This window comes from Helicoverpa zea, chromosome 8 (assembly GCF_022581195.2).
Source record: "Helicoverpa zea isolate HzStark_Cry1AcR chromosome 8, ilHelZeax1.1, whole genome shotgun sequence".
Classification (NCBI taxonomy): Eukaryota; Metazoa; Arthropoda; class Insecta; order Lepidoptera; family Noctuidae; genus Helicoverpa; species Helicoverpa zea.
This window is the reverse complement of record NC_061459.1, coordinates 8,116,921-8,261,099: the sequence shown is the minus strand read 5'-3', so window position 1 is coordinate 8,261,099 and position 144,179 is coordinate 8,116,921. Positions and strand designations below refer to the sequence as shown.

The window sequence follows — 144,179 nt, the reverse complement described above, 5'->3', positions numbered from 1 at the left end:
TTTTCGAATCGATTATCGATGACTTCGTTGGTTTAATATTAATTTTGTAAGTAATTTGGGTTTAAAATTATATACGTGCCTTCGTCGAAATAGTATTTTTAATTTTGTAATTATGACATTTAACTAGATTTACTGCTCTTTTCTGGAATTTCTTAGTTGTTTTTAAAATGTCCTATGAATAAGATTGCTAAGTATATCTAACTTAGGGGGCTTGTAATGTTTAAAAGGATTGAGAGCCGAATGAATGAAAACCAAGCTGAGAGATAAGAAAACAGTTCAGGTTCTCATTTCATCGTAACTTCTCAGCTAAATATGATCTCCATAAAATTATCTCAGAGGTTGCACGGAACTTCGACTGCAGTGTTTACATTACATAAACTAAGTTATTACTTATTAGGATTGCGTTACACTAGCAGCCAGGAGCTGCACACTTGCGCACAATTCCAGTTCATACGGTAATTATTCACTTTCAAAGTGTCAACTTGTAAGTCAGGAACTAAATGAATTTAACTATTAATTACCCACGAGTCGTTATTCCGTCGGACAAGGAAGCAGCGCCCGCGCAGTCGTCGGTGACGTCACACACCGAATTAACCCGATTCTGAGAATTGAACCGTTGTATGTCAGTGCACTTGTCTTGATCGGCGCGCACGTGTGGACAATGTATACGAGTACATGGATTTCTTATGTATGTTACTATATGTCATCTGTTTTCTGTGGAAGTCTTTATGTAAATACTAAACATTATTTTTGTTTTGGGTCGACTCGTGACTTCATAAGTGCAATGCCAATAGATGATTAGTAATCAATTTAATCTTCTTAATGCTGGATGACAATGCGATCTATATCGAGATTAGGTGATTTTTCTGTATCAGTGTTGTGTTATAAGTAAGCAGACTTGTGATCATTATCGAATCCTATCTTCCGATACGACCATATGCTACTAAAGCTAATCATAATTCGGAAATAATTGAATTCATCACCTGTTGGCAATTTCCATTCAAGTATGTACGAGAAAACTTCTTAGAACTAAAACTTCCTCATGCTGAAAAACAAAAAACTTTAAATTCACTAAAATATTTTCTATTCAAAGTAATGTCCTTACTATTGCAAACCACTGACATGTTAGCTCCCTACACGCGAATTGATTACATCATATCTGTATTTCATATCTTCTTCCTCAATTGAATATTGTGTCCAGTCCGTACAAGTAATTACGCAACAACTGGGAACGTGTTGCCTACTGAGCTGATATTGATTAAATCTCACATTTAGCTAGCAGTTTATTGACCCTAGCATCCACGTCTGTACTGCTACTGAAGTTCCGACTAAATAACCATAACATAAATAGTTAAAGAATCACGTAACAGCCCATTTTGTTACGCGGCGGTAACAGTGTCATATTATTATAGGTAGCTATTTGCTCTCCCGCCGAGTTCCTTATGAAACTTGGCTAAACTGTACAAAGAAAATATGCATGCTGTAATACGCTGCAGTTCCTTGTATGCCTATGGGTAGATACTTGAGTTTACATCAAAAAGTCGTAAAACTTGAATTTTATTAGCAAAATAGACTAGCCATTAAATACTAAATGTACCAAATATTACAATATTTACGTCTTTATGAGTACTCTACTACTTTACATTAAACTTTAATTTAAGCACTTTTCTAACTTAGGTATAAATTATTGATTTTTAATAGACTGGTGGGTCATAAATAATAATGTGTTTATAAACATAGAAACAGTGCAGGGATTAATTATTAGCATTAAATAAGTAAGTAGTAATTAAATAATCATAGTAATAATATGATTATTAATTAATTAACTTATTATGTAACTAGGTACATACAAAGGCCTCGGTCGGTATACCCGAATGGCACACATTTTTATTGTGCTATACATATATTTTAGCCAAAGCTGCTCGATATTTACACGTGGTGGCCGATATCTGACACTTTTAATGGCTAAATTACACCTATTATCGTAAAACAAATCCTTCCTAACGAGCTTGGTTTCATTTCCAAAGATATTGATGACGTCATTCCGTTTAGTACGAATGATTCATTTTAAGGATTTGATCGTGCGGTTACGAGATATCAAAATATATCCGTAGGTGTTAAAATTATGTACTATCTACAAATATAAGTAGCTAACTTTAGAAAAGCTATACTTTTAGTGAGACATTAGCTGTAATGTGCCAATTAAAAGTTTTGTTTTGTTGTGTTTCTATTAAAAGTAAGTACTAACATAGTTACGTAAGTTGTATCACTAACAAACTATGGAGCATGTCTCCGAAATAAACGTTTTATTATTATTATTATAAAATGTATGTCTCTTCCAGACCTCGGGACTATAGAGTCCCGGATTTTTGGGAGGCGAACGTGGGGCCGAAGCCAACACGCTGAAGCCCTTTTGAGACAACTTTAATGAAATGGTGACACAAAACCGACGATTATCCCTGTATACACTATAGAAATGTACCCAAGGACAATCCCCGGTTCTGTGCTAAACTATTGCTAACTATGGATGAAAACTACTTCGGCTATTGTGATGGGATGCTAATGGACTAGGAATGGGGAAACTACGGGAACTATGGCACCTGCCGATGACAATGTATTAAATACATGTTAAAATGGCAGGTGGAGACTCGCCAACTCACTTACTGGGCCCCCGGGAATCAGTCACTGAAAAGCAACAAGAGGGCAACAGGTACATGAGCGGCTGAGAAGGGTGAGGATACCTCGGCGGACTTTAAACGCAGATCACGCGCTCCCTGTGGGTCCAGCACCACCGGCCCACTCGCCACTTACCACGAGGAACCTACCCTCCGAGCAGGACTAACCTTGCTCTAGCGACTCCACTCTGACCGGCCGATGAAGGCAAGCCAAGAGGCGGGAGACCTATCCCCCGTCATGCTTCACTCTGGCAAGCCGGAGGTGGGGGACAGTATACTCTCCCTGGAGCACTCGGATATATAGCCCCGCGGGGTCGCTACTCCCCGTCATCCGCCTCAGATGCCCTGCGGGGCTATTATTATTATATTTGTATGTCTCTAACCGACCACGGGACTACAGAGTCCCGGATTTTTGGGAGGCGAACGTGGGGCCGAAGCCAACACGCTGAAGCCCTTTTGAGACAACTTTAATGAAATGGTAACACAAAACCGACGATTATCCCTGTATACACTATAGAAATGTACCCAAGGACAATCCCCGGTTCTGTGCTAAACTATTGCTAACTATGGATGAAAACTACTTAGGCTATTGTGATGGGATGCTAATGGACTAGGAATGGGGGAAACTACGGGAACTATGGCACCTGCCGATGACAATGTATTAAATACATGTTAAAATGGCAGGTGGAGACTCGCCAACTCACTTACTGGGCCCCCGGGAATCAGTCACTGAAAAGCAACAAGAGGGCAACAGGTACATGAGCGGCTGAAGGGTGAGGATACCTCGGCGGACTTTAAACGCAGATCACGCGCTCCCTGTGGGTCCAGCATCACCGGCCCACTCGCCACTTACCACGAGGCACCTACCCTCCGAGTGGGCTGTTAACCCTGCTCTAGCGACTCCACTCTGACCGGCCGATGAAGGCAAGCCAAGAGGCGGGAGACCTATCCCCCGTCATGCTTCACTCCGGCAGGCCGGAGATGGGGAACAGTATACTCTCCCTGGAGCACTCGGATATATAGCCCCGCGGGGTCGCTACTCCCCGTCATCCGCCTCAGATGCCCTGCGGGGCCTATTATTATAATTCAGGTATAGCCAACATTAATGATGTGATTCGAAATTTTGATCTGCAGATTACATAGATTACTCAAAACAAATCATACAGAGTTATGAAATCTAAGCAACATTTTAAATTAGGACATTTCAGACATATGATACGTCTAACATCATCACAAAAATAAATATTTTTGGTGTCAGTTCCTGATCGGAAGGCCTCACGCGGCGACAACTCTCCGGGAGTCTTCACTTTACACCACCAGTCTACAATCTCATACAGTACATGAAGCTACTACAATCTGTCTTTGTTTAATTGATTTTCAACTCTATCTTTAAAGTACAAGATTCAATATTGATTGGGGAAGCTTACTTCAGTGGCGTCTACAACGTGCACGTGTTTCAGTACATTTATAATGAGAACAAAAACAAAAAACTATCTATCCCAATGACACGCAACTGTGAAGATTGTATGAAGTCTCAAATGCGTTTGATCGATGATTGCTTCTTGGCAATCGTTATGAGTTTAATTTGTTGAGTTTTTTTTTGTTTTTGGACTTTAAACTTAAATGTTTGTGTAGTGTAGTTGATGGCATGTGGTATGCACCTGCAGAGCTATTATATATTTGTAATGAGTTGCTAATGAGGGAATTAAAAAGAAGGAACTTTCATGATTACAAGTTGTACGCTTCCAGATTCTTTTGGCAAACATTTAAAAACTGATGTTCTTGCATTGCCCTGAAAACGAATTCAAAAATAATTTCGTTCATTTCTGCTTCCACAGGAGAAAATCGTTACGATAGTGAAACGGAAGTCCTGGCCCGGAAAGGCAAGGACGTCACCGGATGCTTCCCCCTCCTCCCCGACATGCTCTCCTGCTTCCGGTCACGGGACTTCCGCGCCCAACTTTTCAACTGGTGTTAGGAAAATACGTAGGTAAATAAATAAAATTACACGCGGAAAAATGTTGCAAAACATGGATAGGTATTCTATGTTTTTTCCTTGATTCGATAAATGATAATAAGTGTAGGTAGAAGGGCTTCCTTCCAGATTAACTGATTCGTGGCTATTTTTGTATGATTAAAAAACCTGTTTTTTTAACTGATAAAAATAGTAACTACCGATTTCCCAGCTCGTCATTATCTATTTTGTCTGTACATTGAACTGTAGGTATCACAGGCAATTCCCCTAATTCTTAGCTGATAGCAATACTTAACAATTAATTATGCCTATTATTGCACCACATGTTAGCTATTTCCATTGTTTTTCCTTCCTTAGCAGATAAAAATCTTAGCCTACCAATATTGCTGTATGTACCTATTTCAAACTTCTTTTGATGTTATTCATTCTTATTATCTACAAATAGGTATGTCATCAAAGCAAATTCATACTGAAGGAATATTACATTGAGGTAGGTAATCTGAACGCAAACCCTTCATGTCTGAAACATGAATCAAGACTGCTATTAAATGTTCTTACAAAACAGGTGTAATACTTGATTCGAAATAATAAATATAGGTACTTACATACTTACTTGGGCTCATGATAATGAACCTGATTGCACCTCTTTGGTACCTATTCGAATAAATGAAAGAGGTCGCAATTAAACCGCGAACCACGATGCCCAGTCATGATTATACAATGAAAAGCTTATCTGAACTAACTTTAATCTTATTTCCCTATCTCCAATACAGAGATACAGCGCGATACGGTCGTGAATCACAGATAGAAATATTATAGGCACGATGTAGCTTGACGTAGCTCATCCGCTAAGTGCTAATACCTGACTCATAATCATTTATTGTGATTATTAGTCGGAAATAATATAATGATGACGTTTAAGCTTATTATATGATATGCACTGTTACTTACGTACCTACTTTTTATTTTAATAATTCATGTTATGTTTTGTTGTGTTGTTCAAACCGACAGACACAGAAAGAGCTGAGCAATGAATCCACCTACAAGATTTTTCAACATTTCTACAATTAGGTATCTTAAAACCGTCTGTTGTGATAATGTTTCACGCAGACTGTTGGACAGCCATCAACTGAACATTCAAAGCTAACAGTGCCTGTAATTGAAAAACACGTAAAAACTGCGATTGTAATACACACGCGAATTAGTCACTTGTCTGTCTTAAAAATCAAATAGAAGTAGTGGTGAAACTCCACGGTTTCAGAATTTGGAATTAAGTTTGAAGTAATATATGAAATAATATTTGCTGCTACGCGAAGTTACGATTCTAAATTCAGATTTATGAATAAGTTGATAAGATAGTTTATCAATTTGAACAATGTTCCTATGTGTCACATCCACTTTTAAAAACGTGACTCAAAATCTTAATTACAATAGGTACGCGAATAACTTGGGTTCTTAATATTATCAGTCCCAGTACCTACATGCAAGATATTTGATTCCAACGTTTGTAAGTGGCTACGAGCCGTCGTCAGTAATGCATGAAAAGAAAGCTAAAGAAGATTTCAAAGCGATCGTTGAGTACGTAGTCGGTGTACATTACAGGCCATCACTGTCTCGGTTCGATTTAGCGTGAAAACATTTCGAAGTGGAGTCGTGAGTTCGCCTTACATTTTTCTTATTAAAGGAAGCCTTTATCAGTGTGGTATTTGATACTGTACAGGCAGCTGGCGCCTACCGCTTCCGTAAAATGGGCGCATTCGACTCCAATCACGGAATTTGATCTTTTGTTGATGGAGGCGAGATTTCTGCATGTATCTGACAGGGTGATCTGCGTTGTCTCGTGCGCATGTCATCTTCATCAGTAACCCGAGACGAGGGCGCAGTGGGCAGGCTTTTGTGGTAGCGATACAATAGGCAGCTTGAGTCTAAAATGGTATGATAGATAAAGAGGATTTTGAATTGTCATCCTCATCAGCCGCCCGTATCTACCTGATGTATTAAATTATTAATTGCCAGGTGGAAACTTGTAAAATGATCTTAAATGTAGAATTATACCGTGATTTTGGTTGAAGTAAATAAAAGCTTATACTGGTCCTTAAAAGTTTGCATGAATTTATCGTATATCTAATGAACATTAGCTACGTCGCGATTTGCTTTGTCAGTAACATGATCGAGTACTGCAATAACAGTACAAATAACGACGATAAATTGTCTATTGCGAACAAAGCTAGCGCGTGCAGCGTCGGAGTCGTCGACTTGCGCCCTACATGCATAATGCGCGGTGTTACGGCGCGTTACGTGCGGCGCGGGCGCAGGCCGTTATGCAAGCGGCGCGGAACCGGCCGTGAGAAGCAGCGCAACACCTGTAATACACTGCCACCGCTAAACGCTCATGCGCACGCTTGAGCCACCTAACGGCAGCACCACTGTAACCACTGATCAGCCATTGTGAAATCACGTCATTCAATTAATAACAGGTTACGCCGCTTATGAAGTTTATAGTAACAGTTTAGCAGCTTAATGTCGCATACGTTTATGACACCGTAAAAACTGAAGTAGTTAAGTGCAGACCGATTTTGAAATAATTAACATACGTTCTATGTGTCGTTAAGTTACTACTACCTAGTATTATAAATACTAAATAGCATAGTATACTTACCTCTAGTTACATTGATTAATCATCTTCAGCAGAAAGCTTTGAAAGAAAATTCAAAAAACTCAACATGTGTAAGCTACTAGTTATCTGGCTTGTACTTTTTTACTTCGTCAACTTCAAAAAGCTTTTATCTAACAATAACAATAATTGTTACGCTTGACGTGTTTCCATAATACAACTGCACATAGTTCAAATGCGTAATATTACATACGTGAAAAAAATGCTAGACATAATAGTAGACAGATATCGTCGCCAGACGCCAAAAACTACTTGTAAAGGAGACGCGTATGTTGAACAAACATGTGCGATGCAGTTCCTTAAAAAACTTGGAGACCTGAAAAAAATTAGAGAAAAAAAGACACTCGAATGCTGAAGCTTGCCCGCCTGACAGGAAATATGATATTTTATTTTGGGCGTGGGATCAAACCGAGTCGATAATTTGTGTTCCGAATAGAACATCAGAGGCAACGGTGAAATTAAATTGTTGAAAACGTTTTATGTTAAGTATTAATAAAGAACAGGAGAGTCCTCAACAATAATAAAATGTCTTTGAACATAACTGAATAGGTAAGACGTCGGTATTTCAAAGAAAGTGTCACAATATAAGATTGTCTTTTATTTATGTTTTATAGAACAAGTTCTTATAATATTTATTGGTTTTGAAGAGTTTTATATTCACATCATCAAACTAAGCTTTTAGAAAAGATATCTCTCGTTCAAACAATACTTAATTTCAGGCGCAAATACAAACGTTCCTAGTACCGTTTGATGCGCGACATACCCATAGCTATCCACTCGTATTCCATCTTGATTAATATAATCTGCACTGAATGTTGTCGGGTACCATACAAGTGTAGAGAGCTGGCCGCGGGGCGCAGGCCCGGCTTGCTCGAATCAATATCAATCAGCATCAATCAGCACCCGGAAGCCATGTAGCTGGACAACTGATTGTTCGCTGGCGACGATGCGTGCCACAAATTCACATGTTTATTCACTACTAACCATCTTATTTCCTAAGTCTCAACGTTTTTGTTGCGGTGTTGAACTTAGATTCAGTCGTCTTTGTTAATAACCTTGGAAGATTTGAAGTTGCCATTTGCTACATTTTTTGGCTACTCTCAAACCTTATTTTTATAAAATATTAGGTATGCAGTATTTAGGTTTGCCGCATTGCTACATTGGATCGGAATTTTGTTACGATATAAAGTTAAAAATTAAGCCTTTTCCTGAGTATTTCTCTATCAGACAACTTTTATACACCAATACAGTCAAACCGACATGCAAAAAGAAAATCTGAGTGAATTCTAATAAAGAATTTGAAAAAGAAATCATGAAGTTCCAAAATCATATAAATAAGTCTTCTATTAGTAGCCCTATTAATAACCCTTGTATCACTCCTTTCTCTGGTTAGCTACATAAAATGGATACTTAAATAAATTTCTCAGGACATTTTATAAAAGATAAAGTGGTGTCAATATTTACACTTATGTAGAAAATAAAAAAGATAATCCTACTTCCTAAACTCTCGTAAGCAGGAGTAAATTAGGAGTAACTTCCAGCCATAAAGATACCTGAATAGTGCACGGGCTGGAGTGTGGCAGTTACGTAATAACGCCATGGTACTAAAGAGCTCCTTATATGTTAATATGGCACATGACGGTGTCGTTGCGCCTATAAAATCGTCTGAAGTGTAAACACACGTAAATATCGCGCCGCACGCACTCGTAAAATCTATTTCTCGCGCTATTGCGGCTCGTAGGCACTATACAAATAATTTTATTCAGAGGACAATCAACATTAAAACAAAAATATCGCTGGAACTGATTTGTAAACAGGCTCCGTTAAATCTTCCATTACGTAGAGTCGTAGGTACCAATATCTGATGATCTCTACCTATGTCCGCAGAGTAAATAACTGTGGGTAGAGCTATCCACCTATGTGCCTATAAGTTTATTATAAGAAGGAATTTTCGTGCGTTAATGCAGGTATTTTTATAATCCGTTTCTGTACTTTCTTGTTCCAAAGCAAAAACAGAATTGCTGCAACACCCACGGATTTCAAAGTGTTTAAAAATAAGGTGTCTGTTCAACATGAAATCGCTGATGAAACTGCTGAAAATAATCTTTGGTGGGTTATTTATCAAAGTCTACCGTTAATAGTTTTTACCTACTGTTTGTGGACAAAGGTACTGAGTCATCGACGAGATTATTAGGCCTAATATACCAGCTACCGGAGAGTAAAGCAGGGCAACACGCGCGCGCTCCCTTCCCGCCACGCTGCACGCCTGTCTCCACGCATACTTAAGTAATTCAATTTGATTACTATTCTGATCTCTCAGTCATGCGACAGGCACATTCTAAGGATATACTTAAGTCACGATTGACGCAAATCTTGAGGAAACTGCAAGAATAGGTAGCTGGAAAACGAACAAAGAAGTTCTTCAATAAATTCTGATTCCAGCTATAGGGGCCTCACTGCTAGAAGGAATTCCCCAAGTGAAAACAAAGGGTATCTCAGTATCTTATCTAAATGTGGTAATCATTATTATCTATTCAATTCTTTGACTTATAGCGAGAATGGTGAATAAATTACAATCTAATGATCGACTGCTAATCAAGTTCTGCTATAACGTTCCGTGCGACCTATTACTTCCTACAAATTGATTCTAGATATCGAAGGAATTGTGATATAATAAGTATGTATCGAAAAGCAAATTGCATAAAATGTATTAAAGTATGTTTAAGCAAAATAACTGTTTTGAATCTACAATCAACATCCTATGACAAGCGAGAATCCAAATAACATTTTTCTACACTTAGGTCTTAAATGTCAGAATCGTATAAGATTTACCCCCAGCTGGTTTTATACCTATTCTGATTCCTTATTATTCTCGTTATTATGTCTCAAAACGGCGATGACGCAATAATACATATGTATAAAAGTTACATTATGTTACCGGACGAACACGGCGCTTGTGTCTACGGTATTTTAATAGATGGACCTAATTTACATTAAGAAACTAGTTTTACACAATATTTTATTCTTTTTTAACGTACCTATACTTGTAACAAAATAAATAATGATCACAAAGTCAAGGCAATAAAATCGTTATGTAAAATCGACGTATCAATGCACGAAAGTATTCAAGCAGTTGCGGCTACTTTTACAAAAATAAATAATAATAAACATTGAAACAAACATATATGAGTCATTATAATCAATTGTGGATTTCCAGGAATTATCAGATAGATTACCTACTTCGATATAAACGCTACACACATAAGGATATTTACATAATTATTATTACTTAATTACTTACAGGAGTGTTATTATTTCATAACAATAGATATATATAATGTTTCAAATAGGTATTGATAAGTAGGTACCACACCTGCTTATTAGTTATTATGAATTTTTCCTCATAGAAAATTAAACACTAAAACACTCAGTCTAAATGGGCAATTCATTCACCTTCAGGTAGGAGGGGCTTATTATATTTCAAGAATTTGGCTACGATGGGTATTGAAAAGTATCCCGTAACGTTATCCCTCAGATGTCCAGCAGCTATTTGCATGTAGGTGACGGCGCCTGGGATTGTGGACGCGTCGTGAGGGGTTGCTTCGACAAACAGTTTCGACCTCAGACCTGGAGGCAGCCAGATCCTCGTTCGAGGAAAGCAGCGCCAACTAGCTCCAAACCGCGCCAAGTCATCCCACAGTCCGCAACAGTTGAAGTAGATCGAACGCTTGGAACGATTCCAAATCCTGGTGACAATGAAATTGTTTCCTTGATTCATCATATTTATAAGTCGCTTAGAATTCTAATTGTTTTAGAATTCTTTGTTAAAGTAAAGCTTTTAGGTTTCTGATTATGTATGCGGTAGATAGGTTTATTACTTTTATGACAAAGCTTACCAAACTCTGATTAAAACAGGTTCATCTTCCAGTTTGAAACATAAAGTATTTGGATGCCATGAAATATTTAATGGAAACTTGGGTACTGGTTTTGGAGGAGGTGTCACAGGATATCGCACCAACTGAATTTTATGATGTCCATGATGTTTTCCTTCTTCCTTTTTAATTTTTAGTTCTTTTACAGGTATCTGCGTAATTAATATTGAAAGAAAATTTATTTATTGCACTTTTATGACCTCTGCAATTTGTTACAGTTGCAGGTATCATGTTCCTAATTTAGTATTTGTGCGCGCACATTTGGAATGATCACAGATTACCTACTCATATGGCTGACGCTGTGTCTCAGACTTTCAATATAATATACAATCTTCTATGTAGGAAGTCATCAAATAAATTTAATGAATAAAAAAACGTCATAATTAAGTATACCGTTACTACACACCGGCACTGAATTTACTTGTATCAATTAGATTTATACTAGGTACTAGCCTCAGCTGAAGGTTATTTACCTGAGCAGCTTCGATTTTCTTGCGAGGGTTCAAGGTTATTACTATAGGGAGATGAGGCGAATTAGGTAACACGAGGGAGGTGACCTCGTCAGCTATCATAACACGCTTTATTCAGATTTAATTTGTATTTGCGTTAATTATTTTTATTTACTTATAGATGAGACATGACGTCTGAATTTCAAAACATAGATTATAACAAAGAATGTAACGGTCCACAGAAGCTGTAAAAAGACGGAAAGACCAACAAATATAAAGTAAAATATAAGATAGATTTAAAGAGGTGTAGGCAAACCTCTTTACTGCTTTTCCAGTTACGCTTACAAAAATAGCCATGTATTGTAAATAAAATATTTTTAGCAAAAACCGCGATAATAAATAACGTGTGAATGAAGGCCAAATAACGTAGAAAGATAAATTCACTAGTTTAGTAAACTGGACTTTTCGTGTAGGTTCGTCTATTGCGTTAGTAGAAATAAATTGTGTGAACTGAAAGTATCAGTAAAATGTGTTTAATAGTGCATACGTCGTTCTTTATCGCGTTAACAACTGTATTTAAGACCAGCATACTGTTTGAATTAGATATTTTGTGTATTCATAAAAATGGATATCTATCGCGGCTAATATACAATCCATGATGGCTCCGGGAATCACCACTAAATTCATGACTTGTTGAATTAAAAGCTGTAGACTGACAATGAACGAATGAAAATCTCTTTATCTTACACTTTAAAACTAGAAAATGCAAGAAACAAATAGTAAAATGCTTGAATAACATGTATTATCTATTCAACACCGTACCATCTATATTTTGTTTTCGCCCACAGAGAATTAACATTTTTTTCGCAGCTTGATTACGGTGGGAAAATAGAGGAAAACACAAGTTTTCGTGTTCCACTGCGACAAAAACAATCCAATTATTTTAGCACTCGTGCACAGGTGTTGGTGCCAAAATTCCATATACCTAGTACACTGCTTTGATTTACATAAATTTTTCATTTCCGATCATAACCATTTCACGGACTATTGCATTTGAACTACAAACTTCGCCGTTGTTACTGTGACTTCGTCAACCACAACTTATGAATAGTAGCTACCTACCTAATCAAAGCTAAAATATGATTATCAAACGAAATATGTTGGACATGAGTTCGTTTAGTATTAGCGTGGTGTAACACTGTCGTGAAAGCCGCAGTTGGTAAGACACGGTTGCGCAGTCGCCGCGACGCGTGACGGCGACTCCCGAGGGAGCGGAAGTCTTGCGCACTTCCGGCCGGCGCACACGCCGGAGATCCGGTCCACTTGTACGATCACGACGTTCCACCGACTGAGGGCTTAACGAACATTTTTGTTGTTACTGATTCACTGATGAATACCGTTGGTGTTGGTCACTTGTTTCCATGGTTGGTTTCCTTTGGGTGGATAAAGAAGTTGTGTCAGTGAGAATCCTATTCATCCTTATTTAAAAAAATGATACTACACCAACCATAAAGTAAATAATAGTCTTTGACACCAACAGACTTTATTCCGGTCATACAAAGCTCATATTAGTAAAGGACAATGTTACCCATTCCAAATCGCCCTACTACTGTGGCACTATTTATAACCCCCACAATTTCACCTAACAACTAAACGAAACCTAACCCAAATTCTGTCTCGCCGCATTCCGTATTACACATAATCACACACACATACTAATAAATATCGTCGTGAGTAATCACATAGCTTTGTAATCAGTTTTGTTAGGAATTAAAAGCGTTCCCGTGTAGACTAAACAATGAGATCAGCTGGACCTATTGCGGGTATGGCGTTAACGTCGGCTATTTAGTCGACAAAGACATCGATTCTATTCGGGCCGGGTTCGTGTTCCGTCTATAAACAAGAGTCAAATTATCCCCGACTGTTGTTTTGAAGAACGTAGGTACTAAGAAATAAGATCGTACCTCCCACACTGTGTTAAAAGTCAAAAGGCTTCGCACCTTTTCCCTTTAAATTTTCGCTCGATTAATTAGTAAAGTGCACTTGACGCAGGATCCATGACATGGCAGGACCAGGTAAATAGGTCAATAGATGTTGTTCCGGGGGGTCGTAAGGAAGTGAGGTGTTTGATGTGGTGATACCATCTTGACTTCCTATGTCGATGACCATCATCTTAAATTCCGTTTGAATGACTAACAAGAGGTCAAGAGGTTAACGTGAATTGTATCTCAATTACATATTCAATGTGTAATAATGAATTTTAATTATTTCTGAGTGTATTTTAGGAAGTGGGTCAACTCGGATGAGTAGTTAAGTTATCAAACAATGTTACCATCGTTATTGCCCTTGTTCCGCCACAATGTTGATCGCCTTGATTGATGGTGGTGCCCTTGACCGACATACCACCATTCCCACTATCCTTATACACATAAAAGCTTATATTTTATTATTATTTCCTGAGTTCTCATTTAAATTTTAAATAAGTTCGTTCATCTTGATAACTTGACCGATTCCTATTATGAACTTAAGGTTAAGGTATGATCGGTAACTGTTGAAGCGAAGGTGCGATATCCGGACGAGGTGAAGAGATTCCATATTGAAGTTCGTTGTTTTATGGCTTTGTTAAGTAATCCCAGATTTTCCAAGAAAGCACTGGGTAGTTTGAGGTGCGGTGGGTAGTAGGTGGGGGGAGGGGGGATGTACGAGGTGAAGTAACGGATGAATGTCCGTGGGAACGGTCGCCACTTCCGCTCCGCTCTGCTCGCTCGCGCCTCGGCACTCTCAGCTATTTCCTTTACGTAGGGTGACCGTAAATATGATCGAAGATAGAGCTAGATATTTTATTAGTAATATTTTTTGTAAGAAACTATATTTACAAACTTAAAATTACTTTCTTTAACTAAAAATCGATGAACTTTCTGTAATATAATTTCTTTCGCTTTATTTAGAGTGACTGAACAACTTTTATTTGCATAAGTTAATTAAAAGCGTATTATGTAATCTAAGAGGCAATCTAATTGACCGACTATTCACTGCCATCAAGCTGGCCACGCTAGCAAAACTGACCTAGGCTACCAAATTACGTAAATATTTACGTCACCTAAGATCGCATCCAAGACACAAAATGCAGGTTCTTTTACTTACGGAAATATATTTAATTAGGTATGTATTCCTTCCAATCCAGCAACGATTTGGTCACCGTATTGGTTTCATTGAAGCAAAACGTTTGGTTCCACTACATTTATTAACGGACCGTCTTAGTTGCACAACAGGACCGTGTCGCAATGTCCCCGCTTCGTTTCTCGGGAAATTTTGCAATATTTATCAGCTATCAACAACAACTAACAAGATATCGCTTGGTATTTGTAAGAAATGTTATTCATTACAAACAAGTTACTTCAACTTTTTCTGAAAAGTTGCATCTATTCACAGTGGAGTCATGAGTTTTCTAAATATTTTATGATAGGTACACCTATCTATTCGTTTTGGCATTTCCGGAATGATTTTTAATGTTCTTAAGTAGATAAGAAGACTTATCAAATTATTATTCGATTTGTTATTGTGAAATGAATCATACTCGCCTAAATTGATGCATTTTAAGTATGTCTGTACCTATTAATTGTACCTATTGTATATACAAAACTGGAGATGGTACCTGCCTATTTATAAGGTACTACATTATTGCATGTAAGTGCATCCATAGCAACAACGTAATGCAATACCGAGTTATTAGTGAGCGGTTGCTAACTGCAGTTGCTTGGCTAGCAATACTGAGCTTTAGTGGACAAATAAGTTGTTGAGAATAATAACAATGACCCAACTTCATTTCTCTACAGCATTATAATCAACTTAGTCAAACGATGGAATGGAAGAAAAGTCATAGCCTTAATTACACATAAACATTGTCTGTGGTGTGGTATGTGATATGAAGCCCAGAATAATGGACTTACTTAGATCATAAAGCATTTTTCAAAGTCTTTACTAAGTACTTACCTACAAACTCCTGAGATTACCATTAAGACATATAAGTACAAAGTATATCATATTTAGTACAGGGGTGCTTAAATTAAGTAAGATGCAAGGTACTCTAAAATTAAGTAAGTGTGCAGAACCTACTAACAAAGCAATGCGGCCAGTCCGGAATATTCGATTTGAACATCCGATGTGGCGTTTGTCCGGTCTAAATAGCATAACGAGCGTCTAAGTAGGTAGTATCGAGCATTGAGCAAGTCCGTTGACCGTTGTTGTAAGTTCATAAGTACGTACCTACCACTTGCAGTGGTCTTGCTGTTATCGGGCGGAAGCCGCGACGGAAGCGCGCAATCTCGACCAATTGGACGAGTGAGTTGTCACGCCGCGTGACCATGCCCCTTGCTCTCTACGTCGCGTTTCTAACTCGTGCGCATGTATTTGTCACGCCAAAATTGTTTTGTGTTTACTTTGAGTTTTTTGGTGTACTTGAACTTGAATTGTAGCAGGTTGTATGATATCCTCAGTTAAAACTCGTAAAGAAACCTATTGTACTTTCTGTATAGCCTTTGGTTACTAAGGGGTCAGTACAGTCCCCCAATTATAGCATATTTAGCAAGAAAGTGTTGCATTCGTGTAACACGCAATATCAGATCTCCAGACAGACGAAAGAGGTCGCAAAGGGAGGTCCTACGTTTCTATTTCTGTTGATCATCTTAATTGGCGTTATGAGGCGCTGCCGTAATATACTGAATGCTGAATGCTCGGCATTCACTTGTATGATTAACGAGCAGATATAAAGTATCGTCATCTACCCCGCCAGATACACGAGGATGAATGTAGATTAATTTATAATACTCTGATTTTTATGCCCGGACGCACATACGTAGATTTGACCAATTTAGGCGGCCAAAAATATTTTACAATGTATTTCGTTTTTTCTATCTTTATTTTATCATTATTTTATTATTTATTTTATTTAAGCATTTTGATAATAAGCATGTTTTATTGAAAAAAACCGTAAATATATTTTTTTTTAATGTAGAGTACCTATAATATATTTTCATTTTAAAAGTAGTTATGATATTTTTTATTATATCTATTTCAAAATAATATGTAGTGTAGAAAAAAAATAATTAATATTTTTTTTATTCCTCACTTTCTGCCTCTGATATATCAGACTCTGTGTTTGATTCAGCTGGTAGTAGCATATTTTATTGTTTCAGGGCAAAATAATCTTGCTTTGATGTTTTTTTTTGTTGATCACATTTCTTCAGTTTCGTATTTCTTTAGTTTTCCTTCGTTTAGTCCTCTCACTACAATCTTTAAGTGATTTAGATGGCCGCCCCGGTCGATTTCCAACACTTGTCGGGCGTTCAAATGTTCTGCTTAACCAATTCTCATTAGTTTTAAGGATTTTTTTTACAGTTTCAGTTTCTTACTTTCGTAGCTATTTTAAAATATGCAAATCTTTGTTTAAAACTGCTTATATTATCAGGTGTGTCACCCTAATAGGTCAAAAGTTAGTTTCCTAGGTAATTTAGTTTTTCTTCCAAATTAGTCAGATCTTGCTATTGTATTTTATTGTAAATATAACGTAGGGTCACTATTTTTACGCCAGAGGTACCCAAAACAAAAAAAATGCACTTTGTGACATTTTAAAGAAAAAAGTATTTTATTTTTGTATGAGCTTCAAATCTTAAAAAGCCTGTAAGTCGGACATCCGCAGCTATCCGCAGCCAAATAATATGTCGTAAGCTAGTTTAATATGTCAAATATCTAAAACTAAAAAAAATGTTACGCGGTCGAACGCGATAATATAACAAAATTGTGTTTAAACAAGAAAATTACTAAAAAAATATTTTGCTTACACACCCTCTTTTAAAATTGAAATAATACTATAAAAAATTAAGTGATCACACTCAAAATATATTAAAATATAATATCTGTTACCTACACAACTCGAATCCATCATAATAGTTGCTTAATATCAATTAGATAGCACAAAAATAATTTTTCTTTAATACCGTCTACCGAGATCTCTAAAAACGTATAACGTAAAATTTGCACTAAGGTCAAGTTCTAACTCCTGGTGCAAGCGCATATCGCATGTTCGGTAGGTAGATGTGGTAAATTCTTATTGCTGGGGTATTCCTCTTTCCATTTTACCCACAATTTGATGATAACCTTTATTTAAAAAAAAAAGACTTTTGGCCAGCTAAATTGCTCAAATCTACGTTAGTGGGACGTATAAAGGAGTGGCGCTATAAGTTTAATGTCCAACGTTTCATATTGCACCAGATGACGAATTGTCGTAACACTCAATGGTATGCAAGACTGTTTAAATTGGGTAAGGGACGAAAAAGTCGTGGTGGCCTAGTGGGTAAAGAACCAACCTTTCGAGTATGTGGGTGTGGGTTCGATTCCAGGGTCAGGCAAGTACCAATGCAACTTTTCTAAGTTTGTATGTACTTTCTAAGTATACTTAGACACCAATGGCTGATAAAAAGGTGAAGGAAAACATCTTGAGGAAACCTGGACTATAAAGTCTGAAATCACCAACCCGCATTGAGCAAGCGTGGTGATTAATGCTCAATCCTTCTCCATGTGAGAGGAGGCCTGTGCCCAGCAGTGGGACGATAAAAAGGCTGTAACAGTAAGGGTCCTATAGAGGGCTGCGGGTTGTTCTAAAGCAGTCTTTCCCAAAGTGGGCGATAACGCCCCCTTGTGGGCGTTGCAGGTCTCAAGGGGGGCGGTAAGAGACCCAGAAAGAAAATGGAGGCGTTGTGTAGAGGCTTGGGGGGTCATTTGTAATTTTATTTACTCTCAACAACAACTTGTGAACATCAAATAATATGAATTAAAAGATTGATCAAACTCGGAAAGTTGGAGCGCCGAAGAAACAAACACATACAGCTGCTGACTGTCGATCCAGTCAGGGTTTCTTTTAGTTTGTGTTTAATTCCGCGTTAAATTTGAGAAATTCTCGAACAAATACTACTTTTATGTTCCAAAACTCAAACATTTTCGCGCTCGCTTCGCTCGCGGTTTCTCTACTTTGCACTTGATTTTTTATCACATATAGCTACTTTTAATGTCCCATTACTCAAAAAAATTCGCGCTCCCTTCGCTCGCGGCTTCTTCATTTCACAGTTGCCTTTTATTATATATGTTTAGGACTTTTAGTGATCCAAAACTCAAAAAATTTCGGGTTTGCTTCACTTTACAGTTGTTTTTAATTTAAAAAAATGTTTAGTCTACCTTAGCAAAAAGGTAGCGTCGTTTTTAAGTTTTTTTATTAATAAGAAAGTATCTTCTAGTTTCCATATGAACTTTCTTATTTACGGTAGGTACTACTTTAAGTCCCAAAATTTTAATACATAGGCGCCAACATCAACAAAGAGTTATGTACGTTTGGGCTACATTTTAATTAATTTTTGTTTTGAGTTCTAAAATATAACAAAAATTTTCACGCAATCAGAAACTCTGTTCCCGTGTTTTTGCATTCACCAACCAGCAATAACTTATGTACGATTGGGCTACATTTTACGTAATTTTTGCTTTGACTTGTTAACTATAAAAAAAAAATCGCGCTCGCTTCGCTCGCGCAATCGGTAACTACATACAGGAATGAATTTTAAGCAGTGCACAAAAAAAAGCTGGTGGTCCAGAATCATTAACAGAACATATCTGCATCATCAGTAAAAAAATTTTTTTAACTCTTTTGTCCGCCCTAAAATCAGCAAAATATGGATACCAACTATTCTAACGCGCTTGGAGCAGCGCTCGCGTCAGTAAACCGGTTTCGCGTTGCCGCGCCCGTGCCTACTGTGACGACTGTGACGGTACTATCGGTTACAAAATAAACATCTTTCGATAACAATAACTTTTCTTTTTTGTACTAAAACACAACAAAATAAAAATATACGTATCTATAAAACTTATTTAACTATAAGTTGACAAAGTTTGCGCACTGGATAAAATTCATTCCTGTATATACTGTTTTTCGTATGGGTTTGAATTGCAGTTGGAGGGCACCATAGAAATCTTGCCCAGGGCGCTGGTAGAGTTAAAACCGGCACTGAATATATCATCTGTGAAAATTTCAACTCTCTAACTATCACGGTTCATGAGATACAGTCTCGTGACAGACGGACGGACGCACGGACGGACAGAGGAGCGAAAACAATAGGGTCCCGTTTTACCCCTTGGGTACGGAACCCTAAAAAATGGGGGCGCTAAAAAAATATTTATTCTCAAAGTGGGCATTAGACAAAATAAGTTTGGGAACCACTGTTCTAAAGAGATACCGCGGCCCTGGTACATAAAAGGCCTATGACGGAACACGACGGTTTTTAGTCAGTAAGAGTCTGACACTCCCTCACCGCTGCTAACCCACAGCGGGAGGGGTCATTTGATGATTTTTGACGTCGGAAAAAAAAAGGGTCCTATAGAGCTAAACCAGCTCTATTACAGTTCATTCGCAGTAGGTACTGCATTAGATAAGGAGAGTGTAAAGTTACCACCTAAACAAAAAATACATATTATGACTAAACATCTGTAAGTCGATGATTGACAAGAAAATAGGATGTCTTGCGGAAAATCTTTGAAAGTCCACAGGTCAACCGTGAATCATGCTTACACAAATTACCTCACCACAGTAATGTATTTATATTATGTATGTATGACAGCATCCTTCGTAATAATATTATGTATTCAGGCAATAGATAATTAAGTATATGTAATGTCCGATTGGGTAAGGAACTTAAAATCTTTCACATGACTAGCAAAGAGCTACAAGAGAATAGTCATTTGTTTACTAATCTAATCGGTTGTAGTCGAATGTTATTTTGAATATCCACTTAAAGTAAGTAGTATTAGTGACTAATAATTAATTAGTTCCTGTCAGCCAGACAGAATTTTTCATGGCAATGGGATTCCTATCTAAGTAGCAGTTAACTAAAATGTCGTGATAGACATTTTTTGTCCACTTTGAAAGGAGGAAGCTTTTAGATTTGTCTGCGATTATAAAGGTAATGTAGATACAGTTTCCTTTAGAAAAAAAATGTCGAAACTTAATTAAGCGACTGTAGTGGCAAAAACCAGTATTTCTAACTTTATCTCTTAGTTCAGATCATACCTACTGTAGAAACTGTATAATTTGTCTCCAATCTTGCTCAGTACGTCGTATTATGATCTACGATAATTTGAATTTGAAATATTGTGAGAACTAAAAATATTTTACTTCACAACTCCTTTAGTGGACAATAGCAAAGTCCAATTTGTACGTAGACTGAAGTAATAAAAAAAACGTCACTGAACCAAATTTCCACGCCGCGACGGACAAATATTTTAGCAAAGCATTAGCGCTGAAACTCATTTTAGGTCTAACAATATGTGATAACTTTAGGAGTACTTACACCACGCGGAACCGGTAGTTTGCATTAAGGCAATCATTATTTGAGCCCTCGTATTTTCTAAAGTGCTTCGTAAATGTAAAAAGAGAAAGGGAAGTAAACTGCCTGTTAAGGTTCTCAGTTGAGTGGTCGTATCTTTCAACTGACATTGACCTCTAGAGCGGTCGTCGAGGCCTCTTCTCGGTGGCCATACATATTCATTACAACTTCATCTACATATTAATGAAGCTGAGATGAGAATAAGACGGCGACATGTTTATCTACTCAGTTAAATATCCTGGCCATTAATATGCCTGAAAAACATATTCTATGACTATCAAAACAGGCTTTGAACAAATTGTTACTATTAGATTTACAAATTAGTTTTTTAGCCCACAAAACGCGCTCGGTCATGTATGGAAATTTACATCAATATCAAATTATAAATTTTCAATACAAATCAGGTTAGGTATTGTTAATGTTAAATAAGCGCCAAATGTTGTATTTATAAACATCGATCCCTAAGTCTTTATCTCTAGGTTTTCCCCTTGCCAAGATGCACAAAGTTACCAGACAACAAAATAATAAGTTTCCTGAATAATGCTGAAAATATTACTGATCTGAAATTACTTTAAAATGTCTAAAATTCCAATGTAACGCACAGATTAATTTAAACTGAAAACTTACTTATACACTCCAGCATTGGTAATTGGCATAAATAAGCCCCACGCTTAAAACTCAATAATATTATAAAATTAAAAGCATTTTATAAATGTTACCTGCTCTATCAATTCTCATTTAGTTTTTATTACTTCCTTCGTAATTCCAAGCAAAAATTATTCTCGTCGGGCTAGACTCAAGTTCCGCGTGACCTTCGATTCGTCCGTCAGTAAAAAGCTGTTGTAGTCCTCCACATATGAGCGACACAAAAAAAACTGTAGGTAAAAAAATATATGTGTGATCGGAAAGTCCAGAGTCATCTCGTTTACAGAATAACACTTGCGAAACCGGTTGAGTAGCACGATGCCAAATATCAACTTGTTTCCTTCCTCGTGCGGACACCCGGTTCGTTCTGCTCTGCCTAACTTTACTTCGGTACTTAATTCGTTTTTATATCGCAGAACCTGTATAAAGATTTTATGTAAATTAGCTTATTCCAAAAAGTATCTCGCTTAATTGAAATCTCTTACTTAGCGTGGAACGTTGAAAAAATAATGTTAATTATCTCCGGTAGTACTTACTTGAATCTTTACGTCTTCTCACTATAAAATTATCTGGTTATCTTGTTATGACGATATATTTTTTCGCTCTACAACTTGTCTTTGGGAAGTCCCGATAGAGGCAAATATCTTTAGACAACATTACTGAAGGATGCTAATGTCGGCTTCATTTTGTTTAAGGAATTCGTACCTCATTCATTAGTCAATCAATACAAACCAGTATGAATTTTATTGCTGCTTTGTTATTTGGCGGGTGACTTTATAACCAGTCTAGTAGATATAAATGGTCAGCACCAGGACATACGCACACTTAACTACCGAAATATAATGATATACCTACGTTATTTTATTTTCCCTTTCAGCCAACAATCAACAACAGGAAAATAAACAATTTTTAAATTGTAAACACCCGTATTAACATTACGCGAATAATAAGTCCACATTAAATTCTTTAGAACCATTTTGTTTAAATGATCGTATTAATAGAAGATGCAACATGCTAAAAACGCGAGTGCTAAAAACAAGATAGCCAGCGATATTATTAGGCATATAACTAACGTTGAAAATGTTTTTTGGATAAATTATGTCCGCTTCCTAGAATTCGCGTGACTTAACACCTCTCTTATCCACACACGCTTGTTGTAAACATTAAATTTTTAACAATACCGACATCATAGGTTCAGCTACGCCTCTACTACGTACTAAGTAGATAGAGTTCGATTACATCTTTCTTAAAACCTTCATGTATTCATCATCATCATTCTTCTGTTCTTATCGGAACATGTTTGCGTTGAGGCAGAACGTCTTTTCATATTGCTTGTCTCAATCAGCTATGACATAGCTGTCACGCATCTTAATTTCTGTAGTCGGAATCTAAATAAACCCTATTCGTGTACAAATGAAGACTTTTCTTAATCCTAGATATACATGACATAATCGTCATAATAAATCGATATGGCATAATACTCAAAATCCTTCTACTAGATTCGTGGCAGTAAAATTGTAAGTTTTAAGAGTTGCCTACACCAAAACTTAACTTCGGGTATTAGTGATCAGAATCGAGAAAAAAAACTGTAATATAGCAAAATTATCAATAACTCTCACGCTTCAACGCAGCGGCACGCGCGCTTTGCAACTCTGCCATTTTACCTTTGCTCCGTACAAATTACTTACATTGTAAAGACATTCAAGCTTTTTACTACTGGAATTTTGTAAAAGTTACGTTTCTTCAAATCATTAAATAGGAATTAGTGCGCATTTAGTACTTGCTTTCCGTTCACCACGCGCGGTTTGAACGACCGTTTGGGAGATAAGATTCCAAAGAGATGTCCCCCGTGTTTTAATGAAAATCGCAAAGTTCGCAAACTAAACGTTTTTAGCCAAGCAAGGGTCCCCAGGAGGAGGTTGTTTCGAAATTCCCTCATAGTTAAATGCGTGATTTCATAGTCAAGTCAACTCGAATTCATTTACGTACACAAACATGGTAAGTGACGATAGGTCATGAAAATGTACATACGGAAGCAACTATTGAGGAAGTAGAGGATCCTCCTCAATTCTTTAATCATTTCCTTGTGTCCGAGCGTTCTGATAACATGCTATCTAGTTCCTGTGTTTGTTATATGTATGAGTAACGACAGTTATTGAATTTTATTTAAAGCTGGTAGTGTCATAGTATGATACTCAGTTAATTAAGTCACGCCTTGCATCGTTATCATCGCTTCAAAGCGATTCTCTTCTATAAAGGAATAAATCCGAAGTAAACATGTCACAACAAAAAGTTTCAAAGGAAAGCTTTTCCAATACTTTTTCAGCGCTTTCGTTGTTGGTGTTTTGTAGCGCTGTAACGTCAAAAGTAAACAGGAGACGGAAGTCGTACGTAAGGAACATGCAAAACTGAACGGATTTATCGATTGGAGTCCGGCAATATGGCGTCGGTTTATTTGTCTTCTTTCTATCTACCCACCTTCCTGGCGCCGCACTTCCGCCGGAAACGGGCGTCGTCTCCGCTCTAACCCTTACCGCGGTTCCGGTTTCCGGCTCCCTTTGAAGTCGGTCGAAGTTTCCTCTTCGCTACTCCATCGTGGAAGAGGCTTTTTGGTTCAGTAGATAACATAATTACGTCAATAACATTAATGCGAATATAATTTAACGAGTGATGCGAGATTTAAGCTTCGACTGTTTTGTGAATAATATTTTGGCAACAATGTCATTGCCAAGTACAGACGTCGACCTATGCTATTTGCATGTGTGATGCCATCTAGTAAGTACCTGTGAGTCCGACGCGAGCTCAAGAACATATGTCTTAATTTATTCAATATTTGTTGGATTTCTTTTTTACAAAGTTTATTTGTAATAAACGCTAACATGAACGGCAATTATGAATAAAACAACTGCAAAAACGTTTGATTATAAACAATCGTTCGGCGAGCGAGCACGTAACAAACGTTTATTATCTCGCTAGACTAAACAGTTAAATAGTAATTAGCGACAAGTGGCTTGTTTGGAGATTAAAGCAAAAATTGTACATCACAAATAACAAGTATTAAGTGATACGTTGTATAAATGATTATATCAATTTAGCATTTTTTTTCTTATTACTTTTAGTAGGTACAGCAAAAGTTAAATTCTCAATCTTGTAATTTTCGATTACTAGAATCAACTGAAGGGATTTAAGTATTTACCTTCTGAAAAATACCTTCAGCGATAAAAGTGGTTAAACTCCATTGGGAACATTACTAACAGCCAGTTTCTTCATCAAAAGTTAAAGCCAAAGTAAAAGTCAAAGTTATGTCTAAAGTAAAAGTAACGGTCAAATTCAAATTTTCTATTAGTTTTGCTGTCACTTTGCCTTGAAAAAACGAATTTGACCGTTACTTTTACTTTAGACATTACTTTAACTTTAACTTTTGATGAAGAAACTGGCCGTTAGTGTTTACATATTTATATTTTCCTAACTGTAAGGCGGCATCAAAATATTTTAAATTAAAACACAAATGTGCTTAGATAAGTAAGTAAATATGTACCTATTACATACATGAATTTTATAAATATTTCAATGATCGTGACAAATCAATGCATATTTTTTAGGTATGTATTACAAACAACAGATTTACAGCAGTAGATTACTGCAAGCAAACACTTTCTCATTAATTTTCTATCTTTATAAACGTTACTCCAATTAGCCTCACGCGTTCTGCGTATGACGTTTTCACTCACAAAAAATGCTCTATGTCTCCTCCTTTCAACAGTTGCGTTAAATTGTTTAGTCTCAATGCTACCCGTTGTTTGATTTGTATAACCTTAAAAGTTTCACCCGAACCAACAAACAGCGCTCAACTCACGCGAAAAACATCCACAATTAGATGTGACTATTGAAATTAATTTTAGGCTAGTTTCATTGTCTCGTCTGTGTGATCATGTTTCTTAAATGTCACTGTTATTCTAGGAATTCTCAGCATTTTGCCTCATCTTGGTATTATCGCAGAATTCGTAACAGCTGAGATTTCGCAAAGCGAGCGTCGTAGTCTGTCGCAAGCTCATCAGATAACAGCACTTCCTCCATTGCACAGCGCAGACCGCACCGCGCGCCGCCCAATTTCTGCGGCACGGCGCGCGCGCATCGCCCCCGCCATGGACGCTGGTGGTGCACACTTCCTTGCAATGCTTTTGTGAAATCCATTGCTTTTGCGGTTATTTGCAAATTCCGAGCCGAGTTTTAGAGCCTGTCGTGATATTTGAATATTTTTGCGGATGAACATTTTTATCCTATTAATATTTCATAAATCGAAATCCTTTAAGCATCCTTACATTACTTAATGTAAACCTAATTAATAGGTAAATTAGATACATAAACCCGAATGCACATTATGTGGGGTCACATGTTGCGCAAACAGCGTATAAGTTTTGGCGCATCTCGGCCTAGTTCGTAGCGTTTGGTCGCTCGAGCTCACTGCTGCGTTACGTCATAGAGCAAGCGGATTGGGTCAGCAGCGCCGCCTGCGCCTTGTCCATGCGAGTTATGTCATACGGACAGCGTGCGTAACACACATACGTGTTGTCTACGGACCCTTTAATAGTGTTACAAAATAGCATTTGCTATAAATCAAATAAATACAATCTCAACCTATTTCCTGACAATCCGATGAAATCTTGCATGGTTAGTGGACGTCACTGATATAAATCCTTTGCAACGTGTCTTCAATCTTGGACAGTTATATTTATTTTCTAGGAAAAATCGGCATTGACTAACGTAGCTCTTACAAATACAGGGGAACCCGTATTACTTAGTCCTTGTTACATTGAGACATTTTTGTCGATTGGTGGTGTTGTATTCACAGGTGCTCACATCGCAACCTATATAAATATAGTAAACATCAGTATGCAGGCGCGTTGCCAATTACAGCGGAGACCTACTTTCTTACCTTCGAACTTTTACTTCCTGCGGGCCAGGCAAGGCGGCCGGTCGCACCACGCAACGAATTACGAAAGTGGCGCGAAATGCTCGGCCGACATTCGCGTACCGCTTGCGCCACCTTCAGGAAGTGCCGTTGCTGCGGGATTACGTAGCTGCATGTTGGCTGCGAGCGCCGCCGCTGCCGCCGCGCCCGGACACTATCCTTGCTTGAGAAACTCGTAGGGGAGTCTGTGGTCGCGACCCGTGTGTTACCACACACCACGCTGTGCAACGCGCGAACATTGCCGGTTGCCATCCTTTCTCTAATAGCACCCGACGATTGCTCTTACGACAATTGCACACTTCTGGTTTGCTAAACATGTCAATTATCTTTATTAAACGTTCTAATAGAATCTTAGGGACGAATTACTTCCTTCAGCAATTTTATTAGATTAGCATACAGTACAAGAAGTTTCATTTATATTTATTGAAATAATGGATTTTTTCCAGAAAATGGTTGAATAAATAAATGCTTAATTGATACCCCAATGAGTACCTGGCCAACTGTAAGGCACGCCCACCGCAGCTAAGAAATGTATTTGCTAAGAAACCAATCGTATTGCCTTCGTCCTCAAAGCAGGATGTTATAATCTCTCTCGGAACTATGGCGAGTTACCTAAGCCTAGGCTTGCTTAACGTGGGTACTATATTACAACTGTTACGAAATTGCTTGTTACTTGCAACATTATATTACTCAATATTTTCTTTCACATCGATACTCAACGCAGGTACTTTATACAAAGATAAATAATAGAATTCTGAAGTCTTACAATGTCTGATCCTTTCATTTCTGCGATTACATTTCGGTTATATTTATTTTATGAAAACTTGCATATTTGGTACTAAGAATTAAGTGCGTCAAAGAACATAATCATGCCCGTGCAATCATTTTTACACTGTTATGGCTGCCTTGGTTAAGAGTTGGCTACGGAAATTGGGTGATGTGCGTAGCACCGTTGTTTCACTCAAAAACTTTCGGATATGTAGCTACATAACGTGACCTACGCTTGTAGTTCATGCGATAGCACTATTCTGTCGTAATTTTCAAAATAATGTAAGTTACTTACCGACGATTTACTTACTAAAAACACTTGCAATCGTCAATTAAGTTTTCCGTCGCTCAATAATAGCCGACTATTTCCTGGTATAAATATTATAAATGACAACCTTTGCAAAAATTACTTAGTTAATAACAAAGTTCCTGTTCGCAATTTCTGAAGTTTTAAACATTTTCAAGGCTCATTGGTTTGGGATTTTATATCTAACGTAAATATACTTAACATGGCAGACAATGGATTTTTATACCTATGTTAGTTACTAAACTGTTGAGATTCATCACTTTTCTTAGTCTTATTTGACCCAGTGTCGAAAGTTGTTGAACTTTGGCTACTGACACACATAAGATAACAAAGCATGCAGTCCTGCATGTTTAGGAAATCAACTAGGTGGTAACATTCATTTTTACAGCACATTTCTAATATGTAGGTATACTGGATGGTATTTGTTTGGATATCGAACAACATATAACGCAATTCTTATTTTTATTTCGATTGATGCAATTACAAACCTCATTGTAGGTGTAATCAGCAAGATACACGTGCTTACTTTTTTAACCACTAACCTAACCTCCTTTAGGAAATTTATGCTGAGACTCGAATTGCAGTCATGTCAACCGTTGCACAAGTGCCGTCGGTAACGTTACAAAATCGGAAAAAGTACGCAAAAACGGTATTAGGGCGAGAAAATTCACATCGGTTGTGTTCCGTTACACCAGCGCAATTCGCTCAGTGCATAACCCCATCTTCTAACACGTAATGTGTGCAACGGTGCGCACCCGATCTCGCACGACCGGTCCCGAAAGTGGGTCATCTCTTTTTGTTCCACCAAGTTATTCCGTAATTAGAAAGAGAGGGTGTGGGTACTTACGCTGATTTCGCATTATTATGCAGGAGTATACCGCATGGAAATTAGCTTAGCTGTTTGATTGCAAGAACACGTGATGTTGCTATTGATGGGCTCCTGGAATTCGGAATAGACATTATTACTTAATTTTTCTACAACGGGGTGATCCTTAATTAAATACTCACGTACCGTAATTACAATTAAGTAAATAAACTTCCTTCAGCTGAAAATGAAATCGTAGTTTACATTACATCTATGTTTACTTTACACAATTTAGGATTCTGGGTCATTTAGGTACTTAGCTAATTCCTATATTGCCACATCAAACCGATGACATTTTAAAATACCACAATTGTTCGTAAAATTCAGCGTTAAATCTGCACCTAATCCGTTAAGAAACAGGCGAATCTCACGAGGTGTTAGCCAAGATGGCGGCACGCGGAAGTGTGTGCGACTTCCGCGTTGCCCTGCGCTGCGCGTGCGCTCTACTCGTGACTGCTACATACATTATTAACCACCGGCTCGTAACGTAATTATGAGACATCCAAATGGAAGACAATTATTATCAAATGTTGTAACACGATATCTGTATGTGTAAACATGTGACGGCATTTTCTTAGAGGTGTTACTACCGTGTTACGATTCGTCACGAGCATTTCTTTTGATTATCACGTGTTACATATTCTGTTACTGCTTGCTTACTTAAAAATATTCTTACGTTTTATTACTGACATAAAACTGCCTCTTAGGGAACAGAGATAAAAGTCGATTACTTGCAAGTTTTTCTTCAATGATTTATCAATTATTAACATCACCGTGGCACTTTATACGACATGATCAGATGTGATAAAATAGGTAATATTGTTAAATTAAACGTGTAATCTTAATAAGATCACTTACCTTCCAACAGGAAACATCATAGTTAACTTGGTGATACGATTTATCTCCAATTAATCCATCGATGAGGTTATCAAATATGGTAACAATCATACCTTTAACTATGGAATGACATGTTTTATTAATTAAAACTAGGAAGTAACAGAAAGTACGAGCCACAAAAATTAAAAATATCCCCATTAAGGAAATGAAAAAAATCTTTGACAAGACATTAAAGTGCAAGGTAGGATAAAAAAAAGAGATAGTGATGAAGCAAAGTAGCAATTTTTTCAACAGCCTGGAATTTATAGCTGAAGGAGTAAGTGTTATCTAGGTGAAGTGATAGGCCTAAAGTTAAACAATATGAACAAATAGAAATTTTTAGATTTTAGAAAAATGATAAAGATGACCTTATTGAATCAATAACAATTGTATCAGGTCTAATCTACATAATTTTCTTTTCTTTTAACATCACTGACATTAATTTAATAATTGATTTATTAACCTTGTGATTCTATTCTATATTTCCATGATGTTTGCAATTTGTAGATGTGGTCAACATATCGTAGATTTGTTTAATTCATGAAATACTAGATACTTACCTTATAAGGTATATATTATAAACAGGATTTTCGAAATATTTATCCCCATCTGTGCAAGATTACTGAATTGTAACTGCGTAACCATTGTCATGATCATATCTGTCTAATTATAGAGAACCAGCCGTTTTCCTGCGGTTTCAGGAACTAAGTACGTACCGGGATAAAATATATTTTTCAAATCGGTTCAGCAGTTTCGGAGCCTTCAGGGTACAGTCAAAAAAGTTTCTTCTTTATTATATTAGTATGTTTCAGTGACGACGACTTTTCAATCATGTTTGTTGATCATATTACTGCGAACACTACACGTGTTAGTTTAGCTTTTGCAATATTCTAACTTTTACTTGGAAATGTTTGTTATGTGGCAATGGGAACACTATTTCGTTATACTTATTATGTCAGTCGCTATTGTAGTGTCGCAAGCACCAAATCTATAAAACTGCAATCCGGTTTTATGAATTGTGCTTTTGTCATTTTAATGCGACTGGATTTTACAACGTGCTTCGATCAGTGATAGCACTTCACATAGTAGGTACATGAATTTTACATTAATTATATAATGCATCATATTATGCATGCCAAAATGTAAGTATAATGATATAATCTAAACGGCTAAGTACCGTGTACCATGTACATAATAATAAACATAGAGTAATTACCTATCAACATTTCATAATGTCACACGTTTATAATCGAGGCAGCGTCATAATCCCGGAGACAGCATAATAATTCAGAGTTAATCCAACGTAAAGCAATCTCTTATGATAAGATAAACACAAGTCATCAGTTAGATAAACCTCCCATCGATCGAGGGACCGGAAACCAAAATATGTAACCTTTGAGCAAAATGTTTTTATTATAATTAAAGCTACCATTACCGATTTTAATTTATTATCTTTTTATACCTGTCAAAATGTAGTTTGATTTATTAAGTTTAGTTTATATCTCTATTAAGGTTGAATTGAATGAGATCAAGACCGGCAAAAACTACTTGAAAACTTTTGGTTCAACTGAGAATTAAACCAATTGTCTGTTTTGTAAGTTTTCTTCAAATTTTTTGTCAAATATTGTACCTAATTGAATTTTCTTTAAACACATACAGTTTTTATGGTGCTTTCTATGTTTTGGCAGTCTACCACAAAGATTTTATATCCACGATTTTGTCCAGACTACAGCGCGACGGCGAGCGGTCGGGGTCGTGGCGCGCCCGGACATGCCGCCCACAATTACTGCCAATTGTGCCAATTGACGACACTGCCACCCTTCCGCTTTCTAGTGCACTAGCTCGGCCTCATCATCCTCCAAACATCTGCCGTCTATTCTCTCAGAATAAATCTTACTCATTGCACTAATAACGCCATAAAGGACTACAACGCCATGCGCCTAACTGCATGGTCCTTCAGTTACGTTTGCCTCGGTTACATCGTCTCGCCTCCCAGCTAACTAGACTATGTTGTGCAACATTATATTACGTAAATAAATACCTGTTCCTTTATTGGTATTAATTCTATAAGGCATACCTTGCCAACAAGTACGTAACTCATCAACGTCTGCGATTCACGCCTCTTGGTCATTAGTTGTAGATTTCCGCTAAAGAGAGCTTTGCTGGTAATTTAGGCGGTAAATTAGTTTTTATAACACGACTTTAATTAGACAATTAAGGTCATCGTGTGTATGTAACACTCAAGCAATTCAAACTGGCCTGATGATCATCAGCGTGTATTGCTAGGCACGCACACTGCGACAGGTTATTTGATTTCTTTTCGCAAATGTAACAATTGCTTCAATTGGTCGCTGCCAGTCACCTTTCCGCGTTGAAGATGAGACCTTCTGTTATATTTTCTTATCGTACGTTAGCTTAAAAACTGCGTGACATAATAAGTATTTACATCAAGCCTTTAGCAAATAATGCAGTGAAATACTTAATAATAAAGATTATAAAGTACGTAAGTTGAGCATTAGAATTTCTTTATGATCTGACGTACTTACTTAGTTTAAACAAATACCTATGTTACGTTATTTCCTTATTATAATTGTTTGAACAATAATTATTCTGAGGAAAAGAATAGGTTAATTTGTTGATGACGTACATAAGCGTTTAGTAATGGCATTTAAAATTTTAAATAACAATGTTTGATTGCAAATGAATCAATAATGTGTTAATGTAAAGGTTCACGTCCGCTTTACTTTGTATCTAGTTACCTACACACAACAATTGTACATAGTTGGCCGTTTCCGTGTTTTATCTTCCTACACGTGTCGCCTATTAATTATATAAGAATCGCGTATATTGTCATATGTGCTGATGATTATTATGACTAATATGGGCAAAATAATATCATTATACAATTATCTATTAATTTTATGTGCAGTGCAGGAAATGGAAAAAATGTTGCAACCGTCTCTCCGCGTATGATGCAATAGTGCTACAGGCAAGATTTTTTCTGATCCTACAAACAAAAGATAAAATCATTACGCCTTTTGTTTCATATAATGCGTTGTCTTTATTAGGTTACTCATTAGCCCAGCACTTACAAACATAACTTTTAAGAAGAGATGATAGCGGAAAAGTTTGCTCGTAATTAGTACTTGTCATTGTTTATGTTAATGTTAGAAGATTATTTTGCTATGTTAATTGGCGGTTGTTGTGTACGGTACTGGATGACGTCAGAGTGTTGATACTCGCGCAGTTTCCGGGACAGGCGGCCGCGGACGTCGATAGCTTATCAGAGCTCACGACGAGGTGGATGATCGATATATCGCACTGTTTGTGGAAGTGCAACACTTATCGTGTGTTACACATTCAATTTATCTAGTGGCTGTTCTACTTTAGTTTTGTTTTAATCAGTTTTGAATAAAGGTTTTTGTGACAATGATTTTAATTAAGAGCGGTTTAAAGTAATTTTCTCTGTCATGTCAATTTTAAGAGTTCATAGGATAACTTAATGAATACCACTTTCTTGGGTAACCCAATTTAAAAACAATTTAACAAGTTTATCGTAATTTTGACGATAAAGGTAACTTTGCTGAAATTTGAAGCAGTCCTACACTACTTCTAAGCTATTTGGATTCACATATATCTGACTAAAACATCTGGCTGGGTAGGAGTGAAATCACTAACCAACATAACTTTCAAACTATCTATCAATGCTGAAAATAAATCTTTCACGTCTGAATATGTGTAAAAGTTTAAAAAGACGCTATATGGTAGATAATCCACTCAGGTCAAAAGCCCTCTAAAGTAGCAGGCCCTAAGCTGCTATAAGTAATCAGAAATAATGCAACATTCACCTAAGTATATAAATTCATCTGTACAGATCCAGACTGGCTAAAGAATATTAAGTTAAACTATCTAAAGCCGTCTTTTACTTAAAGAAACAACACGAAATGTTGAAGTGGATACCTGCCGTAGATAATTGACAAAGAAAACCATATCAAAACCTGTGAAATTTTCTAGTAGTGAACAAATCCTATTGCGAGCTACATAAAATATCATCGATAGCAAAAGTTATTAACATCGCATTAAGCATCTCGAGATTGGTTCGCATGATGTTTTTTTAACGAAGAAATCACATTGTTTTCCTCTCGGGACGGTGGAGAGTGACAGCGGGTTGCGTGCGCCGCAGTCGACGCCCCCCGGGTTTCTAAGCGCAGCGCGCGTGACCAATTGGTATCATGTGTCTTCAATTTAGATCTAACTCACTGTGTGGATCGTGTTACCTATTGTCAACATCATTACGTATGTTCCAAACTCAAAAGACGATCGTTTTCGTCTATCCTTTAAAGTATCGAATTGATTTTACTGTCCGATTTTATATTTTATTCTACCTGTTGTCAAGCCAGATGATGTAAGATTTGGTCAAGATTTGCTACGACAAATTATACGTTTTATCTAAAGTTAGTAATCGTGTAATGAAATTTTGACATTATCGCTAAAATTATCGCAGACTTCCAATAATCCATCATTTTATCAACATTTATACAAATTTACTTAAATTAGCATTATTTAACATACCGGTCGAAATAGAACCTAATAAGGACAAAACAGGAGGTATTACGCTTTATCAGGTAACATCCGGGACACAGCAGTTCATAGAGAATTAATTAGAGCCTGTTTATATCCTGAATCTCGAGGAAATTCGAGGAGCTGTTGAACAGGTGCCAAGTTGCAAGCCATGAAACGCCAAGTTGCATCGAATAATTAATCGTGTGAACAACGATATCCGGCTCGGATTCCATTCATTTTCCTCCCGGCTCGCAGTTTTTCTCATCTCGCGTGACGCAATCGCGGATGTGCTAACTCTTGTAGTGGCCATTGTGCTGACATAATAATTGCGATCGCTCATTAATGGTCAAACGTTCTCAGACGGAGACATAATTTTTCAGGGTGCTGAACTAGGCGTCCTTGTACCCATTGTTTACCTGTATGTTTTCACAGTGTGTCATGTTCAGAAGTTTTTTTTGTGTGTATAATTTAGTACACTTTTAGAATATAAAATTGTGAAAAGTTATGTATTTTTAATTTGCTTTACATAAGTAGTGAAGTGTAGTGAAATCGTGTCTTTAATTAACCCCCGACGCAAAAACGACGAGGTGTTATAAGTTTGACGTGTCTGTGTGTGTGTGTGTGTGTGTGTGTGTGTGTGTGTGTGTATGTGGCATCGTAGCTCCCAAACGGATGATCCGATTGTAATGCGGTTTTTTTTGTTTAAAAGGTATGTCAGTCGGGAGTGTTCTTAGCTATGTTTGGTGGAAATCGGTTCAGGTCTTCAAGGTCATCAGCTCGTTTGCTAGATGTGATAGGAATGTTACACGCTCAGTTTACTTGCAAGTATATGTGGGATCTGAAATTTGAAACACTAATGTCTTTTGGAACCACTGAGCTGGTCTGCTGTTAGGGCACGAAGGTAGGAGACGTAACCCTGAACTGCCTTTTAGTAAACCCATCGAGTTTGGGCTCGTTGAATTTGTCTTGACGAGTTCTCTTCATGTTTCTGATTGACCAGAACCTGATGCTGGAAATGGGATGTGGCGGATGAAACCCTGAAATGCCGGAATGAAACGGATAAACCGATTTATATTTTTGCTGAAAATCTAGAATGTCCAAAGGTTAATCTTTATTGTTTCTCAATCTGTGCAATTCTCCCAGAGCCAGTTTGTCATGAGGATTGTTAAACAGCTTCCTTTGGCCGAGATCGCATATAGCGACCCCATCTTAAGATAAAATAAATTAAAGGAAAAATTAAGGAGCTCCTTTAAAAAGCATGAAATAAAATTAAATTATAAATTTTAAAAAACCCCCGACCCAAAAAAAGTACGCAATAATTATGACAAAAGGTTAAAAACGCTAAACCCTATAAAAAGCAAAAAATAACTTTTAACACTACGTAAACTAAATTTTGACGTGTCGGGGGACCGCTTTTTACCTTCATAAATACTTACATAAATCAAATGATACCTACCTAATTACAACATTCGTTTAAAAAAAAAACACGTATCTAAAGTAATGAATTAGAGCGGTCCCCCGACACGACAAAATTTAGTTTACGTAGTGTTAAAAGTTATTTTTTGCTTTTTATAGGGTTTAGCGTTTTTAACCTTTTGTCATAATTATTGCGTACTTTTTTTGGGTCGGGGGTTTTTTAAAATTTATAATTTATTAAACTTAGATATCTAAAGCCGTTTCACGGGGTTAGATTGTTTATTATACCTAAGTAGAATCACATTAATCGCACTTGTATCGATATTATTTTTTTTACAAAATATAAATTACAATGTTACGTGCATATAGTGGAAAAAATTGGAATGCACGGCATAAAGGAGCTCTTACTAAAACAGTATTATGTGAATATTACAATGTCAGATTGTAACTTAGTTGGTCTGTTAAACTGTATTGTAAGTTTTTGTGTTCGCCAGTGTACGGTAGAAAGTCGAGACCTTGGCATTAGCCTTGCGCGTGGAAAACGATTGACGATACGGAAGCGCCCGCGCATTGTTTTAACGTAGATTACGTAGATCGGCGCGGGAGGGGGAGGGGAGGCGACCGCCGAGGAAACGGATACATTATGCGACTAACGACTTGTATTTACTGAGTTAATAGCACTTCTAAAACCCGTTTACTGTATTGGTAAATGAATATGTCACTGTTTAACGAAATACATAATTATTCTGATTGGATATCGTGTGATATTTCAAATGTGTGGATTGATATACTTTCTAAAATAAAAGGAATTCAGCCTCACCCAGATAAAGTAGGTTTATGTTCGAGTTCGAAGGTGAACAATTTTACAATACTTTTTACTTTGATCGAGTTACAAAAGTATCTACAATGACTAATAAACACAAACAGATTCAATAACGCACTCAACATAAACAGTTATCGACGGAAATTGAGATTATGCTTCGTTATTTATAACAATTCATTCTTGTATCGCTTTACAAAAACATTATTTATTTAATACTGAGCGTTGAGCGAGTATACTGCCTTGCTGGTTATTTAATGAGAACCAAAAGCGATCAAAATTTTACAATCAATCGAACTGCCTCTAGAATTTTATTTCGCATCTTCCTTAACTAATCAAACAGATCCAGTTGTAGTAAAATTCTAGGTTATTTACCCAGTCAATAAGTTGCCCAATCTCTACTACTTAAATCTAATAATAATTACAGAGAAACTTGAGTGACTTATTTCAAAATATTTAAATGAGATATTGGTTCGAAATTCATTGGCAAGAAAATCAAAGAATACATATTTCTAGTAGCAATACTTTCCTAACACGTGGCGATGAAGCATGAAGCTATGCTTTTATACCTTTAGGAAAAGCCACCAATAATAATAGGCAGGTAAGTTAGTTTCCGTTGACTGCATGTAAGCCATAGGTACAGTTGTAGCCTTCAGAGAATGGTGTAGTCGCGCCATTAACGTTGTTATAGCGGGATCGATGGCTTGACTTTAACTACAGCCTTCCCGTAATTCGAAATTCTACAGTTACGGTAAGGTAGAATTATACGAAAATAGGTAAATGTTTCAATAATCCGTTTAATACCATTATGACAACAATTTTAAGCTTTCGAAATAATTATTTCACGAAGAAAGACTTCAGCTATTATTCTGTTACGGAAAATCACTAGACATCCAGTTCAAAGGAACTCTTATTTATGTATAATCAAAAGTCAACATTAATTTTCCTCAATTTCTTCACAAATCAGCGTAATTACCACAAAGTAAAAGAACATTTTCCTCTTGATACCTACACATAAAACTCGCACATACAGTCTAATGATAAAATACCTGCACAGTGCACAGTATAGCCTGGTACAGCAGTGTTTGTAGCCTGTATAGCTATTCCCAAAGGCAGGGGCTGGTCGTGTAGTGTTACAGTGACCGCAGCGCAACAAAAACAAACCAAGAGCATGTCCTCAATCGTGCGTGTCCTGCGGTCCACTCACGCGCAGGGCTTACTGTCACCACAACTGACAAACAACACTATTTTTTAAGTTACTGTAAGGAGAAAGTTTTTCGTGCTTTTCTCACTAGCCCCAACTATAACAAAGGTTCACAGGAATTCAGTAGATTTGAAATTAGTGGTAACTTCTTTCCCGCATCTAAGTTACGACGTATTTGTATTTTCCAGCCATAGAAGTCTAATTTTAATGTGTTCGCTGATTACTCATGTATCACTGATATCTGCGACGTTTTATACTCAGCGAACTAAAGTAAATATTGTTGCAAAATTTTGACCCTTGAACCGATGATAATTTAATTCTGTACGTCATGCTACAAGTGTAATTTACACTTACCTTCTAGAAAATTTACCAAACACGGTGGCAGTCAAAGGTGTTTAATTAGACCGCTGAATACATGTTACGAACATAATTATGTTAGTAAGTCCCATTTAAAAGGCTCGTTGTGTACCAAACTATATAAGGATCACGTTACGTAGTATCACCTACGTGCCATGTGTGAATCATGGCAAATTGTCTGTATCAACTTCTGTGACGTTTGTTTACAATAGGCAATTTACAATGGCAGTTCCTTAGGTAATGGTTGGTAATATTTAGAGAGAATATTGAATCTATTGAATTCTCTGGTGAGGTGCTCTATCATCACAAGAATCATTGGAACATTTTGTAACATTTTGGTATGTTAAAATGGTAAATAAATGTGATGACGTATTGTGTACTTACCTAATTGAAAGAAAAGGTACCGTAATTAACGATGATGAAGCTAAATATTTTCCAGATTGCTTGTTCTTGTTTGGTTTAGGCTACAACCATAAAGTAGTCTTTGGCTACAACCCTAATCACACCTTTTTCTCGGGCTGGAGGTAGGCGGGGAAAGGGGCAGGAAGCCGCAGGACATCCGACACGTACAGGAAGCAAAACCAGTTCTCGAGGCTTTGTCCCTCAACAACCTCCCGGTCCCCAGGCCGCCTCTCCCCTCCCGCTTGTCTGACCACATTCCTTTAGAGCCTCCGTGCGCGAGCGCACCCTTTCTTCAAACATCACACTGATAACTAATAAGAAGCAACCAAACGTTTAATTAAAGTCGATACAATATGCGTAAAAACCTGTTATTTTCCTGGGACTTGTTAATTCCTCGAAAACTAATCGAGACATTAAATAAAAAAAAACATTTGACTTCATATCTATATGTTCATAGTTGAGTAGGTTCGTCCTGTCCAGCTAGACCAAAAAGAGCACCTCCTTGTTTTTATACGTGTAAATACCGGGCGTAACATAAATATTCACTAACGTCATATCTAAATACATCATAAGTACGTGTGTTACTTATACATACTATGCAAATAAGGTAATTTACAACAAGATTCACGTGTCATAAGAAAATCTGTACACAAATTACGTGGTAAGTAAGTAATACCTATCCCGGAAACTACGTTAAGAACTCTACAATTGTTACTTTGTGTTAAAAAGGAATAAACAATTAATTACGAAATAATTTTCCAAACAAACATTGTGGTACACAAACATCTACCCAGACAGAAGTATGAGACTCTAAATCTAAATGCGTCTCAGCAAGCAATTTTCTCTATAAATACAACGGGCTCCGTCGTCAACTATATGATTAACTCCGGCGAATGTCTCCGTGAAGCGGAAAAACGTCGGCACCCAAAATAGATGCTGAATATTTCCGACTCGTATTCCTCACTACTTGTGAAAATGGTATCTAAAGACGGTCGGCGCGCGCGCAACTTCCGGAGCGCCGATAAACATGGCGGCGGCGAGCCAACATGGCGAAGTTTCCGGTCGTGCTGATTCACATATGATGGCGTCTGACTTTGGCTTGCTCACTGCATATCTGTATTATGATTCAACCTTACACAACAAGTAGGTGTCCAGACTAACATCTTTTAGAATTCGCTGTCTAGCATATAAATAAATATTATGTGCCTATTCAAACTCGATTGAGTTTGCCGATCATGACTAAACAATGTGAGTAACCGTTGATCAAAAGCAAACAAAAAAGAAAATGCGTTAGAGGCTGATAAGCTATAAGAAAGTAACAATGACTAATTTCAATTTGATATTTTAATTAATTCGGAAGATATGGTTATGGCACTTCATCAGTTGACATTTCCTGAGTGTGATCGATTACACGTCGCTAATGTTTCTCAAATGTAGATAAACATGTATGTTGTATGATGCGCTGATTGTCGCATTTACATTCTGAACACGTGTCCGTCTACTATCGAATACCGCGTCAGTGCGTCTGAGAATCTCGTTGAACCTCGTGATTTCAATTTCTTATTTATATGCGTACGAATTGAATTTGAAATTGTGCATCATACGAATGATTCATGTCTCTATCAGTTAAATTGGAAACCGAATGTTTTATTACTTGATTGTTGTACCGGTCCTTTTGTGTCAGTTGATTGTTTAAATTGTATTCACTTGACTTTATTCGCTTGGCAGTCAAAAACATTATAAGACGTGACGTACTTATTCTGTTTGACCTTATCATCTCTATCTCTACATACATGTTATAAAAAGCGGATCTTTGTTAGTCTCTAGTTGATAGTTAATTTTTATTACCATGATCACCTGCTTGCTGACATGTTTTATAAAATAGTTAAAAATATTTTGATGCTGTTTTGGAAATGTGTACACTTTGTAACAACTTATAAAGAGGAGAAAAAGTTTTGTATCTAGAAATATATATTTATGACACCTTCGGTCAGTTGGAGTAACTTAGTATAGGGTGGTCAAGTTCCAGAAAGCAAGTTAATCCGGATGGCGACTACCTGTTTGCTAAGAACAAAGAAGTGCCCAGGAATTAAAATCCTTTGTCAAATCCGGTATAATGTAAGATCCTGTAAAACCAGAAGCATCCCAAATAGCAGTAAAATAAATAAGGGACTTTATGTTAGAGTACTGAGAAGTGCATGAACCGGATCCAGGGACATTCCGCAAAGCAACGGTGCGCGTGCGCTGGGCTGGCGCCAACCTCGCGCCGATGTAAGTGCGTGCCTGCCATCACTTCAATTACAACCTTATAACTGTGGATTAACACTACCACTATACAGATAATAGGTAGGTACTGACATATTATCATGCAGTAAGACAGCTTGTGCCCCCTAGATTGGATGATCAGATACCATCTGGAAAAGGCAGCTTTTCGCAAAAATTGCCAAATGATTTTTAACTGTAACACAATATTCACATAATTATAATAATATCACTATCTAATTAAGTGTTCATATTTACAGATAGATAAGTAGGCCGGTTGTGAAATTGTCCGTTGCAGACCTTGATTTCGTAACAGTTATCTGAATGTGTAAATAATGTAAAAGTCGTAATTTGGCAGTAGACAAATGTTACGTTACGACGAGGAACGAAGTCTCACAGCTAGGGTTGCCAAACAAACTCTCACACCGGATTTACTTCACAAAATCATGTTGTTTTATGTCGGTGAATGCATATTTGACGGCCACACATTGTTGCAATACAAACACCTCTACCAGTCTCTCTACAATGTTGTACTCTCTACATTGCATTCCGAAAGCAAATAAAATGATTAAGTCGACAGAAATTAATCTTTTTCTTAAATCTATATTTTCGAGTTCGCCTGGTTTTGTGTTTGTTTATATAGTAAGCAACATGAATTTTGTTCGCGTGGCTATATGTAGGTACGTTTTCATTCTTTCCTTCAAGTGTTCTTGTTCCTTGAGGTAAACTTAGGAGAACAGTAGAAAACATAATTTAGGTAGAAACCTAAGCGTAAAACAAAGTTGACAAATAAATGAAAACGTTGAAGACAGTGAGTACAAAAAGCAGTCAACCCTGTGTGAGCAAGGTTGTCGCACCGCGCGCGGCCGTGGCAGTGAACTTACTTTCTTTGGCTTGTGCACAGCCTGCGACCAACCGTGGATCGTGCTCGTTTAATAAAACCTAACCTGTCGCACACACTAAATGACTTGAATCTATTACTAGCATAACCGCTCCTGAATTATCTATGAGAATTATTTTGATCATGTGTCTATTCTGAGACGAACGTGCCTTGATTGAAAACTTAAAAGATGTCTTGAAGTGAATAACATTTTTTATGACTATTATTACAGTTGTTACTAATCTCTAAATAAATAATTAATTGAATTTTGCTATGTTCCTTGCCAACGTAAGGCGTAGCCATTTTATGCGTATTTAGCGATTTCTATGATTTACCTTCCATCAAATATTTTATGACGCTAAGATATTGATTATATCTGATTGACTTTATAATTCATCCATTATAATCTCCACAGCTATAAAGGGTCGGTAGGTACGTGACGTCATTTAAATGCTTAGACGTTTAAGAGGACTTCGATTACTGATTTTCAGATATTTATATAACATTTACGACTGATTATAAAATAAGCGGTAATCAAATAAACAAAACTAAAAATAAATACTTATAAATCTAATCCAAACGTGCATAAAACCGACCCAAATTGCCCTGACTACGTGACACTATTGTAAGCCAAACGCAGCTTTATACTAAAAACGCATTTTCACATTACGTCATTGCATGAAAATATAGATTGCGGAAAAAAGCTGGGACATAAAAAGAGGTTTATAGCTGTTATTTGAACGCAGCGAAGGTAGATATAATACTGGCAGGCTTTAATCGTCGTCCGCAATCCTACTTCCGCGTGGTTCATCCCGCTGCGCGACCTAGGCTAGGCTGGGCCTCGCCGTTATCATCGAGCCCGTTACGTGACGCGCCTGACCCGGATCCGTGCCGCGGTACCGACGCGCACCACATGGAAAAATGCACTAATCTGTCACATTACATACATAGCAGTATCGCTAACGATGCACCACTACTGTTACCGCTTTGTGCGATTTTACCGCCAGCTAATTGATAGGTTTCAGCGTATGAATAGATATGCGTGTCCAGATTTAAATCTGAGATTATTTTTTTCCTATTTCAAAGACAGACATTCCTTTAGGTTTTTAGGGAAAGCATTCAGATAGCAGTTATATCACTTATCTACCGAGTTATCATAAGATGTTTATCCCTCTTTCGTTCTCTTATTACTCCCCCTATTATCTAATGTTTAATTTACTTATCAATAACGGTTGTTCCAACTAATAACACCCTTAGTTGACGAGCATATAGCTCGGTTGCACCGTCAAACAGCCATAGCAAGTAGACTGCCAATAAAACGTAATTAAAATCACAACTAGAGTGCAAGGTGCACCGCTACGTCCCCGGTGACACTTAGCAAGCGGAGTGTAAGCGATCATCGGCGCCTGTGCAGGCAATGTCGCGGCCTGTTGGACGAGTCAATTTTATATTGCATTTGGGTAAATAGCACGTGCACTTGAACAAACAAGTATTTGTTTCATATGCAGATTTCCTGGTAGAAATCGAAGGGAAATAGATTAAGCAGTCAAAAAGTCTGCTGTTTCTACCACAGATAGGTAATAATAAAGAAAAACGTGATACAAGCGTTCAGAAAATATTCAGTTACGTCTCGAATCGTACCTATCATGAAAAATAAAGACAAGACGTACCTTATCTACTTCCAGTATCGATAATTGCTAAGTAACATTTATCTCATAATTTACCGAATAATTGTGATACGACGTTTTTTTTAATCGTAAGACAAATCCCTTGAATCATCAGGTCATATAAGATTAGAAGGCTTTGCAAAACTATATCTAGTATTATTTATAAACTCGGGGAATCGTATCATGAATATTTGTAGCTAATCCGCACCCCTACAATAATACCTACCTACTTGACATAAATTACTTATGAGAATTTCGTGAAAACGTTCATAGCCATAATAAGAAGTTTATCATGTCGGACATGGGAAACGTTTACAATTTAATACTGTTCAGAACGAATCTTATTACACATAAGTTTAGTCAAATTGTTAATGTCCAAAATAGACCACATGGCTCCTGACCATAATTCGGCCTATCGAGAGTTATAATAGGAAGCTATGACCTATTTCCATATGACAGGAAGGCGACTAAATTCTAAGCGTGGAATGTGGCTGAAGTTTTAATCATACAGTAATTATTTGATAAAAAGCTGTGCGTATGAGATAAAAATAATCATTTAGTATATAATCTCTACGAAACGTAACAAAAATAAATATATGAAAAAGTAGCAAACACGTAAAATATAATACTTGTTATCAGAGGTAAGTATAACAGGTTTGTCAGCTGCACTTCATCAAGTTACTGAAGTTAGCAATAATAGACCCAACAATAACAATCAGGATATTACACCGATACTCAATTAAGCAATATTAACAAATTAAATAAATGGGAAAATTTATACGAAATGTGGTCGTAAGGGAAAAAACATTGACGGAATAACATCGGTGACCATTTCCCAGAATATGGCTGTACTCATTATCATTCTGGCCAAACAACAGTCCACACACACTAGGTGAATAGGTATGGTTTCGACCATCGCTTTAATCATTTTATTTGCCATTTAATGCTTTCTGAGAACTATAACTACCTAAGTATCCTGCTAATGTCATAAACCACGTATTAATTAAATTCGTTAGATTAATTTAAACTCTACCTAATATAACGAATACGTCAATATGAGGAACTAAACAGGCCAGGAAGTACCTACAGACAAGTAATGTATGTAACATGTTAAAAACTCGTATGTTTTTTCTGTGGTACATCGATCGTCTCGGCGCGCTCAGCCACCGCAGCCCGGTCGTAACTGGTCGACAAAAAGTATGCATATATTTAAATTTAATTTTACAAACAGGAAATACTGAGACGAGCAGACACACAAAAGAGCAAAAAAGACAAAAGGCAAAATATATGCATACGTATTTACGTACACTTACAAGAATGTTGACGAGGATTTTTTCCCTCATACGTGCCAACTCCACGTAAGAATGATCACAAGCGCTATGACATAAAGTCACTATAAAATGCAAACCTCGAATAAGAAGCAAATCTGCAGTCTATCAAAGTGGTATGTCAAATATCATTTAGCGAATAACGAAGACGGATCACATTGCGAATATAGTTAATTAAAATTACAAAGTCTTGGAACAAGTAATCGTTAACTGTGCAGTAGCCTGTGTAAAACAGAAAAATAGAAAATCATGATTGCCGCTAGCGTTGCCGCGTTGGTAAAAGGTTGTATACCTACTAATTACGCAATTCTATTATTTCCCAAATGTTGATTTATTTAAATATAGAGCTTAATTTGAACACAATTGCTATGTGCTGATGAATCCCAATTGACGTCAAACGGAACATATACTAAGCAGAAAAACAAGCACATTTTAGAATTAGGTACAATATTTTATCAAACAGAAGTAGCACTTCCAGATGGTAACTTATCCACTCCATTATCAACATCAGGATTCGTTAACTAATTCCGAATACAACAGACTTATTTATCTCCCACGTGAATAACAACTGCGAAGCAGCACAGTCATTCAGTAGATGTAAAGCAAAAACAGTCTATAAACGTAGAAATGTGACAATTGCATGGAGTTCATCAATCTTCGCCATTTGAATGGGGCGTAGGTGCGGCACGATGGTTTAACAATGACTTCGGTCATCCAGAGAAATTATTAATTGGCCCAAAGACATGACAAAGAAGCGGAAATATAAAACTTCTGCGCTGGAACCCCGCAGCGCAAGGCGCTTTACCTGACTCTTGCCCTGCCATTGTATCCTGACTCAATAGAAGGTATTTGCTTTTGAGATGCTGTGGGAAATTGCGCAACGACCGTTGAACGTTATAAGAAATCTTTGATCCATCATCTTAAAGTAGTATCATGTCAGATAACAAGCAGCAAGCGTGAAACGGAGGCTTTTATTAAACCCTTTCATTTTATACCTGCACAAACAATTCTGGATAAAAGCTATAACAACTATGTATACAAATCAGAACAGTCGATAGTTTTACAAAATCGGCTTATTGCTAAAAAAGTTATCTATACATATAATAAATCTGTAGAAAAGTAATTTTTGTACATTGAAGAAATTGACAAAAAAAATAGCCAGCATGTTAAAGGATAACTAACAGAACCCATTTCCATCATTTTTGTCATTTTTGTCTGTTTGTCTGTTTGTCTGTTTGTCTGTTTGTCTGTTTATCTGTTTGTTTGTTCGCGATTCACGTAAAATCTACGAATTAAATGCAGACAATGCTTATACACAAAAACTCTACGTAACTTGGGGTATTACTTAGTTTTTGTTTCATCGAAATCGATTCACTCTATCAAAAGATATGATTAATTTTGTGAATTCAAGATGTAAAATATTACGACACGCAATCTATTTGTCAAAACTGTACATTTGAATGTTGTACTTATATTAGTTGATCGGCCTATTATTAATCTTTACACAGAAAATCACACCTTTATAAGTAACTTCGGAAGAAAAAAAAAATGAAAATTTGTTTAGCCAAGGTTAAAGTAGCTCCATCTGTGGTAAATAAAATACATCATCAATTTGTCAAAGGAGCGAGGTGGTAAATGACAATATTACCATACATTCTTTATAGAAGATTATTATTTCAACAGATGGAGTTGTGTATTTTCCGTAATTCACCATATTTTAACACGAAGTGTAATTTTTCGATAGACATTTCAATAGTGTTTGTCAGTTTGCCGTGCCACATCAAAATCCAACTATAATTATTACCTTGATGAAAGGAAAATTAATAGTTCTCGGCCAAATTTAAAACGGTGCCATCTAAATGATTTTTTGAACATTATGTCAAAAATGATGACTTTAGTGGAACAATTAATTATCATTTAAAGTTACAGATGGAGTTCATATCAGGATTTTTTCATAAACATAGTTTAGCTTATCTTCCACTAATGTGGTGGCCTTAAAACAAATTACTTTGAGTGAGTAGTATTAAGTAGACCTTAATTATTTTTTCTGATGCAAAATATGTAAACTTAATCCTAGAAGAAATGAGGATCTATCTCTCGCAAGCGCTGCTAAGCTTGAGGTAGGTAATGTAGGATTCTGTAGCTTTAAAAACAAGCCCAGATACAAAGTGCAGATAAGAAATGGGAGCTTTCTCGATTTAATACCATACACACGTAAAATGCTTTATGCGTCTGAAAACGTACAAATTACGCGCCGCATACCAGAGACATGCTTACTTTCAACTTCTGATCGCAAATACACTGTTCACGATTACGAACAGTCTCAGTAAGACCCGAGCCAAGTCTAAAAACCCTAAAAAACACCTTTTATATAAAACTACGTTTGACAAAGACAGAATTGTTCTCTGTTACAAATCCTATCCACCTATATCCTATCCTAATCCAGAATGCATTGCAGGTGTGCATTGCACAAAAACCAATGGTATCCTATTCGAGAAGTCAAAAGACTTGACCTGCTAACGTCAGCTTCTGCGTTAAGCAAGTGTTCTTAATAGTACCATCAGAATTACATTCATCGTTGAATGAGGTGATTAAATTTTCAGAAACCACAATAACAGTAGGAGCCAAAGCGTATGATCGCTTCATAGAGCTCTGATTGGCCCCAGGTGACCAAGTCAGGTTTGATTTGTTTGTTCATCAGATCTTTGAAAGTGTTTCGGTGGATACTTACTGTCGTCCTGTTTACGTGTGACACAAAATATGGTATATAAACGTCCTCCGCAATAGCGAAATTTTCCCGGTGTGTGGTAGTGACGCACAGTATACAACACTTATGTTTCTTTTGATTTGCTGGCTCCACCAAGAAATGGCAAATTGCGAGCGTACATTTTGAAAATCTTGGCAAAACTGCAGGTTTCAAGTACGAACACATGAAGTGGACTCGCACAGATACGTACATTTTGCCTATTCGTGAAATAATGCAAACATTTCGGTGGAGTCCCGGCTTAGGCCACCACATTAGGCGTGCGCGATCCTCGGGCGTGTGAGTAGCGCGGGCGCCGCGCGTGCGTCGCGAGCGCGTTGCGTGAGCGTCGCGTTTTGCTGCCCTGCGGCATTTGCAGCGCGCTCGCGGCGCGCACGCGCCGCTCTCCTTGACGTTTAACTGCTAAGGCGTTTAGCGGGCGGCGGGGATAGCGGGCGAAGGGGTAAGAACGCAACTCGCCGCGAGCGCGTCGCTTGCACTCTTCACACATGCCGCAGGGCAGCAAAACGCGACGTTCACGCAGAGCGCTCGCGACGCCCGCGCTACTCACACGCCCGAGGATCGCGCACGCCTAATGTGGGGTCAGCCTTACAATAGTGAGTAAGTGCACAGAAAATCCACAAATCATACAAGTCATACAAGTGTTTCTCCCCAGTAGTGAAACTATCCTACCCTATGCGCCTGCTGATGATGATGACTCATTTTATCATCCATCCAGCTATTCCCCAACTATGTTGGTGTTGGCTTCCAGTCACCGAATCTGTTTGAGAACCAATATTTTGCTTGGAGCGACTACCTATCTACCTATCTTCAATCCAGTCAACTACACAAGACGATATCCATGGTAAGACTGACAGACTTTCTGGCTTCTGATTAGTCGCAGCAGCTGCAGAAAATGTACAAATGACAGCTTTGTCAGACTCAAAGCATATAGACATAGATTATAACTGTTTCCTGTGAAAATTACTTACGCACCTTACGTAATAATTTCCCAAATTGGCTGACTAGATCCAGAGATATTCACAACGTCACAAACTTTACTTCTTTTGTTTAGATAAATGGTCACATCCACAACACAACCTTGATCAATGAATCTATGCGACTGCTAAGTGCTAATCCTAATTATACTGTCACGTGAAAGAATGCACCTACGGGATAAGTAGTATTTTGACTATTCTATATTGCCCACGCAGACGAAGTTGCGGGCAACAGCTAGTAGAGTTATAAAATCTAAAAATCATAACCCTTCATGGCGTATCAACGATTAAAAGGCTGACTTGAAATATTTTTTAGGAAATACTTTTCTTAATTCTTTTCAGAAAATATGTATTCGTCAACATTAAACCACTTCATCAGTGTTATCATTAGAAATCTTTATGGCCTTATTGTGATGGTATCTATAAGTGCTCCATGCAAAATCGCCGAGTTGTGAATTGACACCTCTTTGTCCCGCAGCCGATGTCCAAACCTTAAAACCATTGCAAGTGTTTGGATTCATCGAACTACCCTGTCCACTGGCCGCTCTATATCTCACAGATGAGTGTCAAACAAATCCGAGGCCGCTTCCTAGAAGGGACACCGCGGCGCCTTAGAGACCCTACATTTTTTGTGCCCTTAAAGATAATAAATGATGCACTTAGAAAAAAGAATCCGACCTGTTCACGAAGATAACGATCACAACGATTTTTATGGAAATGCTAGCCGGAATTATAACGAACAGGAATCCTTTTGGGATGTGGTGGAGCGAGCAGACAATGCGTCGGCAAAAGAAGCAATATAAAGTGTAGTTGTACCCATCTCATTTCATATCTGATCGGATCATAATAATTGCTGCGGATGATATAGAAAAAAGTTGTATTTGGTTTAGGAACAGTGGAATTTAGGTAGTATTTCATACACCCCGTCGATTTTGATTTAATATGACCACAATTTACATTAGGTTTTCTTTCTGCCGAGTTTACCAAATGCGGAGAAAAACTTAGCAAGTGACTTGGCACGTGATCCCACAGTGCCTAAAGACAAAAGTCTTCAATCAGTGCGTCCTACCTGTCATGACTTACGGAGCCGAAACGTGGACACTGTCGGTACGGCTGGTTCACAAGTTTAAAGTCGCTCAGCGGGCTATGGAAAGGGCTATGCTCGGCATTTCTCTGAGGGATCGCATCAGAAATGAGGTAATCCGTCAGAGAACCAAGGTCATCGACATAGCCCACCGAATCAGCAAGCTGAAGTGGCAGTGGGCTGGCCATATTAGCCGAAGAACCGATAACCGTTGGGGTAAACGAGTTCTAGAGTGGAGACCACGCCTCGGCAAACGTAGTGTAGGACGTCCTCAGGCACGGTGGAGTGATGACTTGCGCAAGACGGCTGGCAGGAGCTGGATGCGAGAAGCTGAAAATCGATCTCAGTGGCGTGCACTTGGAGAGGCCTATGTCCAGCAGTGGACTGCGATAGGCTGATGATGTGTTTCTGATACAGTGACAATTATTAGTACGTAAAATATAAGTTAGACAACACGACTTCTAAGATCTTTTTGATATTATCCTCATACGAAGCTTACTCGTGAAAAATGTAGTTCAATGGAAGGAAATAAATTCTGATGTTGAAAAGTCAATACCTAATTACTTAAAAAAATAGAACCTAAAGTTTTATAATAGATGGTTGCAAATTCTAAGACCGCAAAGAAATAAACACAATTTCTTGTAAGCTGTTAAAGTGCTTTTCGTGTCGGAATATAACAAAGGGATGAAGATTAAGGCTTAGGTACTTCGTCCCATGCGATAGGCTTCCGTAAATTGTTCAGAGTTTTAATCTAACGCCGGCGTCTAATAGACAATGTGCTTTAACTAAGAGGAATTCCTAACATTTCGTACAGATCTTTTGTATAAATACAAATAATAAAATGCTTGTAAAGCACTCGAACCTTTTATTTCCTCGCTTCTTCCATGGTTTTGTAAAGTGAATAGGCCTCTCAATATCCTATTTAAAGCTTTGGTTTGCCCATTTTCTACGAAAAGGCTTTTAATAGAATAGACATAACCATAGATGTATTTATGTACTTGATGCCGTTAGAAAAATACATTATATAGTCACTCAGGTAGACATTTAACTTAGACATTACCTCAACTCAATAAGAGTTATGTAATTTCTGAATTCATAATTGTTCAGCAGTTCTTAGTTCATATATGTAAGAATTGGTACATAAATATGTAAGCCACCAGAGTTATCTTTTCTGAAAATGGAACCCTAATCAATAATTGGATAGCTCCAAAGTTGGATCAATTACATTTCACAAAGATCAAGGTATAATGTTCTTTAGCATAAGATTTACCTAGGTTCGGGATGAATAAACAATAAATGCTGGCTGTTAATGAAACGAAGCGTACCTATGAATTGCAAATAACACAACAAAGTCGGATGGTCACCTCACGAAGGAACTGTAAAAGAACCACTGTTTACCACTTCGTTTCCCATTCAAGGTATTGTTCGGAAGTGAAGAAGTGCTCCATACTTGGAACTATAATGTATCCTTTTGTAAGAAAGTTAATATTTTAGCTGAACGAAATTCGTTTCCATTGTGTACCGCAAACGTTACCTGCTATTCAAAAGAATAAAAGTACGGATTGCACACATTATGAGAAGTATAATATAAATAGTGCAAATATTCACAAGAGATCTGACAATACATCGAAACCCAAAGCTAAGTATTGGTAGTTTTATAAGTGGGATGGGCAATGTAATTATAATCATGAATCATAATTATTGAATGTCGAGGATCATAGTTAAATACCTAAGTAATAAAATACTTGATAGATTGATTTTATGATTGAATCCAAGAACACTTAATCCAACTAATCCGGATTGCCAAATCGTTAACTTAGGGCTAGCAATTTGTTAGCCTTCTAAATGCAAATTCTCAAGAAGTCAATACAATTTTAATCAGGCAAGATCTTTTGTATGTATATTCCGAAATATACCGAAACCAACCTAATTACTAAACAATGGAGGTTTGTCAAGCGAGGTGCCGCTTAATAGCGAGCGTAGTGGATGTAGCTCGTAGCGTTGTTAACCTTGGATGACGCTAGAACGTTTTCCTACTTCACTTCCTGTTCGATGCCATCTTGGCTTGGTTCGCATCGAACGCCGGCGCCATACCATACACTGATTCAATTGTACGTACGTTCATAATAAATTTAAATGAACACAAAGTATGTCAAATGAAATGAAATCCAAGTAGTACAGAGCAGTTATTAATTGATTTTGCCAAAAAAAATTAAGATGTATATCAGGAAGTAATTATGATATCTACGCCTGTGCTTTATTACAATTCAAAAAAATCGAGTTCTTGTTCATCTTCATGTTTACTCTAAATCACTTTGGACCTAAATCCTGCTTCAAGATGTTTTGTTAGATATAAAGCATTCATGGGGATTTGTGGTCATGTTTACGGGTCTTTTCAGTTTTACAGGCTCTTCATGTTGTGACATCAGTAATTACAGTAATGGACAGACAGGTATATCATCCCATTATAGTGGTTGAATCTGTCTAACCCAAGTCTAACCCGAATGCATTTTCTTTTATGCTACAATACAGCCTCGTTTCTTTTATGCTTCGAAATATAAACTTCCTGAGTACAGGCTACGATGTAGCGTTAGAAACAGTAGAGTACTAGGCATAGACAATGCGGAGCGCAACCACGCATAGACAGTGTTTTGCATCGCTCCGCGCCCTTGCAATCTTCCTAATGAGTGAACCCTTTCACACTCTGGACAAAGCCGGGGTTTCACGGGTGATGTGACACGTATTCATAACATCGTTCTTTGTTAATTCCAGCTCAAATGAATTTTTGCTCTTTAGGTAAAGTGAATGAAATTGAGAAATTACGTTTTATGAAAAAGAATCTTTCAAGCTCTTACTATTTGGGATTGCAGCTAAGTATTCTTAAATTGTATTGAAATGAATGAATATTGACTTTGCTCAATGACCAATATACATTATTTGAATTGCATAATAATATTATTCCAAAGGAAGGGGACTTCTTCCTTCATATAATTAGGGTTGGGAATTTTATGGCTCTACGCAATGGGCGTATGGCCGCCACAAGCGTCAAAAAAAAATTGCTAATAATATTAACTACATAACACACTATTATTTGACTGAATTATAACTATTCGGTAACCACTAAATGATACAACAATACAGATACAGGGCATGCATGAAATAAAGAAGTAGAATTTGAAAGAAGAAAAGTAGTTTCAAATAAATAAATAGCTATACAATTACGTGATCAGCCTATCATTAAATGACACCTCGTCATTGATTAAATCAATTTGTTTAATTGAAATTGGTTTTTAATATAAATCGATTACGAGTTGTGAGGAAAATAAAACGATGACTATGTTGCTTTGTAACTTGATGTTTAATTAGGCCACAGCTGCTGAATTGTGAGCTAATTCCCATGCTTTATTTAATTCCGTGAAGGCAATAATAAAATATATATTTAATCTTTTTCCATAGAATTAGAAGCAGTAGATTCAGATATACATTTAACATGCATACGTTTGTAGAGTTCTAAGTATTATAAGAAATCTAGCACCATAAATCAAGAGACTGTTATTTTTACAAGTTTTTGTTTATAAGATTATAATATAATATATAGGATTATTAAATAGATATAAATGAGTTCGAATTTGTAGCATTTAACAAAGTTCAAGTTACACAATTTCAGTCTATATTAAAATAATGATTAAGTAGTGTGTGTCCGTTCTAAAAGTGCGTGAGCGCATCGGATAGCGTCGCGTAATAGGAAGCAATGTAATAACAGAGACATCTGATGAAGCCAGTAAGATGCAAGACAGAGATGAGACTATTATAAAATTGTTACCTAATGAATCCATGCAAACATGGCAACGAGTTTACACAATTTATATTACGTCTGCTGACACGAAATGCTTTTAACGATACGGCTAACTTCCATGCTTGAGCTCCGCAAACATGCCTTGCTGGGATAAATCAAATCTTTAACTCGATTTAATATAAACAAGTGCAAGATAACGCACTACCTCGATATCAAAAAAGGAATTAAATTAACGTTTTGTACACAAGTAACGCGCAGGTAGGTATAAACTCAGCTTCCTTGTTGAAAAGGTTTAAGGGTTGCGGGGCGGGTATCAGAACAATGTTTACACCTGTGTGAGTATCTTAACGAGGGGCTGAACTTGCCCTTCTTCTCACGCTCTTCGTTACGTTGCAAGGTGTGGATTTTGATTTAGGTGCAAGTGCCATCGATGCAATTACGAGGGTTATCAAGCCTTTCATTGAATAATGTTGTGATGGTCGTCCACATGCCAGTGCATTTACAACAATCTTTTTTTTAGCATAGATACCTTATTACTTACTTATTGGTTCATACATATAGATGAGTAAATGTGGGAGCAGAAATGTAGGTATCTTTAAAGCAATTTTTTTTCAAGCAATTAATACTAGACAATTTTATGTAAAACAATCTAATATGACAACGACAAGAGGTTGCCATGTCACCAACAATTAATTTAACAATTATGTATGTACACAACACAATCACTTCATAGGTACTCAAGATAATTTCCTGCAAAGTTATCTCTTAGCAACAGGTATCTTATATCTGTTGTTACTTCTTACAAGTTACGTCAGATACACAGCGCACGATGCCCTACAAGTTCATCCCTCAGCGCATCCCTCTTTCCAGAACGTAAACATGCGTAACTAGTGTAATTGCATTACCGACTGCAATGCCATCACTGTCATGGACAATCAAGGATTTAAAATCCGGATATTCAGTCCAAAGGAAATTAAAAGTCAATTTCGAACAATAATTGAATAATCCGAAACAAATCTGCCAGGAGCTAGCGAGACCGATTTTAAGGGAAGCGCTTTATTTAAAATGAAACATGTGCATTTTACATTTAAGAATAAGCCCTAACCCTTTCAGTTAACTTAAATCAATTAATGACGTTGTATCTAATCTACACTCTATAGAAGCGACAGATGTGAGCGACAGGGGGTTTAGCGGTGAAAATTCATAGATCTCCCTCCCTGACTGAGATCGGACCCTTCCGAATTGTGCAAACTGCTCGCTATACGATGCATCTGTCCACTTGCTGCGATAGTGCTGCACAGCAAACAACAAAATAAACATCGATGTTTATTTTAAATACACTGCATGCAATCAGAAAATGAATTTCCAAATACAAGGATATGGATTTTCAATGCCAGTACTAAGTCACCTTCCTTTTATAAAGGTAAGGTTGCTCAGTAACAGACTAACAACTCAGTTCCCAGCCAACAGTTATAGCAGCTCAATTAAAGTGCGGTCACTTCCTGAAAGGAGTACAGTTTAGCAAACACAGCGGAACTGGTATTGTTTCATACCGAGAACAGTACAAGCTTGAGACATATTGCGGACTTTATGCTTCCTGTTTCCAATGTGAATATAAACATCAGCTCTTTGTTTGATGTAAGTAGCTAGCCGAAGACTCGAGGATTAACCGTAACTACATATGGCACATAAATGGTATTCTTTTTAATCTGCAATAAAAGTCAACATTTTCTAGACAGATAAATACCATCACAAAACAAAATATAATACTTATGAAAACAAATCACCAGTATAAGTGCATGATGTAGGTGGTCTATGCAAAATTATCGATAAAATGCAATGCTCCACCCTAAAGTAATCGGACTCTGCACTTTGTCCCTCACTGAGATAAAGTCGCCCTAGCATTCAAACAAGTGGCTCACACACACTGGTATATAATCAGGAAGTACAAAGAAGATTAAAGAGACTCGTTACACACACGCATCGTTAATGTAATAATATTCGTGTAGGTACTACCATCCCGCGAGTAGAAGTAGCTGAATATAAATAATATTGCGTACGCACACAAAGGAAGAATTTAAATAAAGAGTCTCGCGGCTGTACCAGGAAGTAGCAGCTCACTTACTCACACATAGGAAGCGACTATATCAGCTATAGGTAGGAACGCTATGTGGCGCTGGAGCACACTTGTGCGTCAACTATGCGTGGGACCGCGCGCACATGGCCTGATTGGGACATACCAAGTGAGCCCCCAGACGATACACTTTTTACGACACGTAGTTATTAAGATATTATTATTCCACACGATTAGATTCTGTCTGGCGGCCATCGCATGTTTTAATACCATAGCATAAACAAGGCGAATATTTTCCAGAATACGGTATTTTTACTTCCTGCTTTTGCTCGTCACTTATCGAAGTTTACAAAATATTGCACGTTATTACAAGTTGTGGACTTCGCTTGTTTCAACTGTTCAAAGACAAAAATATGTTTTACTTACTGGGTATTAAAACATGATAAGGTATTAATAATTACATATTTATAACATTGATTCAAATATGGCCAACACATATGCAAACGAAAGAAAACAGTACATCTGTGTTGATGTTGGTCAAACAAGAAAACATTGATGCGTTCTAACGTACGTTACGTACAAAATACCGGGCGCGTCATGTGCCCTCATCCATACGGATGCATTCCCAACCCGGTTTTTTGATCACGTCGATCCGAAACGAACTGAGGGGTCGCTTTGTCATGTGACACTTGTGCGCACAGAGACTCACCCAGGGGGTTACTCGTTAAAATCAGGGATTATATAATTGTCCATTCAGGGCAAGTTCGCGTTGTTGCATCGACAAGATCAATAACGCCATCTGTACGGACTACACCTATTTTATTTTTATTCCACGCACCATTACAATAAATGACGGAGAGAGGGCTAAAAAATCGAAAATTTTAACCACAGGTATGAGAGATACTGTGTATCTAAATAGTAGCATTGTTACTAAATAAAAACAAAAAATACCCACATATTTGCATAATTACGTTAACGACGATGCTTTAAATCTTTAGTAAGTATTCGTTGCGTGACCATAAACTGTTGTGCGTTGCCATCGGCTGAGGTCGACGGAAGTTGACGATTTCTTAACGGCTGTAATTATCTTTATAGGTTTGAAACAAGAAAAAGGACTGCGTGTACACAGCTACACGGCACTGTAGTATCGAGATTACGGATGCTTTGAATTTATATAAACGATATTGGAATTGGAAACATTTATCAGAATGACAGGGCTGGCTCATGACTGTAGGGAAGTTGATTTCACATCCAATAGGGTCTATCATTATGTTAATTAGACGACCGTCCACAATAATATTACTTATCACCATATGCAAAATGGTTTCCTATGGTGTGAAAGGATATTTACCGGTGTTCCCGATGACCTAATTAATATTCTTGAGTTATTATGGAGATAGAGGATCATCAGAGAACAAACATTCACTTCTAACTTTATCTGCGACAACATAATTATTTATATCAACTTTAACCCCACTTGCTACTGAAATAACAGTTTCAAGAAATACTTATAAATTAATCTGCTTCCGAGATTATAGCCCTAGTGTTTTTAATTTAAATTGCCTTCCTAATTAATACTATTAAGACTACATCACCACAGAGTGACGTTAATAGATATATCTTATCACTTAGTGAACTACCTATCACTACTTAACAGAGTACGTAATCGATAAAAAATTATAGATCAAAGACAAGAGAAAATATTTACAATTCTACATCTTAAGCATTTACTACTATCAAGATAAAGATATCAGTTTTACCCAGCATTAATTGCAAACAGCTGTACCTGTAATATCTTTTAAATATTACAGTTTCATATGATCCTGATTTTTAGTCTGTCTTAATTTGAATCTTAATTCTGGGAAATATAAAAATAAGTCTTCTAATCATCGTATCTGTCTGAGCAATTTAGATAAGCGTTAAAGAAAGTAAGTCATACTTACATATTAATATATAATTTTGTATGTATTACCCAACCAGAACGAGACGTTACAGAGTTAAGTTCTGGTCTACTGTAAAGGCAAGTAAGTGGCGCAATTTTTCGGTGTGACATCGTTGCCTAGTTCTGTCTGGCACCTGATTATGTAACGCGAGAACAACGACGGTTGAATCGGGGTCGCGGTCTGCTAGCGAGCGCTCGGAAGTGCGTTGAGACTCAATGAATGCTTCAGATGGTGCAACACTCGATTATTTATCGTGATTACAAGCTCCAGATGCCAAACAACCAGTTTGATACTCAAATGCAAATTACATCACTTTATGTTCTCACCAAAATGAATGTAAATCTGCGTCAATTTAGATGTATCCACTTGATTTTTGAAATATCAAACCACAACTTCCAAAGTTATGAAATTATGAAGGTGTTCAATATTCAGCTCGTTGAGCCATTCCAAAATATTCTGTTAATTGAAAAGAGATTTTTACGAAACATATAAGCGGATACATGGAAAACTCATTCTGTTTCATGGTCCGTCAAGTAAGAAAGAACACACAGCTGTGCACTTCTAAACAATAGGTATAAGAAATGTATCCAATTTCAAATCAAGAAATATGAGTGTTATTGAGACATTCTTGAGCAATATTATCGAATGGAAGCAATACATCTGAACCGGGTCAGTTCGCAGGAAGTGCCGCTATTTCCATACGACTGCAATTTAAATGTGGTGGTATCCGGCACACACTTCCGGCTTGTTTGCAACACTTTTCCCCCTTATCGATTTTCTTTTGCAATTATCAATGTGCGCAGAAAACTTACTTCTTACTTATGTTTCAAGTATTTCACTAACAGATTATCTATATATGTAAATAAAAATGAATTGTTGTTCGTTAGTCTGATTAAAACTCGAGAACGGCTAGGCCGATTGAGCTGATTTCGGTTTTAAAGTGTTTGTCGTATCGTAGTCCAGGGTAGGTCTAAAAGGTGAGCAATTAAGGAAAAATTGCGAAAATTAAAAAAAGTATTGTCACAGTATTGTGTCGTGTGTTTGTGACTTACTAAATATGCCTCCAATAATTAGGCGGTACGAAGTTCGCCGGGTCAGCTAGTTTTCAATAAAAACATAGTTATACTGCAATAATTCTATTGTAGGTAGGTACCTGTATATAATTTATACTTTATACGCCGATAATAAACGGAAACTAATTGAATATTCTGTTCCGATTCCGAACTATAGCAACACAAAGCAATTACAAATGAGTAGTTACAATTGAAGGTCAAGCATTTTTAAACTTCCCACAATCCATTTAGCCTGCCATGCAAGCTATAGGTACTACGATTTTGTTCTTCCTTGATAAAGCCTAGTTTTATTTGTACAATGCACACACGCAAAACAACAATAAATTGCGATATCAGTTACCTACTAGGCACTTTATCTAATAAGCTGATTTTCGCGTAAGTAATGTGCTTGTGATGATCAAATAATCAACTAAATCGGATAAAACACAGAGATAATAGCCCATATCGACACGTAAGCACTCCATACCACAGAGACATTTTACAAATACCGGCAGACAGTGCGGGTAAGTTTGTTGCTACATCGTGTAACTGTACAGTACTTAGTTATACGGCAACGTTTCCGCACAGCCGTTGCTTTTCCGTGGTGCGACCATCATCGGAAGTTGGGACAGAGATTCGCGCGTCTCCCCTCCCCATCCACCTTCCTACGCCCCTGCACGTCCGGTGCCCGTAGGCCGCCGCTGTCCAATTTCCTCTTCCCGCGTGTATTAATTTCCGGCTTAAACTATTTCATGTCGTTCATTTCCTATTAATATTCGTAATGATTTTTGTAATTCTATCTTTAAGATTTTGTTGCAACAAAACGTTTGGAGCGTTTCTACTGAACTTCAAATTGATTGAAGTACAGCAGTTTGTCATTTTTTCAAGATTGCTCTAATTATAGAGATAGCTTTTAAACGTGTTACTACATCCTTTTGCTTTAAGAACTTGTGTTAATCAAGTAACTTTGGATAGCAATAATGTTGTTAACCTGCACAATATTGAGATGGGTCGATATTGTGCAGGATAACACCATTCTGCAAAAGCTGAACTGGCTTAAAACGATACGCATCTCAAACAAAACAGAGATTGGCAAGTGTAAAGCTAGAGTTTATTGGATTATTAACTTCCGCCCACGATTTACCATTATCGTTATTGGCTTCTTAAGTATATTCTTAGGTACATTTGTGTTTAACCCAAGTTCACGTAGGTCGGGATGTCTTACTGTGCTGATGCTCGTGATCTCATCAAAATCGTACGAATTGACTGGTTTAGGATCTTGTCGCATCAATCTTTGGGTTAGCGAAAGACCATATCACTGTGTAGGGCAAACAGTAAGAGCAACGTCCCGTGTGGATTAAATACTTGAACCTATAAAGAACCTGGACTATAAAGGGAAACCTGGACTATAAAGTCTGAAATCACCAACCCGCATTGAGCAAGCGTGGTGATTAACGCTCAATCCTTCTCCGTGTGAGAGGAGGCCTGTGCCCAGCAGTGGGACGATAAAAAGGCTGTAACAGTAGTCTCAGTACAGTAATCAGACAGATCAGACCTTATTGTCTGACAGCCAATATGGCTGGTACTAATAGTAATAATAGAACTGACGGATGAACAACAGCTCTAATAGCTATTAATTCACTGAAGTACTATCTAATACACAGTTTTTCCGGTCAGTCCGGGAACTAAGCCCAACATAGACTGGAAAAGATGAAGTAACCGTAAATCGTAAGTACTCAAGTACTTAGTTATACAACATTTAAACAGTTTCTTCAACTTATTTCACCTGACTTTTAAAATGCAGTACGTTGAATAATTGTCCGGACTGATTTAAAGCTTGATCGCCCTGACGAACGCTCTGAAGTAATGCGCTCACGCAATGAACTTATTTCGGGTAGGTCCTTCCGCATGTGTTCGGATTTGAGCCCAGACGTTCTTCGCAATCGCATTCCGACTGGAACTGGCCTGGAATTATTATCTTCAAGATATTTAATTCCTTATCTCTTAATATGTTGGTAGGTACTAAGTAATTTATCTTTGTAAATAGGTACAAAAACAAGTACTTTTACATAAGGTACCTTTATCTCTAAAATATCTACTCTTAACAGTGGTTAATAATTCGTGTCACTATCTTAAAAATAGAATCTCATAAACTTTAAAAGTTGTCAACAAAGTAGACGGTAATACGTAATCACGTAATACCAAAGTTGTAACATTAGACTGTTAACAAAGAAAGTAGCAGCAAGTTCTGCGGTCACGGTCACGTATGACCGAACATCATGGTCTTTTATTCTCTAAATTACTGCACATAACTCCACGACGAACGTCTGCATGCCGCCAGAACACTGCGTATACCGGCCCGTGAGCGCGAGCGAGATGACACCATCAGGGAGCGCGGGGCGGGCGAAGGGAGCAACAGGTAAAGATTCCGAGGCCACTTCCGTCTTGGCTGCCGAATATTTCTGTCTCGAACCGGTAGTGGGACGGCGGCCAGGGCACACACAAGATAATCTCAACCTACACGCATACACGAACATGTAGATCAGAACATATCCAGTGACACAACTTTGGCTGTTGCATTGCCTGATGCTCCATAATTAATGAAACGACCTAAAAGACATTACAGTAAAATTATTGTAGGTCTGTAATGCAATGCTGTGACAATTTTTTGAATTTAAAACTCTACCTAAGACCTATGGATGTAAGTTTGAGCCTTACTTGTCTACAGAGATAAAATAATCTCAAAGACAACACACAAGTAGGTAGTTAGATATGGTAAAAACATTTATGCGTGTCACAGAGCTTACAAACACAACACGTAGCAGAGTCGAATGAGCTCAGCTCAAACCGGTTGGCGCTCATATTGTCTCACTCTGCACCAGGAAACTGCCGGCCGGTTGCTGAGACGTTTCCTGTGCTTTGTCTCAGTAATGTCACGATATCTTGAACTGCACGTTGATAGATCACATTCGTGAGTTCCTAGTGTTATGTATACCAAACAAACGTAGGGATGAATTGATTACACTACGTTTACCTGCATTTTGTGGAATAACAACATTCTAACAATGATACAAGTAAATACCTATTTGTATAGATAAGTACCTTCGTTTAATTTATGATCTTAACATAGGTTCTCTTCACATATAAAGTAGGTCACCCAATGTTAATAGAAAAAGAAGAAACTGAATAGGAACAATATAAGTAAGAAGTTAGGTACCTACTTAATTAAAAATATCTACGTTTGTCCGGAAATTAAACGCATTTAATACATGTATAAAAAACGAGACTCGTGGCTCTGCGATTACTGTACAAACAAGGAAATATTGTGAGTTATTAAAAACTGGCGCGCTGACGTAATTCTACCACACTAACTAGCACTTCCGCGTGCCCTAAGCAGGCTCACTCGTATAATAATCCCATTCCAATGTTCCTTCATATTACAAAATATTTTTCTACGACAAGTGCTCCAGTCGTGGGGCGTCGTCCGTCAACGCCAATCTACCCCGATAACGGTTTGCGGAAACAGTGCTCGTACGTTTAGTTAAAAATGGGACTTGGTCTGGCTCCCGAAGTTTTATCTCAATGTGTGAGGTGGCGAGGGGCGAGCGGGAGGCGGGAGGGGAGTGGATGGCGCGCGTCCGTCCGCCCGCGCCTCCACCGCATCATCAGTCCGCGTCGGAGAGTTGCCCGCGACGCTTGTCTGCGAGCCCGATCCCTCAGATACGCTGCTGGTTTACGGCGTGCCGTAACACGACACGTTTGGAGGGACTGCCGCTGCTTCGCGTGTGCCTGGTGCTCTGTGAACACTGGATTCTGTGCTACTAGTGTTGTGACGATGTACATGTGCTGATTTTGTCAAGTTTCGATCTACCTATAGGATTTTGACGACGCAACCAGTTCCGGATCAGCTCAGCCGGTAAGTAGCGGTGCTTATCGCAGACCACGCTATCGCGGACTCACGCATTTCCGACCGCGCCCGATAAGGCAACTGAATGTACAGTCTACAGTACCTAGAGATACGAACTCCAAAACTGTTAGCAAATTAATCTTCAAAATATTATATTGTTAATGAAGAAACTCACTTTGCACGTGCATCACGCATAAATTGAAACATTATCATTATGCATACCCACCTACATACTTATATCATTCTTTAGGTGCCTGATAAAACGAAAACGAAGTTATAAAAAATGAGCTACTGGCAATCGATGTAAACAAAACCTGGCAACCTGGATCAACAAATAGGTTTAACATAACCCCACACGGTGCTAATTATCTAATTAAAAACAACTGTCTATCGGGTCACTAGGACCTACGCAACAAATGATAATAGTTATAAGGTATATACCTATTATTTGTTAAAGATTTTGTTCATCAGAATAACAGAATTTAATAAACAAAACACTAATAATTTACTACGCCACTGTCTGAGGGCGCTACAGATATAGTTTACCTGGGCCCCGAAAAATTCATTTCAATTTCTATACCTTCTGCGAACGGTCTTAGAATGTCTTCCACACGGAAACAAAATATTGTTATATTAACTTTGCCTTCCAAATAAAACGCTCAATATGGAACAAGATCGCTACATCCGTCACCGTCGCTGATTTCTTCAAACCGACTTACAAAAGTCTGGGTTATCGAATTTTGATAACCTGTCAGACTTGCCATATGTGTAGATATTAACTAAAATTTAGGATCTACCGCTCTAAATCCTTTTAAACCACTTTTATCAACGCAGTTTAGGGAATAAACCTTTCTAACTCTACAATCCAAGGAGAGGGTTTAAAAAATACCGGAATAAGCAAGCGCAAGTTGAAATGGTAAAATATCGGATCCATCGACACATTTACCACAGTAAATTATGTAATACGACTTATCGATATTTTACGAAGAAGGTTGTTAATAAAACAAATAAAATAACACGAAACAAATATCGATTTGAATAACTTGCTTATGTAACGACTATATAGTTCAATCCTTTCGCGACTCCGTACTATACTGTTAACTTTGATAATTCTGCACCGTTGCTGGCGAAATAAAATTCGGGAAATCCACTTTAGCTTCAAAAACAAGAAAGACAAGTAGTATCAGTTTACAAGATAATAATGGCAGATAAGAAGATGCCTTCAGTAAGATAAGAAACTGAAACTACAAATGAGTTCGAAATGACAACACCGTAGCGCCACCTATTATCAAGTAGCAACATTCTTTGTTAACGGTAATAGATACGTGATGTTATTTTGATGATCTAAGCCGAACCTGTTGCACTGTGAAAGCATGATGTAAGAAGATCTATCATCGTATAAGATTTATTTAAAAGGAAATTTTATGTTGTTTCAGACAGTCGTGATGAAAGTTGTCAGTCTTCAACTGCCTTCAGGGCCTAGTATGGAGCGGTTACCGCTACCATTTAGCCCTACCGAGTTACTTTGGCGGTACCCTTTACCGTGGGCCCCTCCGCCACCCTCACCGCTCGGTGATGCCAAGGCTCAGCTACCGGCGGGTCTTCCCCCAGAACCGAGATTATGGACAAGAGAAGATGTCGCAGTTTTCTTAAAATGGTGCGAACGAGAATTCGATTTGCCGAATTTTGATATGGATCTCTTCCAAATGAACGGTAAATAACAACAATACTCACTATATTTGTATGGATATTTAACGAGATAAGAACGATTTGTAAAAAGAAATGTATTTGTCTTTCAGGTAAAGCATTATGCCTTCTGACAAAAACCGATTTGGGCGAGCGCTGTCCTGGCGCTGGTGACGTATTACATAATGTGCTGCAAATGTTAGTACGTGATGCTGCATTGCTGGGAAGAGTTCCCTCGTCTCCAGTGACACCCACAGCGCGTGCCGCACCGTACCCACCTTCCCCACATTCACACCCGCCTACTCCAACATGGGCCGTCGACGGCTTTCATCATTTCCATAGCGCTGCTGCAGCGGCTGCCCAACCCAACTCCGTAACTTTAAGTCCAGCTCCATCAGTAGATAGTTCGGGAAGCCCTCAAAGAGGAGAAGCAGTTAACTATGCACCAAATTATGCACCATCTATGCCAGCCAATACACAGGCTGCAAGTTCAGGAAGCAATCACTCTGATTCCGATGAAGAAGCTCAATTCGCACCACCTCCACGATCTCCTAAAGAAGCGCCATTGGCAAGCCCTGCGCCACAGCCTCACCCAGCGCCACAACACTCACATTATCGTGCTCAACACAGAGAATTCTTCCCGAACGATATGCCAGAGTCAAATACAAGTGAGTCTATCATATTTTTTATATATAGCGACATTAATGTCAGAAAATACATTAATAATAAGGAACAATGAACAAATTGTAATACTAATTATTGTATTGTTTCCAGATGGAAGATTGCTTTGGGACTTCCTGCAACAGCTGTTAAATGATCCTTCACAGCGGTACACAAACTACATTGCTTGGAAAAATAGAGAAACGGGGGTGTTTAAAATTGTTGATCCAGCTGGTCTGGCCAAACTGTGGGGAATTCAAAAAAATCATTTGTCCATGAATTACGACAAGATGTCACGTGCATTAAGATACTACTACCGTGTCAATATTCTGCGAAAAGTGCAAGGAGAAAGACATTGCTACCAGTAAGTAGAGCTAAAAATAAAAATTGATCAAATTAGACACATTTTTTAATATACCTTGACACTTATTGTTATTTATCATTGCAGGTTTTTAAGGAATCCAACTGAACTGAAGAACATCAAAAACATTTCGCTGCTACGACAGCAAATGAGTCCAACGAGAGTTGTGGCTCAAGCGGTTGTAAAAACAGAAATGAAAGAAGAACGTTGTGAAGAAGAACCTGTTGACGAAGATATGCCTACTGACTTGAGTATGGCAGCGTCTGAGCCGTGGCGGAAACGTGCGCGGCCAGACCCTAACCCAGTGCCGCCGCCGCATGACAAACATCACATAAGTGCTCTCATCGGCGACAACATGATGATGAAACAAGAATACACCACTGAACATTATGCACTCAACCTCAAAAGTGAAAAATGTGAACAATGATTACAAAAGACTATTAATGTGGGACACTCGTTAGTGCAAAACGCATTTTCTGCATATCCATTATGCAATCAGCTCCACCCACTAAAATTCTAGTCAAACTCCTCTCAGAAAGGATATTTAAGTCTTCCTCTAAAAATATAATCGTACTTGATGAACAAGCACTGAGAGTACTTTGACAGATTTAGGATGGTCATTGGAGTTTAACAGGGTATGGACCTTAATTATGCCTTTGTGCCAAGTGATTTTTATACCTAATAGTGTCAATTATCTATCTAAATAGTTAGCAAAAAGGGACAAGAGTTTATTCGTGTTAAAGTCATAGAAATTATTATAGATTTGTGCAATGGACTATCACTTACGTAACTGTTGACTGAGATCTACCAGTTACAGAAGATTGTTGCCAAAACTCTGTATCTATCCATAATATGTTATGTGCGTAGTTCGCACTCGATTAATGCATTTGCGTAATTTAATTAGTTTTATGCGTGTTTTATATTTTTTGTTTAGATTTGCTGAAAAGAGAAGATATAATCCGAAAGAACTAAAAGGGTTAAAATTTTAAGAATACTATCATAAATAATGTATGTAACGTCTTCCATTCGTTCTTTTTGGCAAACCTTCAATTGTAGCAAGTGAAATTTAACTATAACATCTACCACATCAATGCGAAATTTAATCGTATTTGGCAGCTTCGAAATTATAGTTATGTTTTGGGTTTTTAAAGAAATATATTAAATCTTATTACTATTTATTGAAAAGACAATAAAATGTCAAATATTTTGAAAAATGCCTTGAAATCAATAAGAAACACACCCACTGTGATAAAATAAAGTGGTAGACATATAGTACGATAGGGATTTACTCAAAGATTTCCAGCTACAATTTTCTGTGATCTCTTTTATCAATGTAGGTAGGTAGGTAGTTAGTTAGATGTTATGAAGTAAAGATGTCTTTGTAAATATAAATATAGTTCTTAATTAAGTAAGTAGAATAAGTAACTGACTGTAAAGAGAGTGTATGTATGATTTGTAAAACAAAGTGGAGCTTTATCAAAGTACCTAGTATATCAGTAAGTTCTATTACAACTGAGTTTGTATTTTTACATTTATTTGTATTTGGTATGGATGCCAATATTTCCAGCTTGATGTACACAATAAAATAAACATGGAGTTTCACATTTAAATATTGTGTCGAGATTTATTATTATAACTTAAAATAAATGAGAAATAATATTATGTCTTATAAAGTCATTTATTTCTATCGATTTCGTATTTCCAAGGTAAGAATCAAGATAATCTACCTACTGGTTTTTAAGGCTTATGTTTAACTGATCACCAGATATAGTAACAAATAGCAGACAAAAATAGTAAATGATCACCAAAATGAAACTCGCATTTTAATGTAAAACTATAACCAAAGTTTTAACACTTTTCTATCCTATTTAAGTGAAATTACTCCAAAATAAATCATGCGTAAGCCAAAAATAGTAAATGATCACCAAAATTAAACCACCATTTTAATGTAAGATTATAACCAAAGTTTTTAAATTCTGCTATCCTATTTAAGCAAAATGAGTCCAAATAAATCATTGTTATCCCAAAAGTAGTAAATGATCATCAAAATTATACTAGCGTTTTAATATAAAATGATAATCAAAGTTTTTACATCTTGCTATCCTGTTTAAGTGTTAAACTGACTCCAAAAAAATAAGTTCGGCCTGATACAATTAATGTAATAAGATTATGGGGACCCTTTTCCTGCACTAGGGTGGAAAATTGTCTATTGCATGCCTCTAACTAAACAGTGCGATAAGAGTGTGTTTTCGAGGGAGTGTATTGAGAAACACATTCTTCTTCTTTCTCCTGCCCTGTTCCCAATTTTACTTGGGATCGGTGCAATATGTCATTTTCTTCCATTTTCCCCTGTCACTCGTCATACTGACACTCACGCATGCATTGCAAGCCGGACACATAACTTAATATGGCATCTTTATACTTTATTTGGTAATAAGCCTACATTTTATGGCAATCACAGTGACTTATTTAGGCAAAAATAATACATTAATTTGGTCGTCAAGAGTTGGTGATCATTTACTAAATTTGGTGGTCGAATACAATTTAAAGTGAAGTCGTGACTAAAATAGACTAAAAATGTAATAGTACCACTATTACATTTTTATACTATTACATTTTTAGACTTTATTTTTCTGGTGTTCAGTAGATATTTCTGGTTACAAAACTAAGGGTATCAAAGCATTTTATGGTGGTCATTATATTTGTTCCCGTTTTTTAACACCAATACAGACCTGCCTGGATAAGCCTTTATCAAAGATTAGAAAAGGCCATGTGACTCTTCCAATGAAGGTCAACCAAAGTTGACGATATTTAACACTACTCACTCGCCCCTAATAGTTTCCGTGACAGAACCTAATAATTTAACAAGCATTTAGTAATGGAACCTTCTTTGCGCTCCCGTACAGCCCATTCCTCGAGGAAGCCTTAGTAGGGATGGGCTATCGCAGACCGACAGATTTTTCTAATTTGACCTGGAATCTCTAAAATTTGCGTCCAATCAATCAAATAATTCGTATTTAGCAAAATTAAATTTATCATTTTAGAGTAGGTGCAACAAAATCATTAGGTACTTAAATTAAATGACTCAAAAGTAAAACAAAAATCACTAACTACTGGTCCTGATAGTACTTAAATTACACCATCCTTGAAGTAACCTATCTTTATCAAAAATATAGGTAATAATCATTTTTCTACCCAACTCTGGGTTATGGGTAGTCGGTAATCAAACCCTAAGGAATTAGTTTACCTATGATTAGGGCTGCCATCTCGAATTTCGCCAAACCCGGACAAACATTAAAAAAACCCGGACATTTTGTAATCCATTTACGATTAACATATACTTAAATTCAATGAGGTGCTTCCTTACATGAAGTGTCCGGGTTTTCCCCGGACACTTCTTGAAACCCCGCCCGGACGGCCCCCGGACGGCCTCCAAACGAGGACAAATCCGGGGAAACCCGGACGGATGGCAGCCCTATGATGCATATCAAAATGTTGTTAGTTCCTAAACCCCGTGCATTTGGAGTATGTCGCCATTGAGTATAAGAAATTATCTATCAAATGAGGCGCTTCAGATGACACTAGGTTCAACTCTGTTGGAGGATGTTTTGAGGCATCGTCCTTTAAAACAATGCTTTCGATCGATTACAAAATAACCACGACTAGCTTTTAAATAAATTTTGTTGTTGATGTGTCTTCAAGCACAATAAGAAATTAGTTATCAAGAATAGAGAGAATCAAAAAGCGCTCTGGATTCGTAATATTTGTAACATTCCTGGTAGATACTTTGACTGTATTATTTAAAAGTAATTTTAACTTATTGATTTATTGTTTTAATATTTAAGTATTCGAAATTTTGACCCTATGACTGGCGAAAGATCTAATTGGATACATTGTTGTACTACCAAAAAATAAAAATTGATGCAATGATCCAATGTTACTTGTTTTTTTTTTAAGAATAGTTTGACACAGGTGGGTGTGACAAGTGGGTCTGACTCAATGGTAACAAACCCACATATAGGTTTCAGTAGTGAGAACAATTAGGCAATGAAAAAGTTTGGTGAATCTAAGTATGGTATAAATTCACCATACTTTTATTTATTCAAGCTATCTGCCAATGAATGGAATGTCACAAATATTATGAATCTAGTACATAGTAAAGCCCAACTTTTTGCAGTCACTGAACATTGCAGGATTTGCATAGTTTTGTGAAAACTGTTAAATATGTCTAAGGTGTAAGTAAGTACATTACATGTCCTGCGTGTTTCCTACATCACCTACATGAATATGATTAAAGAACTGTTGGAACTAGCAATCTACATATACATATATCAATACTGCATATAGTCATACTTTTTTATTAGACCGAACAAAAGGAAGAATATTAATTAAGCACATATTGCTACTCTTAAAAAAAACACCTATATTAAGTGATATTAATTAACTTCTTTATTCATCTATCAAACTACTCTTAAATTGTACTTAAACATAACAGTTAGAAACAATATTTTCTTCATGAACTTTCTTCTGGTGGAGCATTTTGGAAAAATACCACATCATCTGCTATTATTGTGGAAGCAGATCTTACTTGTCCATCATCCATTTTAATTTCTCCATAAGACAATTTACCAGTTATATAAACTCTATGACCTTTCTTCAAGTATTTGTATACTGTATCCCTGAGGCCAGGTTTAAAAATACTTATTCTGTGCCAGTCAGTTCTTTGCAGTATATCGCCAGATTCATATTTGTAGCTGTAATGAGTGGCAAGTGGAAAGTTTATCACTGGATGTTCCTCCGAACCTCGCTTTTGTGGATCAGCACCAACTCTGCCCAGCAAGGTAACTTGATTTATTGCTGGAAAAACAAGAGTTTTGTGGATTTTAATTATGCAATACAGAGTTTCTATTTCATTTTTTTTTCTTTAATAAACATGTTTATCTTTGCCAGTACTTACTTTTTTCAGATTTTTGAGAATTGTGTCTCAGTAGGGTTTGTTGAAATCCAGAAACATTCCGCAAAATATTTGGTATCTGCAATACAACATATTTAGACCTTATAGCAATAGATTTATCGTAGGTAACTCATTAAAATGCGAATGTGGGTTCGTTTGTTTTAAACGTTTTGCAGAAATGATGAAATTGGGTATGGAATCTTTTATATTGAATTCACGAAAAAAGGACGCGAGTGAAACAGTTTAACATAAATAATTACTCACCAAACTTTAAACTTCGCAAAAGCGGTAAGTAATATACTTAGAACGTTAAAAAAACATGAATACGCAGTTTAGAAATTAGACGAATGCTACTATCACATTGAAAATGATTATTCATCGTGATACACCATCAAAAGAAGCAAACTGGTAAATCTAAAGCATCATTGCAAAATCTGTAAGTACTTATCAAATCGGTTTATACTCGATGACCGGTAAATCATGCACGTTACAATGGATAGGAAAATGTTACTCACCCTGAGCGAAGGTAACATGATGACGATTTATAAAACCTAAATAGAAATAAAAATTATTGTTCGCAACGTTTCAAATATTCCAAAATGTTAAAACACAATACTAGTTAAATTATAACCCCTATTGCTTTTTTTTTTCAGTATGTGTACTTGACACATTTGACAGGTATGTTTGAATAATAGAATATAATTGACACTTGACATGTGCGTGTGACACTTGGTTTCGTTTATTCCTATCTTCCTATTCCACCGTTTACGATAGGATGTAATTTTTGAGGGGAAATCGTAATATGACAACTATGAATAAAATACTTACCCATTTCGTAATAATATGGGATTTTCTTTATCATTATTTTCCCAGCTGATGACTAGATGTCGCTGACCTAGGGACGTAGCGTAGATGCAAGAAACCGGACGGAACGCCATATCTTATTAACGGCTTAAAATTTTATGTCGTATAACGAAACGTTTCTGTCTTCAAAATTTAAAAAAAATGAAAATAGGGTGTAAAAATGGATTAAAAGAAGAAAAGAAGTCAGTCAGATTATTATCCGAATGTCCCAAGAGATTTTAAAAACAATTTATCCATCCAGAAATCTGAATTTCTTAGGTCTCGCCTCAAAAGTCTAGGTGCAATGTTTTGTTCGGTTCGGTTAAAATTTGTCAGAATGAAGTACAAATGAATCGTTTATGTTAAACAGATAATATTGGTTTATTCACTAGTAAACTACTTACAGCCAGTTTCTTCATCAAAAGTTAAAGCCAAAGTAAAAGTCAAAGTAATGTCTAAGGTTAAGGTAACGGTTAAATTCAATTTTTTTATGAATTTTGCTGTCACTTTAGCCTTGAAAAAACGAATTTGACCGTTACTTTTACTTTAGACATTATTTTAACTTTAACTTTTGATGAAGAAACTGGCCGTTAGTACAACAAGGTACAACGCCATCTAGACTTTTTTGTTTTTTTTTTTTTAATTCTCAAAAAGAAAACCTCTCATTATAGTTTGATCTTATAGCAACTCGGGAAAGGACGATGGGCGTTTTGGTACCCTGTCCAACAGTGTTGATTCTAGTACCATTGCGTAGGTCTTGGCAAGCCAAAAAATGTTTACTATGACGACTAGTCCCAATTCCTTGTCCATTTCGCGTGACATCGACTAATGATGATGATGTCCTCCTAGCCGATTATCGGCTACGGCGGCTGTTCTCATGTAAGGAGATTAGCCAACTACGCAGGACATATTATAGTGCACGAGCATTTGCGCAGATACAGGTGCACTCACTATTCCTTAACTCTCATAGCCCGATGGGACGGTAATCCGACACGACCGGAGAGAGATCAGGCGCAGGACCGACATTTACGTGCTCTCCGATGCACGGGTGTATCAATCACCAGCTTCCAGGCTCCGGGCTGCTTTGTGAAAGTCTTCTAAAACCCACAAGGCGATTTCGGCCCGACTCGGGAATCGAACCCGAGACCTCGTGCTTAGCAGCCGCACTTGCGACAGCTAGACCAACGAGGCAGTTGACATCGACATCGACTAATAGAATGTATAATGTTCATAAATCATCAACGTAGATGTAGTTCTTAAATCCAACTGTATTGAATAAAAACTGGTAAAGTAACAAAAAAACAAGAATTTGGCCTTCTTACAATGTTTGCCTGCCCACTGCATTATGCCCTTTGCAGTTCACGCAGAATATAGCTTATGTATTTGATGAAAGTCTTTCAATATTTACAATCAATTAATGTTTAATGATTATCGTGTTTTAATAACAGGTTTTTTTTTTATTTCATATAATGTGTAGGTACATGGAAGCCAGTATGTTTAAAGATAGTATGTAACTAAAATGATTAGTTGTGTTTTCAGAAATGTTTTGAACTTTTGTCAAATCAGATGACGATTGTGTTTCCGTAGTATGACTCCATAGACTATTACAACCTTTAGATTATAATAGAGTGTATCTCAAACAATTTAAGATGTCTATTAACTGAGTTTAAAATTATTATACTGACGACATATGCCTCTTAATGAATTTGCATATATGGATGACATACTTGTTTCTATGTCGATTTAATTTTTATCGTTACTCTGATCGGACAGCTAATTGAGGCAAGCCCCATAGTTTTTATTATTGTTCACGTAAATACCTTTCTAATGATATATCATACGTTACTGTTGGAGCGGGTACCAAATCCCATACAAAGTGCCCATTGTCCTTTGGCCTAATGTCATCATTCTCAACTCATCCTAAGCCATCCTAACACCTATAATGCAAACGGAATTCGGCTTTGCAAGTCACTGCCGGGGGCCCATGAGCGAAGGCGAAGACAGATTGCCGGGAATTGACAGGGTGTCGCCGTGGACGGACACGTCTGAGAGGACATCATCATTCTCATCAGCGGAGCATCTTTCCAAAAAATATATTCTATATTTCTATTATTTTTCCAGAAGTTGGTGTTGTTTTTTTGTTTGCAAACAAGTTTTACGGTTTTTTAGAAACTAAATGTTACCACACTAAATTAAAACACCATGTATACCAACTTAACAAGATAAATGCTCTTACGACTTGCGTCGTTCATCTCGGAATGACAGTTGTTTTGTGGTTATAAAGATAGATAGAAAATTCTATCTCTATCTCTTCAACCACCACCATACGCAATCCGGGAAGAGTTGTTGCCTGTGAAGGATGCCTTCAGCTGCGAATGCAAAGTCTGAGAAACCAGCCTCTTCGGAGGCTTTGGATAATTCTCCAATACGACAAATTATGACAATTATTGAACACAAAATCCGTAATTTGGAGAAAAGAAAGGTATGTACTTAGCTACTATAAACAGTTACTAGCGGTTTTAATTAGTAAGAGTAACTATTTTATCTTAGCTATTGTTCGTGTGATGTTTTTGATGAACACGCAATGCCTAAAACTGCTTAATTTTTGCCCGCTCACAGCGTAAAATATTGCCGCAGACTTGACGCCATTTTCACACATGTGCTCATGCTATGTTGACGATACAATACCATGACGCCCTAAAGTTTACATTTTACAAGGATATCAGTAGCGGCCACTTTCAGCATTAGCAATATTATGAAGTAGTTTTAATTACTGAATTTTATACTATGTTGTATACTATTCATAACAAACTAAACAAATCAGACAACAGTATCTTATCTTAGTTTATATAAATATTTAAACTTAGTTTATGTTTTGAATTTTTAGTCATTCATAGCTGCAAGTGCCCTAATTATAACTTAATATTAATTACAATTACTAATAGTTCTATATTATTATATAGTTACTCAGGAAATATATTTTACTGTTGTTACTTTTAAGTGGAACTCAAAATTTTAAAATATTGTAGAACACATTCATGATATTGTATATGGATCATAAATCAGAATAACTTAAATGATTAATGTAAGGTCCATCATTAGTATTTTAGATTGTATATAAAGTTTGACATATTATTATGTATGCTCATGCTATGTTCGTGTCACATATCTTTTGGTTATTTTATTACAGAGCAAGCTAACATCATATAGAGACTTGCAAAAAGCTGGAAAAGAACTCAACAGCGATCAAAAAGTAGCAGTTGCTAAATATGATGAGGTTGCTCAAACCCTGGAATTTGCGAGAGACCTATCAAAGCAAGTAACATCAATAGCTACTTCTGCAGAACGTGAAGCTAAAAAACAAGCAAAAAAGGTACCAATTTAGTGTGTATACCCAACTTATTTTTGAATTCAAGTAATTCCATTTCTAATCATGGTTTTGTAGAAAATACAAAATAACACATAAACCTAGATGGGCACACGCCTCTTATTTAATATTCGAAATTTAATTTACAGTAATCTGAACTGAATAGAAAGTATTCATTATGTTACAAAATATTCTTATATAGGATGCATGGGTGCGGTATGCAGCAGAAACAAGTAAAATCCGAGAGGTCTTACTTGTTTTGGACTGCCTGAACCAAATGGGAAATACGGAAGCCAGAAATGACTTTCTGAATGGAACCAATGGCGCAGTGAAGCTCACTGAAGAGGATCTGAAAATTTTGGATGATCTGTAAGTGATATTCTAAGATTTTTTTCTTAATTTCATCTGCATTGAGTTGCCTACTCTATATGCAGATAAAAGTCATGTTCCAACAAAAACATCAGTAACAGTTTTTAATTTTGCTAATTTCACTGAAAAAAATGTAAAAATAAATATTTCAGGTATCCTGAAGTGACCCCCAAACACGAAGTGAATGAGGAAGGCCAACCTGGATTCCATATCCATACCACAAAAGCTGCTGAACATCTGTATGCTATAATAGATGGGAAGCCTAAGGAAATATTAGGCACCACTTATACTCATATCAAGGAGATTGTTAGTGCAGTGCATGAATGTGGCTACTTTGACCGTTCAGCAGATATTGTAGTATCGGAAGTTGAAGAGAGTCATGTTGTGCCTGAAGCTGAGCCTGTGGAAGTAGTGGATAATGAGGTGGAGCCCGAGGTGGCGGCGGCGTACCCGCCCGGCGCACTGCCCGTGCCGCCTGCGCCCGCTGTCGTTCCCGCGCCTGCCTATCCGCTCAGGCCGCTGCCGCCCATCACATTGCAGGAAGTCGAACATGCATACTTTGCCCAGCAATATCCTCAACAGAGACCGATTGCTGAGGTTATTGGATCTCAGAACTTCTTCTTTCTGCAAGAGTCTGAAATTGACAGTCCCGTCGGCACACCACAACCCCCGGTCATAGCTAATCAGCCGTCGCCACCTGCGCCGATTCCTTCGCAGACTTTCACAAACCAGCATTTCGTACAACTACCGGGCGGGCGCGTGGCCGAGCCCGGCACGCTGCCGATGCCGCCGCAGCCGCACTTCCCGCCGCACCCCGAGCACGCGGGCTTCGCGCCCGGCGTGGCGCTGGCGGGCGTGCCGGCCGGCCACGCGCTGGTGGCGCCGCTGCCGCATGTGCCCGCCATGCCGGCGCCGCCGCCCAACCCGCAGCCCGCCCCGCTCGCCATCGACGACTGCCCGGTCTCTGCATCTGCAGATGATAAAAATGAAGATGAAGTCAAGGAGAGTGGAAGTCCCGAACGCGATGATGGTGGAGATCGGAAAATTCACGGACAAGGTGATGGCCAAGCTAGGTACCGACGATTTGGACGCGGTGGTGGTGGTGGCGGCGGCAGAGGTGCTCCAAACGGTCACCGAGGTCGCGGAGCATTCCAGAACAGACAAGGTGGTGAGGGATACCGTGGAAGGCACCCTGGTGACTATCAGGGGAGGTCCGGTAAAGATGGCTACCAGAACAGGCAGTACGACGGATATCAAAACAGACATGGTAAAGACGGATATCAAGGTCGCGGAGGTGACGACCGCGACGGATATTATGGCAATGGTGACACTGGTGATAGCCACCAACAAAATGAAAATGGTGGTCGCGACAGATACAATGATAACCAGAGCTACCAGGGCGGCTTCAAGGGTCGCGGCAGAGGGGGTCCTCGTGGCGGAGTTCGCGGCGCGACGCGGCCTCCTCGTCCGCAGTACACCCGTAAACCCGAAAAAGTTGAATAGTTCTTGTGGATCTCGACGGTATTGTTGCATTAGCGACTTTACCACGATAAAAATGTATTAATATGACGGACAAATTCATTCGTGGAAGGCAGATTTCACCGGCAACAACGCGCTGTGGTTAACAAACGAGAGATTATGGTATAAAAATAAATAAAAAAATAATAAAAAAAAAGTAAAATATTAAAACTTGAAACTGAATAAAAAATAAGTTACTTGAGTTTAGATGTATGATATATGCAGTTATTAATACTTACGTACTTGTATAAGTTATGTCACGCAAGTGACTAGTGATGCGGTACGAGAGGCCGCTCGTGGCCGCCGTCAGTCGCTCAGTACCTCGTGCGTGCCTCGTCCTCGTGATAATATAAGTACAGGAGATGTGCACACAACTGACTAAACACTGTCAACTGGGACCTTTTTCCAAATCACATTGATCTTTGTACTTTTAATACAGTTGATTTAAAATAGTAATTATAAATGTGTTAAGATATTATATACATATTTGTTTCTCATAAAACATCAAAGTTATTATAAAGCTTTCATCTCAATTACATTATAATTTTGCTACTATTCCTGCGCAACTTTTTTGAGTTTTGTTTTTGATTATATTGGAATTGAACTGGTATGCGATACCTAATACTTATACCTGTTGACATTTTATGAGTTAAGAAACAGAACTGGCCATATCACATTAATTATGTAGTTAACTGGAATAAGTTCCAATCTGTTCGTAAATAGCTCTACTTGATTTTGCTTGTAATTATTTATCTTTCAAATAGAGCTATTGTCGTCAAGTTGATTGATGTTTGTGGTATTTGGTTCCCCTGAAATATTTTTGTTTGTCTTGTCCAGGCTTTTTACATATTCCTTACATTGTTCTCAATAGAGGCTGTGTGCAAGCAAATTAAAAGTATTCTATAAAATTATGACCAGTTTTATTTTATAATCACCCCAGCCAGCCATACTCAACCTTTTTTTATAGGGCTACAAAGACATAGGTAGTGCGAGCGCAGCGAGCCGATTTTTTCTGTTTGATGACTTATCCTAGAACCGGCGAGTAGGCATTTCGTTGGCACCCGGGGCTGATCCTGATGGGCCAATCCCAATTTTTTGTTATATTTTAGAACTCAAAACAAATATGACTTAAAATGTAGCCCAAACGTAGATAACTCTTTGTTGGTGTTGGCGCCTGTGAGTTAAAATTTTGGGATTTAGAGTAGTACCATAAATAGAAACTAGAAGTTACTTTCTTATTAATAAAAGGATTTAAAAACGACGCTACCTTTTTGCTAGGGTAGACAAAAAAATGTTGAAAAATAAAAAAAAACTATAAAGTGAAGCAAGCCCGAAAAAGCTTTTTTGAGATTTGGATCACTAAAAGTCCTTAACATATATAATAAAAGGCGACTGTGAAGTGAAGAAGCCGCGAGCGAAGGGAGCGCGAATTTTTTTGAGTATTGGGACATGAAATTAAAAGTAGCTATATGTGAAAAAAAATGTATCTAAGTGTAAAGAAACCGCGAGCGAAGCGAGCGCGAAAATTTTTGAGTTTTGGGACATAAAAGTAGTGTATCTAACGCGCCCGGCATTGTATGACAATACATTAATTTAATTGAAATTTCCGTTTGTTGCCCGTGGTACTACCAATAGTACTACCAGTAGTACCACGGGCAAAATTTTCTTCCCGTAGTACTACCAAGCGGTCTGGTAGTACCACGGGCAAGAAAAAACTTTTGGATTCTCGCGCTAGACGTTGAACAGAGGGGACGTGTGTCGTTTGCTCGTGCATCTTAATTTGTGATTGGCTAATTGTAGTTGGACTCATTTCCTTGTCGCTCTTTGCATGATCTTACCTGAGGGCTCCTCCCACTGGGTGGTCCTAGAGTGAGACATAATTAGTAGTGTCGTGTACGCGTCAAAGTGGTTTTGTAAAAGTGATCGTGATTAGTCGGATTCGAACCATCACCCAAGTGACAAGTGACCGGACCATTTACTCATCGCGCCACCGTGACAGTTGCTACGATCAGCAGAACAACGGTGCGCTTGAATGCGCTACGTGCTACGCGCGTGAGTCACCCACCGCTGCTACGCTCACATAGCGCGCGCCGCTACGTCACGCGCCGCTACGTCACGCGCCTGTGCTACGAAACAACTACGAGATCAGTGTGCCGGCTACGCGAACGCTGCTGCCTGTTGTCATCGGTCTTGTGAAATACCGTTTTGCCTGTGCATTATTGTTTGCCTGTGCATTATTGTTGATATTTGCTCTCAACCTATTATATGTTTTGGTTGTTAACATGGCAGGGGTACAACGAACACCACCCAAAAGCTCTAAAACTCCGGTCGACAATATAAGTCAGTCCCAAACACGCTCTGAACCGGATATCACTACTGCTGTGGCTGAGTGCGAATACGTAAGCACTCAAAGAAGTAGTAAGCGTCCGCGTAAAAATACCTCACCACAAAGCATTTCGGCAGGTAAGGGCTCTCAGGAACCGCAGGACCTACGAGAAATTCTTGCAGACCAAACAACATTAATAGCTGAGCTCTCTTCGGATATAAAAGACATTAAAACTCAGAATAGTAAAATACAGGCAACAAACTCGGAGATATGTAAGGCAAACGCTGGAATTGTTCAGTCCATTGATTTCCTTAATAAACAGTTTGAAGATTTAAAGACTGAAGTGGACATACTGAGGAGGGAGCGACGCGAGCAGCAAACCTACATTGAATCTCTTGAACGGAAAATTGTTGACCTTCAACATAAATCAAGATCATCCGCCATAGAATTACGTAACATACTACAAGTTAATAATGAATCCTGCACCAGCCTTTTGAAAACGGTATGTGATGTTGGCACTGCTATTGGTGTATCCATTGATGAAAAGGAGCTTCGCGATATCTACCGACTGCCAGTGAAATCTACCTCCTCCAGCTCCCCGCGGCCAATTATAACGGAATTCTCAACTGTGCAAACTAAGCAGACATTCCTTACTGCCGTACGAAACTACAACAAGGGAAAAGGAAAGTACGACAAATTGAACACAGCTGTCATAGGTTTGTCAGGTGATCCGCAACCCGTGTATATCTCCGTTCATCTACCAGCAAGCACAAAAAAGCTATTCTTCCAAGCCAGAGAGTTTGCTAACAAAAACAAGTTTAAGTTCTGTTGGATCTCAAATGGTAACATATTTCTCCGTAAAATAGAAGGAGACAAACAGATTCTTGTCAATTCTGAAAAATGTTTCAGCCTATTGGATAGCCAAAACCTAATTATTTGACTAGCACATAATATCTCTTGTTATTGTATAAATAATTCTGGTTCCCATATTGTTATCTCTGTGATCCTTTACTGTTTATTTTTAATTTTATTTTTAATATTAAGTTTAACATCAAAATTAAGCAATATACTCTTACATTCATTCATCTGTTACATCTTACACATTAATACAGTCATACAACGCACACAAACTACTTTTACACAATTTAAATCACTCAAATACAAAATTTGTCATTATCCTCTTAACACACACGCGAATACAGTAATTAGCCGCTATACTAAAACGATTCACAGTATATTTCTCAAGCATTTCTATTTAAATAAAGCAATCCTGTCCAATATTTTGCTACACAGTTTGTACACGAGTATTCCTAAAACAAATGGCTAATCAAGATATTATTAATAAGGAATTAGACGCGCTTCACGTTTCTAAATCATTCAAATGTCAACCTGAGAAATGCATACAGTTCATAAGAGACCCGACTAAAGGATTAAAAATTTTACATTTAAATATAAGAAGTATCAATAAAAATTTTGACGAAGTTGTAGTGCTAATGCGGCTATTGGGTTTCCAGTGTGACGTGCTCATTCTCACCGAGTGTTGGTTGAGTAAACTGTCGCATTTGCCGACCTTGGATGACTTTACGTCATATTCCACTAATATCACATACAATCAAAATGATGGTTGTGTTATTTATGTTAAATCTTCCATTAAAGCTAATATTAAAGAACCAGTATTTGCTGATGCAAACTGCCTCGTTTGTTGTATAGAAGACATCACTATAGTCGCTATTTACCGACCACCTTCTTTTAAAAATATAGATAACTTTATAGACAGCCTCGATAGTGTTCTCAAAATAGGAACTTCTTCCGTGGTCTTGATTGGTGATATGAACATTGACATTAGGGTCGACAATACTGACAGTCACTCGGATGACTATTTAAACTGTACTGCCTCTAACGGACTTCTTCCAGCACATCTGTTTCCGACTCGGCTCTCAAATTGCTTAGACCATATTTTAATAAAAACAAATAAACGCGCTACGGCTTTCGTTATTGAATCATCCATAACAGATCACGAACCGACATTGCTATTCTTATGCAACCGGAGTGTACATTCGGATGTCACCCGAACTAGGGCAAAATTAGACTGTGATTCCGCAATTGAGAGTATTAAAACCCATGACTGGTCTCCAATCCTGTCTATATCTGATCCTAATGATGCCGCAGATGCGCTTATAGGTAAACTTTCCTCCATTGTTACTGAGCACACTCATATTCTAGTTGTCCCAAGAAAACAACGTAATTTAAAGCCCTGGATCACACCGGGACTACTCCGCTGTATAAGGCACCGTGATCGTATGCATATTAAACTCAAAAAGTCGGCTAACAATGAGATTTTAAAAATCACCTACACTCGCTATCGCAATTATTGCAATTCCCTGCTGAGAAATTAAAACGCTCTTACGAAAAAGAACTGTTTCGCAATGCTAAAAATAATGTTAAAGCTACGTGGAATGTTATTAAGAAAGTCTCGGAGCTTCAAACACAGTGTTCGCCTTCCTCTGAGCTAGTAAACTTATTAGATAACCCTAAATCCTCGCTAAATTACGTTAATAACTTTTTTGCTAGTGTAGGCAGCAGTTTGGCTTCAAAATTTAAATCATCCTCTATGGTGTCCAATCCCGTGGCTAACTCACAGTCGTGTGGCTCAATGATGCTTCTTGAGGTTACCGAGCTCGATGTTGAATCCATTATCCTGGGTCTAAGGACTGACTGTGCTACAGGTTATGATTGTATTCCATCTAAAATTATTAAAGGCGCGAGAAAAGTATTAGTTCCGATTGTTACACATGTCTGTAACCTGTGCATAAGTGCTGGTGTCTTTCCTAAGACGTTTAAAAAAGCACTCGTTCACCCTATTCATAAATCCGGGTGCAAAGATGATGTTAATAATTACCGTCCCATTTCTATTTTAAGTGCAATGTCAAAGATCTTGGAACGGGTACTAAATAAGAATCTGATAAGCTTTCTTGAGTCAAACAACATCTTAGCCAAAAACCAATACGGGTTCCGAAATGGAGTTAGTACTGAGGATGCAGTATTACATCTGTCGAATCACGTAGCTAGGACGCTAGACAGAAAACGCAAGTGCCTGGGAATTTTCCTAGATTTGTCAAAGGCCTTTGACACTGTCTCTGCCCCAGCTTTATTGAGAAAAATGGAAAGACTTGGAATTCGTGGACTACCGTTGAAAATCTTTGCAGACTATCTCAAAGATCGTACTCAAATAGTTAAAATTGGTCAATATGAAAGTGATGAACTTCCAATGACTTTTGGCGTTCCGCAAGGAAGCATCCTGGGTCCCACCCTCTTTCTCATTTACATAAATGATCTCTGTACACTACCTCTTGATAACTGTATGATATATACCTATGCGGATGACACTGCCCTTATCGTAGAGGGATGTAACTGGACCCAGGCATACCAAAATGCCGAGGCAGCGCTCTGCTGCGTGATGAAATGTTTGTCTGATAACTTGCTCACTTTAAATGTAGACAAAACCGTATACGTTCCCTTTGCTATCAAGTCAAATCAATGTCCTTCTAATTCCTTGACCCTAAAAGCACATCACTGTGGTTCTTTAGCGCAATGTAGCTGCCTCTCCCTCACAAAAACGACTCATGTAAGATATCTAGGAGTACTAATTGACCAGCATCTCAACTGGCATCCCCACATAGCCAAGGTCACGTCCCGTGTACGTAAGCTGATATACGTCTTCAAGAAGCTGCGAAATTCTGCTGATCTTGAAACACTTAAAATAGTATATTTAGCTCTGTGCCGCTCTGTTTTAACGTACTGCTTGCCCGTTTGGGGTGGAGCCACACAAAATGTATTCATTCGCCTTGAGAGAGCCCAGAGAGCTGTGCTCAAGGTAATGCTCTCTCTTCCGCGTAGGTATCCCACTATGCAACTCTATTCTGACTGCAATTTTCTAACAGTCAGACAACTTTATGTTCTCCTGTCTGCTCTTCGCAAACACTCTACACGTCCCCCAATGGATTCAACTTGCAGACGAAAATACAATGTTTTCACGCATGAACGCCATAGAACTGCCTTTGCCAGACGCCAGTTCTACGTTAATAGCGGTTATCTGTACAACTTTCTCAACAAAAAATTAAACATTTATTCATCCCCTAAATATCATTGTAAAAACTTACTTATAGACTATCTACATACACTTAATTACGACAATACTGAGGATCTCCTACTGGGTAAATTATTATAAATTTAACATTATTATTCCACCCATACTCTTTCATTACACATACAAACACACTTCTATACATTGACATACAACACATCCCATACATTCCCACTACAGTTACACTCACAATCACCCTAAACTTACTGCCGTACTAACCTTACCGTTAAACCTCTTTAGTTTTATTAAATTGTTTTTATCTCTCTCTTCCTCCCTACAAATTAGAACAGTTTTATTCTTTTTTTGTTACCATTGCTCATTTATTGTAACGTCCTGAATCGCTTCAATCATATGCTTACTCTGACGTTTATTGGAGAATCACTGACTCCTAAGTCACAGGCACATGCCTAGTTTAGGAGCCAGAGTTTAATGTTTTACAAAACCTATAATTTATGCCTAGTCTTTACGGATGTTAATGTTGTGATGGCTTTTGGTGAAAATAAAGAATTTATTTATTTATTTATTTATTTATTTTACTGTCAATATTTTAGGTTTTTTTCAACCCTTATGTTGTCACAGTTGATATTGTCATCCTAGAAAGATGAATTGAAATATATATTTTTTTAATGTAGATATATTTTGGTACTATTTCGTAAATAGATCTGGTAGTTGTGAAATTTTTCATTGCTCAAAATCGACAAGAGTCAAAAACACTTAGTTTTTTTCTTCACAAATGAGAATTGAATATCTACTTACGTTTTTCGTTTTATTTAAAAATATTAAGTAGGTAGTGTCATATTCATTAAAATTATCGATATGATCACGTAAGTCATGCTGTCCTAGTACTTTACTTTTTTGGTTCGGCCGTATTCTATAAATTAGTTTTTGACTAATCACCTCGTCCGGGGAAACTTCTTTCCGTACCCGGATAAAACGTACGTTGCGTTCAGCACAGAGAGTGTAGTTTCCTAACAGTAAAAGAATCATTGGGTTTGACGCATTTGGTGCACTTCTCAACTTGTACATCATGTTCAAATGGTGCACTTCGCAACTAGTACACTTCTCAAATGGCACACTTCGCAACTGGTGCTCTTCTCAAATTGTGAACATCGAAAAAGGGGCACTTTTTAAGTGGAGTGGATATTTGGATTTCTTTTTCTAAAATTATGTGGGGTTTAATTAAAATTGCTTTGTTACAATATTATTTTGGAGTAGGTGACTCTTTCTTGCATATTTTTTTCTTATTTTTGTATGACTTTTTATATTTATTTAAAACCTTTTTGATTTGATTTTTTTTTAAATCATGAGCCTAAATATTTGAAATAAGTTCGGACTTTGAATGTTTGCCTACTCGCTAAAGGAGCGGAGTGTTTCAAAACTTAGAACCCGGATCGATAGCGAAGGAATCAAAACAGTACAAGGTGAAAAATCTTTGCACTCGAGTGCAACACGTAACTTTTCATCCCACCTCATCGTACACAGCATAAATCACCGGAGTATGAAAAGTAAACCTATTCAATCTCGGAATGTCGATGCAACTGGGCCCCGATTCTCCTAATTTTACTTAAGCAACATTCGATTGACGTTCGAGTCGATTCGACTGAGATCCGATCCCGACTCGATTACGATTGAAGCGTATGTGGCATTCCGCTATTTTTTCTTTGAAATAAACATTTTTATCCTTTTCTGTCATTCAATAATGAATCATTTTGTCTGCAAATGATTTACGATTGCAAAATGATTGTACAGCAAACTACCGTATAGACCAAAATTTCCAAAATAGCAGACCAATCGTACGCCAATCAAATGTCAATCGAATACGATTGGTCTTTTATTAGTAGCAGAATGCCCGATATGGTTAAAACTGCTATTGCGATTAGATTTCTATTCGATTTTGACATTATTAACTTAGGAGAATCGGGCCCCTGCTCTCCTCGCCGTGTACCAGGACAGCATAACTTACCTCAGTATTCCAATTTCCCGACGAAAATGCTCAGCAAGTACCAGGATAGCATAAAATACCTATCAAGTAAATCGAGACCAAGGTATTCAATTCTTATTTGTGAAAAAAAAACTAAGTGATTTTGACTCTTGTCGATTTTGAGCAATAAAAAATTTCACAACTACCAGGGGCCCGATTCTCCTAAGTTAATAATGTCAAAATCGAATAGGAATCGAATCGCAATATGATCGTAATAGCAGTTTTAACCATATCGGGCATTCTGCTACTAATAAAAGACCAATCGTATTCGATTGACATTTGATTGGTGTGCGATTGGTTTGCTCTTTTGGTGATTTTGGTCTATACGGTAGTTTGCTGTACAATCATTTTGCAATCGTAAATCATTTGCAGTCAAAATGATTCATTATTGAATGACAGAAAAGGATAAAAACGTTTATTTCAAAGAAAAAATAGCGGAATGCCACATACGCTTCAATCGTAATCGAGTCGGGATTGGATATCAGTCGAATCGAGTCGAACGTGAATCGTATGACGCTTAAGTAAAATTAGGAGAATCGGGCCCCAGATCTATTTACGAAATAGTACCAAAATATATCCACATTTCTTTCTAGGATGACAATATCAACTGTGACAACAAAAGGGTTGAAAAAAACGTAAATTATTGACAGTAGTACCACGGGTAGTTTTTTCTTGCCCGTGGTACTACCAGACCGCTTGGTAGTACTACGGGAAGAAAAATTTACCCGTGGTACTACTGGTAGTACTATTGGTAGTACCACGGGCAACAAACGGAAATTTCTTGGTCCAGGAGCGTACCGCAGCGCCCCTGAGCCCGCGGCGCCCGGGTTATTCGCACACCCTGCACCATAGGTTAAGGCGGCCCTGATGCTATCCATACATTTGGATACAGTTCTTGTAAGCTGCGATCTTTGATGAAATTTAAAACAAAAATAGGAGTAAAATTCTGATCAAGGATTGGTTGGGGGCGCCTGCGGCGACCTGGGCCGTCGCCCAACTGCGCCCTACCCTAAAGCCGCTACTGGACCGTGGTCAACATACAATAAATTTTAATATAGGTTCCTCCAGCGGCTAGCATCAAATTGTGCGCTTGTGATATAAACCCTGCCGATGGTGAACTTATAATCGCCGCCGTTATTTTCTCGACTTTCGGAGCAATGCCTCACCTAAAAATAATGGCACGGTACTCGCACGATGTTCCGAACCACCATCTGGATTGCCAAGAACTTTGTTCATGTTATGTAGATAGATACCTAGGTACTTTCCCATTCCCTCCATGTAGCCTAACACTCACGATTTACCAATTGAACCTATGTTATCTTCTCGTTCCTTATTCCTTGACATAAAAAACAAACGAATATATTAGCTTAATTTTATGTAAATATATAAATGCCAACAATGTTAGGATCGGCTCCCAGTGTAACCAGATGCAGCTGAGTGCCAGTGTTTTACATAGAGCCTGTCTATCCGAACTCCACAACACGGTTACCTAGGCAAGCTGCCATCCATTGGTAAGACTGGTTGTCAAAGTTTCTGGCTTCTGACTACCCGTAAGTTACGGTTAAGCAGTTGTTACGGGCCGTAACAACTGCCAAAGATGTTCAAATGTCATTTTCTCCGTGCCTTCCGAAATGCGGAAGAACACGTCGTGAAGACCCATCCACGAACCGACGGCGCCAAGCGTAGCTTTACCTTAGACGAGTAAAAAAGCGTGTCTTGACAGGTCCTTAACGAGCACGAGCGATTAGGAAGTGCAACAGGAATAAAAAAACAAGTTACTTGCTAGTAATAGGTTTTATTTGATAAAATTACCTTTATGTCTTACAGTAAGAAATGGTATTTAAAAAACAAATAGACCTATACCTGTCCAATCTGAACAAAATAAATAAAGTTCTCTTTAACTTTAATTACCAGACAGAACCTGTTATTTTTACAATGCTATATACCTACTATAAAACTACATTGGCGTAGTCGTATTATTAAAAAAACCTATACAACCTAAAGCAATTATACAAAATATCTTTTCATAGTATACTTATATTTAAAAATAGAAATATAATATCGTCACATTTGTTCATTTATAATATAAATTATAGGGCAGATAACGCCAGTCGTGCCAAGTTGTAATCACTTAAAATATGAGGGTATTTATACAAAAAAAAGAATTTAATTATCGCTCCAGGGAATGTGTTACTTATAATTTGGCGTCACAACGGACTGCAGATTAACTAAGCCATAAAATATTGTCCATAATTGCCCGTAAAGATAACATAGGGTGAGATCATTGAGACTGTGATTGATGACACATTGTATTAAGCAATTTTTAATTGCGTTTCACCGAAAAAAAATAATTTAAATATAATAGAATATCATAGTCATTAATTGTGGAGCTGCTGCGTAATAGTAAAATATTTAAATTTATATTTATAGCTGTATATCTCTGAATCTTTGTGGTAGCAGTTTGGAAGTCAGATCTACTTATTTCATATAAATGTCGAACTGCATGCATGTCGATTTACTGCACATTAATTGGCAGGGTCTACGTATATGTTTCTTACAAAATGAGCACGGCTTACTATTAGGTCATTTGTAAACGAAATATATTGACACAATATGTCGTATGGGACGAAGTGACCGCTATTCCAGCTTATAAGAGGAGCGCATTTTATTTCATGCCAACGTTTCGTTCATATAAACGAGAATCGACATGAATACTGCTAGACATGTTGTATATAAGCGACTACAAAGATACAACCTTTATCGAGTTTAGAATTCAATTTACATAAGCGAATTTGTATACTCTGTTCATGCATAATTATTATCATGAGTGTTTAATTCAATAAAAATCATAATTGATAGTTTATGTAATTTCTGCAGGTAAAAGTTGATACAAAATGAGTTTACGTACTGTTATGTTTTACAGTTTACAGTAATTAGGCCCTAAAATAAAGAGAATATCACAAATAATTATGTTTATAAATCTTATTGAACCAAAAATACAATTAATTACATAAAAAAATTCCGAACATTAATTTTACTCCATTGCTTCCAAACGAAACCAGAACGACGATTTACATATTTTATTACAGAAATTGCGCGCCAGTTATGAAGTACGTTTAAATTAGACTGAGAAGACTATAGGTTGACGGCTTTGACGACCTTTACATAGCGTAGTAAATAGATGCCAGCTGTACTTTTGCAACTTGTATATTATGTACTTACAATTTATTTAAGTTCGATAACGCATTACATATTTGTCTTTATTTTTTATAAGATATTGCTGCCGTTATTGTATTTTAGTAGCTTTGAGGACAAACTCCTCTTTCTTATTTATGTACCTATGGTATAACATCACACTCAATGTAAGAGGCGCATAACCCAGTCTTATGGGAATCCTAGCGTAACCTAAAACCAGTAAGTGTAATGACTTAGCAAATATCGGGAGCTACCAACATTTCGTTTCAATAACTGCTACAGGTCAATTAGGGTAACCCATAATTGATATGTTCGTAAGCTAAGGCCGCCTTCGGTTTATGACAATCTATTACAATAATTTAGCAGAGAAATAATTATGAACGAAGAATTATGATTCCAGTACATTACAGTAAATGCCAACTGACAAATTACATGAAAAGCAAGCAATAAATGGCACCAGAGTATTTGAGATAAATACTAAGTAACAGCCAATTTGATACAATACCATATTAACAATATAAGAGGTATGTTTGAAACCAGAAAATATATATCGAAGGTTTAATTTGTTACATTGTAAAGTGTTACAAAATCAATGAAATACATATAGCACATTTTTCACATGTATAAAAATGAAATGAAAATATTGTCCTTACAAGATATTTACTAAAGGCTGCACAGGGGTCGGCGTTATATCATCTGCCGCGACATCGCGTGGCGCAGCTTGCGCTCCCACGCCTCCGCCTCCGCCCACGAGTGCCGCACGTCGCGGAACAGCTGCCGACAACAAACACATCACATTCTTCCTCAAAAATATATTCACTCTAGTAAAATAAATTAAAGCCTTCAAGTGATTTGTCGCTTGAAGGCTTCAATCAGAATTTATTAAAATTGTGCCACTCACCTGCGACAACCATACTTCGTCCGCCAACAATTCGTTCAGAATCACCGTAGTGTCTTTACTGGGGTTTTGCATTCTCTTCTCAGCGACTCGTTTACTGCATTCCGCGTACATTAGATACTTCTGATGAGATATCCTCGAATACAGCTGAACTCGACTGCAACACGTCGCACACACGAGGAACTCCTGAAAATATAAAGGCACAGTTTATATTTGCGTAAGTTTCATGAATTTGGTACGAAGTGTCCATCTCTCTAATATTGAAAATGTAAATGTTTAAATGGATGTGGAGCGAATGTTTGTTAATTTTTGTTAGAATCCACTGGATTAATTTTGAGATCTACAGTATTGTATAGTTAACAATAAATAAATAATTTAACTATAGGCATTTTTGATGCAGGAAGTAGTTTCTTCGGGGTGCGATTGTAATCGCGGGGAACAGCTAGCATTTCTTATTTTATTTTGAACAGACAAGATAGAAGAATACTAAGTAAAATGCACTTTGCTTTTATTAGGGGGATTGATAGGTCAGAACAAACCTTTTCATAGGCGAGCCTGGCGTCGGGCTGCACGGGCTCGAGCGTGGCGGGGTTGTAGGGCTGGCCGTACAGCAGCAGCCGCGCCACAGCCGGCCGGGCGCAGGCGCGGCAGGCGCCCGCGCCGCCCGCCACGCTGAGCCCGGGCCACGTGGCGGCCGCCGCGTCCAGCGCGCGGGCCCCGGCCGCCGCGCCGCCGCCCGACACGCGCGCCCGCATGCTCTCCGTCACCTCGTCCACCGTCTTCACGTTGGACAGGAAGTACTCGTCTGAAATGTGACGCTGGAGGTAGGCGCGCGAGCCGCGCGGCGCTGCTGTCTGGCGGCGCTCGTCGCGCGACAGCAGCGCCGCGGCGCGGTTATTGTACGGAACGAAACTTTTATGCGACGATCGCGCTTCTGTTGAGCCGCGGTCGCGCCGCTGTCTCGCTGCAACAATTGCTTAAAATGAAAGCACCAATATCGACACCGATGTCGTACCACTTGGCATTTCTAACAGAGATTGCTAACAGTAGGTATGTTTTATGTGGTATACTTTATCTACTTCGAATGCGAGATCAGCAAATGGCTACACCACTGTTTTATTACTGATATTGTTTTCCAAACTGTACCTTTTTGCTTAAAGTTCCTATATTTCTCGATTTTGTTCATATTTGAAAATAAGAGAGAGACATAAAATACAACGATTACCTTGTTCTTGAAATATTTCTGTTAGAAAGTTAGGATCTAAGGCATGTGATATTAATGTTTGAATGTAGACTTCAAAGTTCTCCTGATACATTTGAGTCTCCAGCATCCTTTTCTCGATGAAACCGCAATCATCGGCTGGAAGTTCGCTTCTAACTAACTCGACGATTGTCTCCAAATGTGTCTGGGACCTTACTTTAACTGGGACTTGCGTATATAATTTTTTATTCTCGGGGTTCCATACGGTGTACTGTAACAAAGAGATGCGTCTTTTATTAGTTAGTTTCAAGAGAACTTCTTACGGTAAATTGGTTCATGGAACGCGAATAAAACAGCAAAATTCTAATTCATAAATAATTATGCTTCAATACTTACTGTAGATATATTACGATACAAAACTTTTCCATTTTCTTCAAAAGGTTCGTATTTTTGTAATAATGTCTTGCCATCAACCCTCCAAATTGCTGGCCACATTTCATTCAATTCAGCTTTTATTGCTATGAATTCCCCAGACTGAAAATTTAGAAGCAATAGGCATTAATCATGTGTGAGAAAAGTTGATGGTTCTATGTAATATTTTGGTTATAGTATTGGTTAGTCTTTGACTTATAGTGGGTTAACAACCTTATGAATCGAAAAACAAGTCATGTTCCCAAACGCCTACAATGGTAGTGACTTCGATGTCTCCTCATGACTGTTTATTAATACGAACGTACATAAGTATACCATCACAATACTATGACTATCTGGTCAAAAACCTGTGACTGCTTTATTTTACCTAACACTAATACCTTAAGCCCCACCTCTAAGAACGACAAAATTGCCAGCAGTCTCACAGTGCCTTAAAATTTGATTTCCTCTACGGGCTTATGTATGTGGACAAGATTTAGGTAATGTTGCGGCGACATAACGAGCATAGAAGAATACATATGCATAGAAGTGCAATATTTATTTTTTACTGCTACAGCTGGTAAAATTCTTCATTGATTCAAATAACATACCTGATAGGGCATTTCTTCTATTGGTCGGGTATTGTCTACTTGCCCACTACTGGAAACTTGATGGTGAGATTTTATATTGTGTTGCATATTTCTGTTCGCCTTATTGTCGTTATCTGTTGTTCCATATAGCCCATAACCCATGTTAGCCCCATGAGCTGTAACTAAAATACAAAAGAAAATCAAGCTTTAAGCTTGATTATTAAAACTTAAATGCCCGAGAAGACGTAGAGGTACAATATTCGAAAATTCATTAGGTATTTGTCTGTTTGAAGAGTTCGGCATTTATATATGCTTTGTCTGCCAACCATATACTTAATCAAGAATAATATTTAAATATTTTGAAACTTCATAGATTATCTCTGGGCAACTACATATTGGAATGTTATTCCTCTAAAATCTCGTTTTTTTACAGTCCTAGTTTACAGTTAAACAGAAAATTAAGGTTTGATGGTCCCTGTCGTCAGTGCGAAACAAATATTTCAGAGAGCAATTTATTTGGGCTTTGTTTAAAATTCTTGATTATTAATTAGAATTCAATTAACATTAGTTTTGACTTGATTTACGCCCAAAATGACTTGCTGAAAAAATAATAATCAAGTGAAGAAGGTAGGAAAGGCAAGGGACAAGGATAGCCAATCGATGAATAAAATTCATCATTGTGATAACATGTACACACATTACAGTACTTCATCAACATTAATATTACTCACTTGATGTCAAAATTATAGCTACATTATGCTCATATGGTTGTACTGTACATGTTATCCCTATTTTGGCGAAGTGAGGGGTGCTACCAGGAATAATTACAAATTAAAATTATTTAACACATTATCGGTAATATACTCATGTTTATTTTATGTCTTCTCCTATTATACAAAATTATTTACATAAAATATTGAGAGTTGTGCATAAACAAATAACAATTAAATAGAAATACAAAAAACTTATGTTCAGGGCATGGCCTTCTAATACATTATCTCGTACTTATAGCTGTCAATGTATTATGCAATTAATTTCCCTTATAATATAAAATCACTTTCAGCTATATAGAATATGCATACACTATTGTAAGTACTAACTAATCTCAAATACTGTAAAATACAATACATTATTTATATGTACAACAGACACCCACTGGTATGAATTCCATAAAAAAATATACCACAATTTTGGAATTATTAATGGTAGCACCCCTTCAATAGCGAGTATGACAAGAGTCACAAATTCTACAATTTACAATAAAATGGCACTAATAATGTGTCATTAAACAACAATTTAGGTGAAATCTTGTTACAGACTAACCCTAAAAATATCGACGTTTACTAGGATAGTTACATCACATTTCTTTCACAGAAAATATTTACAAATAATATAATCATAGATTTCATCTAATAAAAATTTACATTATCACAGTTAAAATGTAACAAGTTTTCACGATATCCTGCTCAAAAGGCAGTTAGCTTGCTCCTGTCATACAAGCTTCAGGGCTAGCTCTTCACCATCGCGCTCTACTTCTTAAATGGAAATCTAATAAATTGAACGCACCTTCGTCGGGCTGATGTTGATAATAGTATTGTTGCTGTGGCGCTGCCTGCAGCGACGTCACGGGCGGCGGCGCAGGAGGTCGTGGCTTCTTAGGCGCGGCCGGCTGAGGCGCCACCACAGCCGATGGCGTGGGCTTACTCATATTTGTTCGCCCCTTATTCTTTCCTTTATCGTTAAGAGGTGTACTAGGCACATTGAGCACCGGCTTGTTGAGTCTTCTCGCTTCCTCCTCTGCATCATACGCAGTTTCCTCGCTGCCGTCATATTTACGTTTTCTCTCTTTATTCAAGTTATAATAACGGGGATCGTCTAACTCTTTTGTTTGAGAGGAGAGAAGACTCGACGATGCGCCATGTATTTGATTAGCACCCAACAAGCCTGTCGCACCCATACTTGCCGAGGAGCTCATGACGGGATTACTCAGTGACATACCTGCGTTTATCACGTTTGTCGACGCCATGGCTCCATTGGCACTCTGCTGTGAGGAATTTGTTTCACATTGACTTTTATTATGGTCATTCGGTGTGTAAGGCTTACTATTTGTAGTATTATTAGTATTAGTTCTCGACCACGTAGATTTTCTGGCGCCCCTGCCGGCCGGCGGAGGTGAAGTATCACGCTCTCCTTGTAAAAATTTCAAGTAAGAAGCCATGAAACCTGAACCGGGGCCCGTGACAGGAACATTAAATTTTTTATCCATTATTTTTGAAGTAGCGTCTTGTGAAGTGCTGTTAATGTTCTGCTGCTGTGAAGAGGGTGCTACCGACGATGCAGTATTTGCCCGTTGTTCTGCAAGGAAACCAAGTTCTTCCTCTATATTAGGTACTACCACCTTAGGCTGTTCCTCTTCACGTGTTTCAGGAGTCGAAAAAGATGACGAGGAAGCCGAAGGTGGAGTTTCACTAAATGACGACAGAGGTGTCAACTCCACAGAAGATTGGAAATCAGGGTGAGGACCTAGGTGGAAAGGCGGGAAGTATGTCAAAGCATGGCCATGAGGCATAGCGAGTGCTTGGTGTTGATTAGCAAAATTTGTGGCATGTAATGGGGCTTGTGAGCCAAATGCAGATGTACCAGGGAACATTTTTGGAGGAGGAGGTGGAAGATTCCACCTTTCAAAATCAAAATAACTACCATTTTGCTGTTGACTGCTAGTTGAACTATGTGCAGGTGGAGGAATTCTATTTGCCAAATAATCAGCCATTACAACATTAGACAATTCATTCATATTTGTATGGGGAACTGGTTTTTCTACACTCTTTCTTCTTGATGGTATTTTGTTAGTAGATGTTGGAACTGTCACTGGAGGTTGACTTTTGCTTGATTTGACTTCTTGTAATTGACAACTTTGTTGCAAACTTTGCAAGTTTTTTACTATACTCATGGGATCACCTCGACAACTAGAAAGATCTTGTAAAGCTACATTATTACCATCAAAATAGTTCTGTTTATCTGGCAAACTTAGCACCCTACTGGAAGATTGACTCTGAGGAACAGACTCATCATTATGAGTATTACTTTCTGATAAACCATTATTGTAATTATTACTACTGCTATTACTAGAATATTTTCTAGACCCTAGTCTGTCACCTTCCCAACAAGTTTGACCAGATGACTGAGTTTGATTTCGTTCATATCTGCTGCTTTCACTATAGGTTTTATTTTGTTCAAGACCTAAAGCCCTAGTTATAACAGAAGGATATGCTACTTGGCTATTTTGAGATGGTGACCGTGTCACTGATGCATCTAGAGGAGATCTAGGAGCGGTATTATTAACTTTGTTATAGTGATCACTGTGTGGTTGAGGAGAATTGATTGAGTTCATAGGACTATGATACAAGGGATAGGCAGGACTTGACCCATGATCTAGAGGGGAAGTTTGTGGTGCTACCTGAGAAGGACTTTGTCGCCTTGGCACTACAACACCGCAATCTGGGCCATTTTGGGAACTACTACTGGAGTACCCAGTGTCTGTGCTAGAACTACTTTTAGCTCGGACATGATAGTCTGATTCAATGTTGTTTCCACTTTGATAGTGTCTAAAACTAGAATTTTGGGTTGTGGAGTATTGTGAACTATTGATTCTATTTGTTTTTGAAGAACTGCCAGTACTGCTGCTACTATAATTCAATCTGCCTGGGGCATCCATTATGGAATAACTTATTGGAGATGACTGTGGCTGAACCTTTTCATTAGAATCACAACTTTTCCTTTGTTCATTGCTTATTTCTGGGTAAATTTTACTTTGAGCTTTTGTCTGTACTTGTGGCGCTTTAACTGAAGGGGATACAAAATTACTTATACTATTTGTGATTTGTCTAGGAGATTTATCACTACTTGTATTTTTAGGCGACTGAGAATTATAAATGGAGGCTGATGGCCTAGAGGACGTACTGGAAGATGATCTGTACTCTTTACTGGGAGGAGTTGAGGAAGAAGTGACTGGTGGAGTTGACACTATACACGATTGCTGGGAATGAGAAGTTGAACTTGCAGAACTTGAATAGGACTTACTTCCTGCATAATCCTGTTGTGATGAGAGTTGACCACTCTTTGCACTGCTTGTACTATACGAATTATCAGTCTGATTTCCAAAAGATGATGGAGATTGAAAAAACGTTGATGATGTTGAAGTTGCTGGTTGTTTTGATGCAGTGGCCGGTGAACCAGATCTGTTTGTTTGTTTACCAGCACTTGAAATTTGAGAGTTCAAATGATTATTTAATGTTTGTGCTGCTGCAAAATGTGCATTAAAGTTCTCATATGTTGCTGATGCTTTCGTTGTTGCAGGACTTGGGGATGAGGGCACAACACTCTCATGAGGCAGAATCCCAAACGGGCTAGGTAGTTGATTGTTTCCTTGCCAACTCAGTCCTGCAGTGCTGCCTGGGGTTGATGATTGGTCAAAGAAAGATGTCCCTTGTGCTGCCAATGTTTGATGCGAATAATTTTCTCTTAAAGTAGACAATTCTGATTCCACTGAAGATTGTTTGGATGCTACAGCAGCCTGAGCTTGAGCTATAACTTGGCGATGCTGAGCTTGAAGAGAAGAACTGTAGTGTGCAGGTTTGGGATTTGCATGATGAAATAGTGGTGAAAACACTGCGTCATACCCAACAGCTGGGGGAGATAAAAATCCTGCAGGGTTGAAGGGTGAAGCAGTTGATGAGCCAAGTTGTCCTGCTAATGATGCTGTAGTATGCGCTGCTTGCAGAAGCAACTGACTTGTAGTTGATGGCACTGATTGGCTGCCTAATCCAGAGCCACCACTTGCTAGGTGGTGATGAAAATCCCCACTTGCAGCACCGGCCTGAACCCCTGCTAACCGATTGTATGAATATGCTGACCATGGTCCTACTGGATCCATTACCACCTCCGTGATGCTCAAATGTCAATGTATGTAATATGTCAATAGAAGTCCACACTTTCATCCATAGTTTGTAACACAGTCAATTGTATGTATGGTTACTATCACTATTTTGGAACACTGGAACTCATGTTGCTGTTACATATTCTTCATACAGAGAAAACACTCCTGAAAATAAAGAAAAAGAATATCAATATCAAAACAACAACGTAGGTACTGCACGATACTAATAATCATATAAGAAAAGAACTTGTTTTATCATTAACAAGATTCAAAATAATGATGTAAAAGAGCTAATTAACTCATAGTCGGCAAATATCAGTGCAAAATAAAGCATCGACCCCTACGAATAAAAATAATCCGGCGCTTCACTACACAAGCGTCAGAGTGACGGAACAATACAGGATCGCATTTTACACACTGTCCGTTATTACCAAGTATGCATTTTTACGAAGATACATACCATCGCCTTGGTTTTCCACAACCATTTATCAATGTGGTTTCGGAGGACGCTCACACAACAGATAACATCATAAATATGGCCTCGACTAGTCGAGTGCTCGCTGCGACGGGTTTTGTCTATTGTGAAATGAAAAGCAGTTCAAGTCATAGGTTGTACTCAACAGATCACTTTGTGTTTTACACTATACAATATCAAATCGTTTGCTGCCGTTCTATTGACATTAATATTTTAACAAACCAATAACTTTATTTACAAGTGGAAATACGACAACGTTTCGCCTTTCACATTAATCGCCGCCATCTTACTTGTCGAATATCTGTCGGTCGGTCGGTCGAACGAACGAACGACCACACTCAAAACAAGCTGTACAGCGCCATCTACCAAGTAATTATTGAGACTATTTATTTGAGGAAGGAAAGATGAAAGAAACATGAATTGAATTTTTTGCTGTCTTTCAATAAAAATAGGAACATTTTTTTCATTACGGGTTTGTTTTTGGCAATTGGTTGTCACTTTGGTTAATAGTTAACAATTACCACTCAATCAAAGACAGTTGCAAATAGTGGAGAGAAAACTTTGAATTAGCGCTATTTCCGCTTCGTAATTGCGTTTAGTTCATCTAACTTGTTCTAATATTTCAGTGGATTTTGTGAATTGCGTTTGTTCTTAGAAAATCAATTATGCTGATGGTAGTGGCTAGGACTATGAAAAATTTAATTATAAATACTGTTAGGAGGGTAAAAAGTTGAAAAGGACTGCAAATCATGCATGGGCATCATACTTTTCGGTTTGAGTAAAAATAACCATTTAGCCACAGCGATCATATTACGATTCGATTTCTATTCAATTTTGACATTATTAACTTAGGAGAATCGAGCCCCAGGTTTAATAATATCGGGGTTTTCTGCTACTAATATAAGACCAATCGTATTCCGACGACATTCGATTGGTTTTGCGATTGGTCAGGGCCCCGATTCTCCTAATTTTACTTAAGGGTCATACGATTCACGTTCGACTCGGTTCGACTGAGATCCAATCCCGACTCGATTACGATTGAAGCGTATGTGGCATTCCGCTATTTTTTCTCTGAAATAAACGTTTTTATCCTTTTCTGTCATTCAATAATGAATCATTTTGTCTGCAAATGATTTACGATTGCAAAATGATTGTACAGCAAACTACCGTATAGACCAAAATCACCAAAATAGCAGACCAATCGCACACCAATCAAATGTCAATCGAATACGATTGATCTTTTATTAGTAGCAGAATGCCCGATATGGTTAAAACTGTTATTGCGATCATATTGCGATTCGATTTTGTCATTATTAACTTAGGAGAATCGGGCCCCTGTTATTTTGGTGATTTTGGTCTATACGGTAGTTTGCTCTACAATCATATTGCAATCGTAAATCATTTGCAGACAAAATGATTCATTATTGAATGACAGAAAAGGATAAAAACGTTTATTTCAAATAAAAAATATCGGAATGCCACGTACGCTTCAATCGTAATTGAGTCAGGATTGGATCTCAGTCGAATGTGAATCGTAGATATGTACTAGCTTAAGTAAAATTAGGAGAATCGGGCCCCAGTTATGATTTTGGAACTGAAAACTTTAAGCGACGCTATGGATTTTCTCCGGTGCCATTCCGTGTGACTCGGGCCTTAAGAAAAGCCACGTTGAAAAAATGGTTGTCATAAGACGTTGTGAAAATTCAGGACAAGCGGGTGTCTAAGGGCCTCTGACGTGGAATTCGTTGACGGCGGCTTTACTGGCTCTCCTAGGCACGAGGGTGTAATACCGCCAACTCCCAGATAGGTACCGGGCTGCTTCTTTTGTGAAAGTTTCTAAAACCCACAAAGCGATTTCGTTCCGTCGCGGGAATCGAACCAGAGACCTCGTGCACAACATTTGTGCTATTGAAGACAAGGCCAACGAAGCAGTCGACACGACGGCAAGCAGTATTGACAACTGTAGGTTCAAAATAAAACACTTTGAACAACGCGACAAGTTCTATTCCGTGTTATATTTATATGTGTCACCATAGGAAACCGATCTCTGAAGGCGGGGCGAGTATCTTCTCTAATAAATAGTAGCAATTTTGATCTGGACATAGGAAAATCACCCCCTTATTGTAAAGAGAATTAAAACTACAAATGAAGTTCATCAACTTTATTTACTGGACATAACTATTTCAGTAGCTGACTATTTAAAACTAAATTGTCAATTTTCTTTGGTACTTTTTCATTATGTAATCAGTTTAGGAAGACTTGCAGACACAATCTGAATATTATAAAACATACATACAACAATAAGAGAGTAAACTGATGACACTATTTACTGCAGTTTGTTTCAAGACCTAATCAACAGCGTAGGTACTATTTCAATGCAAGGATTGACTGGTTTTACTTAATGTCAGATACATATTGGCTTGCTTGAATTGAACAAATTGTGGTACATAATATTACGTTTATAATATACCTCTAATCTCTATACATATTTTACATATAACTGAGAAAACATGTAAGTATATAAAAATATTTGTAATGTTCATTTGCATTCAGTTTAAGATCTTGATTATCTGTTGCTGTGGGTGTCTGTTTACGAACAGCATTTATTTCATATTTGAACAAATCACTTTAACTGTAAAAGTCCAGAAATTGTGTTATGAAGTTAATATTCACTTCACTCATTTCGTTACAAAGGGGGGTCTGAGTTAGGTTAAGTTATTTATGTAGAGCTACACTGCCTTCATACAGCGAAATGCTGTATGCTTCAGACCCAATTTCAAACTTAATGATATTGGTTGTTCGAAGTTGCTTTCCAATACGCACATGTGCAATGTCGTCACTGTTGAAGCATTTATTTATTTACAGTCACTCCCAATACTCTATTTATCTGTAGTTTTGCAGACTAGAGATAGGAATTTCACTTTACTTGTAAGTGGCAAATTTTTTGTACATTTTATCTCTAATAAACCCAAATCAACAGATAGACTGTCGAATAGAATAGTAGATAGAATGCACATGGATGATACAATTCATATTCCGGGAAGATATTTCTATACAAGTACATAAATAACTCAACCCATTTCCGACCTCTGGATATAAAGCTTGGAATTGAAAAGGTAATCCTCATTTTTGTATACAGTTTGAATGTTAAATTGATTATTTTGGCACAAAATTCCGTGCATGCGTTTCTTGTGTACAAAACTTTAAGTTTCGTTAATCGTTATATTTAAATTTAAAACTTATTTAAATTGTTTGACATAGTGTTATGTTACAGAGCGTTTGTAAAGTTATTAAGCATAATAAATATTATGATAATGAACTATGAACATGCAGGACGGCAGGGACTACAAACAACCATTCAAAAGAGAGCAAAAGTTAACGTATTGAGTATTTTTTGTTTACATAAGTTAACCATTTTACTAGCTTCAAGAAATTACTAGAAGAAACGAGATTTTTCTTACGGACGAATGTTTTACACTAATTATATATCTCCACATATTATGTGAACGTGAACTTACATACAAATACATTGATGTGTATGTGCAAGGACGCAGTAGGTATGAAACACAAGCCTGAGGCGATGACATCGTCTAATAAAGATAACTCAGGAGTTGTAGAGGGGCAGAACTTTTCGGTAAATCTGATTGAATGCTTTGTTACGGGCACTACTCGGCTATTGGTTCCAACATTTTAATACTGTCGTATATACCATGTCTCTATCAGTAACGACATCTAAAAGGTAACGTGTTAAAGTGTACTGTTTAGCCCCACTAAACATCCCTTATTTAAATTACACATACTTCGAAACAAGCCGCATCATTAATAGATATATGCTTGCAGTGAACACTAAAACTGCCGTGATGATATTTTTAAAACTAATTCGCAATGGACATGGAGAGCGAATTTTTAGAAATTTCGAGATCTTTGTGGCAGTCTACTAGCTGTCTACTATAATTGATATAACGTAGTAACTTACTATTTATTATTGTTTTACCATGCATTAGCTTAGTAGATCCGACTTAGAAGTAATCCACGCATTACAAAAACATTCATCTTACACCTAAATAGATCACATATAAAGTTTTAAATTATGCGGTGGATAGTTTACTCTGTGCTGTGTTTCCTTGAAATATTTGACAAAGAGAATATTTTTAAACATCAGTAATTGAGTAATTTCATAATTCTTCTCCATCATATAAAAATAATCATTGAAATTATTTTTTTAAACATGTAACAAATAAAATGACGGAATTTAATTATAACTATATCTATAAAGCTAACGGGAGTATCTAGTAAAATTATTCTCTATGTTAAAAAAAAGCTACATAATTGAACTTATTCATAAGCACCGTTATTATAAAAATAAAATCTTTGGATCATCTGGCAAGTTAACAGAAATAATAATCACATTTAAAACTTAACAATAAAACTACAAAATAATCAGACCCTGATTGCTAATATCAAATAAACATGAACTGAGTATTTGCTTTTACATATAAAAATATATTTTGGAGTGGTAAATAGTAGGTAGACTAAGAACAGGTTTTACCACTGAACAATATGCTTAACACGAATCAATTTAAATGCCTTGCGTGAGGGAATTTTCCAGAACGATATCGAACTCATCAAGTGGTTCGAGAATTTGCCTGAGGAATGTAAGGAGGCCGCGCTTACGTAGGAAACTCTGCTCCTCGTACATCTCGACGGTGACGCGAGTCATTGACATCGGCACAAGCATACGATGAAGCCAGTGTTCACTGAAAATATTAGTAAGTTATTAATTTAAATACTATTAACTGATATTCGACTAGTAAAAGTAAATAAATTTGATCTACAACTGGATTGTCTTTTGGGCCCGAGTTCCAAAGACAACGAATGATTGGCAAAATACCTTAGGGTATTTGCGACATTAAAAAAAATATATTTTAGAGATACATATGCTTTTTACCAAAGGTATCTTAAATACAAGATAGCGACAACAAAGTCCGTTATTCTCAAAACAACTATTTACTTTGAAATCTACTATGAATTTTGAATGTGAGAATTCATTCAATGAGAGGTACTCACCGCAAACTGAGGCATATAAAGAGTTGGAATTTGCCATCTTTCCCCAATGTCCGGCCCACGGAATTGATCTCGTCCATAAGATGGCAGTAACAACGCCATATAGCTCTGTGTTCCTGATCTTGTCGGCAGTTGTAAGCCATGCCACAGCTCTTGTTATTCTGTGTCGTCGGCTCGTCGCATAAGCTCATTTTGAACTCATCTTTAACTTTAGCTACAGAAAAATAAAGCTATTAAATTCGACGGTAACCTTTCACCGAAAAGATTGAGCCGATTCTGATGAACTTAAATTTTTAGCGTTATGCTGGCTGCGTGAACAAAATGAGCTAGTCTCGCCAAACCAGTATAAGTATTCCTTATGGTAAGTACTAAATTCTAGGATCCATTTTATTACAGGAATATTACATTATATTATTAAATGTATAAATCTTACCGAAATAATCCCAAATGAAAAGATTTTTTCCAAACAGCCGCACAGATTTGAATCCACACAGGAAAGCTTGCTCCAAGCACTTGACTAATCCATTTTCACCACAAAGCAGCACGCTGAGTGAATTCGCATCTTTGTCTCTCTTTGATTGATAGTGCCACTTGACTATCGCGTTTACGCAGTCACCTACGAAAGTTTATTGAAGTTAATAGCAGGTAACATAAAACTATTTTTATAATCGTTTGTTTCCTGCAAAGTAACAACATAATATTGTCGTTTCATGCTGAGTTAGTATAAAGCATTGCAGTCGCAGATATCAATATCTCCGAGATGGTGGTAAACGGGGGAGTCAGATACACCCTAAGCGACTTATCTTACGCAGCAATACGTCGACCAATTCCCGACACCCGATATTTAAATTTGGAATGCAAAAGAACGTACAAAGAGGTTGTAGCCGTTGTAGGCAGTCAGACGTAAAGAAATGCGCTTCGCATGGTATGGTAGAAAGTACCGATCATGTGCTGTATGGTGGAGGTGGAGAGATGGGTGGTGGTGGGCGTGGGCGGCGCGGGCGGCGGCGGCGCGGGCGAGCGCGGCGTGGCGCCGCTGCGCATGCGCGCCGCCACCAGCAGCCGCTCCGTCGACCCGTCGTCCACGCCCGACCCCAGCCAGCGGTTGCACGGGAACCTACACAGAACAAATTTAGATGTCACTACATAGTATAAAACAAAGTCGTTTTCTCTGTCCCTATATCCCTATGCATGCTTAAATCTTTAAAACTACGCAACGGATTTTGATGTGGTTTATTTTAATACATAGAGTGATTGAAGAGGCAGGTTTCTATGTATTTAGTATCAGCATTGCACCCGTGCGAAGCCGGGGCAGGTCGCTAGTTATCGATATATCAGCTTGTGTTACCAAACATCGATTTACATTGGTTTGCAAAAACTATTGAAAAAACCGGCAACAGAAATAAGTTCAGATCTGTAAGCATACATTTAGCGGTAATTTTCAGTGGCGGATTTACAAATTTGCCGCTAGTAGGCCATTCAATTTTTGCCGCCCCTAATGATTGTGATGAATGCCCCTAATGAATGCAATATTAAAGTGGAACTGGGCCGGACACGTCAGCCGAATGCATCCGGAAAGATGGGCCACTATCGTCGCTCAGTGGACACCTCAGGATGGACACCGCAGGCGGGGTAGGCCCCGGAAGAGATGGCGTGACGACCTTGACGCCTATTGTCGAGACTGGTGGGCTCGGTCGAAAGATCGAGAAGTGTGGAAGCAAGATGGGGAGGCCTTTGCCCAGCAGTGGGACAGTATGGGCTAAAAATAAATAAATAAAAATAAATAAAATAATGATTGTGAACTTAATGATATTTCTGTCAGTTACTAGATTATTTTTGCAACCCGCTATGTACCGAAGAGTTTAATGTTGACCTAACAAGTTTATCTGACAGCGACTTTAAAGCGTAAAACCTCTGTAATAGGGCATGCAATACCGGTTTACCGGTTTCGGTTTTACCGGTAAAACCGCCCATTTTCGCGATTTTAAATTTACCGGTAAAAATAATATGTAACCGGTAATTTACCGGTTTTTACGTTTTTGTGATAATATATAGCAATTTGTTCATTTAACGTCAAATCTTCATTATGTAGCCTGAACATAGGGCTGCCATCTCGAATTTCGCCAAACCCGGACAAACATTAAAAAAACCCGGACATTTGGCGTAAATCGCATTTTTTCACCGAACGAGTACGATTTTTTTTTAAACAAAATAATACCTAATTTGTAATCCATTTACTATTAACATATACTTAAATTCAATGTGGTGCTTCCTTACATGAAAAGTGTCCGGGTTTTCCCCGGACACTTCTTGAAACCCCGCCCGGACGGCCCCCGGACGGCCTCCAAACGAGGACAAATCCGGGGAAACCCGGACGGATGGTAGCCCTACCTGAACATAATGTAATATTGCATACATTACATATTGTAAGAGTGTTAAAGTTGCTGTTTTTTAGGAAAGTAAACTTATGTGGCTCCTTAACTATCTCTAGGTTAGATACAAATCTTCATTCTCATCTTAATTTATATTATCTAAACAAAGGACAATGGGCGATTCCGGTCCAAATGTCCACCACGAACGAGACCTATATGGCTAGATAGCCCGTTAAATATAGAAATTTTTTTGTTATGAAAGTAAAAAAAAATGTAATGCCAGAAAAAAGTTATAGCAAAATCAAATAAAACATTTTATAGATTTTTTCAATTTCATTTTTTCAATAACTTTTCGTGTTGTTCGATTTTCGTACTTTCTGTAACTTCTGATAAAATAGAATTGTTCATTATTAAAGAAAAGACACCACCAGTTACATCGAACTTTCTTAGATCCAAGCACCGCTGAGTATATTCAACCACTTCTGGCGCCTCAATTGGTTAGTGATTCGTACATCCATCGGGCAAAAAAATATGGGCTGTTTATATGCAAATGCGTCTTACTCATCTTAGTTTTAGATAAAGTGCGGAAATGGAAGTGGAATAAAATAAAAAATAATAATGATAACATACAAAAACTACCGAAAATTAAGAATACATTTTTGGCTATAACTTTTTTTTGGCATTGTTTTTTTTTTACTTTCTTAGTAAAAGTTACTCTAAATTAAGTGGACTATTTAATTATATAGGTCTCGTTCGTGGTGGACATTTGGACCAAACTTCATACATTCTTGCCCAATCTCCTTTGATTCATTCGGTTATTCTGAATTTCCTAATAGCTCATCCTCCGAGCCTTTTCCCAATCATGTTGGGGTCGGCTTCCAGTCTAACCGGATTCAGCTGAGTACCAGTGCTTTACAAGAAGCGACTGCCTATCTGACCTCCTCAACCCAGTTACCCGGGCAACCCGATACCCCTGGCTAGACTGGTGTCAGACTTACTGGCTTCTGACCACCCGTAACGACTGCCAAGGATGTTCAATGACAGCCGGGACCTACAGTTTAACGTGCCATCCGAAACATAGCCAATAATGTCTAAGATATACTTAGAAAGTACATACAAACTTAGAAAAGTTGCATTGGTACTTGCCTGACCTGGGATCGAACCCGCGCCCTCGTACTTGAGAGGTTGGTCCTTTACCCACTAGGCCACCACGACTTTTGCATGCCACGAATTTCCTAATAGCTGTCAGCTCCTTTTAGGTAAAAATGTAGCTTATGCTTATTTTACCTATTCTATGACCTTATTGAGCAAGGGCTTTTACTTTACTACTATGCGGACAGCTCTGAGGACACGGTGGAGCACACAGTCTAGGTGTGCACTGCCTGAGAAGGGTACCGCCGTGTCGTCTTCGAGCGAATAGGCAGCGGCGACCTCTCGCGTCCGACCCTGGTTCAAGCCATGGTCCGGAGCGAGAGGGAATCGGAAGGCGTCGCCTCCTTCTGCGAAGCACTCATGCTCGAGAAGGAGACGATGGAGCGCCTGTGAGTTCGCACCTCTCATCCCAGCCGCTGTAGTGGACCAGGAAGACACCACGGGCGCCGAGTGTCGAGAGACGACTCCCGGCCACCGTAGGCGTCGGTCTGTGGACGGTGAGTTCGGGTGGCTCATCGTTCCTCCGTCTGCATAGACAACAGACCCGTGTCGGAGGCCCGAGTTGTTCCACGCGCAGGGTCAAGGCCTGCCGGGGCTGCGGGATTGTTCGAAACAGTTACCGCGACCCTGGTCCATAAAATGCCTACGATTTACCATAAAAAAGGGCTTTCACTTCAATGAAAAAAATGTTTTTTTTTTCACGGTAATTCTTAGCGTTTATCCCGTCTTGTGACGGGGTCCGCTTTCCGTATCTTCTTCTTTCACTTCAATCTATCCAGGACATCTTCCTCTTCGAGTTCGAAGATTTTCATGTCATTCATTACGACACTCAACCAGCACCGTTTCGGCCTGCCTCTGCGCCTTTGACCGGGTATACCTATTGAGATTGAGTACACAACATTGGCGATGTATTTAGGTGATCTTCTTTTTACATGGCCGAACCATCGCAGCCGTTTCTCTTGCACTTTGTCGGCGACATTGCGTACGGATGGTACTGACATGTTTTTTTGTTACGGCCCACGTCACAAAAAATGTTTACCACCTTGTATTTTAAATTATTTTTTGCTTTTAGACTACCCAATCTTATTGATATAATATCACATTTTAAAAAAATACAAAAATTACCGTTTTACCGGTTTACCGGTAAAAATATTTTATTTACCGAATTTTTACCGGTAATTTTTATTTTACCGATATTGCATGCCCTACTCTGTAACTTTTAAACGGCTCAATTGATTTTCATGAAACTCGCCCGTAAAACACCTGTAATACAAAAAAAATACTAAATTAAAATCGGTTCATTCGTTCGGGTAGGTACTATATCAGAGGCGCACCCATCGGGTGGCACCCCCCCAAAAAAACGACACAATATAATCACGGACTAAAATTGTAATTGAAGTACTTAAAAATTGTGTAGAAATCATTCATGGTGCTTTTTGCTAGGTTTAACATAAAGAAACCGGAGTCATACCACTGCAAAGTTATAAAGCGCTAACTAGTTTTATAGAAACCAGTGTCAAGTAAAAAAGCCGCGAGCGCAGCGAGCGCAAAATTTTTAAGATTTAGAACAGTAAAGTACCAAAACGAGTTTATAAAACCGGCCTAAAGTGAAAAAGTCGCGAGCGTAGCGAGCGCCAAATTTTTTGAGTTTTGAGGACACAAAAGCGAAATTATTTGGGACACAAAAGTCCTCCACCTCCTGAACAGCTTAGAAATCGTCAGCGTAGAGCGTCAGTTGTTTTTGCTACTTCGGTGCTTTAACTTTTTGTTAGATTGGACTCAAAGAGCGCAGAATAAACCAGAAAAGATGAAGAAACCGCGAGCGAAGCGAGCGGATTTTTCAATTTATTTTTATTGAAACGCTATTGGAATATTTTAAAATTCATGATCACATAAACCTAAGCATATATTACAGTGAGTTTATTAATCGTTTATTTATATATGGATTGTGTACTCGTATAATTATAAAAAAAAACTGTAAAAAAATTCGCAAAATTTGCCGCCCCTCTAAATCTGCCGCTCTAGGCACTGGCCTACTTGGCCTATTGGTAAATCCGCCACTGGTAATTTTGTATTATGAATTGGAACTTACGTGTAGGTATGTCCAGTCACTTCATTCCTCACATAAACTTGATCGAGTAGCCATCGAGGCGATAGTCCAGAGTTGTCGTGTCCGATGCGTAGCGTGGACAGAATGCCCAAGTTCTTATGCTAAATAACAAAAATATGAATTACAATTATCAAAACCTTGCTTTTAAGGGTACAATTACATTATATGAACTTTTTCAGTAAACTTACGTGAAAAACGAATTCGTTAGTGTTACGCGGTATAGGTATTTTCGGTGTAGATTCACCATTCGCTCCAGATATTGAGATCCAACAGTTGGCGGTGGTCTGACTGGCTTTGCGTGATGGCACTATGAGGACTCGATATGGCAATTCTGAAAAACACATTTATTAGTTAATCACTACCTATTAGAACGAGTGTTAATATGCATATTTGAAGCATTAGTGGTCTATAAAAAATAGGGTTTAATGTACTTACTGGTAGTAGGATAAGTGTTGGTAAAGCAGAAATAATCGACCGCATTCAAAGTGAGCAGGTGATAAAGAAATTGTTCCCTTTCCTCTTCGCAGCGAAGGAAAGCAGTCCGTTTATATTGAGACCTTAACAATGTAGTATCAGCCAGAAGTTCTCGAAGATGTTTCGATAGTAACTTTTTCTCTAATGATAAACGGACCCAAGCGCGAGCGTAGCCTATTTCTGTTTTAATATCTGTCATTGCTTGCACGTTTCTGTAACAATAAAAATATTTTGTTTGAAACTGAGCGAATGAAACATTTTTTTTAATCATAAAGACTAATAGGCATGATGACAAATTTTTAAATACCTTTGTATGATGTAGGTATACGTCTATTTTATATGAAAAATTATTAATTTTAAGAAAATGCGAAGTTTTTTTTATCAAATAATTGCATTTTTCTCTGTCCACTTTGAATCCGGCGCGAAAACGCTTGTCAGTGTCATGTCGTCACTTGTGACGTCACGACTGAAATTACAAGACGCAAGTAAACAACGCTCGTGCAATAATTAAGTTTTTTGTGTTATTAAATATGAATTCGAAAGTGCATAGGTGTTGTGGGGTCCCCCAGTGTAAGAACACATCCAAAACAACTCCTGATAAGTTATTTGTGTACGTTCCTCACAATAAAAAAATACGAAACAAGTGGCTTAAACTTGCAAGGTGAGATTCAAAAGCAATATTGCCCAGGGTACAACTTTATTTTTGTGAAGATCACTTTGATGTAAGTTATTACATAGTTCTCTAGATTCTAACATAGAAGTTTTTTTAATTAAACTAATACACTTACATGGAAGTTTTTTTTAATTAAACTAGTATACTTACATGGAAGTTTTAACATTTCTAAATTCAGCTGAACAAAAATCTTTATTTGATGCCAAAAACTCTCCCAGCATTATGATATCAATTCTAGGCAAATTAGCGCTGTTTGCCTTGATAAATCCGGGCTCCATAACTCGTGTTATACACAATTAATTAAATAAAAACAAAGATCGCAGTGGAAGTTCACAATAACGAAATGTGACGTTCGCGCGCTTTCGCGCGAGTTGTTTTGAGAAATGACGTCACGAGCTCTGATTGGTGTTCAAGATATCATGGCGGATTGCCTTATTTCGTAATTTTATTTTATAAAAATACATATTAATCACATTATTAATAAAGAAAACAATGCGCGTTTTATATTCCAAGCTTCAAGTTTAATTTAATAAATGTATTATTTTATATAATGATTTTTGATTACTGTCATCATGCCTATTCAGAATCTCCTCCTTTCTAGGAAATCGGTTAAGTATAATTATTTTTGACTGACCTCATGTCAAATGTAAGGCTTTCTGGAAGAGGGCGTAAAGGGTTGGCGGGTTGAGTAGATTTCCTCTCCAAGGTCCCGGAGTTGCTGAGACGATCCCGCGAGCTATCCCGTGACCCGCCACGGGAACTATCCCGGGAACGACTTCCTGAACTTGTGCTCTGGTGAGCCTCTACCTCGGCACCCACCGATGATAAATCTGAATTTGATTAGTGAGAATTAATTAACTGATTTCTTTATCGTGAAGGATTTTAATTTGCAATTAAGTAGACAATACTTACAGTCGAGCCTTTTGCGCAATACACACCAAGCCAAAGCTGCATGTTCCAAAGCAATACAATGATAATGATTGATAACATAGACAATTCATAACATCTCACACATTGATATTTTGTAGTTACATCCAGCTTGACAGTAACAACGAATAATTGTTGTTAACTACATTACAAATAACTAACCTAAGTTAATTTATAAAAGCATATAATTATGTAACGTTATGTTTGGTCGTCATTATTTTAATTATATACCTAAGTCGAATAAGATACGTGGAAGAATGGACCAACGGAATATTGGTATGGAGTTGATGTACATTTATTTATGTGTCTGCACATTTAACAAATAACAGTCATTATATAGCGACATTAAAGTCAGCTTACCGGGAGTAAGATAGTTGGGATCAATGGGTTTAGTAGAATTGCTGCATTGCTCCAACTCTTGGTAGTTTGTTAGATGCATCCAAAGCGCCGACTTCCCCATCTTATGTTGCAAACCGTGAGACCATAGCCTTTCTAGAAGATCGCAGAGTGAAGCTATCATGGTGCTCTCTTCTACACCTGTTATGGAAACCTCGCATCCTAACCCTAGATCCGATTCTTCTGTGCCCATCTTCTCTAGAAGCATCCTTTTCGTTTTGCTTTTGCATTCCTAGGATATAATATTAAAGTTTCAATAAATATACAAGGGACAACAAAAACTGTAGGTATAGTACAGTAAATGGTTCATACCTTGAGAAGTTTCTCAACAAACGCTCTATTGTTCTGAGCAATAGCCGCGGGCGTAACCTCTGTAGACAGTCTCCTACTAATGTCGCCCAATAACAACTCCGGTGGAACATCCTTCACTTGCCATTTCGCGTTCTTTATACGTTTAAGACTGTTAGTCCTGAAAGGTAAAACAGTGTAACGTAAAATATTTAGAAAATAATAATAATTACATATAACATTTAAAGCTGGCATAGCAAAAAGCAATTAGGTTGGGATGTGATTTTTCCACGGTATAGTTTTAGTAGTAGCGCGGGTTACATGCAGACAACACAATATTCCACATATGCATGCAATATGCATGATATTGTTTCATGGATATATATGGCCTATAATTTGTTATATAAAGATACAGTATATAATGCATTAATATTACAGCAATACAGAATACAACTAGCGCACATTGTTGCCACAAGATAAGGGTACAAGTCATTCAGCAAATAACTAAAGGAACAGGTTAACGAACATTCAAAATACGTAGCATTAAATATAAATAACTTTATTTTAATATATCCTTATTTACATACATAAAGCCTACATTAAAAAAAACATTAGATTGCATTATGGAGTTACCTTATTATGGGAAGATCTGTCAACGTAAATTAACTACAAAATATTTTCATAACAGTATAACTATGTAAAATAAAAAGTTAAGACAGAAAAACGAAACAAAAATAATTTAATTAATAAATAGAATCGGACAAAAATATATCTTTCGAGTATCACTATAAAACATATAGAATCACATATAAATTATTACATGAAGGTATTTGATACTGCATGCAATATAAACAAATCATGCACTTGAAGTACAAAACATTGACTATCACAACATTCAGAATTAATAATATGTCTTAGGTCAGATTTTGAAAGGCTTCGACATGACCTACGACTTAATTAAGCTACCCTTGGGAAAGAGGCGGCTCGTGACATCCGCGCGCGTTTGTCACAATATGGAAATGTATGTAGTTACAGATAATAAAGTTATAACTTATCTCAATAAAAGTGTTAAAGACTACCGATAACGGAGTTTATAAATCATCTAAATAGAATATTAAAGCCTTTCAAAACCTAACCATTTCAATGATTACTTAATGAATTGTTACCATACTAGTAACGATAAATTAATTCGGATTACGATCTTATAAGTCATAACAAATTAAATTACCTAATTACATTAAAATTCGTCATAATACACTGAGCTTTAAAGGCTTTTATCGTGAGCTGAGCTTTTGACTGCGTTAATCTTTACATACATAAAACTATGATAAAATTATTACCTAAAATCTCAAAAAACATCACTTCAAATATCTAATTGAGTATAACTTCCCTACGAATAGTAAAGGGAAATAGATTATTTCCTACGTTTTGTAGCACCATCAATCTTTAGGTTAATAATATATTACTAGCCGTTTTCCCGCGGTTTTACCCGCGCCCCGTGGTAACTACTGCCCGTACCGGGATAAAATATAGCCTATGTTACTCGTGGATAATGTAGCTTTCGAATGGTGAAAGAATTTTTAAAAACGGTCCAGTTGTTTTTGAGCCTATTCATTACAACCAAAAAAAGTTTTCCTCTTTATAATATTAGTATAGATTAAACAGTTAAGTTGCATAAGCTGTTTAATATATGCAAAAACTGAATATTTTTCAGTTTTGGATTAGTTGATCGCATTATTTTTTATTTAATAATTTGGACAACTTTGTTTAGTTCCAATCTATTTAAACTCATTTCTGAGTTTTTTTTTTCAGATTAACGTCGCCAAAAACTCACTCGTTTAAAGTAATAACCCTTTATTTAGGAATTCGAAGTAATAATAAAAAACTGAGTTGCCTAGACTTGCTTTTGAACTAACTAGAACTTTTGAAATGAGCATTAAGTTTAGTTTAATTACTTTTAACTGGGACTGCATTAAACAAATATATTAAAAGGATTCCGTTATGGAATAAATATGTTAGTACAACTGTACGAGAAATAAACATCAAAAAGTATAAAGATTTGCTTAATACCATATACATGAAGTATATTTAGTAATTTGTTTCAAATAAGAAACAATAATTATATTAAACTGTTTAACTGGCGAAATTTGCTTTGAACATAATTTATTCTAATAAACTTTAACCAAAACCATGTTGGTAAACTGTAATGTAAAAAGTTTGGTATTTTATTAAAAAAAAAAACTTTTAGAAAATGTTTTAGTATTAAATACTGAGAATAATAGTAATAATTAAAAAGCTTTCTTCCAAAACAATAACGCGTATCACAGTTTGTATAAAACTTTTCTGATAATTATGCTGTCGTGATATAGGTACATAAGCGCTTGAGATTCATTAACATACCAAGTAGTATTCGTTTTGGTAGTTGTTTGTACATTATGGAAGCGATAATATTTTCTGAAGCCACAGATACATTACACGCACTACATGGTAGTGTTAATTGACTAATAACATACATTATCAGGCTTATACAGTCGCATGCTGCCATATAAAGCAAGTTTGTCACGATAGACTTAAGGTCGCTCTTAAAAACAGAACACATGACCAAAAATCAATCACCAAGTTAACAATTTTAATTAATTCTACCATTATGTCATAGGGCTATTAAAAATAATACTAATATTTATGATTCAATTATTTAATTAAAATTGTTATCTCGGTGCTTATAGTGTAGGGGCAACATGCAAGTCACGGCAGCCATACAAACAAGTTTGAAGACGGTTAGTTGAACAAAGCGGCTAGTATAGGCTTCATCAACTAAACTCCGGACAATACAATATGGGCAGCGACGCGGGACGAAACTACACGAAGCGAGCCCGTTGCGATCCGAGGTATACACGGCCTAGCACGAACGTATGAAATGTCGACTTTTTAATCATTGAAGAAAAAGTGGGTGGTCGTATGGTCTGTCTATGGTTTTGGCGTTCAGAACGTGATGATTTATATGGCTAATTTGAATTTGGAATATGTGTTGAGTGCTAGTGCCGGATCGCATCGGGGCTAGGCCTGGGTCGGGCGGTCGGTCGGGGCGCACCTGGCGTCGGGCGCGGGCGGGCGCGCGAGCGCGGCGGCGTCGAGGCGCGCGGGGAAGGCGCGGTAGTAGGCGGCGCGGTGCGGCAGGCGCTCGGCCGGCGCGCCCACCTCCAGCGAGGCGGCCGGCGCCGCGCCCGCGCCCGCGCCCGCCCACACGCAGTAGCCGCGCGCGCCCATCTCGCCCGTGCGCCGCCTGCAACACACACGCGTCACGCTGTCGCCGGCGCACCGACCACAACTACTCCCGCGGACTATATCACCTTCTGACTACGCCAGCTGCAGAACTAATAACTTCATGAACTTATGTAATAGATATTCGCTCTCAGCAGTACTATACGGGAGAGAGATTTATTCATCTCTTCCATTTATCTCTTCTAATTTATGTCATTTTTCTTTTATTTTGTCGAACGGTGTAATGGTGGACTCCGCGAAAACACTCACGGTTCACACATTTTAAAAAAATCTGTCGCGCGTAAGTACGCTTATTTGGGCGTCATCTCTGATGATGCCAGTTATTTAGGCTCACGGTTCGCGCTTACAAGACCCGCGTTCGGCAATTTAGGTGTTAACAAAACCTAGCACTAGAACTACTTTCCAAAGTTCTACCGAATTTTCACTACATGCTAAAAAACTGCAAGGCCTTAAATTATAAATGCCGTAAGTGATTTGGGTTAGACAAACATTTCTATTGTATATTGCTCGTTATTATCCCATGTAGCTTGACGTTAGTATGCAGTTGCGTGTCGATCGGTGCACCGAATTTCATTCAAATCTGAATATTTTTCCCATTGTCCATGCTAAACCCAGTTGACATGCTAATGTCATAGGGCAGAACCACATTAAAGACACTCCTTTTTTATTTATCGATAAATATTTCCATTACTAGTGTCGTTAATGTGGTTCTCTATACTCGTCATTTATATTACCTGACAGTCTTGATCCTATGTTCGAAGACTTGCAGATTGGCATCGTATTCGCCCCAGTTGCCCATGATCTTGTTATCGATAAGTGTGGCGAACATTTGAGTCTCAAGGAATCGAGAGAGGAAAGGCCTGTGGCGTTGCGGTTGATCCGATAGGAATGATGCTTTGTCAAAGTTCACCATTGACTCGCGGGATGTTAGCCATGATTCACGATCCTAAAAAATAGTAAATATTTAATATTTATTTTTACCATATACTATCAATGAAAAGCGGACAATTAATTGTCAAATGATTTTTATTTACCTGATCAGGCATAATGACAAAGTTCTCATACATAAGAAATATGTGCACAAATCTATTGAGGAATGTTTCTCTGATAGCGATATTGAACCTTATGTCTTCGTTATACTGTTCTTCATCATTGAGAATCTTTTTTTTAGTAGTGGGCATTACCGTGTCTGCATCTACGTCATCTATGTTAACACCTGCAAGTAGAAAATGTTAATAAGTTCAATGCGGATACAACTGGTATTAACATTAATACCTAATAAGCTAACATACTTATATAATTATTCAATGACATAACTAGTCAGAAATGGTGCAGTACTTAGAAACCATATAAAAACTATTACCTACACTTTATAAAAGCGTAAAATTTCAACAGTTGACTAAAGTATTCTATAAAATCTAGACATAAATATCCCAGAAAAGAGACCTCTATCCCAGGCTAGACTATCTATAGTACACATTATACAGGCTGGACAATTTTATCTATTTTTAACAATATACCATGCATCTTACCGCTCCGTTTAACAATGTCGACTATTCGCTGCAGTGCGTCCATTCGTAGGGGGGCGCGTCGAGTAGGCGACGCCGGGGGTGACGCGTTCAAAGGCCGGCTTTCTTCCCATTCTAACACGTCGTGAAAAGAGTGCTTTCGACGAAGACCACCTGAAGACAAATCAGAGAGCATGTTATAATTTCCCTTAGAACAACTAGAACTAGATATAAAGTGAGATTGACCGGGAAAATGCCCAAGATGCTACGAGAAAGTAGCAAAAGAGACAAAAAAAGAGAAACAGAAATGAAACACTATTTTCGGTAACTTTCTTTACATAGATTATGGGTATGTTGGCAGATTGCATTTTAAAGGCATTATACAAGTATTTGATATCTGCTGGGCAAAAAACATCTTGAGCTAAAAAACCTTTTTAAACCAGTTCTGAAATACCGATGAGAAGTACAAATATTTCGCTATGTACTTATGATAATTCATAGCAATATATTTCGCGTATAACATCGGTATGAGGTAATGGCAAAGTCACGCGTTTTCTACGTTACTTGCGTGTGTTAATCCCTCACGTAGTTGCTAGTTGCTAGATCATAATCTTGTTATTACAAGCATGACCAGTTTGCGCAGTTTCAAGACTTAAGCCGTTTTAGGATTAATAATAAAACTTAAGATCGGTCATTCTATTAATAGTATCGATGTTAGACGGATTACGCTAATATGTTCACAGAGTTAAATTGTTAGGTAGTGCAGATAATTTTTAAATAGAAATATCTATTCGGATATCATTTTGTGGCTGATGGTATTTTACAAAGACAGTCTGGCTATAATTACTAGTCTAGCACATAATGATCTGAAGATAATAGGTAACTTTATAAGCAAGATAGACATTTATTACCTGAGGGTAAAGTACAACTACTGCTCATACTATCGCTCATATGCTTATAAGATGTTCCATTCAATGGCACACCAAGCTTGGTTGGCTCGGTCTCAGGTCTTTGAATCTGTTGATAAAAACGAACATCAGTAAGCAATTAATATTATCACGATCTTATCAAATTATCGCGTACATTATATTAATTGGTTTATCCAATTTTTAGACAAGCAGATAATATGATAATTACGCCAACTAATGCTAATTACATAGTAGTGTAGAAGTAGTTAATTTTATTTTAACGAGCTGAAATGGGCGACTAGATTTACGAGTGCGAACTAACCTGATGTTTATCTAAAACATGATTGATTTCTTCAATGAAGGGAGTCCTATGCGGGAAAATGGGCAATTCTTCCGGCAGTTGTATGTCAGGCTTATCAATGTCGACTAAACAAAGAGCTGCTTCAGAACCGAGCGCGATGCTCCGAGGACCATTTGGTCCCATATTCATAGCTCCACTATCAGCATGAAGACCTATACACAGGAAAAGAATAATATGTCAAAATATTTAAAAGGAGTAATAAAAATAGCACAGTAATTAACTGGTACTTTTAATAATGTATCTTTCGCAACAACTACTCCTTCAATCCAAAGCCATTAGGGTTACTTAATGAAGTAGATAAGCAGCATTAAATTGTCTGTGGCCCATTGACCTCTATTATAAAGTGCATTGTACTATACCCATGACGAATGGCACTGGCGCGTCGAGGAAGTGGTAGAGCGGGGCCGGGAGTATTGGCACATAGACATGCGCCCACGTAAACGGTAGCAACAGCGACACTATGCATTCTGCCACTAACATTAGTTTATTGTAGTCTGTGGACAAAGATACACATTACTTATGACAGAAAAACAATTAATTGTGGGCTTTTTATGCATCTTGAAACACATCCACAAAAATGATATGTAACCAATATTTAAGAACATTATGATCATTTTCATGGACATGTAAAAATTTAAAATATAATAATAACAACACATAATTAGAGGGCCTGTTTATTATGCAATTTATAAAGGAGAAAATGGCCAAGAGCCTTTACAACTGGAATTTAGTGTTTGAAGCCTTATATAATATACTCACCACTAGACCTGAGTAAAACTTGATGTTCCAAAAGAACACATGTGAAAAGCTGCACAACACATTCCACGCCCAATGTAGAGAACATTGCTCGGAGTGGATAGTCCAAAAGAGGTAACTCATCAGGGAGATTTGGCATTCTTATCACCTGAAATAATATCATTTATAAGAAGGCAACTATCATTTGTGTATCTGAGCAGACAATAGACATAATAACTTTATGCAAAAAAAAATATTATTCAAGCAATGTTATACAATAAATTAAGCTACACCGAACTTCATTACAAAAACAATTCAAAACAGGATTCAACTAGTTCATGTACACAAGTTTTCATCAGCCATCAAAAGATAAGAATGTTTAACAATAGTAAAAAAAAAAATTATACTTACAACAGGAATTGGATCTAAATGAGGTTCAGAAGGAGGCACATAAAGACGTAAAGCTTGACCGGGAAGTGGTACTGGTACTTCATAAAGTAAATTATACACATAAGACTCCGGACTTAGTCCAGGGCCGGGCTGCCTTGGGAGAGATCTAAAAAAAATTGTTATCTGTGAATCTTATGCTATTGTAAATTGGAACAGATGAATAAAACCTCTTTTGAAATAAACATCAATCCAAGTTGCATAACTTTATTAACTCAATTATTTCTACTCAAAGTTATATACATATCAATCAACTAGCTTCTGCCAGCGGTTTCACCCGCATCCCGTGGGAACTACTTCCCGTACCGGGATAAAAAGTAGCCTATAGCCTTCCTCGATAAATGGGATATCTAACACTGAAAGAAATTTTCAAATCGGACCAGTAGTTCCTGAGATTAGCGCGTTCAAACAAACAAACTCTTCAGCCTTATAATATTAGTATAGATATTTGCATTTTAGTAAGTGGTATTAATAGTTTATCACATTTACTTGGGAGTTTCTAATGAAAAATATTGTATAGTATTTAATTAAAACTCACCTGAATAAATTTTCTAAAAACAACTGTGCTACCCTCACGTATGGGTACTGACATATAAGTGCTATACTTTTGGCAACATACAGTTTGTCTTTGGCTATATCATAATATGTGAGTGCAGCACCACTGTGAGGTGTCAGTTTAAATGATCTTGGAAGTGACCTGGAACTTTCTTTACCAGATGCTTTTCTGTGGCCAGGAGGGGTCTGGCCACTGGATAACTCTGTAATATACATTGCCTAAAAAGACAAGACTTTATTTTAGTATTCTGACACATTTTTTCTCATAGCAATCAGGCACAGATGACCTTATTTACCTGTAATGTGTGCATGGCACTGCAAATATTTCTGTTCCTAACTTCTTCATAAAATATGAGGCTGAATCCATAATATCGGGATGCATTTTCTCTTGTTACTACAAAGCTATGAAACTTTGGTTCTAGTGAATGTTTTTGTGTTCGAAACTGAAGGCCAGCTGGTAAACAAAGCTGTCAAATACACAAATATGTTATCAATGAAGAATACATTACAACAACTCATTACAACTATTCATTTTAAATACAGTTTAAAATAAAAATATTCATCTAACAACATTGTATTATCTTAAGTTATTTATTGTGCTGTGTACAGACAAAGACATAATTATTTACACTTCTATCTAGGCATCATGAACTCACCATACACACTGCATGTTCATCAAAGGGATTATTTGATATATTGTCAGGGTAGTGTGCTAGAATCTTTCCTTTGTAAGAACGATCCAGGGGAGATACATGTAAATTATCACCTGTAATGAAAGATGCGAAATGATGACTGTTTTTTTTCTTTTTCACTAGGCGAACGAAACAGCGAGATTTAAGACTACTACGTACCGCACAGCCTATCAGGCTCCAATCCGGAGTCAAAGTCGAGGCCACATATCGCAAAATAATCTGCAAAACGACACCCAACAGATAAATCAGAGACAGACATATTTATATCGACCCGTTATTTACTATTTGAGACACTTTCTCTTCTAGTCTCAGAATGAAGGTTCCGTCTCAGCATTGTACACTAGCACTTGAAAGTTGTAGGAAATCGATTTGTATCAACATTTCACATGTTTTCATTTGGCGTATATATTTCAGAGTATGAAATAAATATAAATTGTAAACGAAAAACTTTTTCACGTTCACGCCATCGCCATCATCACATCACTTAGACAGCTGCCAAATTACCAGGTGACATTATCGTTATTGCCATTTTTTTTTTTTTTTTTTTTTTTTAACTTGGCTAGTCGCTATATGCGCATTGCCACCGACAAAAACGGGGAAACTTGGTAGGAATGAAATAAAATTTAGGTAACGGAATTTGGATAGGTACTGGATAGGATTATTCGAATACTAGGATATTAAATACGTATATTATTCAGAGAGATAAATGCTACTAAATACATATATATATTAGGATCTTTAGTTGCTAGCAAGACAGGGATAGAGGTAGGAAAAGGAATCTTATAGGATAAAAGACTTGATATAAAAGGTTCGTGATCGAGAAGAGGACAGGAAAAAAACATGTGGTTTAGATCGCCAATCTCACCACATTCGCAAAAGGCACTATCAACGATCTGCAGTCGGGCGAGGTGAAGCTTGGAACAATTATGACCTATTCTCATACGAATTAGGCAACTGGTAGCAGCTTTATTAAAATTTAATTTAGCGAACCACGGTTTTTTTGGGATGCATGATTGGATACGAGCGTAATAGTTACCTTTATTGATACTGCTATTTGCCCATGACTTACTCCAGTCATCCCAAAGAAAATTCTTTGGTAGACTAGCCAAGTCATGAGCAAAATTTATATATGGAAATACATCACCACATTCTACCGCTTCGCTAGCCAGATGATCAGCTTTCACATTTCCTGTGATGTTGCAATGACCCGGAATCCACACTAAGGAAACTTGAAAACCTAATTTAATACATTGATATAACAGGCTTCTAATGATTAATATAATCGGAAATACTGGTTTAGATTTAAAAGGATATTTTTTTATTGCTTGCAAAGCACTTAATGCGTCAGTAAATATTACTGTCTTACCCAATTTCATTAAGCGGACGTACTCTAAGGCCTTGAGGAGACCAAAGCATTCTCCAGTAAACACTGAAGACTCAGGAGGAAGCTTAACTTTTTGAACTATATTATATTGGGAGTGAAAAACGCCAACTCCGACATTACCAGAAGAAGAGTGTTTAGATGCGTCCGTGTAAATATGATGCCAATTGTCCCAGTGTATGCTCTTTGAAAAGTTGAATAACTCTTTTATACAATTATCATCTTTATTAATGCCAAAATTTAAAATAACATTCGGAGTAAACACTAATGATTCGTAAGAATTGCAAAAAAGAGGAAATGTTATTGATTTATAAGTTGGAGCTTGCAAAGCAAGGTACTTTTTATAGCTAACAACAAGACAGGGAGGTGATTTGTGAGACCAATAGTGAGAAGAGTTGGTTTCCTCTAAAAGAGACTCAAGTTTTGCGCGTAAAGGGTGATTGGAAAATTGTAAGGCACGGAACAAAAACTTGTCGGAAAGATACTGACGTCGAAGGGATAGAGGAGGATCAACCGTTTCGACCTGTAAGGCATTAATTGGGCTTGACTTCATAGCTCCGGTTACAATTCGTAAAGCCTTTGACTGAATAGCGTCCAATCTTTTAAAAGCAGCTAAATTACCAGGTTCTAGTAAGAAAGATCCATAGTCTAATACACTTCTAACTATTGCATTATAAATTAATTTTAATGAGAATGGATGGGCCCCCCACCAAACTCCAGACAAACATCTTAATATATTTATTCTTTGTTCACACCTCGCTGCTATATATTCGCAGTGTGGAAGACCAGAAAGTTTGCTATCTAATATCAGACCTAAAAACTTGACTGATGATTTAACAGGAATAGGAACATTATCATAATATACATACACAGGAGGAGGAAGACGCATCCTAGAAAAAAGTACAACAGTACTTTTTGCGGTAGACAGCTCAAGACCATTGTTATCCATCCATTTCTTTAAAAGTGTGAGACCCGATGACAATGAATCACAGGCCGTTGTAACAGAGTTATTTGGGCAATACAACAGAAGATCATCAGCATATTGGAGCACTTTCACTTCATTATTTAGAGAAGATTCAAGATCGTAAGTATAAATGTCATAAAGTAGAGGACTAAGAACTGAACCTTGAGGGAGACCTCTCCACACGACTCTAGATTCACAAGAATCCTCGTGAGTAAGTTTTATATACCTCTCAGATAATATATTTAAAATGAAATTTACAAGCATTATAGGCACATTTAACTGCAGAAGTTTATATTTTAACATAGAAATTACAACGTTATCGTAAGCCGAAGTGATATCCAGAAAAGCTGAAACTATGGAGTGATTGGAAGAAAATGCTAATCTAATGTCAGTGATAAAGATACTTAGACTATCTAGGGTACTTTTACCACGCCTAAAACCAAATTGACTTTCGCTTAATATTTTCTTACTTTCTATAAACCATTCTAATCTATTTTTAGCTAAGTGTTCCGAGACCTTTAACATTACAGATGACAAAGCTATTGGTCGATAAGAAGAGCAGTCAGAAGGACTTTTATTGGGTTTCAAAATTGGTAGGATATCTTGCGATTTCCAAGAAATGGGAACCTTACCAGAAACCACAATTTGATTAATTAATTTTAAGTAATATAAAAGAGATAAATCACTCATATTAGCCAGAAAAGAGTAAGGTATACCATCTGCACCCGGGGCAGAGTCTTTGATTTGGTACAAAACACCTTTTAGCTCTTCTAGAGTAAATGGATTATCGAGTACGCAGGGAGGATCTGATAATGCGTAAGGCATATGATACGCAGATATATTATCTGGGACGTATGGGGGAGCTAATTTATCTAAAAAACTATTTCTTAATTGAGGTGGAAGGCATGCAGTAACCGGTTCAGAGAAAGCTGATCTGAATCTTCTTATGTTGCGCCAAACAAGAGAAGGTTTAACATTTGGTGATATGGAAAGACAAAATGATCTCCAGCCCTCAAACTTCTTTTTTTTTAATAACTTTTTGGTGTCTGAAATTACTTCACATAAAATGTCAAAATTTTCTTCGGTAGAATTTTCAAAGTAGAACAGTTCACACTGCTTTCTTTTGTGTATAGCATCTGTGCAATCCCTATCCCACCATGGTGGCAATGGGATTTTGTTTTGTGGTTTTTTATGAGGAAAAAGATTATCGGCAGTTTTTATCATGGCATCTGATAAAGCATCAGCACAAGCCTGTTCATTCCCACTTTGAATTTCAGGAAGGCTAGAAACGATTTTATCCAAGTGTTCCCTATACGTATGCCAGTTTATATCGGTTAGTTTATACTTCAACCGCGGAGGGCGACTGGAATAAGATTTTTGGCTGGATGGAAATTTTAAAACTATGGGAAAATGATCACTACCATAAGTAGAAGGCATAACTTCCCAACTCAAATGCGAGGCTAGTTTATTAGTGCATAGTGACAGGTCAGGTGCACTGGCACCTTCATTTGGAGATGTGCGTCGAGTAGGCGACCCAGTGTTTAAAATACAAAGATTAATATTATCTAACATATCTAATAAAGTACTACCGTAACTATTTGTTGTAGCACTACCCCATACTTCATGTTGAGAATTAAAATCCCCTAAAACTATAAATGGTTTGGGAAGAAGAGATAAAATATTTACAAGTTCGTTAAAGATTAAAGAAGAAGGACGAGGAATATATACAGAAACGAAACATATACTATCTACAACAGCTGCAATTATGGAGAATGAATTATTATGAGATGGGAGTGAGAAAAGTGAAAATGAATGATGATGCCTGATGAGTAAGGCTACACCGCCATACCCATCAGAACGGTCTTCCCTAAGACAGGCATAGCCAGGGATCTTGAACAAAGACCCTGGTTTAAGCCATGTCTCTTGTAGGGCAAAAACTATAGGTTTAAAATTATTGATAAGATGTATTATATCTGATTTCTTATTAATTGCGCTTCGACAATTCCATTGTATTGCCTTGGCTTTGTGTTCCATTATGAATATTCTTTTCAGAAACTGCATTAATTACAGTGGCAGCGATGGTCGGTGAGAGGTGTTGAGTCTGGGTTAAAGATTTAATTAGTGCTATGATTAACTCATTTACTGAAGCTGATGATAGATCATCTCTGGGGATGAGAGCACAACCATCTTTTGGTTGAGGCAGACCCCTAGCGAGTTCTTGATGGAATTGCTGATCATAACCTTTTGAAAACTGAGGGGGGGAACGAGGCTTAATAAATACAGTTTTTTTATAAGATGTCTTATTTTTTGTTGGAGAGTAATCCTGAGGAACAGAAGCATTTATATTGCTTGAAACTGTGGGAGAGGAAAGCAAAGCATCAGCATAAGAAATTTTGGAAATTGTGGGATGAAGTTTTGAGGCTTCAGCATATGATATGCAGGATTTGGCCATAGATTCCTTTATATTTTTCTGCCTCTCATATTCTAAACATTTCCTGCTAGTGGCCTCATGGAAACCTTTACAGAGGCAACAATGCAAATTGTCCTCAGAGATGTTGCACCCATCCCCAGAGTGACCTTGACCACATTTGTAGCATCTAGGAGTAGATCTACATTGACTTTTAACGTGCCCATATCTACAACAATTATAGCACTGTATTGTAGGGTAAATGTATAGATCTACAGCTAAAGAAGTGTAGCACATATACACCCGCTTTGGTAACACTTGACCATCAAAAGTTAATATAACAGTTTCAGTGTTTTTAAACTCGGATTTGCCATCTACAACAGTCTTACGTTTGATCCTCCTCAATTTTAAAATCTTTCCACAACCAATTGGGACTGAAATATTTTCGAGGACATCATCATCAGACCACTCCATGGGAACGCCTCTAACGACGCCCATGCGGGTCACCGAGAAAGTTGGAATGAAAGCTTTGAAATGTTCTTTTTCTAATAAGCTATTGGTAATAAAAGAGTTGGCGTCTAGGTATGTAGTAAAAGATACAACCAGACGATTGCGACCAATTTTTTTTAAACTACCGTTAACAATGCCTTTAAAAGAATTCCTCCTTAAAAACCTGCCAAAAGAAATTGGGTTTAAGTAGCTATTATCGTTGGGAGCAGTTTGCTCTCTCTGTATATGTACAAGAAATGGTGCCGCATCGGAAGAATTGTATACCAATCTGGCTACCGAAACCGGTTTCTGTGGAGATACATTTGGGATATCAATATGCGAACTAACAATAGGAACAGACGTACTATCAGTCTCCATGTCCACCACGCCACAACTGCAGTCCGACTGAGTTTTCGCGCCATTTTTGCGCCTTCTCTTATTACACTGTTTGCAAAGGCTACGTGTGGATACCCTTTTTCTCTTTGTATTAGTAGTACTGACGGCGGAGCCATCAGTGTCTACTCCGGTGTCGTTATTCGACACTGTTACATAATGCCCAACTTCGGGCGGCAATGTTCCTCCGGGATCATCCGGAGGATCCATGTTATAAAAAGAAACTAAATAAAAAACTTACCAAATAGAATTTACACTAACACTATAACTAAACTACAAAATATTAGGATAGAATATATACAAAAACTTAATCTAATCCAATATAAAAATTATTTTTCAACTCGAGCAAAAGAAAACACGTCCGCCAAAGTTCAGGTTTCCCGCGCTTTCCCCAATTATTGCCATTGGGAATAATGTTTCTACAAATATTTACAAATCATTTGTAGGTTAGGCGCTCCCTAGACGGTTAAAACAATTGCTCAATAGTACGATAAATCGCAAAAAATCATTGAGTGATTTTCAATGTTAACCCTAATCGTGAATAATGCGCAATTATATTGGTCGGTCTAGTTATCCTTCTAAGTACGAGTATAAATCTAATGGAACAGGGATCCTCTCCATGCCCCGTCTTTCCTAAATTAGGACATTACATAAGGCGAGTATTTGAGTCTACAAATTGGGTGAGAGTGTGTGAAAAGATTAAATAATACAAGTATGTATGAATTAAATTGAATTAAGTTGCACGCTCCATTTTGCTGTGCAGCACATGTGGATTGTCTATGAATTGCTGAAAATACAGTGATCCAGACAAAAAAAGTACTAACCGATTCTTCTATTCATTGATTTTGTTCCTATCTCTGTTCCGCAAACGATTGCTGGAATTAGTTGATTGCGATAGTACTATAAATTCCATGCCAAAGGCTCAATGGCCAATGGCTTATCTTCCGTCCGTGTAGATTGTCAAATTGAATGAATGTTGCTGTGTTTGTCAAAAGCAGTGGTTTATGTGGGGCGTGTGTTTGTAATTTTTTAAATAAAACGATAATTGTGTAGTTTTTTGACTATTCATATTATTTATAGAGTTATTGTTAATCACTTGTCATTGCCAAATTTTATAAAAAATTGTGGCTGCGTTGGATTTAATAGTTATTCGGCACAAGTCTCAAGGTAAGTAATATTTTACTCCAAATTCTTAGCGATTTTTTTTTTATATAAATCTAGATACATAAATACAAAACTTAGTATGTACTACGATTGTGGGAACTCAGAGAGGAAATTATGACCGCAATCTTATCGCTATGGATAAGTATTCCCATTAAGGAAAATGGGTGTATTCTTATCCTGTTCCCAGTACTCTGAGTCACGGATCAGGTATAAAGATTTTAAACGTAATTTTAGCAAAACAATAACACTATTGTATAACAAAGTATAACATAAACATTGGGTAATATTTATGGCTGTCAAATATAAACCTTTTCTTGTGCTTGTACTGAGTTCAACTTTATAGACCTTATTCTTGTCTTGAGGTATAAATATAAGGACTCCAAGCTCATATGAATATAGTTAATATTATCTTCTGTTTTAATATAGTAATGTATTAAAATGCAAACAAATAACATTACATTGCTAATTATTCAATGTAATATCAATTTAGTATGACACATCCAAAGTAGTCCTTCCCTCTTTTCAGTAAAAATCTGAAATGTTAAAGTCAATATTTGTTTCAGGATGCTAAGGGGAAGAGTGAAACATTTACTGCACTGCACCTTTTTCATATCATTTATATTCCTTTTTCTTGTATTTGCTGGAGCAATAAATTTAGATGATAAAGAAAAAGAAACAATTGATCCCTGGGAGAGATATGGAATATATGGCACAATAATTTTATATGTATTAAGGCTATTTACTCTACTAACAATACCTCAAGTCCTGTGCAATTTTTCAGGATTAACACTATTCAATGCCTTCCCAGGAAATGTGAAACTAAAGGGTTCACCTTTGCTAGCACCTTTTATATGTATCAGAATTGTGACTAGAGGGGACTTTCCAAAATTAGTAAGAGATAATGTAACCAGAAACATGAACACATGTATTGATGTGGGTATGGAAAATTTTATGATTGAAGTTGTGACTGACAAAGCAATTAATTTACCAAAGCACAGGAGAGTAAGAGAAGTGGTTGTGCCAGCTGAATATAAGACTAAATCAGGTGCTTTATTTAAATCAAGAGCATTGCAGTATTGCTTGGAGGATAGTGTCAATATCCTTGCTGAAAATGATTGGATTGTGCATTTAGATGAAGAAACATTGCTCACTGATAACTGTGTGAAGGGTATACTAAACTTTGTGTTGGATGGCCAGCATCAGTTTGGTCAGGGACTTATCACATATGCCAATGAACATATTGTTAATTGGCTTACAACACTAGCTGATAGCTTTCGAGTAGCAGATGATATGGGAAAACTGAGACTGCAATTTTATTTGTTTCATAAACCACTATTCAGTTGGAAAGGATCCTATGTTGTGACACAAGTGAGTATTGGACAATTACTCACATATTTTGATATATTTTGAGTGTGTTTATTACAGACTACACATCTATATATTTTTCTCTTATTTACAGGTTAGTGCAGAAAAAAAGGTGTCCTTTGATAATGGCCTGGATGGATCAGTTGCAGAGGACTGTTATTTTGCAATGAAAGCCTATAAAGAAGGATACTCTTTTAACTTTGTGGAAGGAGAGATGTGGGAAAAATCACCATTCTCACTTTGGGATTTTATGCAACAAAGGAAAAGATGGATCCAAGGAATACTTTTAGTGGTTCATTCAAAAGAAATACCATTATTACACAAGATCTTCCTAGCAGTTTCATGTTACTCATGGGTGACACTGCCATTATCTACAAGCAATGTTTTCTTAGCTGCTGTGTGTCCCATACCGTGTCCACAGTCTTTAGACATAATTTGTGGATTTATTGGTGCTGTCAATATTTACATGTACATCTTTGGTGTCATGAAATCATTCCCTATTCATAGATTTGGTCCAGTAAAATTCTTTTTACTTATTGGTGGGGCTTTGGCTACCATTCCAATTAATATAATTATTGAAAATATTGCTGTGATTTGGGGAGTGTTGGGGAAAAAGCACAAATTTTATATAGTTAACAAGGAAATCAAAATACCAGTGACTGTATGATTACTCACTACATTATTCCATATTATTTAAAAGTTTCACTGATGTATAATGGTAAGTGCACAATATACTTAAAGGACTAATCTTGCACTTGAAAGTGTGATTCATTCAACACAACAGTGAATCATGTTGTGATTGTTTTCACAAAGGTAAAATGGTACCAAAATGTTATCAGTGTGTATGTTTGTTACCAAAATATCGGAATTTGAAATGTTTTGATTATTTTCAATCAAAACTTGTTCAATATAATATAGTAAGCACAATATTGATAGTTAAATGTAAAAGTAAACAATGATAGCTTTGCTTTTATATCTATTATCTACAGATATTTTATTTTTGGATACCTTGTTATTTCATACTGAACAATTATTATATTTTATTTGTATTAAAATATTGTACATGTCTACAATAAGTCACACTATAAATTATTATCAAAGGATTTTGTTTGGTTTGCGCTTTGCAAGAATGCGGAATATTGTTGTGTTACTGTTGCTGTGGTACTTATTAAATTATTTTGCATTTTTGTATAATTATAAACAACAGATAGATAGGTGTATAAAACATTCAGTATTCAGTAAGTAGTTAATAACTTCCTATCTAAAATATTTAAGTGACTGCTTTGGATTGTTTTGTTGTACCTACTGCTTAAGTGCTTGTTTTATCAGTATGCCCTCCATAATATTACTTCAGACTATACAGATAAAACATTCATGTTTACAATCAATTACAAAATTATATTTTATGGCGAGATTCCACCAAAATTGTTGTCGGCGCGAGCACATTGCTGGCATGAGTGTATGCGCCTACAGCTTACAGTTTCGCGGACATTTTAATAATATTCGCGCGCTATTTGTTACTGTCTGCTAGAGCGAGTAGACCAGAAAAAATATTTCTGTGCGTCACAATGCCATATACCTACCAGTGGAATCTCGCCTTGAGAACTACTAATCTTTTCTAAAGCTTCGTTCACACGATCGAATATACGTTAACACTCGAATATCACTGTTTGGATAGAATCTAAATATTTCAGTTTGGATGTGTGCGCCTGCCTTATAAACAATTAGTTGCTCTGTTAATTGTAAGAAGAAATTGAATTTTACATATGTTAGCAGCTAATACATCATTATGTGATATTAAATTCCTTACAGTAAATTCTATTATTACAGGCGTTAGTTATTCAAATTACATGTTTAGTTAAAATGTTTGGAAATTACGTCCCTAGATTTATTTATCTGTGAACCTTATTATAAACAGTGGTTTTATACATATTGTATAGAACTTCTTGTTAAAAACTTATGTTCCGATTGAAACTATTATAACTAGGTGTACTTAACCAACATTACTCAAGTAGTTTAATAGACATTTTATAATTTATAGGGCCAGTCCTTGATCTTGTTGCATTTTTTGCAGTTAATTCACATAACAATGATTAAAACTTAAGGTATAAAAATATTTGAGCATAGGCTTTTCTTTTTAAAATTATATGTATCTTTTTGTGAAAGACTGATTTCCAAGTCTATATACATATTAACTGTTTCTTTTGAGAACTTTTACAGTAAGATGTTTCATTTTCTTGATGTTAAAAATATATGTTTCTAGAAAAGTTCAATTCTCAAGTAAATATTAATTAAATTATAAATAACAATAATAGGTTACACAGTATTCAGTCCAATAAATCTTAAGTTATGTGTCACTAAAATTTGTAATGATTATAATTGCTTAAAACCACATCTGACTAGTCATGTAAATATTTATGAATTAATAGCTAGTTGTAATGTGTTGTAGTGTAGATGATTAAGTAATTAACAGTGTTAATTGGGGTCTGGATCTACTTAGTTTCTTATAGGACAAAGGTCAGGTAAAACAATGTTCAACCTTTTGTGATGACCTGAGTATTCAATTACACTTTAAACCGTCGTTAATTATCCTATTAGTTCAGGGCAAAAGACATTATTTATGTGCCGTGATGGCCATGTTAATACTTGAGTCAATTGTTATTTAATTTAGATATTATATTGGCGATTTAAAATTGTTATATTATCTAGCCGAATTGAAGCGATCCATTGATCTAACGTTTAAAAAGTCACAAGTGATTATGTCCTAATTTACTTCTGTATCCGTGTATTACTAGTGTGAAATGTTTTTATGTTGTCTGTTTGATTGGCTGTTGAATGATGTATGTTTACAAACCAAAAGCAAATTGTTTTTTTTAGGCTAAATCCCACTTTGTACATAAAACACTTAGTATCTAGATACGTAAAATAAATTCAAGCATGCAGATGTTTTGTAATTCATATGACCTTTTATTTTATCCTCCAGTACCTTACATAAATATGTTTATCAATATGTATTTGGAAACAGTGCAGTTTTCACGAGATATTAGCTTAGATCTAGCTGTTAGATTGTATTCTAGAATATACGGACAAGGAGTTCTAAGTATTAAGGCGTGGGCTTGTGTTCCTTCTTATATAATCGTCAATTAGTGTCAATTGGGACACCAAAGTCAACTCCTACGTAGGATACCAACATATTTTTTCTTTAGTACCTACTGCTAAATGTTTGAGGTATAGTATATATGTAATACCGAAAACAGACGAGTTAACTAAGATAATTAACTATACAACTAGTAAGCGAATACAATATAAATAAAAAATAGGTAGGTACCTGCGTCACCAGACGTTGGTGCAGTTTTTGTAAAACTTCAAAATTGCCACTTCCGGGCTCATTTCGTGTTCGAGGACGTCAGAAAAAAATTACATAATCCGTTGGGCATTCCCATCATTACGGAGCTATTTGTGTTGGATGTTATAGTGAACAAAAAATCTCTTTGTTCATGTTTTTGTTGGCCACTTCATAGTAAATATGTAGATACATATAAAAACCTAGGCTAACCAGTAGAGCCAAATCGTCAAAATAATCGTCTGCGTAATTCTGTGAGTTGTGAGTGGACATATTTATGGAGAAGGAAAGTTACAATATATGTCTCTACGTTGAGATTTTTCATTTATTCGTCATATCAAAAGTTTCATTTTGCTATAGTTCGGCCATTCAGAGAATGCGTTCCTGACACGTCGCGATTGAACTGACGACGTAATAACATTCATTGATTATTGATATAATAATGTTGTTTTAATGCTCCTCAATTGTTAAAACGGTAAACAACCAGCAAAAATATTTTTATCGTAACTGCAACGCCATTGCAAAGTTACGTCGTCAGTTCAATCGCGACGTGTCAGGAACGCATTCTCTGAATGGCCGAACTATAGTAGTTAAAACTGCGTAAAGGTACCGTATCCGCAATTTTCGACAAACCATAGAAAGTAAGACCAGAATTCAACAATGTTCATTAAGCTGTTAGGACATAAAAATAATGTCCTAAGTAAGTAGGTAGGTACTTAGAGCGCCACTACAACTAGGGCTGCCATCCGTCCGGGTTTCCCCGGATTTGTCCTCGTTTGGAGGCCGTCCGGGGGCCGTCCGGGCGGGTTTTCAAGAAGTGTCCGGGGAAAACCCGGACACTTTTCATGTAAGGAAGCACCTCATTGAATTTAAGTATATGATAATAGTAAATGGATTACAAATTAGGTATTATTTTGTTTAAAAAAATAGTACTCGTTCGGGGAAAAAATGCTATTTACGCCAAATGTCCGGGTTTTTTTAATGTTTGTCCGGGTTTGGCGAAATTCGAGATGGCAGCCCTAACTACAACGGACAACTTGGAAACCTACAACTGCAACTGTGATTTATGGAAATACTGAAGAAACGAAATTGAGAGGTCGGTTTCTCAACTGTGCAGTTCAAATAAGAAAAAAAAAAAAAACGGCAACTCTACCTCTCTCTCTACTCTCCACTGTCTCGAAAAACGTTCGGGAAATCCTACCTATGATACATAACTTGGAAGGTACCTATTTCATGCTTATCAAACAGAATCTAGTACCCACCTATTCAAGTGCTTCGCTATTGGCGATGTTATCTTTTTCATTGAAGTATTGCTACAATTAACAGGCGATGCGCAATCTGCATGGCGTATTTTACGTGCAAATGTCACGCACGTTGACCAAGTTACAGCTGGAACGTCCCTGGTTGAATACGAATACTCGTACTATTGAAAGGAACTGAATAAATAACTGAGAAAATGCAGGTATCTACTAAATAGAGGTAACTGACACAGTTTAAAATTATGAAACACGTGACTTAAGTGCCTGGCTATCGTTATCTGAGTTGGCGCGCATGTTAACTACGTCTATGCGGGCCCTACCTATTTTTGCTCTTTCTGACTAATTTTTGTCGTATGGCTAATAATAATAATAATAAGCCCCGCAGGGCATCTGAGGCGGATGACGGGGAGTAGCGACCCCGCGGGGCTATATATCCGAGTGCTCCAGGGAGAGTATACTGTCCCCCATCTCCGGCTTGCCGGAGTGAAGCATGACGGGGGATAGGTCTCCCGCCTCTTGGCTTGCCTTCATCGGCCGGTCAGAGTGGAGTCGCTAGAGCAAGGTTAGTCCTGCTCGGAGGGTAGGTGCCTCGTGGTAAGTGGCGAGTGGGCCGGTGATGCTGGACCCACAGGGAGCGCGTGATCTGCGTTTAAAGTCCGCCGAGGTATCCTCACCCTTCTCAGCCGCTCATGTCCCTGTTGCCCTCTTGTTGCTTTTCAGTGACTGATTCCCGGGGGCCCAGTAAGTGAGTTGGCGAGTCTCCACCTGCCATTTTAACATGTATTTAATACATTGTCATCGGCAGGTGCCATAGTTCCCGTAGTTTCCCCATTCCTAGTCCATTAGCATCCCATCACAATAGCCTAAGTAGTTTTCATCCATAGTTAGCAATAGTTTAGCACAGAACCGGGGATTGTCCTTGGGTACATTTCTATAGTGTATACAGGGATAATCGTCGGTTTTGTGTTACCATTTCATTAAAGTTGTCTCAAAAGGGCTTCAGCGTGTTGGCTTCGGCCCCACGTTCGCCTTCCAAAAATCCGGGACTCTGTAGTCCCGTGGTCGGTTAGAGACATACAAATAATAATAATCTTCCACGCCGATTTCGGCAACGGCGACCACTTCGACCCTAATGGCGTGCGTGTGCTCTCATGTGGCTGGAGTATCCAATTTTGTGCGTGAAAGTCCGCGCACACTGCGGACATGTCAGGGTACCAGCCACAAAGTTGTAGTTGATAGCTACAGGTGGTCGAGCTTTCAACTCATCTCGTTTGGCATCCAACTCAGAAAGTCGGCGTGCTTCAAAGTCAAAGACTTTGGCTTTAACGCGGCTTCTCCAGTCTCTGCGGTTGGATGCCAGATTCTCCCACTGAGACGGGTCAATGGAACAGCTTTTCATGTGACGCTTCAGCACATCCTTGTATCGCAGCAGCTGTCCGCCACGTTTCCGCTTGCCCTCCTGCAACTCGGAGTAGAGGATGCGCTTGGCCACTCTAGTATCCGGCATGCGCAGTACATGCCCGCACCAACGAAGCTGTCTCCTCATGAGGTATGCTTCAATGCCACCTACATTGGCTTTCCTCAACACTTCTGTGTTACGCACACGATCAAACCAACGGATATTTAATATTTTGCGCAGACATTTGAGGTGGAAGCGGTCTAGTTGCTTGATGTGGCGTCGGTACGGTGTCCATGTTTCCGCTGAGTAGAGTATACAAGGCAACACAACTGCCATATACACAGAAACCTTTGTGGATATCTTTAGGTCATGGGAGCTGAAGACCTTCTTGTCGAATTTGCCGAAAGCAGCGGCTGCAGCACCAATTCTGCTATTGATTTCGGCGTCAAGGTCGCACTTTGCTGTTATAGTGCTCCCCAAATATCGAAATTTATCGACCTGCTTCAGGACATCTTCACCAAGCATAATGGTCAGTTCTTGACGTCCGTGATTATCTGAAGACATTACTTCTGTCTTTTTGATGCTGATTTTTAGACCAAATGTACAGCACTGCTTGTGAAGGTTCGTGACTAGCTGTTGCAGGACTTCAGGGGATTCAGCCACGAAACAGAGGTCATCTGCATACATAATGTCCTGTATATGTGCATAGGACACCTTTGTGGTCGCCTTGAGTCTATTCAGGTTGAAAAGTTTGCCGTCAGTCCGATAACGAATACGAACTCCTTCAGGAGAAGAATTCAATACTTCCCGGACTACAACTGCGAAATATAATGCAAACAATGTGGGAGCCAGGACACAACCTTGCTTCACTCCACAGGTGACGGAGAAGAAGCTCGATTGGTCATCTTCAACCGCTACACAACATTGCATGTCATCGTGCAGGAGTCGCAGGAGTCTTATGAACTTCTCTGTACACCCCAACTTTCTCAGTACCTTCCAGAGGGCCTCGCGAGGGACGCAGTCAAAGGCTTTTTCCAGATCAATAAAGCAGAGATACAAGTGCTGTCCCTGCTCTCTACTTTTTTCCTGGAGTTGACGGACTGCGAATATTGCCTCACAAGTTCCTCTGTCTGGTCTGAAACCAAATTGGGTTTCCGGCAGAATCTTTTCAGAGAGGTTCCTGAGGCGGTTTGGAAGTACTCTGGCGAAGACTTTTCCAGAGACAGAGAGCAGTGAAATACCGCGGTAAGAACCACATTCCGACCGGTCGCCTTTGTTCTTATAGAGAGCCCTGACGCGTGATAACTTAAAAGTTTCAGGAACTTGTTCTTTCTCCCACATAAGCACAAACATTTCCCAGACGCGCGAATGCAGTTCCTCGCCGCCGTACTTCAGAAGCTCACCTGGTATAAGGTCTAGGCCAACCGCACGCTGATTTTGCTGTTGTTTGATGGCACAAAGCACCTCATGTTTAGACAAGGCATCATCCAATTCTTCTGCTATTTGAAGTTGAGGCAAACTGTCTATGTAGTGTAGATCGGCTGTTCGATCTACATTAAGTAGATTATTGAAGTGTTCTGCCCAACGATCTAACACTTCATTTTTGCTTTTCAGCAGACTTTTACCATCCAGCGACTTCAGTGGTACCTTTATGAAGTTGGTGGTACCCAGGAGATTGCGAATTTCGTCGTATGGCTAAAATGTAGGTATTTCATATGTAGAACGAGTACCTTAAGTTTTGCTTTTGCTCTAAATTATTTTCTATCTTAAGATTAGGTGATTGTTATTCATAAAAACGTTACCGAACGCGGTTGGGTGCGATGGGAACACAGCACCCATCCACCCACCAACCACACTACATCCACAACACCCGTTGTGGATATTTTTTTAACGGTGGTATGTATGGAATCTTAGACTCCAAGAAAAAGTTATTCTGATATTAGAAGTCCTTAGAAAGTACCTAGTTCTGCTTGTTCCTATAACTTCTATAATTTGGATTTAATAGGTAGGTATAGATAGATAGATATAGACTATCTACCTCCCACTGGTAGGTCCTTAATATACTATACGGCTCTTACAATGCCTTATTCTAAGTCTATATTCAATGAGGCTAATTTTAGAATGTCAAATCGGGTCCCCCCTTTATGGCAGAACTTTTATGGCATAATCTTATTTTGCATACCAACAGTTGGCATAATCTTCATTTCGCAGAAAATGTGTGGCATACACTCATTTTGCATAATTTAAAAACGCATAATTTTGGCAAGCAGAATCATCTTTATTTAGGCATAAATTTCATATTCATACCTAATACTTAAATAGTAGAAACATCATTTCGCAGAAAGTTGCCAGTCAGAATTTCCTTTTGGCGTATATTTCGTTTGTTCGTTTCTTTTCTTTTGGCAAGCTTGCAACATGGAGCAAGCATAGCTTCTGTCACGGCTCCGGCGCTGCGAGGCTCCGGCGGTCCCATGCGAGCTTATCGTCGCAGATGGTTTTCACGCTCACCACCGCAGCTTCGGCTTACTAGCCGGCTCTGCCGGTAGGGACACGAAAAAAGTATCGATGCTTTGTGGTATCGAGTACATTCCAGTTCGATACCGATACTTTTTTAAACGATACTTTGCATTCGATACTTTTACTCAATAAGTACTTTTTCCCAGGTATCGTATCGAATGAAGAATTTAATTTAACAGCGCTTTCTAGCTCACTCGTTGAAAACTTTTTAAGAAATTCTGTCTTAACTCATTCTTAACGGCCGGTCGACGTCGTTCGTAGTTCAATTCCTAATCAATCATTCTTCACTCTGTGCACTCGTTCACTTACTTGTTCAGTTTGTTGTTGTTTAAATACGTATTATTTGATTTCTTAAAGTTTATAAGTAAGTGTAAGCCTGAAATGAAGGATGAATTAAGCTACTACTTATCGGCATAGGTTTCGCCACTTTCAGCACATCCCTTAAAACAATGGGAAGATATGGAAGTAGTATTCCCAAAATTATATAAATTGGCACGAGAATATACAACATGTAACTTAATTAACGCACATCCTGAAATTAGTTTGTTCAGAATCGTTTACTGAATCGATTTATATCATTTTTAATATAGGTAATTTTTTATCCCTAAAATAATTAAAACTACGGAAATTGTCATATTAACCCTGTACAGTCAAAACAAATTCAAATAGACCGTAACTCAAAGTAATAAGACTTCGTGTATTGTCGGCTTTTTCCGTAGTTTCGTTATGTTGTGTCGAGTCGAGCGGCGCGCGGCGCGATATTTGCGTGCGTTGTAGTATGACCAAAAAGTTCTCCAAGAATTGGTATAACTAATTTAGTAAATAACAAGCATATACATGTTAAATTAAAAATTCAGTGTATGTACTATGATTATAACATAATATTCTAATTGGGGTGTTTGAGGGTGTGCGTTAATTACGTTACATGTTGTATATCAATCCCTGCGACGTCAGTACCTTCAGAACGATTATTTTCTAAAGCAGGAAGTACCATCACAAAAATTCGAAACCGCTTATCTCCAAAAAGGCTGAACAAACTTCTATTTTTAAGTGACTGTACGGAGGAGGAATGGGATCTTTAATCTACTACGCGGGTGAAACTGTGGGACACTGCTAGTTTTTAGTATACCTCAAATAACTTAATACTTATTGCTTCCTTTTGCTACATTTTCGATTTGTTTCATTCCATTTTCCATTTTTCTATTATTCTATTAAATTTCTGTACCAATACCATTTGTTTTTTATATCCTGCTGAACTGAAGTAAAACTGACATTATTTACTGACTGATATTGACTTAGCAAATTTTGATCTAAAAAGTACTCGATACCTTGAAGTATCGATACTTTAATGAGTACGATACTTTGTTATCGATTCTACTCATGAGTACGATATCGATACTTTTACTTCGATACCGTGTCCCTATCTGCCGGCCAGCCTCAACCGAGTCGGCAAGCGTTAAAACTACCTGCGCCTCAGCTCGCAGGCCGCCTCGCCCCTCCGCGCCTACGCGGTTTTGAATTGCACTCTAGGGGTAGGGCAGACAAGACTATGTGGAGTCGGTTTTGCAGCGATTCGTTTTCGTTACTATATAGCTTCAATTTTTAATACAATGATTTTTAATTGAAGGTTATAAATGGCAATTTGCTAAATAAATTGAATCTAAATTAAATTCTTCCATCTTCATAGTACGCCAAATGAGATTATTCCAAATAATAGTTTCTCAAAATATACATTATGCTAAACGAAATAATGCGAAACTCTAACTATGCCAAAAGCAATTATATGCGAAATAAAATTCTGCCATCTTAAAAGTATGCAACTGTAAATTCGGGCATATAAATATTCGGTGAAACAATAATTATGCTAAATATTTTTTATGCCTTAAAAACATTAGTTGAAAAAAAATATGCCAAGTGTGTTATGCCAAATAAAATTCGGCCAAATAAAATTCTGCCAGATAGACGGAACCCTGTCAAATCACCTTTAGTACCTTATCGGAACACCAGAACTAGCGATAAGCGGCGTAGGTACATTTATTATTATTTCTATGGAATATCGAAATTCACACGACTGAGGTGCCTGAACACAGATATCGCGGTTTACGTAAACCAACACCTCAATAGAATCTATGTATACCTAGGTAAATTGATAAGATATTGGCAGGTACCGATTCAATACCGAATAGATTACATATTCCGTTTTATTATTTGTGCCTAATGAATTTCAGTTTTCTAGAAGTTTTTGTTCTCTGAGCCTATCTAAGAGAACTTAAATACCTAGATTAAAAAACAACATAGGCACATGGACAAAAAAAACTGTAATAAATATAGCTGTCTGATAGGTACCTAAGTTGGTACAGTGTACAAGTACAACCTATACAGTGAGTCCTTACCACTGAAGAGAAAACTAGAAAGAGCCATCTACCTTGATGATCTGAGAAATAAACTAAGCTAGCTGGCTGCTTATTATTCCGCACAAGTTAACTGTTGAATCAACTGGGACTAGGACTTCTAAGACAAATGGGTTGTTTTGGTGTTCGTATGCGTGGGCGATGGATAACAATCTATCAGAACTTGATCGAACAAATACTTACCTGTAACAATGTTTCTTCCGTCAATGTAACATTACTTGTATGAAATAGAAAACAAACTAAGTAATTTTAGCAACTTTCATTATTTTCGTTGATGTTTGGTGCTGTCTTTATTAGATAACATTCCTTGGCATACCTATACAGATAGACTGAAATTACGATACGGACTTTGGTAAGGCAATTTTAATGCGTCTTTTGAGACCTCCCCCAGGACAGCGCAGAGTACCTAGGTAGATAAAATTATGATACTTATTAAAGATAAAATCTTAAAATACATTTACTTGAGGGCAACTACTTACTAAAAGGTTTTAGTAAAATTGAAAATAGGCGGAAGGTAGTCCCGTGAGCATTGTCTAGGTATCTATTACATTTTTAGGTTTATTTAAGTTGCGTCTATCTCCGTTTTGGTCAATATAAGAAAAGTATATGACAACGTTTGTTTCTGGCAGTAATCTGGGGTGAAGTGATTGACAGTGGTCAAACTTAGAACACTTTACTAAGTATGCATTCCCAATAGAACTTCGAGCTGTACCGACTTATGCCACCTTCCTGTATGCGCCATAAAGTAACGCTGATACTAAATTAAATATTGTCGGATCATCCTATTTATTTCATAAATATTTAAAACCCGAAGTGCACAGGCTTCTGGTACCTTAGTAAAATATGACAGGCTTCATGAGAAAGGCAACAAGCACTTAAAGTTAGGTAATAACCCGCCGTATCTAAGCGTGCGTCCCTTGAGAAATTAGAAGTAGTTTAGTACCTACGTGCACAATATTTCTCCATAGTAATTTTATGATAGGAGTTACCGTGACTTACGCCAATAGATGCCGTATGCGAGCAAACAATCACAAGGCTATTACGATAAGTACTGGAACGATCGAAGCCAATCTATTAAAAGTTTATGGACAATCGACCGTTCAGATTGATGGAACAGCTTATTTTATTTGCTACGTGTGTCTGAATCAGTTCTTTGGACTTATGTGACTTTTACTCGCTTCATAACTTTTTATATTTCAAATATGTTGGTACCTACTCATTATATTCTATGAATACAGTTTTTGATAAATATTTTAAAGTGATACTGATGCTAGCAAATGCAAGTATATTGACTCGCTTTCAAGACTAATATGACAAATAGCTAAGGGAATCATGTTTACAGAAGTTCTGTCGCTGTTGCATCTGAAAGAATTATTTTAAAATTATGTGTAGGTATGTGATACAAGAAAAAGAATATTCAATTTTCTCCGAGAATGATACCCAATTAAATAATTATGTTAATTATGCAGTTGTGACTACATATGTGATTATTTTTATTCTGAAAACGCTAGGTAAACTACTCCTTAAAGGGATTACGTTAGCTGAAGCCGTAACCGTGCGTTCGTGACCCGTTTGCCATCCACGGCGCATGCTTATACGACTATACTACACTTTGCCTGTGGTTTCACTCGGCCCTTATTTAGAATTTCTTAGAAAATGTATTGTTTCGGGATTAATTGTTATAGAAGTGTTGGGTGTACAATCATGGTGCAGATTTTACATTACGTGGTGACTGTAATTTACCCAATTTATTTCGCTTTTCTGGAAGCAAAACTGCATTCTGTGCTTTCAACTGGAGAGGAAAATACATGGTACGAAACATTTACAAAAGTCTGAGACCACATAATGGTTTTAAGCGACTTTTACTGACCAATTTGTATTGTCCGATAGACTGCAACGACAAATTCAACGTTTCAACGTTATTGTTAACAATATAGATGTAGTCTGTGAGTTACCCGCGCTTAATTTAATAATAGTACTTGTACTAATGGTAATCTTTTACCAAGGGCGAAATGGTAGTCTGCGATATTGGTTCGTAGAGGCTCGGCCGGGTGACTTGCTGCCGGTGACAGTGTAGTGGACGTTGGACATGAGTGAGGTCCCCGAAGTGACAGTGGAACATTGCAATGGCGTGGATACCGAGGCCGAAGCCACGGATGAGGCGAACCAGAATGGAGACGACGGGTATGTTGCAAATCTGTAGCGATACTCATCAGTTCATCAAGCTAGGGTAGTTTCAAGTTTTTGATTAGAAAAGCTAATACATCGTTTCGTCATTGTATATACTTAAACGCTAATTGAATAGTGTTGGATATGGGTGCAGGTGAGACAAAGAAAAACACATGTATCCTGAACGACTGTTATATTTCGAATGTAAGAACGTACGATTAAAGTGAACATTGAATGATTGAATGTTTGACGAATGATTGAAGTAGGTATGCTTTATATAATCTTGGATATTTGTAAAGGAGGTATTATACGTACATCATGCGTATATTCCAACAGCCCCCCTCAAATGTACAAGCATTTTATACAATCATAAGTCAAAATCGTTTACCCAAACTTGGCTGCAAAACAGCACCTTTTGAACGTCAGGAATTTATAAAAGACAGTCCCCAAAACGCCCACCTTTCACCACTTCCTATGTGTTTTTACTGGGAAGAAGAAGTGGCGCAACAAACTCCCCAGCAACACATGTCTGTCTGTAGGTTAGAAGAATCTTAAACATTGTTTGATATATAAAGTATACAATACAATTTGTACATTGCAGTATAGGACAATATGCAATATTTACATACACTTTATACAGTCATAAATAGTACCTGCTGCATATCAAATTACAATAACTTTGATCAACAGCTTAGATTATAAACATAATAGCATTCTAAATAAAATCATTGAACTGAAATTATTCAAAAATTTACATTAAGTTCAACTTAATTCTAAAAACTTTGCATCATAAGTCAAAGTCAAAACATTTACTTCATTTAGACCATAACAAGCACTTATGAAAGTCAAAAACATAAATAAGTTTGATTCTAGTTGCTCATTCCAACAGTAGCTTCCTATGGAGAAGAACAGGCAAGTAACTCCATGGTTACCTTTTTTTTTTTTTTTTTAAATACATAGTATGGTATTACAGTTTATATGTATTGATACATACAATACCAGCATGCGAAGGTCATGTAGAATCACAAACAAAAACATATGAGAATTAAATTACCATTAAAATGCTTCATGCTTCAAATTTTCATGTTTCACGAAAATGCATGAGTCAAATACCATTTATAAGAATAATTATTAAACATGATATGAATCTTTTAATGTACTTTGTAACTTATCTTGTAATAAGTATAAACATTCACATATTTTACATTAATTAATACTTTTATATGTACATATTTTGTCACCAGACAAATAGTCAAAGGAAAAATACAATTTTACTAGCTGGTGAAATTTTAATTTGGTTATTAATTAGATATTGTTATGTCCTATGGAGCAGGACCACCACATTTCTAAGCATTTTTATCTTGAACTTAATGTTCTAACTTATAATATGCTTTCTTAAAAAGTGTGGCTTTTTTATATATGAGTTTTAAACCTCATGTCATTCAGTTCCAGACTGTTGCCTGGTTGTCTGGTATTTTGTTATTACATTTACTTATTTATTTACATATACAACCTTACATCTACCCTTACAGGACGTGCCTAATGCGGCAGATGGGTTCTTATTAATTCTAAACTAAACTAAAAACACATAAATAACACATCACATCACACAAATCAACACATAAAAACTTAACTAAATTCGTCACAATATCGTTTGTGATTTGTAGGATTATTAGCGATGCTAATACAACTGTTATTAACTTCATATATCATCATTGTCTGTTTTATCAGAATAGAACTATGTTATAATGATTTTATCCAAATAGCTTCTCTTATAGCTTCAAATAAGCATATATTCAGCTTCTGTTGAGGAACCGGCGACTATTTTGTTTCCGTGTATTCCACGAATTTGTACAATTATCAAACACTTTAATTATGTGATCTGTTGTACTTTTGCGGTCAATAACGTCGCCTCAACCGATCAGAATCTGCATACCCTGCCATCAGTTGTTTGTAATCACATTTCACATAGGTCAGCTTTAATTTAAGAGTTCCTTTTATGTATCTCAAAAGATGTTTTAACCACTTCCATAACTTCATTAATTTTACTTTGATACTGACTTATAATACCTATAGCAGCACAAATATTTGGTCATGTACTAAGCATTGCATGCGCATTGCGTACATAAGGCACTTCCATATAGATATCTTCCTTGAGAATGCCTTTCTAAACGGCGGTTTTTACATCCATAAGATGGGCATGTAAATCAAACTGATTTGCAAGAGTTAAAATAAATTGGAAAGATTATATTTGAGCTACTGGAGTCAACGTTTCGTTATAATCTTGTAAGCATTGTTGAGTGACACCACGAGCTACTAATCGGGCTTTATACCATGTAGGTTTACCCAACTCGTTATTTTTAATTGTACATACCCAATTTGAGCATTTTATGTTAAAATTTTTAGGTCTTGCTATGAGAGTCCAAGTATTATTTCTATGATTAGACTCTATTTCACTTTTTGTGGTTTTCAACATATGTATACTAGAATCATCCCCACTAAAAATGTCACAATAGGTGCATGGTAGTGATTGAACAGTTGTGAGCGATAAGCAAAAATGGGTCATCAATCCTTTTATAATCTATTGGGGTACTTTGAGAATTATTTGTATTACGTCTCAGTTTGCTAGATGAAGGTCCAGCTTCTGAGCTATTATCAGGGGAATGATTATGTTTGTTGCCTATTAACTTTGCCGATTTATTGTCGTTATCGTGCTTGTTAATTTAGGCGGGAATTTGAACAGGTATTATAGAAATACAACTCATCAAATCATCATCATCATTGGCCACAGAGCATCTTGGACAGATGATTGTGGCAGTGCTTGTCTACGCGGTTATTAGTGCCGCAAGCACTTTCTTTCATCAAATCAACATCCCTCGCAATAGGGAATTGGTTATTTTCTGTATTAGGTAAATAGTTTGTAACCATTTTGGTCGTAACCAACTAATATGGCTTTAAATGACTTTTCGTCAAATTTCGAGGCTTTAGTTTTATCATGAACATGTTGAACCGAATCATCATCATTATTTTAAATGTCTTGAATGACTTATTTTCGGTTTCGTATTTTCGGTATTGATTGTGTCATGTTTCGTATGGTGTTTTATTATTGGCGAGCGCTTTTGTGGGTAGTCTATTTGTTAAATATGTATATTAATATAGCTTCATCCCAGAATATTTTATATAATTTCGCACTTGTAACCAATGGTCGAGCCATTTCGGTTAACGTACGATTCATACGCTCCTCGACAATATTTTGTTGTGGCTATTCGATACTGTTAAACAGTACCTAAGTTATTCCTTACAAACACAATAATAATCTTTAAATTCATTAGAAAGATATTCTCGCCCACTATCGCAATATAAATTAGTTTACTTTATGGTTAAATAAGTTTTCACTTTTAGCAACAAAATCTTGAAAACATTTCAGCACTTCTGACTTAGCATACATCAAATATATATACCAGTGTAATATTACACTGTAATGTATAAAATTGTCTATAAAAGTAACAAAATAGTTCTTATTATCTACAGTACATGGTTTTTACCAAGTATGCAAAGTTCAAATAATTCATCAGCATTACCAAATTATCAAATAAAAACATTATTTTCATCAACTACATATTTGAACATAAAATTTTTCTGTTTATTTAAGTGAGTACTATGCCGTATTATTTATACTCTTTTACACAGTCTTGGTTATTCTCTTCAACTAAATTTAAATTACTCAGAGAATTATTACTGTTTAAAAGTAATACTAAAAACATTATCGATTGATGTTCTCACCTGTCATAAAACATTTATTATTTTTAACATAAATGTTGAAAAATTTACCGACATACCAGTCTTTTGGCATATTATAACGTAGGTACCTCCGGTGAATATAAAACGTCATCAATTGATCCTTGAATTTATGTTGTTACCTCGATTTACCCTTTACCAAACTCCAGGATTGAAACTCCTTTCCTAGCAACACCGATCTTCAATGGTGTGGATAATTCGACGTACGAGGTTAAAACCTTTTTACATTGTCAATCTTTTAATTTAATTTTTTTTTTTTTTTTTTTTTTTTTTTTTTTTTTTTTTTTTTTTTTTTTTGATTTGTCAATATGATATGTCATCATGATCTGTCACACCAGAATCTAAAAGAAAATAAACAGTATTAGCTATTTTCTACATAATTAGCAGACAATTTACATTATGAAATCATAAAAACGAAACCGCCCTGGTCATTGTTGCAGTATTCAATGTTATTGGCAGACTTTTGAAGTTCACCCATTGATTTATTTTGCTGCAGTCCCTTTAAGTAACGGCAGTCCTTTTTGAAATTATTCCGACGTCCGCAATGATCACAATACATTTTTGATATTATATGCATTGAATTTCCTGGTTGATAATTATTTTTATTCTTCTTCTTTCGTGTCGATGACATGTCTTATAGTGAGACTACACTTTGTCAGCCCAATATGCCGCCACAGCGAGAGCTCTAATTATTTTTATTTTGAGTGTGGGTCTCATTATTATTATACAATTCATGTTCGAGTAGGCGTAGTCTTCACAGAAACCATATTGAGTTGCTCATCACCTAGCAACGCAGAAATAACACCGTCATAAGATGTGATATTTTGTTCATTGTTAATGCAATTTTAATTTACACTCTTTCACTGAATTTAAAATTTTGTTGTATTACTTTTAACTACAGAAAATGGCCTGGGCCCATAACCTGTTGGATATGGGTGCAGGTGAGACAAAGAAAAACACATGTATCCTGAACGACTGTTATATTTCGAATGTAAGAACGTACGATTAAAGTGAACATTGAATGATTGAATGTTTGACGAATGATTGAAGTAGGTATGCTTTATATAATCTTGGATATTTGTAAAGGAGGTATTATACGTACATCATGCGTATATTCCAACAAATAGGTTCGCATTTAGCGTTATGGGACCTTGGATATCGAATATCGATAGGTAAATAAGTGAAATTAGAATAGGACGGGT

General features: G+C 37.3%; 7 protein-coding genes and 1 long non-coding RNA gene across 10 annotated transcripts in view; 4 read left to right on the top strand and 4 right to left on the bottom strand.

Moving 5' to 3' along the window:
- The window catches only part of LOC124632686, a 12,622-nt gene extending 7,912 nt beyond the window's left edge, over positions 1–4,710 (top strand). Inside the window, exon 2 of the long non-coding RNA XR_006984658.1 lies at positions 4,514–4,710. This is a non-coding gene — a long non-coding RNA (uncharacterized LOC124632686). The remainder of the gene's footprint in view (positions 1–4,513) is intronic.
- Positions 4,711–10,404: 5,694 nt separating this feature from the next.
- On the bottom strand, positions 10,405–11,933 carry LOC124632503. The gene is made up of 3 exons (XM_047167362.1): positions 11,730–11,933; positions 11,221–11,408; positions 10,405–11,070 (listed from the first exon to the last, which is right to left on the bottom strand). Exons 1-3 carry the CDS (start codon positions 11,826–11,828, stop codon positions 10,770–10,772), a joined length of 588 nt encoding a protein of 195 aa, XP_047023318.1. The 5' UTR covers positions 11,829–11,933; the 3' UTR covers positions 10,405–10,769.
- Positions 11,934–61,805: 49,872 nt separating this feature from the next.
- Positions 61,806–66,435, top strand: LOC124632361 (ets DNA-binding protein pokkuri). The gene is made up of 5 exons (XM_047167176.1): positions 61,806–62,068; positions 63,496–63,772; positions 63,859–64,413; positions 64,520–64,769; positions 64,854–66,435. The coding sequence occupies exons 2-5, from the start codon at positions 63,505–63,507 to the stop codon at positions 65,191–65,193; spliced, it is 1,413 nt and encodes a 470-aa protein (XP_047023132.1). The 5' UTR covers positions 61,806–62,068; positions 63,496–63,504; the 3' UTR covers positions 65,194–66,435.
- Positions 66,436–69,192: 2,757 nt separating this feature from the next.
- Positions 69,193–70,423, bottom strand: LOC124632718 (single-stranded DNA-binding protein, mitochondrial). Its single transcript, XM_047167669.1, has 3 exons — positions 70,236–70,423; positions 69,724–69,799; positions 69,193–69,623 (listed from the first exon to the last, which is right to left on the bottom strand). The coding sequence occupies exons 1-3, from the start codon at positions 70,251–70,253 to the stop codon at positions 69,280–69,282; spliced, it is 438 nt and encodes a 145-aa protein (XP_047023625.1). The 5' UTR covers positions 70,254–70,423; the 3' UTR covers positions 69,193–69,279.
- A 2,386-nt stretch (positions 70,424–72,809) lies between these two features.
- Positions 72,810–76,725, top strand: LOC124632369 (caprin homolog). Its single transcript, XM_047167187.1, has 4 exons — positions 72,810–73,045; positions 73,754–73,936; positions 74,133–74,299; positions 74,452–76,725. The coding sequence occupies exons 1-4, from the start codon at positions 72,923–72,925 to the stop codon at positions 75,800–75,802; spliced, it is 1,824 nt and encodes a 607-aa protein (XP_047023143.1). The 5' UTR covers positions 72,810–72,922; the 3' UTR covers positions 75,803–76,725.
- A 9,318-nt stretch (positions 76,726–86,043) lies between these two features.
- LOC124632228 (serine-rich adhesin for platelets-like) lies at positions 86,044–96,895 on the bottom strand. Of its 2 annotated transcripts, XM_047166985.1 has the most exons (9): positions 95,960–96,873; positions 94,644–95,664; positions 92,130–92,918; positions 90,585–90,745; positions 89,959–90,096; positions 89,587–89,833; positions 88,901–89,166; positions 88,365–88,547; positions 86,044–88,237 (listed from the first exon to the last, which is right to left on the bottom strand). In XM_047166985.1, exons 2-9 carry the CDS (start codon positions 95,494–95,496, stop codon positions 88,151–88,153), a joined length of 2,724 nt encoding a protein of 907 aa, XP_047022941.1. In that variant the 5' UTR covers positions 95,497–95,664; positions 95,960–96,873; the 3' UTR covers positions 86,044–88,150. The 2 variants fall into 2 exon arrangements, with proteins under 2 accessions (XP_047022941.1, XP_047022940.1); XM_047166984.1 differs by having other exon boundaries at positions 92,130–95,664; positions 95,960–96,895.
- Positions 96,896–98,120: 1,225 nt separating this feature from the next.
- Positions 98,121–118,423, bottom strand: LOC124632246 (DENN domain-containing protein 5B). Of its 2 annotated transcripts, XM_047167006.1 has the most exons (23): positions 118,078–118,423; positions 117,883–117,992; positions 117,523–117,693; positions 117,210–117,445; positions 116,636–116,780; positions 116,249–116,393; positions 115,849–115,983; positions 115,451–115,641; positions 115,132–115,237; positions 114,245–114,394; positions 113,747–113,928; positions 113,447–113,658; positions 112,522–112,713; positions 109,455–109,611; positions 109,107–109,374; positions 108,454–108,649; positions 107,108–107,358; positions 106,861–107,003; positions 106,655–106,773; positions 101,980–102,155; positions 101,472–101,654; positions 101,042–101,252; positions 98,121–100,731 (listed from the first exon to the last, which is right to left on the bottom strand). In XM_047167006.1, the coding sequence occupies exons 1-23, from the start codon at positions 118,175–118,177 to the stop codon at positions 100,554–100,556; spliced, it is 3,957 nt and encodes a 1,318-aa protein (XP_047022962.1). In that variant the 5' UTR covers positions 118,178–118,423; the 3' UTR covers positions 98,121–100,553. The 2 variants fall into 2 exon arrangements, with proteins under 2 accessions (XP_047022962.1, XP_047022963.1); XM_047167007.1 differs by lacking the exon at positions 112,522–112,713 and having other exon boundaries at positions 118,078–118,422.
- A 6,049-nt stretch (positions 118,424–124,472) lies between these two features.
- Positions 124,473–129,039, top strand: LOC124632466 (beta-1,4-mannosyltransferase egh). The gene is made up of 3 exons (XM_047167315.1): positions 124,473–124,719; positions 125,280–126,084; positions 126,176–129,039. The coding sequence occupies exons 2-3, from the start codon at positions 125,281–125,283 to the stop codon at positions 126,746–126,748; spliced, it is 1,377 nt and encodes a 458-aa protein (XP_047023271.1). The 5' UTR covers positions 124,473–124,719; position 125,280; the 3' UTR covers positions 126,749–129,039.
- Positions 129,040–144,179: the final 15,140 nt, after the last annotated feature.

Coding starts and splice junctions, on each gene's coding strand:
- LOC124632718 (XM_047167669.1), bottom strand. Junction 69,624..69,723: donor TTCTCAAAAATCTGAAAAAA/GTAAGTACTGGC, acceptor TTGTTTTTCCAG/CAATAAATCAAGTTACCTTG.
- LOC124632361 (XM_047167176.1), top strand. CDS start 63,505: ATGAAAGTTGTCAGTCTTCAACTGCCTTCAGGGCCTAGTATGGAGCGG. Junction 64,414..64,519: donor TATGCCAGAGTCAAATACAA/GTGAGTCTATCA, acceptor TATTGTTTCCAG/ATGGAAGATTGCTTTGGGAC. Junction 64,770..64,853: donor GGAGAAAGACATTGCTACCA/GTAAGTAGAGCT, acceptor TTATCATTGCAG/GTTTTTAAGGAATCCAACTG.
- LOC124632503 (XM_047167362.1), bottom strand. CDS start 11,828: ATGATAGCTGACGAGGTCACCTCCCTCGTGTTACCTAATTCGCCTCAT. Junction 11,409..11,729: donor AGAAAATCGAAGCTGCTCAG/GTAAATAACCTT, acceptor TTAATTACGCAG/ATACCTGTAAAAGAACTAAA. Junction 11,071..11,220: donor CCTGTTTTAATCAGAGTTTG/GTAAGCTTTGTC, acceptor CATTGTCACCAG/GATTTGGAATCGTTCCAAGC.
- LOC124632246 (XM_047167006.1), bottom strand. CDS start 118,177: ATGTCTGTCTCTGATTTATCTGTTGGGTGTCGTTTTGCAGATTATTTT. Junction 115,238..115,450: donor ATGTTTTAGATAAACATCAG/GTTAGTTCGCAC, acceptor TTTTATCAACAG/ATTCAAAGACCTGAGACCGA. Junction 101,253..101,471: donor TTTCATTTGGGATTATTTCG/GTAAGATTTATA, acceptor ATTTTTCTGTAG/CTAAAGTTAAAGATGAGTTC.
- LOC124632228 (XM_047166984.1), bottom strand. CDS start 95,496: ATGGATCCAGTAGGACCATGGTCAGCATATTCATACAATCGGTTAGCA. Junction 90,097..90,584: donor TAGAAGAAATGCCCTATCAG/GTATGTTATTTG, acceptor CTAAATTTTCAG/TCTGGGGAATTCATAGCAAT. Junction 89,167..89,586: donor AGAAATATTTCAAGAACAAG/GTAATCGTTGTA, acceptor GTCACATTTCAG/ACGAGTACTTCCTGTCCAAC.
- LOC124632369 (XM_047167187.1), top strand. CDS start 72,923: ATGCCTTCAGCTGCGAATGCAAAGTCTGAGAAACCAGCCTCTTCGGAG. Junction 73,046..73,753: donor GTAATTTGGAGAAAAGAAAG/GTATGTACTTAG, acceptor ATTTTATTACAG/AGCAAGCTAACATCATATAG. Junction 74,300..74,451: donor CTGAAAATTTTGGATGATCT/GTAAGTGATATT, acceptor TAAATATTTCAG/GTATCCTGAAGTGACCCCCA.
- LOC124632466 (XM_047167315.1), top strand. CDS start 125,281: ATGCTAAGGGGAAGAGTGAAACATTTACTGCACTGCACCTTTTTCATA. Junction 126,085..126,175: donor GATCCTATGTTGTGACACAA/GTGAGTATTGGA, acceptor TCTTATTTACAG/GTTAGTGCAGAAAAAAAGGT.